This window comes from Lissotriton vulgaris, unplaced genomic scaffold (assembly GCF_964263255.1).
Source record: "Lissotriton vulgaris unplaced genomic scaffold, aLisVul1.2 SCAFFOLD_170, whole genome shotgun sequence".
NCBI lineage: Eukaryota > Metazoa > Chordata > Amphibia > Caudata > Salamandridae > Lissotriton > Lissotriton vulgaris.
Genome location: NW_028241432.1, coordinates 1,164,680 through 1,308,858, shown reverse-complemented (window position 1 = coordinate 1,308,858; position 144,179 = coordinate 1,164,680).

Below are 144,179 nucleotides of genomic sequence, written 5' to 3'. Positions count from 1 at the left end.
GTAAAACTAGCTAAAATTTGCCTGGCTGCTCTTCACTGAAAAGCTCATTCTGCGTACATTTTTGGCATACGTTTGCTCCTACAGGGTCAACTGATCAGCGAATTTCTATTTAACCACCTGCTATCATGAGAGACCTCAAGGCTGCATGTTTTGAGCCCAGTACTGAGCCCGAAAAGCGTTTCCAACCTCACTTACAATTAAAACTAGCTAAAATGTGCCTGTCTGCTTTTCACTGAAAAGCTCATTCTGCTTACATTTTTAGCATACGGTTGCTCCTACAGGGTCAGCTGAGCAGCGAATTTCTATTTAACCACCTGCTATCATGAGAGACCTCAGGGCTGCATGTTTTGAGCCCAGTACTGATCCTGAAAAGCGTTTCCAACCCCACTTACAAGTAAAACTAGCTAAAATGTGCCTGGCTGCTATTCACTGAAAAGCTCATTCTGCTTACATTTTTGGCATACGGTTGCTCCTACAGGGTCAGCTGAGCAGCGAATTTCTATTTAACCACCTGCTATCATGAGAGACCTCAGGGCTGCATGTTTTGAGCCGAGTACTGATCCTGAAAAGCGTTTCCAACCCCACTTAACAGGAAAACTAGCTAAAATGTGCCTGGCTGCTATTCACTGAAAAGCTCATTCTGTGTACATTTTTGGCATATGTTTGCTCCTGCTGGGTCAGCCAAGTGGCAAATTTCTACTTAACCACCTGCTATCATGAGAGACCTTAAGGCTGCATGTTTTGAGCCGAGTACTGAGCCTGAAAAGCGTTTCCAACTCCACTTACAAGTAAAACTAGCTAAAATTTGCCTGGCTGCTCTTCACTGAAAAGCTCATTCTGCGTACATTTTTGGCATACATTTGCTCCTGCCGGGTCAGCTGAGCAGCGAATTTCTATTTAACCACCTGCTATCATGAGAGACCTCAGGGCTGCATGTTTTGAGCCCAGTACTGATCCTGAAAAGCGTTTCCAACTCCACTTACAAGGAAAACTAGCTAAAATGTGCGTGGCTGCTCTTCACTAAAAAGCTCATTCTGCGTACATTTTTGGAATACATTTGCTCCTGCTGGGTCAGCCAAGTGGCAAATTTCTACTTAACCACCTGCTATCATGAGAGACCTCAGGGCTGCATGTTTTGAGCCCAGTACTGATCCTGAAAAGAGTTTCAAACCCCACTTACAAGTAAAACTAGCTAAAATGTGCCTGGCTGCTATTCACTGAAAAGCTCATTCTGCTTACATTTTTGGCATACGTTTGCTCCTACAGGGTCAGCCTAGCAGCGAATTTCTATTTAACCACCTGCTATCATGAGAGACCTCAAGGCTGCATGTTTTGAGCCCAGTACTGAGCCTGAAAAGCGTTTCCAACCTCACTTACAAGTAAAACTAGCTAAAATGTGCCTGGCTGCTTTTCACTGAAAAGCTCATTCTGCTTACATTTTTGGCATACGGTTGCTCCTACAGGGTCAGCTGAGCAGCGAATTTCTATTTAACCACCTGCTATCATGAGAGACCTCAAGGCTGCATGTTTTGAGCCCAGTACTGAGCCTGAAAAGCGTTTCCAACTCCACTTACAAGTAAAACTAGCTAAAATTTGCCTCGCTGCTCTTCACTGAAAAGCTCATTCTGCGTAAATTTTTGGCATACGTTTGCTCCTACAGGGTCAGCTGATCAGCGAATTTCTATTTAACCACCTGCTATCATGAGAGACCTCAAGGCTGCATGTTGTGCGCCCAGTACTGAGCCCGAAAAGCGTTTCCAACCTCACTTACAAGTAAAACTAGCTAAAATGTGCCTGGCTGCTTTTCACTGAAAAGCTCATTCTGCTTACATTTTTGGCATACGGTTGCTCCTACAGGGTCAGCTGAGCAGCGAATTTCTATTTAACCACCTGCTATCATGAGAGACCTCAGGGCTGCATGTTTTGAGCCCAGTACTGATCCTGAAAAGCGTTTCCAACCCCACTTACAAGTAAAACTAGCTAAAATGTGCCTGGCTGCTATTCACTGAAAAGCTCATTCTGCTTACATTTTTGGCATACGGTTGCTCCTACAGGGTCAGCTGAGCAGCGAATTTCTATTTAACCACCTGCTATCATGAGAGACCTCAGGGCTGCATGTTTTGAGCCCAGTACTGATCCTGAAAAGCGTTTCCAACTCCACTTACAAGTAAAACTAGCTAAAATGTGCCTGGCTGCTATTCACTGAAAAGCTCATTCTGCTTACATTTTTGGCACACGGTTGCTCCTACAGGGTCAGCTGAGCAGCGAATTTCTATTTAACCACCTGCTATCATGAGAGACCTCAGGGCTGCATGTTTTTAGCCCAGTACTGATCCTGAAAAGCGTTTCCAACCCCACTTACAAGTAAAACTAGCCAAAATGTGCCTGGCTGCTATTCACTGAAAAGCTCATTCTGCTTACATTTTTGGCATACGGTTGCTCCTACAGGGTCAGCTGAGCAGCGAATTTCTATTTAACCACCTGCTATCATGAGAGACCTCAGGGCTGCATGTTTTGAGCCCAGTACTGATCCTGAAAAGAGTTTCCAACCCCAGTTACAAGTAAAACTAGCTAAAATTTGCCTGGCTGCTCTTCACTGAAAAGCTCATTCTGCGTACATTTTTGGCATACGTTTGCTCCTACAGGGTCAGCTGATCAGCGAATTTCTATTTAACCACCTGCTATCATGAGAGACCTCAAGGCTGCATGTTTTGAGCCCAGTACTGAGCCCGAAAAGCGTTTCCAACCTCACTTACAATTAAAACTAGCTAAAATGTGCCTGTCTGCTTTTCACTGAAAAGCTCATTCTGCTTACATTTTTAGCATACGGTTGCTCCTACAGGGTCAGCTGAGCAGCGAATTTCTATTTAACCACCTGCTATCATGAGAGACCTCAGGGCTGCATGTTTTGAGCCCAGTACTGATCCTGAAAAGCGTTTCCAACCCCACTTACAAGTAAAACTAGCTAAAATGTGCCTGGCTGCTATTCACTGAAAAGCTCATTCTGCTTACATTTTTGGCATACGGTTGCTCCTACAGGGTCAGCTGAGCAGCGAATTTCTATTTAACCACCTGCTATCATGAGAGACCTCAGGGCTGCATGTTTTGAGCCGAGTACTGATCCTGAAAAGCGTTTCCAACCCCACTTAACAGGAAAACTAGCTAAAATGTGCCTGGCTGCTATTCACTGAAAAGCTCATTCTGTGTACATTTTTGGCATATGTTTGCTCCTGCTGGGTCAGCCAAGTGGCAAATTTCTACTTAACCACCTGCTATCATGAGAGACCTTAAGGCTGCATGTTTTGAGCCGAGTACTGAGCCTGAAAAGCGTTTCCAACTCCACTTACAAGTAAAACTAGCTAAAATTTGCCTGGCTGCTCTTCACTGAAAAGCTCATTCTGCGTACATTTTTGGCATACATTTGCTCCTGCCGGGTCAGCTGAGCAGCGAATTTCTATTTAACCACCTGCTATCATGAGAGACCTCAGGGCTGCATGTTTTGAGCCCAGTACTGATCCTGAAAAGCGTTTCCAACTCCACTTACAAGGAAAACTAGCTAAAATGTGCGTGGCTGCTCTTCACTAAAAAGCTCATTCTGCGTACATTTTTGGAATACGTTTGCTCCTGCTGGGTCAGCCAAGTGGCAAATTTCTACTTAACCACCTGCTATCATGAGAGACCTCAGGGCTGCATGTTTTGAGCCCAGTACTGATCCTGAAAAGAGTTTCAAACCCCACTTACAAGTAAAACTAGCTAAAATGTGCCTGGCTGCTATTCACTGAAAAGCTCATTCTGCTTACATTTTTGGCATACGTTTGCTCCTACAGGGTCAGCCTAGCAGCGAATTTCTATTTAACCACCTGCTATCATGAGAGACCTCAAGGCTGCATGTTTTGAGCCCAGTACTGAGCCTGAAAAGCGTTTCCAACCTCACTTACAAGTAAAACTAGCTAAAATGTGCCTGGCTGCTTTTCACTGAAAAGCTCATTCTGCTTACATTTTTGGCATACGGTTGCTCCTACAGGGTCAGCTGAGCAGCGAATTTCTATTTAACCACCTGCTATCATGAGAGACCTCAGGGCTGCATGTTTTGAGCCCAGTACTGATCCTGAACAGCGTTTCCAACCCCACTTAACAGGAAAACTAGCTAAAATGTGCCTGGCTGCAATTCACTGAAAAGCTCATTCTGCTGACATTTTTGGCATACGGTTGCTCCTACAGGGTCAGCTGAGCAGTGAATTTCTATTTAACCACCTGCTATCATGAGAGACCTCAGGGCTGCATGTTTTGAGCCGAGTACTGATCCTGAAAAGCGTTTCCAACCCCACTTACAAGTAAAACTAGCTAAAATGTGCATGGCTGCTATTCACTGAAAAGCTCATTCTGCTTACATTTTTGGCATAGGTTTGCTCCTACAGGGTCAGCTGAGCAGCGAATTTCTATTTAACCACCTGCTATCATGAGAGACCTCAAGGCTGCATGTTTTGAGCCCAGTACTGAGCCCGAAAAGCGTTTCCAACCCCACTTACAAGTAAAACTAGCTAAAATGTGCCTGGCTGCTTTTCACTGAAAAGCTCATTCTGCTTACATTTTTGGCATACGGTTGCTCCTACAGGGTCAGCTGAGCAGCGAATTTCTATTTAACCACCTGCTATCATGAGAGACCTCAGGGCTGCATGTTTTGAGCCCAGTACTGATCCTGAAAAGAGTTTCAAACCCCAGTTACAAGTAAAACTAGCTAAAATGTGCCTGGCTGCTATTCACTGAAAAGCTCATTCTGCTTACATTTTTGGCATACGTTTGCTCCTACAGGGTCAGCTGAGCAGCGAATTTCTATTTAACCACCTGCTATCATGAGAGACCTCAAGGCTGCATGTTTTGAGCCCAGTACTGAGCCTGAAAAGCGTTTCCAACCTCACTTACAAGCAAAACTAGCTAAAATGTGCCTGGCTGCTTTTCACTGAAAAGCTCATTCTGCTTACATTTTTGGCATACTGTTGCTCCTACAGGGTCAGCTGAGCAGCGAATTTCTATTTAACCACCTGCTATCATGAGAGACCTCAGGGCTGCATGTTTTGAGCCCAGTACTGATCCTGAACAGCGTTTCCAACCCCACTTAACAGGAAAACTAGCTAAAATGTGCCTGGCTGCTATTCACTGAAAAGCTCATTCTGCTTACATTTTTGGCATACGGTTGCTCCTACAGGGTCAGCTGAGCAGTGAATTTCTATTTAACCACCTGCTATCATGAGAGACCTCAGGGCTGCATGTTTTGAGCCGAGTACTGATCCTGAAAAGCGTTTCCAACCCCACTTACAAGTAAAACTAGCTAAAATGTGCATGGCTGCTATTCACTGAAAAGCTCATTCTGTGTATATTTTTGGCATATGTTTGCTCCTGCTAAGTCAGCCAAGTGGCAAATTTCTACTCAACCACCTGCTATCATGAGAGACCTCAGGGCTGCATGTTTTGAGCGCAGTACTGATCCTGAAAAGAGTTTCAAACCCCACTTACAAGTAAAACTAGCTAAAATGTGCCTGGCTGCTATTCACTGAAAAGCTCATTCTGCTTACATTTTTGGCATAGGTTTGCTCCTACAGGGTCAGCTGAGCAGCGAATTTCTATTTAACCACCTGCTATCATGAGAGACCTCAAGGCTGCATGTTTTGAGCCCAGTACTGAGCCTGAAAAGCGTTTCCAACCTCACTTACAAGCAAAACTAGCTAAAATGTGCCTGGCTGCTTTTCACTGAAAAGCTCATTCTGCTTACATTTTTGGCATACTGTTGCTCCTACAGGGTCAGCTGAGCAGCAAATTTCTATTTAACCACCTGCTATCATGAGAGACCTCAGGGCTGCATGTTTTGAGCCCAGTACTGATCCTGAACAGCGTTTCCAACCCCACTTAACAGGAAAACTAGCTAAAATGTGCCTGGCTGCTATTCACTGAAAAGCTCATTCTGCTTACATTTTTGGCATACGGTTGCTCCTACAGGGTCAGCTGAGCAGTGAATTTCTATTTAACCACCTGCTATCATGAGAGACCTCAGGGCTGCATGTTTTGAGCCGAGTACTGATCCTGAAAAGCGTTTCCAACCCCACTTACAAGTAAAACTAGCTAAAATGTGCATGGCTGCTATTCACTGAAAAGCTCATTCTGTGTACATTTTTGGCATATGTTTGCTCCTGCTAAGTCAGCCAAGTGGCAAATTTCTACTCAACCACCTGCTATCATGAGAGACCTCAGGGCTGCATGTTTTGAGCGCAGTACTGATCCTGAAAAGAGTTTCAAACCCCACTTACAAGTAAAACTAGCTAAAATGTGCCTGGCTGCTATTCACTGAAAAGCTCATTCTGCTTACATTTTTGGCATAGGTTTGCTCCTACAGGGTCAGCTGAGCAGCGAATTTCTATTTAACCACCTGCTATCATGAGAGACCTCAAGGCTGCATGTTTTGAGCCCAGTACTGAGCCCGAAAAGCGTTTCCAACCCCACTTACAAGTAAAACTAGCTAAAATGTGCCTGGCTGCTTTTCACTGAAAAGCTCATTCTGCTTACATTTTTGGCATACGGTTGCTCCTACAGGGTCAGCTGAGCAGCGAATTTCTTTTTAACCACCTGCTATCATGAGAGACCTCCGGGCTAAGAGTTTCAAACCCCAGTTACAAGTAAAACTAGCTAAAATGTGCCTGGCTGCTATTCACTGAAAAGCTCATTCTGCTTACATTTTTGGCATACGTTTGCTCCTACAGGGTCAGCTGAGCAGCGAATTTCTATTTAACCACCTGCTATCATGAGAGACCTCAAGGCTGCATGTTTTGAGCCCAGTACTGAGCCTGAAAAGCGTTTCCAACTCCACTTACAAGTAAAACTAGCTAAAATTTGCCTGGCTGCTCTTCACTGAAAAGCTCATTCTGCGTACATTTTTGGCATACGTTTGCTCCTACAGGGTCAGCTGATCAGCGAATTTCTATTTAACCACCTGCTATCATGAGAGACCTCAAGGCTGCATGTTTTGAGCCCAGTACTGAGCCCGAAAAGCGTTTCCAACCTCACTTACAAGTAAAACTAGCTAAAATGTGCCTGTCTGCTTTTCACTGAAAAGCTCATTCTGCTTACATTTTTGGCATACGGTTGCTCCTACAGGGTCAGCGAGCAGCGAATTTCTATTTAACCACCTGCTATCATGAGAGACCTCAGGGCTGCATGTTTTGAGCCCAGTACTGATCCTGAACAGCGTTTCCAACCCCACTTAACAGGAAAACTAGCTAAAATGTGCCTGGCTGCTATTCACTGAAAAGCTCATTCTGCTTACATTTTTGGCATACGGTTGCTCCTACAGGGTCAGCTGAGCAGTGAATTTCTATTTAACCACCTGCTATCATGAGAGACCTCAGGGCTGCATGTTTTGAGCCGAGTACTGATCCTGAAAAGCGTTTCCAACCCCACTTACAAGTAAAACTAGCTAAAATGTGCATGGCTGCTATTCACTGAAAAGCTCATTCTGTGTATATTTTTGGCATATGTTTGCTCCTGCTAAGTCAGCCAAGTGGCAAATTTCTACTCAACCACCTGCTATCATGAGAGACCTCAGGGCTGCATGTTTTGAGCGCAGTACTGATCCTGAAAAGAGTTTCAAACCCCACTTACAAGTAAAACTAGCTAAAATGTGCCTGGCTGCTATTCACTGAAAAGCTCATTCTGCTTACATTTTTGGCATAGGTTTGCTCCTACAGGGTCAGCTGAGCAGCGAATTTCTATTTAACCACCTGCTATCATGAGAGACCTCAAGGCTGCATGTTTTGAGCCCAGTACTGAGCCTGAAAAGCGTTTCCAACCTCACTTACAAGCAAAACTAGCTAAAATGTGCCTGGCTGCTTTTCACTGAAAAGCTCATTCTGCTTACATTTTTGGCATACTGTTGCTCCTACAGGGTCAGCTGAGCAGCAAATTTCTATTTAACCACCTGCTATCATGAGAGACCTCAGGGCTGCATGTTTTGAGCCCAGTACTGATCCTGAACAGCGTTTCCAACCCCACTTAACAGGAAAACTAGCTAAAATGTGCCTGGCTGCTATTCACTGAAAAGCTCATTCTGCTTACATTTTTGGCATACGGTTGCTCCTACAGGGTCAGCTGAGCAGTGAATTTCTATTTAACCACCTGCTATCATGAGAGACCTCAGGGCTGCATGTTTTGAGCCGAGTACTGATCCTGAAAAGCGTTTCCAACCCCACTTACAAGTAAAACTAGCTAAAATGTGCATGGCTGCTATTCACTGAAAAGCTCATTCTGTGTACATTTTTGGCATATGTTTGCTCCTGCTAAGTCAGCCAAGTGGCAAATTTCTACTCAACCACCTGCTATCATGAGAGACCTCAGGGCTGCATGTTTTGAGCGCAGTACTGATCCTGAAAAGAGTTTCAAACCCCACTTACAAGTAAAACTAGCTAAAATGTGCCTGGCTGCTTTTCACTGAAAAGCTCATTCTGCTTACATTTTTGGCATACGGTTGCTCCTACAGGGTCAGCTGAGCAGCGAATTTCTTTTTAACCACCTGCTATCATGAGAGACCTCAGGGCTAAGAGTTTCAAACCCCAGTTACAAGTAAAACTAGCTAAAATGTGCCTGGCTGCTATTCACTGAAAAGCTCATTCTGCTTACATTTTTGGCATACGTTTGCTCCTACAGGGTCAGCTGAGCAGCGAATTTCTATTTAACCACCTGCTATCATGAGAGACCTCAAGGCTGCATGTTTTGAGCCCAGTACTGAGCCTGAAAAGCGTTTCCAACTCCACTTACAAGTAAAACTAGCTAAAATTTGCCTGGCTGCTCTTCACTGAAAAGCTCATTCTGCGTACATTTTTGGCATACGTTTGCTCCTACAGGGTCAGCTGATCAGCGAATTTCTATTTAACCACCTGCTATCATGAGAGACCTCAAGGCTGCATGTTTTGAGCCCAGTACTGAGCCCGAAAAGCGTTTCCAACCTCACTTACAAGTAAAACTAGCTAAAATGTGCCTGTCTGCTTTTCACTGAAAAGCTCATTCTGCTTACATTTTTGGCATACGGTTGCTCCTACAGGGTCAGCGAGCAGCGAATTTCTATTTAACCACCTGCTATCATGAGAGACCTCAGGGCTGCATGTTTTGAGCCCAGTACTGATCCTGAAAAGCGTTTCCAACCGCACTTACAAGTAAAACTAGCTAAAATGTGCCTGGCTGCTATTCACTGAAAAGCTCATTCTGCTTACATTTTTGGCATACGGTTGCTCCTACAGGGTCAGCTGAGCAGCGAATTTCTATTTAACCACCTGCTATCATGAGAGACCTCAGGGCTGCATGTTTTGAGCCCAGTACTGATCCTGAAAAGCGTTTCCAACTCCACTTACAAGTAAAACTAGCTAAAATGTGCCTGGCTGCTATTCACTGAAAAGCTCATTCTGCTTACATTTTTGGCACACGGTTGCTCCTACAGGGTCAGCTGAGCAGCGAATTTCTATTTAACCACCTGCTATCATGAGAGACCTCAGGGCTGCATGTTTTTAGCCCAGTACTGATCCTGAAAAGCGTTTCCAACCCCACTTACAAGTAAAACTAGCCAAAATGTGCCTGGCTGCTATTCACTGAAAAGCTCATTCTGCTTACATTTTTGGCATACGGTTGCTCCTACAGGGTCAGCTGAGCAGCGAATTTCTATTTAACCACCTGCTATCATGAGAGACCTCAGGGCTGCATGTTTTGAGCCCAGTACTGATCCTGAAAAGAGTTTCCAACCCCAGTTACAAGTAAAACTAGCTAAAATGTGCCTGGCTGCTATTCACTGAAAAGCTCATTCTGCTTACATTTTTGGAATACGTTTGCTCCTACAGGGTCAGCTGAGCAGCGAATTTCTATTTAACCACCTGCTATCATGAGAGACCTCAAGGCTGCCTGTTTTGAGCCCTGTACTGAGCCTGAAAAGCGTTTCCAACTCCACTTACAAGTAAAACTAGCTAAAATTTGCCTGGCTGCTCTTCACTGAAAAGCTCATTCTGCGTACATTTTTGGCATACGTTTGCTCCTACAGGGTCAGCTGATCAGCGAATTTCTATTTAACCACCTGCTATCATGAGAGACCTCAAGGCTGCATGTTTTGAGCCCAGTACTGAGCCCGAAAAGCGTTTCCAACCTCACTTACAATTAAAACTAGCTAAAATGTGCCTGTCTGCTTTTCACTGAAAAGCTCATTCTGCTTACATTTTTAGCATACGGTTGCTCCTACAGGGTCAGCTGAGCAGCGAATTTCTATTTAACCACCTGCTATCATGAGAGACCTCAGGGCTGCATGTTTTGAGCCCAGTACTGATCCTGAAAAGCGTTTCCAACCCCACTTACAAGTAAAACTAGCTAAAATGTGCCTGGCTGCTATTCACTGAAAAGCTCATTCTGCTTACATTTTTGGCATACGGTTGCTCCTACAGGGTCAGCTGAGCAGCGAATTTCTATTTAACCACCTGCTATCATGAGAGACCTCAGGGCTGCATGTTTTGAGCCGAGTACTGATCCTGAAAAGCGTTTCCAACCCCACTTAACAGGAAAACTAGCCTAAATGTGCCTGGCTGCTATTCACTGAAAAGCTCGATCTGTGTACATTTTTGGCATATGTTTGCTCCTGCTGGGTCAGCCAAGTGGCAAATTTCTACTTAACCACCTGCTATCATGAGAGACCTTAAGGCTGCATGTTTTGAGCCGAGTACTGAGCCTGAAAAGCGTTTCCAACTCCACTTACAAGTAAAACTAGCTAAAATTTGCCTGGCTGCTCTTCACTGAAAAGCTCATTCTGCGTACATTTTTGGCATACATTTGCTCCTGCCGGGTCAGCTGAGCAGCGAATTTCTATTTAACCACCTGCTATCATGAGAGACCTCAGGGCTGCATGTTTTGAGCCCAGTACTGATCCTGAAAAGCGTTTCCAACTCCACTTACAAGGAAAACTAGCTAAAATGTGCGTGGCTGCTCTTCACTAAAAAGCTCATTCTGCGTACATTTTTGGAATACGTTTGCTCCTGCTGGGTCAGCCAAGTGGCAAATTTCTACTTAACCACCTGCTATCATGAGAGACCTCAGGGCTGCATGTTTTGAGCCCAGTACTGATCCTGAAAAGAGTTTCAAACCCCACTTACAAGTAAAACTAGCTAAAATGTGCCTGGCTGCTATTCACTGAAAAGCTCATTCTGCTTACATTTTTGGCATACGTTTGCTCCTACAGGGTCAGCCTAGCAGCGAATTTCTATTTAACCACCTGCTATCATGAGAGACCTCAAGGCTGCATGTTTTGAGCCCAGTACTGAGCCTGAAAAGCGTTTCCAACTCCACTTACAAGTAAAAGTAGCTAAAATTTGCCTGGCTGCTCTTCACTGAAAAGCTCATTCTGCGTAAATTTTTGGCATACGTTTGCTCCTACAGGGTCAGCTGATCAGCGAATTTATATTTAACCACCTGCTATCATGAGAGACCTCAAGGCTGCATGTTGTGAGCCCAGTACTGAGCCCGAAAAGCGTTTCCAACCTCACTTACAAGTAAAACTAGCTAAAATGTGCCTGGCTGCTTTTCACTGAAAAGCTCATTCTGCTTACATTTTTGGCATACGGTTGCTCCTACAGGGTCAGCTGAGCAGCGAATTTCTATTTAACCACCTGCTATCATGAGAGACCTCAGGGCTGCATGTTTTGAGCCCAGTACTGATCCTGAAAAGCGTTTCCAACCCCACTTACAAGTAAAACTAGCTAAAATGTGCCTGGCTGCTATTCACTGAAAAGCTCATTCTGCTTACATTTTTGGCATACGGTTGCTCCTACAGGGTCAGCTGAGCAGCGAATTTCTATTTAACCACCTGCTATCATGAGAGACCTCAGGGCTGCATGTTTTGAGCCCAGTACTGATCCTGAAAAGCGTTTCCAACTCCACTTACAAGTAAAACTAGCTAAAATGTGCCTGGCTGCTATTCACTGAAAAGCTCATTCTGCTTACATTTTTGGCACACGGTTGCTCCTACAGGGTCAGCTGAGCAGCGAATTTCTATTTAACCACCTGCTATCATGAGAGACCTCAGGGCTGCATGTTTTTAGCCCAGTACTGATCCTGAAAAGCGTTTCCAACCCCACTTACAAGTAAAACTAGCCAAAATGTGCCTGGCTGCTATTCACTGAAAAGCTCATTCTGCTTACATTTTTGGCATACGGTTGCTCCTACAGGGTCAGCTGAGCAGCGAATTTCTATTTAACCACCTGCTATCATGAGAGACCTCAGGGCTGCATGTTTTGAGCCCAGTACTGATCCTGAAAAGAGTTTCCAACCCCAGTTACAAGTAAAACTAGCTAAAATTTGCCTGGCTGCTCTTCACTGAAAAGCTCATTCTGCGTACATTTTTGGCATACGTTTGCTCCTACAGGGTCAGCTGATCAGCGAATTTCTATTTAACCACCTGCTATCATGAGAGACCTCAAGGCTGCATGTTTTGAGCCCAGTACTGAGCCCGAAAAGCGTTTCCAACCTCACTTACAATTAAAACTAGCTAAAATGTGCCTGTCTGCTTTTCACTGAAAAGCTCATTCTGCTTACATTTTTAGCATACGGTTGCTCCTACAGGGACAGCTGAGCAGCGAATTTCTATTTAACCACCTGCTATCATGAGAGACCTCAGGGCTGCATGTTTTGAGCCCAGTACTGATCCTGAAAAGCGTTTCCAACCCCACTTACAAGTAAAACTAGCTAAAATGTGCCTGGCTGCTATTCACTGAAAAGCTCATTCTGCTTACATTTTTGGCATACGGTTGCTCCTACAGGGTCAGCTGAGCAGCGAATTTCTATTTAACCACCTGCTATCATGAGAGACCTCAGGGCTGCATGTTTTGAGCCGAGTACTGATCCTGAAAAGCGTTTCCAACCCCACTTAACAGGAAAACTAGCTAAAATGTGCCTGGCTGCTATTCACTGAAAAGCTCATTCTGTGTACATTTTTGGCATATGTTTGCTCCTGCTGGGTCAGCCAAGTGGCAAATTTCTACTTAACCACCTGCTATCATGAGAGACCTTAAGGCTGCATGTTTTGAGCCGAGTACTGAGCCTGAAAAGCGTTTCCAACTCCACTTACAAGTAAAACTAGCTAAAATTTGCCTGGCTGCTCTTCACTAAAAAGCTCATTCTGCGTACATTTTTGGAATACGTTTGCTCCTGCTGGGTCAGCCAAGTGGCAAATTTCTACTTAACCACCTGCTATCATGAGAGACCTCAGGGCTGCATGTTTTGAGCCCAGTACTGATCCTGAAAAGAGTTTCAAACCCCACTTACAAGTAAAACTAGCTAAAATGTGCCTGGCTGCTATTCACTGAAAAGCTCATTCTGCTTACATTTTTGGCATACGTTTGCTCCTACAGGGTCAGCCTAGCAGCGAATTTCTATTTAACCACCTGCTATCATGAGAGACCTCAAGGCTGCATGTTTTGAGCCCAGTACTGAGCCTAAAAAGCGTTTCCAACTCCACTTACAAGTAAAACTAGCTAAAATTTGCCTGGCTGCTCTTCACTGAAAAGCTCATTCTGCGTAAATTTTTGGCATACGTTTGCTCCTACAGGGTCAGCTGATCAGCGAATTTCTATTTAACCACCTGCTATCATGAGAGACCTCAAGGCTGCATGTTGTGAGCCCAGTACTGAGCCCGAAAAGCGTTTCCAACCTCACTTACAAGTAAAACTAGCTAAAATGTGCCTGGCTGCTTTTCACTGAAAAGCTCATTCTGCTTACATTTTTGGCATACGGTTGCTCCTACAGGGTCAGCTGAGCAGCGAATTTCTATTTAACCACCTGCTATCATGAGAGACCTCAGGGCTGCATGTTTTGAGCCCAGTACTGATCCTGAAAAGCGTTTCCAACTCCACTTACAAGTAAAACTAGCTAAAATGTGCCTGGCTGCTATTCACTGAAAAGCTCATTCTGCTTACATTTTTGGCACACGGTTGCTCCTACAGGGTCAGCTGAGCAGCGAATTTCTATTTAACCACCTGCTATCATGAGAGACCTCAGGGCTGCATGTTTTTAGCCCAGTACTGATCCTGAAAAGCGTTTCCAACCCCACTTACAAGTAAAACTAGCCAAAATGTGCCTGGCTGCTATTCACTGAAAAGCTCATTCTGCTTACATTTTTGGCATACGGTTGCTCCTACAGGGTCAGCTGAGCAGCGAATTTCTATTTAACCACCTGCTATCATGAGAGACCTCAGGGCTGCATGTTTTGAGCCCAGTACTGATCCTGAAAAGAGTTTCCAACCCCAGTTACAAGTAAAACTAGCTTAAATTTGCCTGGCTGCTCTTCACTGAAAAGCTCATTCTGCGTACATTTTTGGCATACGTTTGCTCCTACAGGGTCAGCTGATCAGCGAATTTCTATTTAACCACCTGCTATCATGAGAGACCTCAAGGCTGCATGTTTTGAGCCCAGTACTGAGCCCGAAAAGCGTTTCCAACCTCACTTACAATTAAAACTAGCTAAAATGTGCCTGTCTGCTTTTCACTGAAAAGCTCATTCTGCTTACATTTTTAGCATACGGTTGCTCCTACAGGGTCAGCTGAGCAGCGAATTTCTATTTAACCACCTGCTATCATGAGAGACCTCAGGGCTGCATGTTTTGAGCCCAGTACTGATCCTGAAAAGCGTTTCCAACCCCACTTACAAGTAAAACTAGCTAAAATGTGCCTGGCTGCTATTCACTGAAAAGCTCATTCTGCTTACATTTTTGGCATACGGTTGCTCCTACAGGGTCAGCTGAGCAGCGAATTTCTATTTAACCACCTGCTATCATGAGAGACCTCAGGGCTGCATGTTTTGAGCCGAGTACTGATCCTGAAAAGCGTTTCCAACCCCACTTAACAGGAAAACTAGCTAAAATGTGCCTGGCTGCTATTCACTGAAAAGCTCATTCTGTGTACATTTTTGGCATATGTTTGCTCCTGCTGGGTCAGCCAAGTGGCAAATTTCTACTTAACCACCTGCTATCATGAGAGACCTTAAGGCTGCATGTTTTGAGCCGAGTACTGAGCCTGAAAAGCGTTTCCAACTCCACTTACAAGTAAAACTAGCTAAAATTTGCCTGGCTGCTCTTCACTGAAAAGCTCATTCTGCGTACATTTTTGGCATACATTTGCTCCTGCCGGGTCAGCTGAGCAGCGAATTTCTATTTAACCACCTGCTATCATGAGAGACCTCAGGGCTGCATGTTTTGAGCCCAGTACTGATCCTGAAAAGCGTTTCCAACTCCACTTACAAGGAAAACTAGCTAAAATGTGCGTGGCTGCTCTTCACTAAAAAGCTCATTCTGCGTACATTTTTGGAATACGTTTGCTCCTGCTGGGTCAGCCAAGTGGCAAATTTCTACTTAACCACCTGCTATCATGAGAGACCTCAGGGCTGCATGTTTTGAGCCCAGTACTGATCCTGAAAAGAGTTTCAAACCCCACTTACAAGTAAAACTAGCTAAAATGTGCCTGGCTGCTATTCACTGAAAAGCTCATTCTGCTTACATTTTTGGCATACGTTTGCTCCTACAGGGTCAGCCTAGCAGCGAATTTCTATTTAACCACCTGCTATCATGAGAGACCTCAAGGCTGCATGTTTTGAGCCCAGTACTGAGCCTGAAAAGCGTTTCCAACTCCACTTACAAGTAAAACTAGCTAAAATTTGCCTGGCTGCTCTTCACTGAAAAGCTCATTCTGCGTAAATTTTTGGCATACGTTTGCTCCTACAGGGTCAGCTGATCAGCGAATTTCTATTTAACCACCTGCTATCATGAGAGACCTCAAGGCTGCATGTTGTGCGCCCAGTACTGAGCCCGAAAAGCGTTTCCAACCTCACTTACAAGTAAAACTAGCTAAAATGTGCCTGGCTGCTTTTCACTGAAAAGCTCATTCTGCTAACATTTTTGGCATACGGTTGCTCCTACAGGGTCAGCTGAGCAGCGAATTTCTATTTAACCACCTGCTATCATGAGAGACCTCAGGGCTGCATGTTTTGAGCCCAGTACTGATCCTGAAAAGCGTTTCCAACCCCACTTACAAGTAAAACTAGCTAAAATGTGCCTGGCTGCTATTCACTGAAAAGCTCATTCTGCTTACATTTTTGGCATACGGTTGCTCCTACAGGGTCAGCTGAGCAGCGAATTTCTATTTAACCACCTGCTATCATGAGAGACCTCAGGGCTGCATGTTTTGAGCCCAGTACTGATCCTGAAAAGCGTTTCCAACTCCACTTACAAGTAAAACTAGCTAAAATGTGCCTGGCTGCTATTCACTGAAAAGCTCATTCTGCTTACATTTTTGGCACACGGTTGCTCCTACAGGGTCAGCTGAGCAGCGAATTTCTATTTAACCACCTGCTATCATGAGAGACCTCAGGGCTGCATGTTTTTAGCCCAGTACTGATCCTGAAAAGCGTTTCCAACCCCACTTACAAGTAAAACTAGCCAAAATGTGCCTGGCTGCTATTCACTGAAAAGCTCATTCTGCTTACATTTTTGGCATACGGTTGCTCCTACAGGGTCAGCTGAGCAGCGAATTTCTATTTAACCACCTGCTATCATGAGAGACCTCAGGGCTGCATGTTTTGAGCCCAGTACTGATCCTGAAAAGAGTTTCCAACCCCAGTTACAAGTAAAACTAGCTAAAATTTGCCTGGCTGCTCTTCACTGAAAAGCTCATTCTGCGTACATTTTTGGCATACGTTTGCTCCTACAGGGTCAGCTGATCAGCGAATTTCTATTTAACCACCTGCTATCATGAGAGACCTCAAGGCTGCATGTTTTGAGCCCAGTACTGAGCCCGAAAAGCATTTCCAACCTCACTTACAATTAAAACTAGCTAAAATGTGCCTGTCTGCTTTTCACTGAAAAGCTCATTCTGCTTACATTTTTAGCATACGGTTGCTCCTACAGGGTCAGCTGAGCAGCGAATTTCTATTTAACCACCTGCTATCATGAGAGACCTCAGGGCTGCATGTTTTGAGCCCAGTACTGATCCTGAAAAGCGTTTCCAACCCCACTTACAAGTAAAACTAGCTAAAATGTGCCTGGCTGCTATTCACTGAAAAGCTCATTCTGCTTACATTTTTGGCATACGGTTGCTCCTACAGGGTCAGCTGAGCAGCGAATTTCTATTTAACCACCTGCTATCATGAGAGACCTCAGGGCTGCATGTTTTGAGCCGAGTACTGATCCTGAAAAGCGTTATCAACCCCACTTAACAGGAAAACTAGCTAAAATGTGCCTGGCTGCTATTCACTGAAAAGCTCATTCTGTGTACATTTTTGGCATATGTTTGCTCCTGCTGGGTCAGCCAAGTGGCAAATTTCTACTTAACCACCTGCTATCATGAGAGACCTTAAGGCTGCATGTTTTGAGCCGAGTACTGAGCCTGAAAAGCGTTTCCAACTCCACTTACAAGTAAAACTAGCTAAAATTTGCCTGGCTGCTCTTCACTGAAAAGCTCATTCTGCGTACATTTTTGGCATACATTTGCTCCTGCCGGGTCAGCTGAGCAGCGAATTTCTATTTAACCACCTGCTATCATGAGAGACCTCAGGGCTGCATGTTTTGAGCCCAGTACTGATCCTGAAAAGCGTTTCCAACTCCACTTACAAGGAAAACTAGCTAAAATGTGCGTGGCTGCTCTTCACTAAAAAGCTCATTCTGCGTACATTTTTGGAATACGTTTGCTCCTGCTGGGTCAGCCAAGTGGCAAATTTCTACTTAACCACCTGCTATCATGAGAGACCTCAGGGCTACATGTTTTGAGCCCAGTACTGATCCTGAAAAGAGTTTCAAACCCCACTTACAAGTAAAACTAGCTAAAATGTGCCTGGCTGCTATTCACTGAAAAGCTCATTCTGCTTACATTTTTGGCATACGTTTGCTCCTACAGGGTCAGCCTAGCAGCGAATTTCTATTTAACCACCTGCTATCATGAGAGACCTCAAGGCTGCATGTTTTGAGCCCAGTACTGAGCCTGAAAAGCGTTTCCAACCTCACTTACAAGTAAAACTAGCTAAAATGTGCCTGGCTGCTTTTCACTGAAAAGCTCATTCTGCTTACATTTTTGGCATACGGTTGCTCCTACAGGGTCAGCTGAGCAGCGAATTTCTATTTAACCACCTGCTATCATGAGAGACCTCAGGGCTGCATGTTTTGAGCACAGTACTGATCCTGAAAAGAGTTTCCAACCCCAGTTACAAGTAAAACTAGCTTAAATTTGCCTGGCTGCTCTTCACTGAAAAGCTCATTCTGCGTACATTTTTGGCATACGTTTGCTCCTACAGGGTCAGCTGATCAGCGAATTTCTATTTAACCACCTGCTATCATGAGAGACCTCAAGGCTGCATGTTTTGAGCCCAGTACTGAGCCCGAAAAGCGTTTCCAACCTCACTTACAATTAAAACTAGCTAAAATGTGCCTGTCTGCTTTTCACTGAAAAGCTCATTCTGCTTACATTTTTAGCATACGGTTGCTCCTACAGGGTCAGCTGAGCAGCGAATTTCTATTTAACCACCTGCTATCATGAGAGACCTCAGGGCTGCATGTTTTGAGCCCAGTACTGATCCTGAAAAGCGTTTCCAACCCCACTTACAAGTAAAACTAGCTAAAATGTGCCTGGCTGCTATTCACTGAAAAGCTCATTCTGCTTACATTTTTGGCATACGGTTGCTCCTACAGGGTCAGCTGAGCAGCGAATTTCTATTTAACCACCTGCTATCATGAGAGACCTCAGGGCTGCATGTTTTGAGCCGAGTACTGATCCTGAAAAGCGTTTCCAACCCCACTTAACAGGAAAACTAGCTAAAATGTGCCTGGCTGCTATTCACTGAAAAGCTCATTCTGTGTACATTTTTGGCATATGTTTGCTCCTGCTGGGTCAGCCAAGTGGCAAATTTCTACTTAACCACCTGCTATCATGAGAGACCTTAAGGCTGCATGTTTTGAGCCGAGTACTGAGCCTGAAAAGCGTTTCCAACTCCACTTACAAGTAAAACTAGCTAAAATTTGCCTGGCTGCTCTTCACTGAAAAGCTCATTCTGCGTACATTTTTGGCATACATTTGCTCCTGCCGGGTCAGCTGAGCAGCGAATTTCTATTTAACCACCTGCTATCATGAGAGACCTCAGGGCTGCATGTTTTGAGCCCAGTACTGATCCTGAAAAGCGTTTCCAACTCCACTTACAAGGAAAACTAGCTAAAATGTGCGTGGCTGCTCTTCACTAAAAAGCTCATTCTGCGTACATTTTTGGAATACGTTTGCTCCTGCTGGGTCAGCCAAGTGGCAAATTTCTACTTAACCACCTGCTATCATGAGAGACCTCAGGGCTGCATGTTTTGAGCCCAGTACTGATCCTGAAAAGAGTTTCAAACCCCACTTACAAGTAAAACTAGCTAAAATGTGCCTGGCTGCTATTCACTGAAAAGCTCATTCTGCTTACATTTTTGGCATACGTTTGCTCCTACAGGGTCAGCCTAGCAGCGAATTTCTATTTAACCACCTGCTATCATGAGAGACCTCAAGGCTGCATGTTTTGAGCCCAGTACTGAGCCTGAAAAGCGTTTCCAACTCCACTTACAAGTAAAACTAGCTAAAATTTGCCTGGCTGCTCTTCACTGAAAAGCTCATTCTGCGTAAATTTTTGGCATACGTTTGCTCCTACAGGGTCAGCTGATCAGCGAATTTCTATTTAACCACCTGCTATCATGAGAGACCTCAAGGCTGCATGTTGTGCGCCCAGTACTGAGCCCGAAAAGCGTTTCCAACCTCACTTACAAGTAAAACTAGCTAAAATGTGCCTGGCTGCTTTTCACTGAAAAGCTCATTCTGCTTACATTTTTGGCATACGGTTGCTCCTACAGGGTCAGCTGAGCAGCGAATTTCTATTTAACCACCTGCTATCATGAGAGACCTCAGGGCTGCATGTTTTGAGCCCAGTACTGATCCTGAAAAGCGTTTCCAACCCCACTTACAAGTAAAACTAGCTAAAATGTGCCTGGCTGCTATTCACTGAAAAGCTCATTCTGCTTACATTTTTGGCATACGGTTGCTCCTACAGGGTCAGCTGAGCAGCGAATTTCTATTTAACCACCTGCTATCATGAGAGACCTCAGGGCTGCATGTTTTGAGCCCAGTACTGATCCTGAAAAGCGTTTCCAACTCCACTTACAAGTAAAACTAGCTAAAATGTGCCTGGCTGCTATTCACTGAAAAGCTCATTCTGCTTACATTTTTGGCACACGGTTGCTCCTACAGGGTCAGCTGAGCAGCGAATTTCTATTTAACCACCTGCTATCATGAGAGACCTCAGGGCTGCATGTTTTTAGCCCAGTACTGATCCTGAAAAGCGTTTCCAACCCCACTTACAAGTAAAACTAGCCAAAATGTGCCTGGCTGCTATTCACTGAAAAGCTCATTCTGCTTACATTTTTGGCATACGGTTGCTCCTACAGGGTCAGCTGAGCAGCGAATTTCTATTTAACCACCTGCTATCATGAGAGACCTCAGGGCTGCATGTTTTGAGCCCAGTACTGATCCTGAAAAGAGTTTCCAACCCCAGTTACAAGTAAAACTAGCTAAAATTTGCCTGGCTGCTCTTCACTGAAAAGCTCATTCTGCGTACATTTTTGGCATACGTTTGCTCCTACAGGGTCAGCTGATCAGCGAATTTCTATTTAACCCCCTGCTATCATGAGAGACCTCAAGGCTGCATGTTTTGAGCCCAGTACTGAGCCCGAAAAGCGTTTCCAACCTCACTTACAATTAAAACTAGCTAAAATGTGTCTGTCTGCTTTTCACTGAAAAGCTCATTCTGCTTACATTTTTAGCATACGGTTGCTCCTACAGGGTCAGCTGAGCAGCGAATTTCTATTTAACCACCTGCTATCATGAGAGACCTCAGGGCTGCATGTTTTGAGCCCAGTACTGATCCTGAAAAGCGTTTCCAACCCCACTTACAAGTAAAACTAGCTAAAATGTGCCTGGCTGCTATTCACTGAAAAGCTCATTCTGTGTACATTTTTGGCATATGTTTGCTCCTGCTGGGTCAGCCAAGTGGCAAATTTCTACTTAACCTCCTGCTATCATGAGAGACCTTAAGGCTGCATGTTTTGAGCCGAGTACTGAGCCTGAAAAGCGTTTCCAACTCCACTTACAAGTAAAACTAGCTAAAATTTGCCTGGCTGCTCTTCACTGAAAAGCTCATTCTGCGTACATTTTTGGCATACATTTGCTCCTGCCGGGTCAGCTGAGCAGCGAATTTCTATTTAACCACCTGCTATCATGAGAGACCTCAGGGCTGCATGTTTTGAGCCCAGTACTGATCCTGAAAAGCGTTTCCAACTCCACTTACAAGGAAAACTAGCTAAAATGTGCGTGGCTGCTCTTCACTAAAAAGCTCATTCTGCGTACATTTTTGGAATACGTTTGCTCCTGCTGGGTCAGCCAAGTGGCAAATTTCTACTTAACCACCTGCTATCATGAGAGACCTCAGGGCTGCATGTTTTGAGCCCAGTACTGATCCTGAAAAGAGTTTCAAACCCCACTTACAAGTAAAACTAGCTAAAATGTGCCTGGCTGCTATTCACTGAAAAGCTCATTCTGCTTACATTTTTGGCATACGTTTGCTCCTACAGGGTCAGCCTAGCAGCGAATTTCTATTTAACCACCTGCTATCATGAGAGACCTCAAGGCTGCATGTTTTGAGCCCAGTACTGAGCCTGAAAAGCGTTTCCAACCTCACTTACAAGTAAAACTAGCTAAAATGTGCCTTGCTGCTTTTCACTGAAAAGCTCATTCTGCTTACATTTTTGGCATACGGTTGCTCCTACAGGGTCAGCTGAGCAGCGAATTTCTATTTAACCACCTGCTATCATGAGAGACCTCAGGGCTGCATGTTTTGAGCACAGTACTGATCCTGAAAAGAGTTTCCAACCCCAGTTACAAGTAAAACTAGCTTAAATTTGCCTGGCTGCTCTTCACTGAAAAGCTCATTCTGCGTACATTTTTGGCATACGTTTGCTCCTACAGGGTCAGCTGATCAGCGAATTTCTATTTAACCACCTGCTATCATGAGAGACCTCAAGGCTGCATGTTTTGAGCCCAGTACTGAGCCCGAAAAGCGTTTCCAACCTCACTTACAATTAAAACTAGCTAAAATGTGCCTGTCTGCTTTTCACTGAAAAGCTCATTCTGCTTACATTTTTAGCATACGGTTGCTCCTACAGGGTCAGCTGAGCAGCGAATTTCTATTTAACCACCTGCTATCATGAGAGACCTCAGGGCTGCATGTTTTGAGCCCAGTACTGATCCTGAAAAGCGTTTCCAACCCCACTTACAAGTAAAACTAGCTAAAATGTGCCTGGCTGCTATTCACTGAAAAGCTCATTCTGCTTACATTTTTGGCATACGGTTGCTCCTACAGGGTCAGCTGAGCAGCGAATTTCTATTTAACCACCTGCTATCATGAGAGACCTCAGGGCTGCATGTTTTGAGCCGAGTACTGATCCTGAAAAGCGTTTCCAACCCCACTTAACAGGAAAACTAGCTAAAATGTGCCTGGCTGCTATTCACTGAAAAGCTCATTCTGTGTACATTTTTGGCATATGTTTGCTCCTGCTGGGTCAGCCAAGTGGCAAATTTCAACTTAACCACCTGCTATCATGAGAGACCTTAAGGCTGCATGTTTTGAGCCGAGTACTGAGCCTGAAAAGCGTTTCCAACTCCACTTACAAGTAAAACTAGCTAAAATTTGCCTGGCTGCTCTTCACTGAAAAGCTCATTCTGCGTACATTTTTGGCATACATTTGCTCCTGCCGGGTCAGCTGAGCAGCGAATTTCTATTTAACCACCTGCTATCATGAGAGACCTCAGGGCTGCATGTTTTGAGCCCAGTACTGATCCTGAAAAGCGTTTCCAACTCCACTTACAAGGAAAACTAGCTAAAATGTGCGTGGCTGCTCTTCACTAAAAAGCTCATTCTGCGTACATTTTTGGAATACGTTTGCTCCTGCTGGGTCAGCCAAGTGGCAAATTTCTACTTAACCACCTGCTATCATGAGAGACCTCAGAGCTGCATGTTTTGAGCCCAGTACTGATCCTGAAAAGAGTTTCAAACCCCACTTACAAGTAAAACTAGCTAAAATGTGCCTGGCTGCTATTCACTGAAAAGCTCATTCTGCTTACATTTTTGGCATACGTTTGCTCCTACAGGGTCAGCCTAGCAGCGAATTTCTATTTAACCACCTGCTATCATGAGAGACCTCAAGGCTGCATGTTTTGAGCCCAGTACTGAGCCTGAAAAGCGTTTCCAACTCCACTTACAAGTAAAACTAGCTAAAATTTGCCTGGCTGCTCTTCACTGAAAAGCTCATTCTGCGTAAATTTTTGGCATACGTTTGCTCCTACAGGGTCAGCTGATCAGCGAATTTCTATTTAACCACCTGCTATCATGAGAGACCTCAAGGCTGCATGTTGTGAGCCCAGTACTGAGCCCGAAAAGCGTTTCCAACCTCACTTACATGTAAAACTAGCTAAAATGTGCCTGGCTGCTTTTCACTGAAAAGCTCATTCTGCTTACATTTTTGGCATACGGTTGCTCCTACAGGGTCAGCTGAGCAGCGAATTTCTATTTAACCACCTGCTATCATGAGAGACCTCAGGGCTGCATGTTTTGAGCCCAGTACTGATCCTGAAAAGCGTTTCCAACCCCACTTACAAGTAAAACTAGCTAAAATGTGCCTGGCTGCTATTCACTGAAAAGCTCATTCTGCTTACATTTTTGGCATACGGTTGCTCCTACAGGGTCAGCTGAGCAGCGAATTTCTATTTAACCACCTGCTATCATGAGAGACCTCAGGGCTGCATGTTTTGAGCCCAGTACTGATCCTGAAAAGCGTTTCCAACTCCACTTACAAGTAAAACTAGCTAAAATGTGCCTGGCTGCTATTCACTGAAAAGCTCATTCTGCTTACATTTTTGGCACACGGTTGCTCCTACAGGGTCAGCTGAGCAGCGAATTTCTATTTAACCACCTGCTATCATGAGAGACCTCAGGGCTGCATGTTTTGAGCACAGTACTGATCCTGAAAAGAGTTTCCAACCCCAGTTACAAGTAAAACTAGCTTAAATTTGCCTGGCTGCTCTTCACTGAAAAGCTCATTCTGCGTACATTTTTGGCATACGTTTGCTCCTACAGGGTCAGCTGATCAGCGAATTTCTATTTAACCACCTGCTATCATGAGAGACCTCAAGGCTGCATGTTTTGAGCCCAGTACTGAGCCCGAAAAGCGTTTCCAACCTCACTTACAATTAAAACTAGCTAAAATGTGCCTGTCTGCTTTTCACTGAAAAGCTCATTCTGCTTACATTTTTAGCATACGGTTGCTCCTACAGGGTCAGCTGAGCAGCGAATTTCTATTTAACCACCTGCTATCATGAGAGACCTCAGGGCTGCATGTTTTGAGCCCAGTACTGATCCTGAAAAGCGTTTCCAACCCCACTTACAAGTAAAACTAGCTAAAATGTGCCTGGCTGCTATTCACTGAAAAGCTCATTCTGCTTACATTTTTGGCATACGGTTGCTCCTACAGGGTCAGCTGAGCAGCGAATTTCTATTTAACCACCTGCTATCATGAGAGACCTCAGGGCTGCATGTTTTGAGCCGAGTACTGATCCTGAAAAGCGTTTCCAACCCCACTTAACAGGAAAACTAGCTAAAATGTGCCTGGCTGCTATTCACTGAAAAGCTCATTCTGTGTACATTTTTGGCATATGTTTGCTCCTGCTGGGTCAGCCAAGTGGCAAATTTCAACTTAACCACCTGCTATCATGAGAGACCTTAAGGCTGCATGTTTTGAGCCGAGTACTGAGCCTGAAAAGCGTTTCCAACTCCACTTACAAGTAAAACTAGCTAAAATTTGCCTGGCTGCTCTTCACTGAAAAGCTCATTCTGCGTACATTTTTGGCATACATTTGCTCCTGCCGGGTCAGCTGAGCAGCGAATTTCTATTTAACCACCTGCTATCATGAGAGACCTCAGGGCTGCATGTTTTGAGCCCAGTACTGATCCTGAAAAGCGTTTCCAACTCCACTTACAAGGAAAACTAGCTAAAATGTGCGTGGCTGCTCTTCACTAAAAAGCTCATTCTGCGTACATTTTTGGAATACGTTTGCTCCTGCTGGGTCAGCCAAGTGGCAAATTTCTACTTAACCACCTGCTATCATGAGAGACATCAGGGCTGCATGTTTTGAGCCCAGTACTGATCCTGAAAAGAGTTTCAAACCCCACTTACAAGTAAAACTAGCTAAAATGTGCCTGGCTGCTATTCACTGAAAAGCTCATTCTGCTTACATTTTTGGCATACGTTTGCTCCTACAGGGTCAGCCTAGCAGCGAATTTCTATTTAACCACCTGCTATCATGAGAGACCTCAAGGCTGCATGTTTTGAGCCCAGTACTGAGCCTGAAAAGCGTTTCCAACTCCACTTACAAGTAAAACTAGCTAAAATTTGCCTGGCTGCTCTTCACTGAAAAGCTCATTCTGCGTAAATTTTTGGCATACGTTTGCTCCTACAGGGTCAGCTGATCAGCGAATTTCTATTTAACCACCTGCTATCATGAGAGACCTCAAGGCTGCATGTTGTGAGCCCAGTACTGAGCCCGAAAAGCGTTTCCAACCTCACTTACAAGTAAAACTAGCTAAAATGTGCCTGGCTGCTTTTCACTGAAAAGCTCATTCTGCTTACATTTTTGGCATACGGTTGCTCCTACAGGGTCAGCTGAGCAGCGAATTTCTATTTAACCACCTGCTATCATGAGAGACCTCAGGGCTGCATGTTTTGAGCCCAGTACTGATCCTGAAAAGCGTTTCCAACCCCACTTACAAGTAAAACTAGCTAAAATGTGCCTGGCTGCTATTCACTGAAAAGCTCATTCTGCTTACATTTTTGGCATACGGTTGCTCCTACAGGGTCAGCTGAGCAGCGAATTTCTATTTAACCACCTGCTATCATGAGAGACCTCAGGGCTGCATGTTTTGAGCCCAGTACTGATCCTGAAAAGCGTTTCCAACTCCACTTACAAGTAAAACTAGCTAAAATGTGCCTGGCTGCTATTCACTGAAAAGCTCATTCTGCTTACATTTTTGGCACACGGTTGCTCCTACAGGGTCAGCTGAGCAGCGAATTTCTATTTAACCACCTGCTATCATGAGAGACCTCAGGGCTGCATGTTTTTAGCCCAGTACTGATCCTGAAAAGCGTTTCCAACCCCACTTACAAGTAAAACTAGCCAAAATGTGCCTGGCTGCTATTCACTGAAAAGCTCATTCTGCTTACATTTTTGGCATACGGTTGCTCCTACAGGGTCAGCTGAGCAGCGAATTTCTATTTAACCACCTGCTATCATGAGAGACCTCAGGGCTGCATGTTTTGAGCCCAGTACTGAGCCTGAAAAGAGTTTCCAACCCCAGTTACAAGTAAAACTAGCTAAAATTTGCCTGGCTGCTCTTCACTGAAAAGCTCATTCTGCGTACATTTTTGGCATACGTTTGCTCCTACAGGGTCAGCTGATCAGCGAATTTCTATTTAACCACCTGCTATCATGAGAGACCTCAAGGCTGCATGTTTTGAGCCCAGTACTGAGCCCGAAAAGCGTTTCCAACCTCACTTACAATTAAAACTAGCTAAAATGTGCCTGTCTGCTTTTCACTGAAAAGCTCATTCTGCTTACATTTTTAGCATACGGTTGCTCCTACAGGGTCAGCTGAGCAGCGAATTTCTATTTAACCACCTGCTATCATGAGAGACCTCAGGGCTGCATGTTTTGAGCCCAGTACTGATCCTGAAAAGCGTTTCCAACCCCACTTACAAGTAAAACTAGCTAAAATGTGCCTGGCTGCTATTCACTGAAAAGCTCATTCTGCTTACATTTTTGGCATACGGTTGCTCCTACAGGGTCAGCTGAGCAGCGAATTTCTATTTAACCACCTGCTATCATGAGAGACCTCAGGGCTGCATGTTTTGAGCCGAGTACTGATCCTGAAAAGCGTTTCCAACCCCACTTAACAGGAAAACTAGCTAAAATGTGCCTGGCTGCTATTCACTGAAAAGCTCATTCTGTGTACATTTTTGGCATATGTTTGCTCCTGCTGGGTCAGCCAAGTGGCAAATTTCTACTTAACCACCTGCTATCATGAGAGACCTTAAGGCTGCATGTTTTGAGCCGAGTACTGAGCCTGAAAAGTGTTTCCAACTCCACTTACAAGTAAAACTAGCTAAAATTTGCCTGGCTGCTCTTCACTGAAAAGCTCATTCTGCGTACATTTTTGGCATACATTTGCTCCTGCCGGGTCAGCTGAGCAGCGAATTTCTATTTAACCACCTGCTATCATGAGAGACCTCAGGGCTGCATGTTTTGAGCCCAGTACTGATCCTGAAAAGCGTTTCCAACTCCACTTACAAGGAAAACTAGCTAAAATGTGCGTGGCTGCTCTTCACTAAAAAGCTCATTCTGCGTACATTTTTGGAATACGTTTGCTCCTGCTGGGTCAGCCAAGTGGCAAATTTCTACTTAACCACCTGCTATCATGAGAGACCTCAGGGCTGCATGTTTTGAGCCCAGTACTGATCCTGAAAAGAGTTTCAAACCCCACTTACAAGTAAAACTAGCTAAAATGTGCCTGGCTGCTATTCACTGAAAAGCTCATTCTGCTTACATTTTTGGCATACGTTTGCTCCTACAGGGTCAGCCTAGCAGCGAATTTCTATTTAACCACCTGCTATCATGAGAGACCTCAAGGCTGCATGTTTTGAGCCCAGTACTGAGCCTGAAAAGCGTTTCCAACTCCACTTACAAGTAAAACTAGCTAAAATTTGCCTGGCTGCTCTTCACTGAAAAGCTCATTCTGCGTAAATTTTTGGCATACGTTTGCTCCTACAGGGTCAGCCAAGTGGCAAATTTCTACTTAACCACCTGCTATCATGAGAGACCTTAAGGCTGCATGTTTTGAGCCGAGTACTGAGCCTGAAAAGCGTTTCCAACTCCACTTACAAGTAAAACTAGCTAAAATTTGCCTGGCTGCTATTCACTGAAAAGCTCATTCTGTGTACATTTTTGGCATATGTTTGCTCCTGCTGGGTCAGCCAAGTGGCAAATTTCTACTTAACCACCTGCTATCATGAGAGACCTTAAGGCTGCATGTTTTGAGCCGAGTACTGAGCCTGAAAAGCGTTTCCAACTCCACTTACAAGTAAAACTAGCTAAAATTTGCCTGGCTGCTCTTCACTGAAAAGCTCATTCTGCGTACATTTTTGGCATACATTTGCTCCTGCCGGGTCAGCTGAGCAGCGAATTTCTATTTAACCACCTGCTATCACGAGAGACCTCAGGGCTGCATGTTTTGAGCCCAGTACTGATCCTGAAAAGCGTTTCCAACTCCACTTACAAGGAAAACTAGCTAAAATGTGCGTGGCTGCTCTTCACTAAAAAGCTCATTCTGCGTACATTTTTGGAATACGTTTGCTCCTGCTGGGTCAGCCAAGTGGCACATTTCTACTTAACCACCTGCTATCATGAGAGACCTCAGGGCTGCATGTTTTGAGCCCAGTACTGATCCTGAAAAGAGTTTCCAACCCCAGTTACAAGTAAAACTAGCTTAAATTTGCCTGGCTGCTCTTCACTGAAAAGCTCATTCTGCGTACATTTTTGGCATACGTTTGCTCCTACAGGGTCAGCTGATCAGCGAATTTCTATTTAACCACCTGCTATCATGAGAGACCTCAAGGCTGCATGTTTTGAGCCCAGTACTGAGCCCGAAAAGCGTTTCCAACCTCACTTACAATTAAAACTAGCTAAAATGTGCCTGTCTGCTTTTCACTGAAAAGCTCATTCTGCTTACATTTTTGGCATACGGTTGCTCCTACAGGGTCAGCTGAGCAGCGAATTTCTATTTAACCACCTGCTATCATGAGAGACCTCAGGGCTGCATGTTTTGAGCCCAGTACTGATCCTGAAAAGAGTTTCCAACCCCAGTTACAAGTAAAACTAGCTTAAATTTGCCTGGCTGCTCTTCACTGAAAAGCTCATTCTGCGTACATTTTTGGCATACGTTTGCTACTACAGGGTCAGCTGATCAGCGAATTTCTATTTAACCACCTGCTATCATGAGAGACCTCAGGGCTGCATGTTTTGAGCCGAGTACTGATCCTGAAAAGCGTTTCCAACCCCACTTAACAGGAAAACTAGCTAAAATGTGCCTGGCTGCTATTCACTGAAAAGCTCATTCTGTGTACATTTTTGGCATATGTTTGCTCCTGCTGGGTCAGCCAAGTGGCAAATTTCTACTTAACCACCTGCTATCATGAGAGACCTTAAGGCTGCATGTTTTGAGCCGAGTACTGAGCCTGAAAAGCGTTTCCAACTCCACTTACAAGTAAAACTAGCTAAAATTTGCCTGGCTGCTCTTCACTGAAAAGCTCATTCTGCGTACATTTTTGGCATACATTTGCTCCTGCCGGGTCAGCTGAGCAGCGAATTTCTATTTAACCACCTGCTATCATGAGAGACCTCAGGGCTGCATGTTTTGAGCCCAGTACTGATCCTGAAAAGCGTTTCCAACTCCACTTACAAGGAAAACTAGCTAAAATGTGCGTGGCTGCTCTTCACTAAAAAGCTCATTCTGCGTACATTTTTGGAATACGTTTGCTCCTGCTGGGTCAGCCAAGTGGCAAATTTCTACTTAACCACCTGCTATCATGAGAGACCTCAGGGCTGCATGTTTTGAGCCCAGTACTGATCCTGAAAAGAGTTTCAAACCCCACTTACAAGTAAAACTAGCTAAAATGTGCCTGGCTGCTATTCACTGAAAAGCTCATTCTGCTTACATTTTTGGCATACGTTTGCTCCTACAGGGTCAGCCTAGCAGCGAATTTCTATTTAACCACCTGCTATCATGAGAGACCTCAAGGCTGCATGTTTTGAGCCCAGTACTGAGCCTGAAAAGCGTTTCCAACTCCACTTACAAGTAAAACTAGCTAAAATTTGCCTGGCTGCTCTTCACTGAAAAGCTCATTCTGCGTAAATTTTTGGCATACGTTTGCTCCTACAGGGTCAGCTGATCAGCGAATTTCTATTTAACCACCTGCTATCATGGGAGACCTCAAGGCTGCATGTTGTGAGCCCAGTACTGAGCCCGAAAAGCGTTTCCAACCTCACTTACAAGTAAAACTAGCTAAAATGTGCCTGGCTGCTTTTCACTGAAAAGCTCATTCTGCTTACATTTTTGGCATACGGTTGCTCTTACAGGGTCAGCTGAGCAGCGAATTTCTATTTAACCACCTGCTATCATGAGAGACCTCAGGGCTGCATGTTTTGAGCCCAGTACTGATCCTGAAAAGCGTTTCCAACCCCACTTACAAGTAAAACTAGCTAAAATGTGCCTGGCTGCTATTCACTGAAAAGCTCATTCTGCTTACATTTTTGGCATACGGTTGCTCCTACAGGGTCAGCTGAGCAGCGAATTTCTATTTAACCACCTGCTATCATGAGAGACCTCAGGGCTGCATGTTTTGAGCCCAGTACTGATCCTGAAAAGCGTTTCCAACTCCACTTACAAGTAAAACTAGCTAAAATGTGCCTGGCTGCTATTCACTGAAAAGCTCATTCTGCTTACATTTTTGGCACACGGTTGCTCCTACAGGGTCAGCTGAGCAGCGAATTTCTATTTAACCACCTGCTATCATGAGAGACCTCAGGGCTGCATGTTTTTAGCCCAGTACTGATCCTGAAAAGCGTTTCCAACCCCACTTACAAGTAAAACTAGCCAAAATGTGCCTGGCTGCTATTCACTGAAAAGCTCATTCTGCTTACATTTTTGGCATACGGTTGCTCCTACAGGGTCAGCTGAGCAGCGAATTTCTATTTAACCACCTGCTATCATGAGAGACCTCAGGGCTGCATGTTTTGAGCCCAGTACTGAGCCTGAAAAGAGTTTCCAACCCCAGTTACAAGTAAAACTAGCTAAAATTTGCCTGGCTGCTCTTCACTGAAAAGCTCATTCTGCGTACATTTTTGGCATACGTTTGCTCCTACAGGGTCAGCTGATCAGCGAATTTCTATTTAACCACCTGCTATCATGAGAGACCTCAAGGCTGCATGTTTTGAGCCCAGTACTGAGCCCGAAAAGCGTTTCCAACCTCACTTACAATTAAAACTAGCTAAAATGTGCCTGTCTGCTTTTCACTGAAAAGCTCATTCTGCTTACATTTTTAGCATACGGTTGCTCCTACAGGGTCAGCTGAGCAGCGAATTTCTATTTAACCACCTGCTATCATGAGAGACCTCAGGGCTGCATGTTTTGAGCCCAGTACTGATCCTGAAAAGCGTTTCCAACCCCACTTACAAGTAAAACTAGCTAAAATGTGCCTGGCTGCTATTCACTGAAAAGCTCATTCTGCTTACATTTTTGGCATACGGTTGCTCCTACAGGGTCAGCTGAGCAGCGAATTTCTATTTAACCACCTGCTATCATGAGAGACCTCAGGGCTGCATGTTTTGAGCCGAGTACTGATCCTGAAAAGCGTTTCCAACCCCACTTAACAGGAAAACTAGCTAAAATGTGCCTGGCTGCTATTCACTGAAAAGCTCATTCTGTGTACATTTTTGGCATATGTTTGCTCCTGCTGGGTCAGCCAAGTGGCAAATTTCTACTTAACCACCTGCTATCATGAGAGACCTTAAGGCTGCATGTTTTGAGCCGAGTACTGAGCCTGAAAAGCGTTTCCAACTCCACTTACAAGTAAAACTAGCTAAAATTTGCCTGGCTGCTCTTCACTGAAAAGCTCATTCTGCGTACATTTTTGGCATACATTTGCTCCTGCCGGGTCAGCTGAGCAGCGAATTTCTATTTAACCACCTGCTATCATGAGAGACCTCAGGGCTGCATGTTTTGAGCCCAGTACTGATCCTGAAAAGCGTTTCCAACTCCACTTACAAGGAAAACTAGCTAAAATGTGCGTGGCTGCTCTTCACTAAAAAGCTCATTCTGCGTACATTTTTGGAATACGTTTGCTCCTGCTGGGTCAGCCAAGTGGCAAATTTCTACTTAACCACCTGCTATCATGAGAGACCTCAGGGCTGCATGTTTTGAGCCCAGTACTGATCCTGAAAAGAGTTTCAAACCCCACTTACAAGTAAAACTAGCTAAAATGTGCCTGGCTGCTATTCACTGAAAAGCTCATTCTGCTTACATTTTTGGCATACGTTTGCTCCTACAGGGTCAGCCTAGCAGCGAATTTCTATTTAACCACCTGCTATCATGAGAGACCTCAAGGCTGCATGTTTTGAGCCCAGTACTGAGCCTGAAAAGCGTTTCCAACTCCACTTACAAGTAAAACTAGCTAAAATTTGCCTGGCTGCTCTTCACTGAAAAGCTCATTCTGCGTAAATTTTTGGCATACGTTTGCTCCTACAGGGTCAGCCAAGTGGCAAATTTCTACTTAACCACCTGCTATCATGAGAGACCTTAAGGCTGCATGTTTTGAGCCGAGTACTGAGCCTGAAAAGCGTTTCCAACTCCACTTACAAGTAAAACTAGCTAAAATTTGCCTGGCTGCTATTCACTGAAAAGCTCATTCTGTGTACATTTTTGGCATATGTTTGCTCCTGCTGGGTCAGCCAAGTGGCAAATTTCTACTTAACCACCTGCTATCATGAGAGACCTTAAGGCTGCATGTTTTGAGCCGAGTACTGAGCCTGAAAAGCGTTTCCAACTCCACTTACAAGTAAAACTAGCTAAAATTTGCCTGGCTGCTCTTCACTGAAAAGCTCATTCTGCGTACATTTTTGGCATACATTTGCTCCTGCCGGGTCAGCTGAGCAGCGAATTTCTATTTAACCACCTGCTATCACGAGAGACCTCAGGGCTGCATGTTTTGAGCCCAGTACTGATCCTGAAAAGCGTTTCCAACTCCACTTACAAGGAAAACTAGCTAAAATGTGCGTGGCTGCTCTTCACTAAAAAGCTCATTCTGCGTACATTTTTGGAATACGTTTGCTCCTGCTGGGTCAGCCAAGTGGCAAATTTCTACTTAACCACCTGCTATCATGAGAGACCTCAGGGCTGCATGTTTTGAGCCCAGTACTGATCCTGAAAAGAGTTTCCAACCCCAGTTACAAGTAAAACTAGCTTAAATTTGCCTGGCTGCTCTTCACTGAAAAGCTCATTCTGCGTACATTTTTGGCATACGTTTGCTCCTACAGGGTCAGCTGATCAGCGAATTTCTATTTAACCACCTGCTATCATGAGAGACCTCAAGGCTGCATGTTTTGAGCCCAGTACTGAGCCCGAAAAGCGTTTCCAACCTCACTTACAATTAAAACTAGCTAAAATGTGCCTGTCTGCTTTTCACTGAAAAGCTCATTCTGCTTACATTTTTGGCATACGGTTGCTCCTACAGGGTCAGCTGAGCAGCGAATTTCTATTTAACCACCTGCTATCATGAGAGACCTCAGGGCTGCATGTTTTGAGCCCAGTACTGATCCTGAAAAGAGTTTCCAACCCCAGTTACAAGTAAAACTAGCTTAAATTTGCCTGGCTGCTCTTCACTGAAAAGCTCATTCTGCGTACATTTTTGGCATACGTTTGCTACTACAGGGTCAGCTGATCAGCGAATTTCTATTTAACCACCTGCTATCATGAGAGACCTCAGGGCTGCATGTTTTGAGCCGAGTACTGATCCTGAAAAGCGTTTCCAACCCCACTTAACAGGAAAACTAGCTAAAATGTGCCTGGCTGCTATTCACTGAAAAGCTCATTCTGTGTACATTTTTGGCATATGTTTGCTCCTGCTGGGTCAGCCAAGTGGCAAATTTCTACTTAACCACCTGCTATCATGAGAGACCTTAAGGCTGCATGTTTTGAGCCGAGTACTGAGCCTGAAAAGCGTTTCCAACTCCACTTACAAGTAAAACTAGCTAAAATTTGCCTGGCTGCTCTTCAATGAAAAGCTCATTCTGCGTACATTTTTGGCATACATTTGCTCCTGCCGGGTCAGCTGAGCAGCGAATTTCTATTTAACCACCTGCTATCACGAGAGACCTCAGGGCTGCATGTTTTGAGCCCAGTACTGATCCTGAAAAGCGTTTCCAACTCCACTTACAAGGAAAACTAGCTAAAATGTGCGTGGCTGCTCTTCACTAAAAAGCTCATTCTGCGTACATTTTTGGAATACGTTTGCTCCTGCTGGGTCAGCCAAGTGGCAAATTTCTACTTAACCACCTGCTATCATGAGAGACCTCAGGGCTGCATGTTTTGAGCCCAGTACTGATCCTGAAAAGCGTTTCCAACTCCACTTACAAGTAAAACTAGCTAAAATTTGCCTGGCTGCTCTTCACTGAAAAGCTCATTCTGCGTAAATTTTTGGCATACGTTTGCTCCTACAGGGTCAGCTGATCAGCGAATTTCTATTTAACCACCTGCTATCATGAGAGACCTCAAGGCTGCATGTTGTGAGCCCAGTACTGAGCCCGAAAAGCGTTTCCAACCTCACTTACAAGTAAAACTAGCTAAAATGTGCCTGGCTGCTTTTCACTGAAAAGCTCATTCTGCTTACATTTTTGGCATAAGGTTGCTCCTACAGGGTCAGCTGAGCAGCGAATTTCTATTTAACCACCTGCTATCATGAGAGACCTCAGGGCTGCATGTTTTGAGCCCAGTACTGATCCTGAAAAGCGTTTCCAACCCCACTTACAAGTAAAACAAGCTAAAATGTGCCTGGCTGCTATTCACTGAAAAGCTCATTCTGCTTACATTTTTGGCATACGGTTGCTCCTACAGGGTCAGCTGAGCAGCGAATTTCTATTTAACCACCTGCTATCATGAGAGACCTCAGGGCTGCATGTTTTGAGCCCAGTACTGATCCTGAAAAGCGTTTCCAACTCCACTTACAAGTAAAACTAGCTAAAATGTGCCTGGCTGCTATTCACTGAAAAGCTCATTCTGCTTACATTTTTGGCACACGGTTGCTCCTACAGGGTCAGCTGAGCAGCGAATTTCTATTTAACCACCTGCTATCATGAGAGACCTCAGGGCTGCATGTTTTTAGCCCAGTACTGATCCTGAAAAGCGTTTCCAACCCCACTTACAAGTAAAACTAGCCAAAATGTGCCTGGCTGCTATTCACTGAAAAGCTCATTCTGCTTACATTTTTGGCATACGGTTGCTCCTACAGGGTCAGCTGAGCAGCGAATTTCTATTTAACCACCTGCTATCATGAGAGACCTCAGGGCTGCATGTTTTGAGCCCAGTACTGAGCCTGAAAAGAGTTTCCAACCCCAGTTACAAGTAAAACTAGCTAAAATTTGCCTGGCTGCTCTTCACTGAAAAGCTCATTCTGCGTACATTTTTGGCATACGTTTGCTCCTACAGGGTCAGCTGATCAGCGAATTTCTATTTAACCACCTGCTATCATGAGAGACCTCAAGGCTGCATGTTTTGAGCCCAGTACTGAGCCCGAAAAGCGTTTCCAACCTCACTTACAATTAAAACTAGCTAAAATGTGCCTGTCTGCTTTTCACTGAAAAGCTCATTCTGCTTACATTTTTAGCATACGGTTGCTCCTACAGGGTCAGCTGAGCAGCGAATTTCTATTTAACCACCTGCTATCATGAGAGACCTCAGGGCTGCATGTTTTGAGCCCAATACTGATCCTGAAAAGCGTTTCCAACCCCACTTACAAGTAAAACTAGCTAAAATGTGCCTGGCTGCTATTCACTGAAAAGCTCATTCTGCTTACATTTTTGGCATACGGTTGCTCCTACAGGGTCAGCTGAGCAGCGAATTTCTATTTAACCACCTGCTATCATGAGAGACCTCAGGGCTGCATGTTTTGAGCCGAGTACTGATCCTGAAAAGCGTTTCCAACCCCACTTAACAGGAAAACTAGCTAAAATGTGCCTGGCTGCTATTCACTGAAAAGCTCATTCTGTGTACATTTTTGGCATATGTTTGCTCCTGCTGGGTCAGCCAAGTGGCAAATTTCTACTTAACCACCTGCTATCATGAGAGACCTTAAGGCTGCATGTTTTGAGCCCAGTACTGATCCTGAAAAGAGTTTCAAACCCCACTTACAAGTAAAACTAGCTAAAATGTGCCTGGCTGCTATTCACTGAAAAGCTCATTCTGCTTACATTTTTGGCATACGTTTGCTCCTACAGGGTCAGCCTAGCAGCGAATTTCTATTTAACCACCTGCTATCATGAGAGACCTCAAGGCTGCATGTTTTGAGCCCAGTACTGAGCCTAAAAAGCGTTTCCAACTCCACTTACAAGTAAAACTAGCTAAAATTTGCCTGGCTGCTCTTCACTGAAAAGCTCATTCTGCGTACATTTTTGGCATACGTTTGCTCCTACAGGGTCAGCTGAGCAGCGAATTTCTATTTAACCACCTGCTATCACGAGAGACCTCAGGGCTGCATGTTTTGAGCCCAGTACTGATCCTGAAAAGCGTTTCCAACTCCACTTACAAGGAAAACTAGCTAAAATGTGCGTGGCTGCTCTTCACTAAAAAGCTCATTCTGCGTACATTTTTGGAATACGTTTGCTCCTGCTGGGTCAGCCAAGTGGCAAATTTCTACTTAACCACCTGCTATCATGAGAGACCTCAGGGCTGCATGTTTTGAGCCCAGTACTGATCCTGAAAAGAGTTTCCAACCCCAGTTACAAGTAAAACTAGCTTAAATTTGCCTGGCTGCTCTTCACTGAAAAGCTCATTCTGCGTACATTTTTGGCATACGTTTGCTCCTACAGGGTCAGCTGATCAGCGAATTTCTATTTAACCACCTGCTATCATGAGAGACCTCAAGGCTGCATGTTTTGAGCCCAGTACTGAGCCCGAAAAGCGTTTCCAACCTCACTTACAATTAAAACTAGCTAAAATGTGCCTGTCTGCTTTTCACTGAAAAGCTCATTCTGCTTACATTTTTGGCATACGGTTGCTCCTACAGGGTCAGCTGAGCAGCGAATTTCTATTTAACCACCTGCTATCATGAGAGACCTCAGGGCTGCATGTTTTGAGCCCAGTACTGATCCTGAAAAGAGTTTCCAACCCCAGTTACAAGTAAAACTAGCTTAAATTTGCCTGGCTGCTCTTCACTGAAAAGCTCATTCTGCGTACATTTTTGGCATACGTTTGCTACTACAGGGTCAGCTGATCAGCGAATTTCTATTTAACCACCTGCTATCATGAGAGACCTCAGGGCTGCATGTTTTGAGCCGAGTACTGATCCTGAAAAGCGTTTCCAACCCCACTTAACAGGAAAACTAGCTAAAATGTGCCTGGCTGCTATTCACTGAAAAGCTCATTCTGTGTACATTTTTGGCATATGTTTGCTCCTGCTGGGTCAGCCAAGTGGCAAATTTCTACTTAACCACCTGCTATCATGAGAGACCTTAAGGCTGCATGTTTTGAGCCGAGTACTGAGCCTGAAAAGCGTTTCCAACTCCACTTACAAGTAAAACTAGCTAAAATTTGCCTGGCTGCTCTTCACTGAAAAGCTCATTCTGCGTACATTTTTGGCATACATTTGCTCCTGCCGGGTCAGCTGAGCAGCGAATTTCTATTTAACCACCTGCTATCATGAGAGACCTCAGGGCTGCATGTTTTGAGCCCAGTACTGATCCTGAAAAGCGTTTCCAACTCCACTTACAAGGAAAACTAGCTAAAATGTGCGTGGCTGCTCTTCACTAAAAAGCTCATTCTGCGTACATTTTTGGAATACGTTTGCTCCTGCTGGGTCAGCCAAGTGGCAAATTTCTACTTAACCACCTGCTATCATGAGAGACCTCAGGGCTGCATGTTTTGAGCCCAGTACTGATCCTGAAAAGCGTTTCCAACTCCACTTACAAGTAAAACTAGCTAAAATTTGCCTGGCTGCTCTTCACTGAAAAGCTCATTCTGCGTAAATTTTTGGCATACGTTTGCTCCTACAGGGTCAGCTGATCAGCGAATTTCTATTTAACCACCTGCTATCATGAGAGACCTCAAGGCTGCATGTTGTGAGCCCAGTACTGAGCCCGAAAAGCGTTTCCAACCTCACTTACAAGTAAAACTAGCTAAAATGTGCCTGGCTGCTTTTCACTGAAAAGCTCATTCTGCTTACATTTTTGGCATAAGGTTGCTCCTACAGGGTCAGCTGAGCAGCGAATTTCTATTTAACCACCTGCTATCATGAGAGACCTCAGGGCTGCATGTTTTGAGCCCAGTACTGATCCTGAAAAGCGTTTCCAACCCCACTTACAAGTAAAACAAGCTAAAATGTGCCTGGCTGCTATTCACTGAAAAGCTCATTCTGCTTACATTTTTGGCATACGGTTGCTCCTACAGGGTCAGCTGAGCAGCGAATTTCTATTTAACCACCTGCTATCATGAGAGACCTCAGGGCTGCATGTTTTGAGCCCAGTACTGATCCTGAAAAGCGTTTCCAACTCCACTTACAAGTAAAACTAGCTAAAATGTGCCTGGCTGCTATTCACTGAAAAGCTCATTCTGCTTACATTTTTGGCACACGGTTGCTCCTACAGGGTCAGCTGAGCAGCGAATTTCTATTTAACCACCTGCTATCATGAGAGACCTCAGGGCTGCATGTTTTTAGCCCAGTACTGATCCTGAAAAGCGTTTCCAACCCCACTTACAAGTAAAACTAGCCAAAATGTGCCTGGCTGCTATTCACTGAAAAGCTCATTCTGCTTACATTTTTGGCATACGGTTGCTCCTACAGGGTCAGCTGAGCAGCGAATTTCTATTTAACCACCTGCTATCATGAGAGACCTCAGGGCTGCATGTTTTGAGCCCAGTACTGAGCCTGAAAAGAGTTTCCAACCCCAGTTACAAGTAAAACTAGCTAAAATTTGCCTGGCTGCTCTTCACTGAAAAGCTCATTCTGCGTACATTTTTGGCATACGTTTGCTCCTACAGGGTCAGCTGATCAGCGAATTTCTATTTAACCACCTGCTATCATGAGAGACCTCAAGGCTGCATGTTTTGAGCCCAGTACTGAGCCCGAAAAGCGTTTCCAACCTCACTTACAATTAAAACTAGCTAAAATGTGCCTGTCTGCTTTTCACTGAAAAGCTCATTCTGCTTACATTTTTAGCATACGGTTGCTGCTACAGGGTCAGCTGAGCAGCGAATTTCTATTTAACCACCTGCTATCATGAGAGACCTCAGGGCTGCATGTTTTGAGCCCAATACTGATCCTGAAAAGCGTTTCCAACCCCACTTACAAGTAAAACTAGCTAAAATGTGCCTGGCTGCTATTCACTGAAAAGCTCATTCTGCTTACATTTTTGGCATACGGTTGCTCCTACAGGGTCAGCTGAGCAGCGAATTTCTATTTAACCACCTGCTATCATGAGAGACCTCAGGGCTGCATGTTTTGAGCCGAGTACTGATCCTGAAAAGCGTTTCCAACCCCACTTAACAGGAAAACTAGCTAAAATGTGCCTGGCTGCTATTCACTGAAAAGCTCATTCTGTGTACATTTTTGGCATATGTTTGCTCCTGCTGGGTCAGCCAAGTGGCAAATTTCTACTTAACCACCTGCTATCATGAGAGACCTTAAGGCTGCATGTTTTAAGCCGAGTACTGAGCCTGAAAAGCGTTTCCAACTCCACTTACAAGTAAAACAAGCTAAAATGTGCCTGGCTGCTATTCACTGAAAAGCTCATTCTGCTTACATTTTTGGCATACGGTTGCTCCTACAGGGTCAGCTGAGCAGCGAATTTCTATTTAACCACCTGCTATCATGAGAGACCTCAGGGCTGCATGTTTTGAGCCCAGTACTGATCCTGAAAAGCGTTTCCAACTCCACTTACAAGTAAAACTAGCTAAAATGTGCCTGGCTGCTATTCACTGAAAAGCTCATTCTGCTTACATTTTTGGCACACGGTTGCTCCTACAGGGTCAGCTGAGCAGCGAATTTCTATTTAACCACCTGCTATCATGAGAGACCTCAGGGCTGCATGTTTTTAGCCCAGTACTGATCCTGAAAAGCGTTTCCAACCCCACTTACAAGTAAAACTAGCCAAAATGTGCCTGGCTGCTATTCACTGAAAAGCTCATTCTGCTTACATTTTTGGCATACGGTTGCTCCTACAGGGTCAGCTGAGCAGCGAATTTCTATTTAACCACCTGCTATCATGAGAGACCTCAGGGCTGCATGTTTTGAGCCCAGTACTGAGCCTGAAAAGAGTTTCCAACCCCAGTTACAAGTAAAACTAGCTAAAATTTGCCTGGCTGCTCTTCACTGAAAAGCTCATTCTGCGTACATTTTTGGCATACGTTTGCTCCTACAGGGTCAGCTGATCAGCGAATTTCTATTTAACCACCTGCTATCATGAGAGACCTCAAGGCTGCATGTTTTGAGCCCAGTACTGAGCCCGAAAAGCGTTTCCAACCTCACTTACAATTAAAACTAGCTAAAATGTGCCTGTCTGCTTTTCACTGAAAAGCTCATTCTGCTTACATTTTTAGCATACGGTTGCTCCTACAGGGTCAGCTGAGCAGCGAATTTCTATTTAACCACCTGCTATCATGAGAGACCTCAGGGCTGCATGTTTTGAGCCCAATACTGATCCTGAAAAGCGTTTCCAACCCCACTTACAAGTAAAACTAGCTAAAATGTGCCTGGCTGCTATTCACTGAAAAGCTCATTCTGCTTACATTTTTGGCATACGGTTGCTCCTACAGGGTCAGCTGAGCAGCGAATTTCTATTTAACCACCTGCTATCATGAGAGACCTCAGGGCTGCATGTTTTGAGCCGAGTACTGATCCTGAAAAGCGTTTCCAACCCCACTTAACAGGAAAACTAGCTAAAATGTGCCTGGCTGCTATTCACTGAAAAGCTCATTCTGTGTACATTTTTGGCATATGTTTGCTCCTGCTGGGTCAGCCAAGTGGCAAATTTCTACTTAACCACCTGCTATCATGAGAGACCTTAAGGCTGCATGTTTTAAGCCGAGTACTGAGCCTGAAAAGCGTTTCCAACTCCACTTACAAGTAAAACTAGCTAAAATTTGCCTGGCTGCTCTTCACTGAAAAGCTCATTCTGCGTACATTTTTGGCATACATTTGCTCCTGCCGGGTCAGCTGAGCAGCGAATTTCTATTTAACCACCTGCTATCATGAGAGACCTCAGGGCTGCATGTTTTGAGCCCAGTACTGATCCTGAAAAGCGTTTCCAACTCCACTTACAAGGAAAACTAGCTAAAATGTGCGTGGCTGCTCTTCACTAAAAAGCTCATTCTGCGTACATTTTTGGAATACGTTTGCTCCTGCTGGGTCAGCCAAGTGGCAAATTTCTACTTAACCACCTGCTATCATGAGAGACCTCAGGGCTGCATGTTTTGAGCCCAGTACTGATCCTGAAAAGAGTTTCAAACCCCACTTACAAGTAAAACTAGCTAAAATGTGCCTGGCTGCTATTCACTGAAAAGCTCATTCTGCTTACATTTTTGGCATACGTTTGCTCCTACAGGGTCAGCCTAGCAGCGAATTTCTATTTAACCACCTGCTATCATGAGAGACCTCAAGGCTGCATGTTTTGAGCCCAGTACTGAGCCTAAAAAGCGTTTCCAACTCCACTTACAAGTAAAACTAGCTAAAATTTGCCTGGCTGCTCTTCACTGAAAAGCTCATTCTGCGTAAATTTTTGGCATACGTTTGCTCCTACAGGGTCAGCTGATCAGCGAATTTCTATTTAACCACCTGCTATCATGAGAGACCTCAAGGCTGCATGTTGTGAGCCCAGTACTGAGCCCGAAAAGCGTTTCCAACCTCACTTACAAGTAAAACTAGCTAAAATGTGCCTGGCTGCTTTTCACTGAAAAGCTCATTCTGCTTACATTTTTGGCATACGGTTGCTCCTACAGGGTCAGCTGAGCAGCGAATTTCTATTTAACCACCTGCTATCATGAGAGACCTCAGGGCTGCATGTTTTGAGCCCAGTACTGATCCTGAAAAGCGTTTCCAACCCCACTTACAAGTAAAACTAGCTAAAATGTGCCTGGCTGCTATTCACTGAAAAGCTCATTCTGCTTACATTTTTGGCATACGGTTGCTCCTACAGGGTCAGCTGAGCAGCGAATTTCTATTTAACCACCTGCTATCATGAGAGACCTCAGGGCTGCATGTTTTGAGCCCAGTACTGATCCTGAAAAGCGTTTCCAACTCCACTTACAAGTAAAACTAGCTAAAATGTGCCTGGCTGCTATTCACTGAAAAGCTCATTCTGCTTACATTTTTGGCACACGGTTGCTCCTACAGGGTCAGCTGAGCAGCGAATTTCTATTTAACCACCTGCTATCATGAGAGACCTCAGGGCTGCATGTTTTTAGCCCAGTACTGATCCTGAAAAGCGTTTCCAACCCCACTTACAAGTAAAACTAGCCAAAATGTGCCTGGCTGCTATTCACTGAAAAGCTCATTCTGCTTACATTTTTGGCATACGGTTGCTCCTACAGGGTCAGCTGAGCAGCGAATTTCTATTTAACCACCTGCTATCATGAGAGACCTCAGGGCTGCATGTTTTGAGCCCAGTACTGATCCTGAAAAGAGTTTCCAACCCCAGTTACAAGTAAAACTAGCTTAAATTTGCCTGGCTGCTCTTCACTGAAAAGCTCATTCTGCGTACATTTTTGGCATACGTTTGCTCCTACAGGGTCAGCTGATCAGCGAATTTCTATTTAACCACCTGCTATCATGAGAGACCTCAAGGCTGCATGTTTTGAGCCCAGTACTGAGCCCGAAAAGCGTTTCCAACCTCACTTGCAATTAAAACTAGCTAAAATGTGCCTGTCTGCTTTTCACTGAAAAGCTCATTCTGCTTACATTTTTGGCATACGGTTGCTCCTACAGGGTCAGCTGAGCAGCGAATTTCTATTTAACCACCTGCTATCATGAGAGACCTCAGGGCTGCATGTTTTGAGCCGAGTACTGATCCTGAAAAGCGTTTCCAACCCCACTTAACAGGAAAACTAGCTAAAATGTGCCTGGCTGCTATTCACTGAAAAGCTCATTCTGTGTACATTTTTGGCATATGTTTGCTCCTGCTGGGTCAGCCAAGTGGCAAATTTCTACTTAACCACCTGCTATCATGAGAGACCTTAAGGCTGCATGTTTTGAGCCGAGTACTGAGCCTGAAAAGCGTTTCCAACTCCACTTACAAGTAAAACTAGCTAAAATTTGCCTGGCTGCTCTTCACTGAAAAGCTCATTCTGCGTACATTTTTGGCATACATTTGCTCCTGCCGGGTCAGCTGAGCAGCGAATTTCTATTTAACCACCTGCTATCATGAGAGACCTCAGGGCTGCATGTTTTGAGCCCAGTACTGATCCTGAAAAGCGTTTCCAACTCCACTTACAAGGAAAACTAGCTAAAATGTGCGTGGCTGCTCTTCACTAAAAAGCTCATTCTGCGTACATTTTTGGAATACGTTTGCTCCTGCTGGGTCAGCCAAGTGGCAAATTTCTACTTAACCACCTGCTATCATGAGAGACCTCAGGGCTGCATGTTTTGAGCCCAGTACTGATCCTGAAAAGAGTTTCAAACCCCACTTACAAGTAAAACTAGCTAAGATGTGCCTGGCCGCTATTCACTGAAAAGCTCATTCTGCTTACATTTTTGGCATACGTTTGCTCCTACAGGGTCAGCCTAGCAGCGAATTTCTATTTAACCACCTGCTATCATGAGAGACCTCAAGGCTGCATGTTTTGAGCCCAGTACTGAGCCTGAAAAGCGTTTCCAACTCCACTTACAAGTAAAACTAGCTAAAATTTGCCTGGCTGCTCTTCACTGAAAAGCTCATTCTGCGTAAATTTTTGGCATACGTTTGCTCCTACAGGGTCAGCTGATCAGCGAATTTCTATTTAACCACCTGCTATCATGAGAGACCTCAAGGCTGCATGTTGTGCGCCCAGTACTGAGCCCGAAAAGCGTTTCCAACCTCACTACAAGTAAAACTAGCTAAAATGTGCCTGGCTGCTTTTCACTGAAAAGCTCATTCTGCTTACATTTTTGGCATACGGTTGCTCCTACAGGGTCAGCTGAGCAGCGAATTTCTATTTAACCACCTGCTATCATGAGAGACCTCAGGGCTGCATGTTTTGAGCCCAGTACTGATCCTGAAAAGCGTTTCCAACCCCACTTACAAGTAAAACTAGCTAAAATGTGCCTGGCTGCTATTCACTGAAAAGCTCATTCTGTGTACATTTTTGGCATATGTTTGCTCCTGCTGGGTCAGCCAAGTGGCAAATTTCTACTTAACCACCTGCTATCATGAGAGACCTTAAGGCTGCATGTTTTGAGCCGAGTACTGAGCCTGAAAAGCGTTTCCAACTCCACTTACAAGTAAAACTAGCTAAAATTTGCCTGGCTGCTCTTCACTGAAAAGCTCATTCTGCGTACATTTTTGGCATACATTTGCTCCTGCCGGGTCAGCTGAGCAGCGAATTTCTATTTAACCACCTGCTATCATGAGAGACCTCAGGGCTGCATGTTTTGAGCCCAGTACTGATCCTGAAAAGCGTTTCCAACTCCACTTACAAGGAAAACTAGCTAAAATGTGCGTGGCTGCTCTTCACTAAAAAGCTCATTCTGCGTACATTTTTGGAATACGTTTGCTCCTGCTGGGTCAGCCAAGTGGCAAATTTCTACTTAACCACCTGCTATCATGAGAGACCTCAGGGCTGCATGTTTTGAGCCCAGTACTGATCCTGAAAAGAGTTTCAAACCCCACTTACAAGTAAAACTAGCTAAGATGTGCCTGGCCGCTATTCACTGAAAAGCTCATTCTGCTTACATTTTTGGCATACGTTTGCTCCTACAGGGTCAGCCTAGCAGCGAATTTCTATTTAACCACCTGCTATCATGAGAGACCTCAAGGCTGCATGTTTTGAGCCCAGTACTGAGCCTGAAAAGCGTTTCCAACTCCACTTACAAGTAAAACTAGCTAAAATTTGCCTGGCTGCTCTTCACTGAAAAGCTCATTCTGCGTAAATTTTTGGCATACGTTTGCTCCTACAGGGTCAGCTGATCAGCGAATTTCTATTTAACCACCTGCTATCATGAGAGACCTCAAGGCTGCATGTTGTGCGCCCAGTACTGAGCCCGAAAAGCGTTTCCAACCTCACTACAAGTAAAACTAGCTAAAATGTGCCTGGCTGCTTTTCACTGAAAAGCTCATTCTGCTTACATTTTTGGCATACGGTTGCTCCTACAGGGTCAGCTGAGCAGCGAATTTCTATTTAACCACCTGCTATCATGAGAGACCTCAGGGCTGCATGTTTTGAGCCCAGTACTGATCCTGAAAAGCGTTTCCAACCCCACTTACAAGTAAAACTAGCTAAAATGTGCCTGGCTGCTATTCACTGAAAAGCTCATTCTGCTTACATTTTTGGCACACGGTTGCTCCTACAGGGTCAGCTGAGCAGCGAATTTCTATTTAACCACCTGCTATCATGAGAGACCTCAGGGCTGCATGTTTTTAGCCCAGTACTGATCCTGAAAAGCGTTTCCAACCCCACTTACAAGTAAAACTAGCCAAAATGTGCCTGGCTGCTATTCACTGAAAAGCTCATTCTGCTTACATTTTTGGCATACGGTTGCTCCTACAGGGTCAGCTGAGCAGCGAATTTCTATTTAACCACCTGCTATCATGAGAGACCTCAGGGCTGCATGTTTTGAGCCCAGTACTGATCCTGAAAAGAGTTTCCAACCCCAGTTACAAGTAAAACTAGCTAAAATTTGCCTGGCTGCTCTTCACTGAAAAGCTCATTCTGCGTACATTTTTGGCATACGTTTGCTCCTACAGGTTCAGCTGATCAGCGAATTTCTATTTAACCACCTGCTATCATGAGAGACCTCAAGGCTGCATGTTTTGAGCCCAGTACTGAGCCCGAAAAGCGTTTCCAACCTCACTTACAATTAAAACTAGCTAAAATGTGCCTGTCTGCTTTTCACTGAAAAGCTCATTCTGCTTACATTTTTAGCATACGGTTGCTCCTACAGGGTCAGCTGAGCAGCGAATTTCTATTTAACCACCTGCTATCATGAGAGACCTCAGGGCTGCATGTTTTGAGCCCAGTACTGATCCTGAAAAGCGTTTCCAACCCCACTTACAAGTAAAACTAGCTAAAATGTGCCTGGCTGCTATTCACTGAAAAGCTCATTCTGCTTACATTTTTGGCATACGGTTGCTCCTACAGGGTCAGCTGAGCAGCGAATTTCTATTTAACCACCTGCTATCATGAGAGACCTCAGGGCTGCATGTTTTGAGCCGAGTACTGATCCTGAAAAGCGTTTCCAACCCCACTTAACAGGAAAACTAGCTAAAATGTGCCTGGCTGCTATTCACTGAAAAGCTCATTCTGTGTACATTTTTGGCATATGTTTGCTCCTGCTGGGTCAGCCAAGTGGCAAATTTCTACTTAACCACCTGCTATCATGAGAGACCTTAAGGCTGCATGTTTTGAGCCGAGTACTGAGCCTGAAAAGCGTTTCCAACTCCACTTACAAGTAAAACTAGCTAAAATTTGCCTGGCTGCTCTTCACTGAAAAGCTCATTCTGCGTACATTTTTGGCATACATTTGCTCCTGCCGGGTCAGCTGAGCAGCGAATTTCTATTTAACCACCTGCTATCATGAGAGACCTCAGGGCTGCATGTTTTGAGCCCAGTACTGATCCTGAAAAGCGTTTCCAACTCCACTTACAAGGAAAACTAGCTAAAATGTGCGTGGCTGCTCTTCACTAAAAAGCTCATTCTGCGTACATTTTTGGAATACGTTTGCTCCTGCTGGGTCAGCCAAGTGGCAAATTTCTACTTAACCACCTGCTATCATGAGAGACCTCAGGGCTGCATGTTTTGAGCCCAGTACTGATCCTGAAAAGAGTTTCAAACCCCACTTACAAGTAAAACTAGCTAAAATGTGCCTGGCTGCTATTCACTGAAAAGCTCATTCTGCTTACATTTTTGGCATACGTTTGCTCCTACAGGGTCAGCCTAGCAGCGAATTTCTATTTAACCACCTGCTATCATGAGAGACCTCAAGGCTGCATGTTTTGAGCCCAGTACTGAGCCTGAAAAGCGTTTCCAACCTCACTTACAAGTAAAACTAGCTAAAATGTGCCTGGCTGCTTTTCACTGAAAAGCTCATTCTGCTTACATTTTTGGCATACGGTTGCTCCTACAGGGTCAGCTGAGCAGCGAATTTCTATTTAACCACCTGCTATCATGAGAGACCTCAGGGCTGCATGTTTTGAGCACAGTACTGATCCTGAAAAGAGTTTCCAACCCCAGTTACAAGTAAAACTAGCTTAAATTTGCCTGGCTGCTCTTCACTGAAAAGCTCATTCTGCGTACATTTTTGGCATACGTTTGCTCCTACAGGGTCAGCTGATCAGCGAATTTCTATTTAACCACCTGCTATCATGAGAGACCTCAAGGCTGCATGTTTTGAGCCCAGTACTGAGCCCGAAAAGCGTTTCCAACCTCACTTACAATTAAAACTAGCTAAAATGTGCCTGTCTGCTTTTCACTGAAAAGCTCATTCTGCTTACATTTTTAGCATACGGTTGCTCCTACAGGGTCAGCTGAGCAGCGAATTTCTATTTAACCACCTGCTATCATGAGAGACCTCAGGGCTGCATGTTTTGAGCCCAGTACTGATCCTGAAAAGCGTTTCCAACCCCACTTACAAGTAAAACTAGCTAAAATGTGCCTGGCTGCTATTCACTGAAAAGCTCATTCTGCTTACATTTTTGGCATACGGTTGCTCCTACAGGGTCAGCTGAGCAGCGAATTTCTATTTAACCACCTGCTATCATGAGAGACCTCAGGGCTGCATGTTTTGAGCCGAGTACTGATCCTGAAAAGCGTTTCCAACCCCACTTAACAGGAAAACTAGCTAAAATGTGCCTGGCTGCTATTCACTGAAAAGCTCATTCTGTGTACATTTTTGGCATATGTTTGCTCCTGCTGGGTCAGCCAAGTGGCAAATTTCTACTTAACCACCTGCTATCATGAGAGACCTTAAGGCTGCATGTTTTGAGCCGAGTACTGAGCCTAAAAAGCGTTTCCAACTCCACTTACAAGTAAAACTAGCTAAAATTTGCCTGGCTGCTCTTCACTGAAAAGCTCATTCTGCGTACATTTTTGGCATACATTTGCTCCTGCCGGGTCAGCTGAGCAGCGAATTTCTATTTAACCACCTGCTATCATGAGAGACCTCAGGGCTGCATGTTTTGAGCCCAGTACTGATCCTGAAAAGCGTTTCCAACTCCACTTACAAGGAAAACTAGCTAAAATGTGCGTGGCTGCTCTTCACTAAAAAGTTCATTCTGCGTACATTTTTGGAATACGTTTGCTCCTGCTGGGTCAGCCAAGTGGCAAATTTCTACTTAACCACCTGCTATCATGAGAGACCTCAGGGCTGCATGTTTTGAGCCCAGTACTGATCCTGAAAAGAGTTTCAAACCCCACTTACAAGTAAAACTAGCTAAAATGTGCCTGGCTGCTATTCACTGAAAAGCTCATTCTGCTTACATTTTTGGCATACGTTTGCTCCTACAGGGTCAGCCTAGCAGCGAATTTCTATTTAACCACCTGCTATCATGAGAGACCTCAAGGCTGCATGTTTTGAGCCCAGTACTGAGCCTGAAAAGCGTTTCCAACTCCACTTACAAGTAAAACTAGCTAAAATTTGCCTGGCTGCTCTTCACTGAAAAGCTCATTCTGCGTAAATTTTTGGCATACGTTTGCTCCTACAGGGTCAGCTGATCAGCGAATTTCTATTTAACCACCTGCTATCATGAGAGACCTCAAGGCTGCATGTTGTGCGCCCAGTACTGAGCCCGAAAAGCGTTTCCAACCTCACTTACAAGTAAAACTAGCTAAAATGTGCCTGGCTGCTTTTCACTGAAAAGCTCATTCTGCTTACATTTTTGGCATACAGTTGCTCCTACAGGGTCAGCTGAGCAGCGAATTTCTATTTAACCACCTGCTATCATGAGAGACCTCAGGGCTGCATGTTTTGAGCCCAGTACTGATCCTGAAAAGCGTTTCCAACCCCACTTACAAGTAAAACTAGCTAAAATGTGCCTGGCTGCTATTCACTGAAAAGCTCATTCTGCTTACATTTTTGGCATACGGTTGCTCCTACAGGGTCAGCTGAGCAGCGAATTTCTATTTAACCACCTGCTATCATGAGAGACCTCAGGGCTGCATGTTTTGAGCCCAGTACTGATCCTGAAAAGCGTTTCCAACTCCACTTACAAGTAAAACTAGCTAAAATGTGCCTGGCTGCTATTCACTGAAAAGCTCATTCTGCTTACATTTTTGGCACACGGTTGCTCCTACAGGGTCAGCTGAGCAGCGAATTTCTATTTAACCACCTGCTATCATGAGAGACCTCAGGGCTGCATGTTTTTAGCCCAGTACTGATCCTGAAAAGCGTTTCCAACCCCACTTACAAGTAAAACTAGCCAAAATGTGCCTGGCTGCTATTCACTGAAAAGCTCATTCTGCTTACATTTTTGGCATACGGTTGCTCCTACAGGGTCAGCTGAGCAGCGAATTTCTATTTAACCACCTGCTATCATGAGAGACCTCAGGGCTGCATGTTTTGAGCCCAGTACTGATTCTGAAAAGAGTTTCCAACCCCAGTTACAAGTAAAACTAGCTAAAATTTGCCTGGCTGCTCTTCACTGAAAAGCTCATTCTGCGTACATTTTTGGCATACGTTTGCTCCTACAGGGTCAGCTGATCAGCGAATTTCTATTTAACCACCTGCTATCATGAGAGACCTCAGGGCTGCATGTTTTGAGCCGAGTACTGATCCTGAAAAGCGTTTCCAACCCCACTTAACAGGAAAACTAGCTAAAATGTGCCTGGCTGCTATTCACTGAAAAGCTCATTCTGTGTACATTTTTGGCATATGTTTGCTCCTGCTGGGTCAGCCAAGTGGCAAATTTCTACTTAACCACCTGCTATCATGAGAGACCTTAAGGCTGCATGTTTTGAGCCGAGTACTGAGCCTAAAAAGCGTTTCCAACTCCACTTACAAGTAAAACTAGCTAAAATTTGCCTGGCTGCTCTTCACTGAAAAGCTCATTCTGCGTACATTTTTGGCATACATTTGCTCCTGCCGGGTCAGCTGAGCAGCGAATTTCTATTTAACCACCTGCTATCATGAGAGACCTCAGGGCTGCATGTTTTGAGCCCAGTACTGATCCTGAAAAGCGTTTCCAACTCCACTTACAAGGAAAACTAGCTAAAATGTGCGTGGCTGCTCTTCACTAAAAAGTTCATTCTGCGTACATTTTTGGAATACGTTTGCTCCTGCTGGGTCAGCCAAGTGGCAAATTTCTACTTAACCACCTGCTATCATGAGAGACCTCAGGGCTGCATGTTTTGAGCCCAGTACTGATCCTGAAAAGAGTTTCAAACCCCACTTACAAGTAAAACTAGCTAAAATGTGCCTGGCTGCTATTCACTGAAAAGCTCATTCTGCTTACATTTTTGGCATACGTTTGCTCCTACAGGGTCAGCCTAGCAGCGAATTTCTATTTAACCACCTGCTATCATGAGAGACCTCAAGGCTGCATGTTTTGAGCCCAGTACTGAGCCTGAAAAGCGTTTCCAACTCCACTTACAAGTAAAACTAGCTAAAATTTGCCTGGCTGCTCTTCACTGAAAAGCTCATTCTGCGTAAATTTTTGGCATACGTTTGCTCCTACAGGGTCAGCTGATCAGCGAATTTCTATTTAACCACCTGCTATCATGAGAGACCTCAAGGCTGCATGTTGTGCGCCCAGTACTGAGCCCGAAAAGCGTTTCCAACCTCACTTACAAGTAAAACTAGCTAAAATGTGCCTGGCTGCTTTTCACTGAAAAGCTCATTCTGCTTACATTTTTGGCATACGGTTGCTCCTACAGGGTCAGCTGAGCAGCGAATTTCTATTTAACCACCTGCTATCATGAGAGACCTCAGGGCTGCATGTTTTGAGCCCAGTACTGATCCTGAAAAGCGTTTCCAACCCCACTTACAAGTAAAACTAGCTAAAATGTGCCTGGCTGCTATTCACTGAAAAGCTCATTCTGCTTACATTTTTGGCATACGGTTGCTCCTACAGGGTCAGCTGAGCAGCGAATTTCTATTTAACCACCTGCTATCATGAGAGACCTCAGGGCTGCATGTTTTGAGCCCAGTACTGATCCTGAAAAGCGTTTCCAACTCCACTTACAAGTAAAACTAGCTAAAATGTGCCTGGCTGCTATTCACTGAAAAGCTCATTCTGCTTACATTTTTGGCACACGGTTGCTCCTACAGGGTCAGCTGAGCAGCGAATTTCTATTTAACCACCTGCTATCATGAGAGACCTCAGGGCTGCATGTTTTTAGCCCAGTACTGATCCTGAAAAGCGTTTCCAACCCCACTTACAAGTAAAACTAGCCAAAATGTGCCTGGCTGCTATTCACTGAAAAGCTCATTCTGCTTACATTTTTGGCATACGGTTGCTCCTACAGGGTCAGCTGAGCAGCGAATTTCTATTTAACCACCTGCTATCATGAGAGACCTCAGGGCTGCATGTTTTGAGCCCAGTACTGATCCTGAAAAGAGTTTCCAACCCCAGTTACAAGTAAAACTAGCTAAAATTTGCCTGGCTGCTCTTCACTGAAAAGCTCATTCTGCGTACATTTTTGGCATACGTTTGCTCCTACCGGGTCAGCTGATCAGCGAATTTCTATTTAACCACCTGCTATCATGAGAGACCTCAAGGCTGCATGTTTTGAGCCCAGTACTGAGCCCGAAAAGCGTTTCCAACCTCACTTACAATTAAAACTAGCTAAAATGTGCCTGTCTGCTTTTCACTGAAAAGCTCATTCTGCTTACATTTTTAGCATACGGTTGCTCCTACAGGGTCAGCTGAGCAGCGAATTTCTATTTAACCACCTGCTATCATGAGAGACCTCAGGGCTGCATGTTTTGAGCCCAGTACTGATCCTGAAAAGCGTTTCCAACCCCACTTACAAGTAAAACTAGCTAAAATGTGCCTGGCTGCTATTCACTGAAAAGCTCATTCTGCTTACATTTTTGGCATACGGTTGCTCCTACAGGGTCAGCTGAGCAGCGAATTTCTATTTAACCACCTGCTATCATGAGAGACCTCAGGGCTGCATGTTTTGAGCCGAGTACTGATCCTGAAAAGCGTTTCCAACCCCACTTAACAGGAAAACTAGCTAAAATGTGCCTGGCTGCTATTCACTGAAAAGCTCATTCTGTGTACATTTTTGGCATATGTTTGCTCCTGCTGGGTCAGCCAAGTGGCAAATTTCTACTTAACCACCTGCTATCATGAGAGACCTTAAGGCTGCATGTTTTGAGCCGAGTACTGAGCCTGAAAAGCGTTTCCAACTCCACTTACAAGTAAAACTAGCTAAAATTTGCCTGGCTGCTCTTCACTGAAAAGCTCATTCTGCGTACATTTTTGGCATACATTTGCTCCTGCCGGGTCAGCTGAGCAGCGAATTTCTATTTAACCACCTGCTATCATGAGAGACCTCAGGGCTGCATGTTTTGAGCCCAGTACTGATCCTGAAAAGCGTTTCCAACTCCACTTACAAGGAAAACTAGCTAAAATGTGCGTGGCTGCTCTTCACTAAAAAGCTCATTCTGCGTACATTTTTGGAATACGTTTGCTCCTGCTGGGTCAGCCAAGTGGCAAATTTCTACTTAACCACCTGCTATCATGACAGACCTCAGGGCTGCATGTTTTGAGCCCAGTACTGATCCTGAAAAGAGTTTCAAACCCCACTTACAAGTAAAACTAGCTAAAATGTGCCTGGCTGCTATTCACTGAAAAGCTCATTCTGCTTACATTTTTGGCATACGTTTGCTCCTACAGGGTCAGCCTAGCAGCGAATTTCTATTTAACCACCTGCTATCATGAGAGACCTCAAGGCTGCATGTTTTGAGCCCAGTACTGAGCCTGAAAAGCGTTTCCAACTCCACTTACAAGTAAAACTAGCTAAAATTTGCCTGGCTGCTCTTCACTGAAAAGCTCATTCTGCGTAAATTTTTGGCATACGTTTGCTCCTACAGGGTCAGCCAAGTGGCAAATTTCTACTTAACCACCTGCTATCATGAGAGACCTTAAGGCTGCATGTTTTGAGCCGAGTACTGAGCCTGAAAAGCGTTTCCAACTCCACTTACAAGTAAAACTAGCTAAAATTTGCCTGGCTGCTATTCACTGAAAAGCTCATTCTGTGTACATTTTTGGCATATGTTTGCTCCTGCTGGGTCAGCCAAGTGGCAAATTTCTACTTAACCACCTGCTATCATGAGAGACCTTAAGGCTGCATGTTTTGAGCCGAGTACTGAGCCTGAAAAGCGTTTCCAACTCCACTTACAAGTAAAACTAGCTAAAATTTGCCTGGCTGCTCTTCACTGAAAAGCTCATTCTGCGTACATTTTTGGCATACATTTGCTCCTGCCGGGTCAGCTGAGCAGCGAATTTCTATTTAACCACCTGCTATCATGAGAGACCTCAGGGCTGCATGTTTTGAGCCCAGTACTGATCCTGAAAAGCGTTTCCAACTCCACTTACAAGGAAAACTAGCTAAAATGTGCGTGGCTGCTCTTCACTAAAAAGCTCATTCTGCGTACATTTTTGGAATACGTTTGCTCCTGCTGGGTCAGCCAAGTGGCAAATTTCTACTTAACCACCTGCTATCATGAGAGACCTCAGGGCTGCATGTTTTGAGCCCAGTACTGATCCTGAAAAGAGTTTCCAACCCCAGTTACAAGTAAAACTAGCTTAAATTTGCCTGGCTGCTCTTCCCTGAAAAGCTCATTCTGCGTACATTTTTGGCATACGTTTGCTCCTACAGGGTCAGCTGATCAGCGAATTTCTATTTAACCACCTGCTATCATGAGAGACCTCAAGGCTGCATGTTTTGAGCCCAGTACTGAGCCCGAAAAGCGTTTCCAACCTCACTTACAATTAAAACTAGCTAAAATGTGCCTGTCTGCTTTTCACTGAAAAGCTCATTCTGCTTACATTTTTGGCATACGGTTGCTCCTACAGGGTCAGCTGAGCAGCGAATTTCTATTTAACCACCTGCTATCATGAGAGACCTCAGGGCTGCATGTTTTGAGCCCAGTACTGATCCTGAAAAGAGTTTCCAACCCCAGTTACAAGTAAAACTAGCTTAAATTTGCCTGGCTGCTCTTCACTGAAAAGCTCATTCTGCGTACATTTTTGGCATACGTTTGCTCCTACAGGGTCAGCTGATCAGCGAATTTCTATTTAACCACCTGCTATCATGAGAGACCTCAGGGCTGCATGTTTTGAGCCGAGTACTGATCCTGAAAAGCGTTTCCAACCCCACTTAACAGGAAAACTAGCTAAAATGTGCCTGGCTGCTATTCACTGAAAAGCTCATTCTGTGTACATTTTTGGCATATGTTTGCTCCTGCTGGGTCAGCCAAGTGGCAAATTTCTACTTAACCACCTGCTATCATGAGAGACCTTAAGGCTGCATGTTTTGAGCCGAGTACTGAGCCTGAAAAGCGTTTCCAACTCCACTTACAAGTAAAACTAGCTAAAATGTGCCTGGCTGCTCTTCACTGAAAAGCTCATTCTGCGTACATTTTTGGCATACATTTGCTCCTGCCGGGTCAGCTGAGCAGCGAATTTCTATTTAACCACCTGCTATCATGAGAGACCTCAGGGCTGCATGTTTTGAGCCCAGTACTGATCCTGAAAAGCGTTTCCAACTCCACTTACAAGGAAAACTAGCTAAAATGTGCGTGGCTGCTCTTCACTAAAAAGCTCATTCTGCGTACATTTTTGTAATACGTTTGCTCCTGCTGGGTCAGCCAAGTGGCAAATTTCTACTTAACCACCTGCTATCATGAGAGACCTCAGGGCTGCATGTTTTGAGCCCAGTACTGATCCTGAAAAGCGTTTCCAACTCCACTTACAAGTAAAACTAGCTAAAATTTGCCTGGCTGCTATTCACTGAAAAGCTCATTCTGCTTACATTTTTGGCATACGGTTGCTCCTACAGGGTCAGCTGAGCAGCGAATTTCTATTTAACCACCTGCTATCATGAGAGACCTCAGGGCTGCATGTTTTGAGCCCAGTACTGATCCTGAAAAGCGTTTCCAACTCCACTTACAAGTAAAACTAGCTAAAATGTGCCTGGCTGCTATTCACTGAAAAGCTCATTCTGCTTACATTTTTGGCACACGGTTGCTCCTACAGGGTCAGCTGAGCAGCGAATTTCTATTTAACCACCTGCTATCATGAGAGACCTCAGGGCTGCATGTTTTGAGCCCAGTACTGATCCTGAAAAGCGTTTCCAACTCCACTTACAAGTAAAACTAGCTAAAATGTGCCTGGCTGCTATTCACTGAAAAGCTCATTCTGCTTACATTTTTGGCACACGGTTGCTCCTACAGGGTCAGCTGAGCAGCGAATTTCTATTTAACCACCTGCTATCATGAGAGACCTCAGGGCTGCATGTTTTTAGCCCAGTACTGATCCTGAAAAGCGTTTCCAACCCCACTTACAAGTAAAACTAGCCAAAATGTGCCTGGCTGCTATTCACTGAAAAGCTCATTCTGCTTACATTTTTGGCATACGGTTGCTCCTACAGGGTCAGCTGAGCAGCGAATTTCTATTTAACCACCTGCTATCATGAGAGACCTCAGGGCTGCATGTTTTGAGCCCAGTACTGAGCCTGAAAAGAGTTTCCAACCCCAGTTACAAGTAAAACTAGCTAAAATTTGCCTGGCTGCTCTTCACTGAAAAGCTCATTCTGCGTACATTTTTGGCATACGTTTGCTCCTACAGGGTCAGCTGATCAGCGAATTTCTATTTAACCACCTGCTATCATGAGAGACCTCAAGGCTGCATGTTTTGAGCCCAGTACTGAGCCCGAAAAGCGTTTCCAACCTCACTTACAATTAAAACTAGCTAAAATGTGCCTGTCTGCTTTTCACTGAAAAGCTCATTCTGCTTACATTTTTAGCATACGGTTGCTCCTACAGGGTCAGCTGAGCAGCGAATTTCTATTTAACCACCTGCTATCATGAGAGACCTCAGGGCTGCATGTTTTGAGCCCAGTACTGATCCTGAAAAGCGTTTCCAACCCCACTTACAAGTAAAACTAGCTAAAATGTGCCTGGCTGCTATTCACTGAAAAGCTCATTCTGCTTACATTTTTGGCATACGGTTGCTCCTACAGGGTCAGCTGAGCAGCGAATTTCTATTTAACCACCTGCTATCATGAGAGACCTCAGGGCTGCATGTTTTGAGCCGAGTACTGATCCTGAAAAGCGTTTCCAACCCCACTTAACAGGAAAACTAGCTAAAATGTGCCTGGCTGCTATTCACTGAAAAGCTCATTCTGTGTACATTTTTGGCATATGTTTGCTCCTGCTGGGTCAGCCAAGTGGCAAATTTCTACTTAACCACCTGCTATCATGAGAGACCTTAAGGCTGCATGTTTTGAGCCGAGTACTGAGCCTGAAAAGCGTTTCCAACTCCACTTACAAGTAAAACTAGCTAAAATTTGCCTGGCTGCTCTTCACTGAAAAGCTCATTCTGCGTACATTTTTGGCATACATTTGCTCCTGCCGGGTCAGCTGAGCAGCGAATTTCTATTTAACCACCTGCTATCATGAGAGACCTCAGGGCTGCATGTTTTGAGCCCAGTACTGATCCTGAAAAGCGTTTCCAACTCCACTTACAAGGAAAACTAGCTAAAATGTGCGTGGCTGCTCTTCACTAAAAAGCTCATTCTGCGTACATTTTTGGAATACGTTTGCTCCTGCTGGGTCAGCCAAGTGGCAAATTTCTACTTAACCACCTGCTATCATGAGAGACCTCAGGGCTGCATGTTTTGAGCCCAGTACTGATCCTGAAAAGAGTTTCAAACCCCACTTACAAGTAAAACTAGCTAAAATGTGCCTGGCTGCTATTCACTGAAAAGCTCATTCTGCTTACATTTTTGGCATACGTTTGCTCCTACAGGGTCAGCTGATCAGCGAATTTCTATTTAACCACCTGCTATCATGAGAGACCTCAAGGCTGCATGTTGTGAGCCCAGGACTGAGCCCGAAAAGCGTTTCCAACCTCACTTACAAGCAAAACTAGCTAAAATGTGCCTGGCTGCTTTTCACTGAAAAGCTCATTCTGCTTACATTTTTGGCATACGGTTGCTCCTACAGGGTCAGCTGAGCAGCGAATTTCTATTTAACCACCTGCTATCATGAGAGACCTCAGGGCTGCATGTTTTGAGCCCAGTACTGATCCTGAACAGCGTTTCCAACCCCACTTAACAGGAAAACTAGCTAAAATGTGCCTGGCTGCTATTCACTGAAAAGCTCATTCTGCTTACATTTTCGGCATACGGTTGCTCCTACAGGGTCAGCTGAGCAGTGAATTTCTATTTAACCACCTGCTATCATGAGAGACCTCAGGGCTGCATGTTTTGAGCCGAGTACTGATCCTGAAAAGCGTTTCCAACCCCACTTACAAGTAAAACTAGCTAAAATGTGCATGGCTGCTATTCACTGAAAAGCTCATTCTGTGTACATTTTTGGCATATGTTTGCTCCTGCTAAGTCAGCCAAGTGGCAAATTTCTACTCAACCACCTGCTATCATGAGAGACCTCAGGGCTGCATGTTTTGAGCGCAGTACTGATCCTGAAAAGAGTTTCAAACCCCACTTACAAGTAAAACTAGCTAAAATGTGCCTGGCTGCTATTCACTGAAAAGCTCATTCTGCTTACATTTTTGGCATAGGTTTGCTCCTACAGGGTCAGCTGAGCAGCGAATTTCTATTTAACCACCTGCTATCATGAGAGACCTCAAGGCTGCATGTTTTGAGCCCAGTACTGAGCCCGAAAAGCGTTTCCAACCCCACTTACAAGTAAAACTAGCAAAATGTGCCTGGCTGCTTTTCACTGAAAAGCTCATTCTGCTTACATTTTTGGCATACGGTTGCTCCTACAGGGTCAGCTGAGCAGCGAATTTCTATTTAACCACCTGCTATCATGAGAGACCTCAGGGCTGCATGTTTTGAGCCCAGTACTGATCCTGAACAGCGTTTCCAACCCCACTTAACAGGAAAACTAGCTAAAATGTGCCTGGCTGCTATTCACTGAAAAGCTCATTCTGCTTACATTTTTGGCATACGGTTGCTCCTACAGGGTCAGCTGAGCAGTGAATTTCTATTTAACCACCTGCTATCATGAGAGACCTCAGGGCTGCATGTTTTGAGCCCAGTACTGATCCTGAAAAGAGTTTCAAACCCCAGTTACAAGTAAAACTAGCTAAAATATGCCTGGCTGCTATTCACTGAAAAGCTCATTCTGCTTACATTTTTGGCATACGTTTGCTCCTACAGGGTCAGCTGAGCAGCGAATTTCTATTTAACCACCTGCTATCATGAGAGACCTCAAGGCTGCATGTTTTGAGCCCAGTACTGAGCCTGAAAAGCGTTTCCAACCCCACTTACAAGTAAAACTAGCTAAAATATCCCTGGCTGCTCTTCACTGAAAAGCTCATTCTGCGTACATTTTTGGCATACGTTTGCTCCTACAGGGTCAGCTGATCAGCGAATTTCTATTTAACCACCTGCTATCATGAGAGACCTCAAGCCTGCATGTTTTGAGCCCAGTACTGAGCCCGAAAAGCGTTTCCAACCTCACTTACAAGTAAAACTAGCTAAAATGTGCCTGTCTGCTTTTCACTGAAAAGCTCATTCTGCTTACATTTTTGGCATACGGTTGCTCCTACAGGGTCAGCTGAGCAGCGAATTTCTATTTAACCACCTGCTATCATGAGAGACCTCAAGGCTGCATGTTTTGATCCCAGTACTGAGCCCGAAAAGCGTTTCCAACCCCACTTACAAGTAAAACTAGCTAAAATGTGCCTGGCTGCTTTTCATTGAAAAGCTCATTCTGCTTACATTTTTGGCATACGGTTGCTCCTACAGGGTCAGCTGAGCAGCGAATTTCTATTTAACCACCTGCTATCATGAGAGACCTCAGGGCTGCATGTTTTGAGCCCAGTACTGATCCTGAAAAGCGTTTCCAACCCCACTTACAAGTAAAACTAGCTAAAATGTGCCTGGCTGCTATTCACTGAAAAGCTCATTCTGCTTACATTTTTGGCATACGGTTGCTCCTACAGGGTCAGCTGAGCAGCGAATTTCTATTTAACCACCTGCTATCATGAGAGACCTCAGGGCTGCATGTTTTGAGCCCAGTACTGATCCTGAAAAGCGTTTCCAACTCCACTTACAAGTAAAACTAGCAAAAATGTGCCTGGCTGCTATTCACTGAAAAGCTCATTCTGCTTACATTTTTGGCACACGGTTGCTCCTACAGGGTCAGCTGAGCAGCGAATTTCTATTTAACCACCTGCTATCATGAGAGACCTCAGGGCTGCATGTTTTTAGCCCAGTACTGATCCTGAAAAGCGTTTCCAACCCCACTTACAAGTAAAACTAGCCAAAATGTGCCTGGCTGCTATTCACTGAAAAGCTCATTCTGCTTACATTTTTGGCATACGGTTGCTCCTACAGGGTCAGCTGAGCAGCGAATTTCTATTTAACCACCTGCTATCATGAGAGACCTCAGGGCTGCATGTTTTGAGCCGAGTACTGATCCTGAAAAGAGTTTCCAACCCCAGTTACAAGTAAAACTAGCTAAAATGTGCCTGGCTGCTATTCACTGAAAAGCTCATTCTGCTTACATTTTTGGCATACGTTTGCTCCTACAAGGTCAGCTGAGCAGCGAATTTCTATTTAACCACCTGCTATCATGAGAGACCTCAAGGCTGCATGTTTTGAGCCCAGTACTGAGCCTGAAAAGCGTTTCCAACTCCACTTACAAGTAAAACTAGCTAAAATTTGCATGGCTGCTCTTCACTGAAAAGCTCATTCTGCGTACATTTTTGGCATACGTTTGCTCCTACAGGGTCAGCTGATCAGCGAATTTCTATTTAACCACCTGCTATCATGAGAGACCTCAAGGCTGCATGTTTTGAGCCCAGTACTGAGCCTGAAAAGCGTTTCCAACCTCACTTACAATTAAAACTAGCTAAAATGTGCCTGTCTGCTTTTCACTGAAAAGCTCATTCTGCTTACATTTTTAGCATACGGTTGCTCCTACAGGGTCAGCTGAGCAGCGAATTTCTATTTAACCACCTGCTATCATGAGAGACCTCAGGGCTGCATGTTTTGAGCCCAGTACTGATCCTGAAAAGCGTTTCCAACCCCACTTACAAGTAAAACTAGCTAAAATGTGCCTGGCTGCTATTCACTGAAAAGCTCATTCTGCTTACATTTTTGGCATACGGTTGCTCCTACAGGGTCAGCTGAGCAGCGAATTTCTATTTAACCACCTGCTATCATGAGAGACCTCAGGGCTGCATGTTTTGAGCCGAGTACTGATCCTGAAAAGCGTTTCCAACCCCACTTAACAGGAAAACTAGCTAAAATGTGCCTGGCTGCTATTCACTGAAAAGCTCATTCTGTGTACATTTTTGGCATATGTTTGCTCCTGCTGGGTCAGCCAAGTGGCAAATTTCTACTTAACCACCTGCTATCATGAGAGACCTTAAGGCTGCATGTTTTGAGCCGAGTACTGAGCCTGAAAAGCGTTTCCAACTCCACTTACAAGTAAAACTAGCTAAAATTTGCCTGGCTGCTCTTCACTGAAAAGCTCATTCTGCGTACATTTTTGGCATACATTTGCTCCTGCCGGGTCAGCTGAGCAGCGAATTTCTATTTAACCACCTGCTATCATGAGAGACCTCAGGGCTGCATGTTTTGAGCCCAGTACTGATCCTGAAAAGCGTTTCCAACTCCACTTACAAGGAAAACTAGCTAAAATGTGCGTGGCTGCTCTTCACTAAAAAGCTCATTCTGCGTACATTTTTGGAATACGTTTGCTCCTGCTGGGTCAGCCAAGTGGCAAATTTCTACTTAACCACCTGCTATCATGAGAGACCTCAGGGCTGCATGTTTTGAGCCCAGTACTGATCCTGAAAAGAGTTTCAAACCCCACTTACAAGTAAAACTAGCTAAAATGTGCCTGGCTGCTTTTCACTGAAAAGCTCATTCTGCTTACATTTTTGGCATACGGTTGCTCCTACAGGGTCAGCTGAGCAGCGAATTTCTATTTAACCACCTGCTATCATGAGAGACCTCAGGGCTGCATGTTTTGAGCCCAGTACTGATCCTGAACAGCGTTTCCAACCCCACTTAACAGGAAAACTAGCTAAAATGTGCCTGGCTGCTATTCACTGAAAAGCTCATTCTGCTTACATTTTTGGCATACGGTTGCTCCTACAGGGTCAGCTGAGCAGTGAATTTCTATTTAACCACCTGCTATCATGAGAGACCTCAGGGCTGCATGTTTTGAGCCGAGTACTGATCCTGAAAAGCGTTTCCAACCCCACTTACAAGTAAAACTAGCTAAAATGTGCATGGCTGCTATTCACTGAAAAGCTCATTCTGTGTACATTTTTGGCATATGTTTGCTCCTGCTAAGTCAGCCAAGTGGCAAATTTCTACTCAACCTCCTGCTATCATGAGAGACCTCAGGGCTGCATGTTTTGAGCGCAGTACTGATCCTGAAAAGAGTTTCAAACCCCACTTACAAGTAAAACTAGCTAAAATGTGCCTGGCTGCTATTCACTGAAAAGCTCATTCTGCTTACATTTTTGGCATAGGTTTGCTCCTACAGGGTCAGCTGAGCAGCGAATTTCTATTTAACCACCTGCTATCATGAGAGACCTCAAGGCTGCATGTTTTGAGCCCAGTACTGAGCCCGAAAAGCGTTTCCAACCCCACTTACAAGTAAAACTAGCTAAAATGTGCCTGGCTGCTTTTCACTGAAAAGCTCATTCTGCTTACATTTTTGGCATACGGTTGCTCCTACAGGGTCAGCTGAGCAGCGAATTTCTATTTAACCACCTGCTATCATGAGAGACCTCAGGGCTGCATGTTTTGAGCCCAGTACTGATCCTGAAAAGAGTTTCAAACCCCAGTTACAAGTAAAACTAGCTAAAATGTGCCTGGCTGCTATTCACTGAAAAGCTCATTCTGCTTACATTTTTGGCATACGTTTGCTCCTACAGGGTCAGCTGAGCAGCGAATTTCTATTTAACCACCTGCTATCATGAGAGACCTCAAGGCTGCATGTTTTGAGCCCAGTACTGAGCCTGAAAAGCGTTTCCAACTCCACTTACAAGTAAAACTAGCTAAAATTTGCCTGGCTGCTCTTCACTGAAAAGCTCATTCTGCGTACATTTTTGGCATACGTTTGCTCCTACAGGGTCAGCTGATCAGCGAATTTCTATTTAACCACCTGCTATCATGAGAGACCTCAAGGCTGCATGTTTTGAGCCCAGTACTGAGCCCGAAAAGCGTTTCCAACCTCACTTACAAGTAAAACTAGCTAAAATGTGCCTGTCTGCTTTTCACTGAAAAGCTCATTCTGCTTACATTTTTGGCGTACGGTTGCTCCTACAGGGTCAGCTGAGCAGCGAATTTCTATTTAACCACCTGCTATCATGAGAGACCTCAAGGCTGAGCCCAGTACTGAGCCCGAAAAGCGTTTCCAACCCCACTTACAAGTAAAACTAGCTAAAATGTGCCTGGCTGCTTTTCACTGAAAAGCTCATTCTGCTTACATTTTTGGCATACGGTTGCTCCTACAGGGTCAGCTGAGCAGCGAATTTCTATTTAACCACCTGCTATCATGAGAGACCTCAGGGCTGCATGTTTTGAGCCCAGTACTGATCCTGAAAAGCGTTTCCAACCCCACTTACAAGTAAAACTAGCTAAAATGTGCCTGGCTGCTATTCACTGAAAAGCTCATTCTGCTTACATTTTTGGCATACGGTTGCTCCTACAGGGTCAGCTGAGCAGCGAATTTCTATTTAACCACCTGCTATCATGAGAGACCTCAGGGCTGCATGTTTTGAGCCCAGTACTGATCCTGAAAAGCGTTTCCAACTCCACTTACAAGTAAAACTAGCTAAAATGTGCCTGGCTGCTATTCACTGAAAAGCTCATTCTGCTTACATTTTTGGCACACGGTTGCTCCTACAGGGTCAGCTGAGCAGCGAATTTTTATTTAACCACCTGCTATCATGAGAGACCTCAGGGCTGCATGTTTTGAGCCCAGTACTGATCCTGAAAAGCGTTTCCAACTCCACTTACAAGTAAAACTAGCTAAAATGTGCCTGGCTGCTATTCACTGAAAAGCTCATTCTGCTTACATTTTTGGCACACGGTTGCTCCTACAGGGTCAGCTGAGCAGCGAATTTCTATTTAACCACCTGCTATCATGAGAGACCTCAGGGCTGCATGTTTTGAGCCGAGTACTGATCCTGAAAAGAGTTTCCAACCCCAGTTACAAGTAAAACTAGCTAAAATGTGCCTGGCTGCTATTCACTGAAAAGCTCATTCTGCTTACATTTTTGGCATACGTTTGCTCCTACAAGGTCAGCTGAGCAGCGAATTTCTATTTAACCACCTGCTATCATGAGAGACCTCAAGGCTGCATGTTTTGAGCCCAGTACTGAGCCTGAAAAGCGTTTCCAACTCCACTTACAAGTAAAACTAGCTAAAATTTGCCTGGCTGCTCTTCACTGAAAAGCTCATTCTGCGTACATTTTTGGCATACGTTTGCTCCTACAGGGTCAGCTGATCAGCGAATTTCTATTTAACCACCTGCTATCATGAGAGACCTCAAGGCTGCATGTTTTGAGCCCAGTACTGAGCCCGAAAAGCGTTTCCAACCTCACTTACAAGTAAAACTAGCTAAAATGTGCCTGTCTGCTTTTCACTGAAAAGCTCATTCTGCTTACATTTTTGGCATACGGTTGCTCCTACAGGGTCAGCTGAGCAGCGAATTTCTATTTAACCACCTGCTATCATGAGAGACCTCAAGGCTGCATGTTTTGAGCCCAGTACTGAGCCCGAAAAGCGTTTCCAACCCCACTTACAAGTAAAACTAGCTAAAATGTGCCTGGCTGCTTTTCACTGAAAAGCTCATTCTGCTTACATTTTTGGCATACGGTTGCTCCTACAGGGTCAGCTGAGCAGCGAATTTCTATTTAACCACCTGCTATCATGAGAGACCTCAGGGCTGCATGTTTTGAGCCCAGTACTGATCCTGAAAAGCGTTTCCAACCCCACTTACAAGTAAAACTAGCTAAAATGTGCCTGGCTGCTATTCACTGAAAAGCTCATTCTGCTTACATTTTTGGCATACGGTTGCTCCTACAGGGTCAGCTGAGCAGCGAATTTCTATTTAACCACCTGCTATCATGAGAGACCTCAGGGCTGCATGTTTTGAGCCCAGTACTGATCCTGAAAAGCGTTTCCAACTCCACTTACAAGTAAAACTAGCTAAAATGTGCCTGGCTGCTATTCACTGAAAAGCTCATTCTGCTTACATTTTTGGCACACGGTTGCTCCTACAGGGTCAGCTGAGCAGCGAATTTCTATTTAACCACCTGCTATCATGAGAGACCTCAGGGCTGCATGTTTTGAGCCCAGTACTGATCCTGAAAAGCGTTTCCAACTCCACTTACAAGTAAAACTAGCTAAAATGTGCCTGGCTGCTATTCACTGAAAAGCTCATTCTGCTTACATTTTTGGCACACGGTTGCTCCTACAGGGTCAGCTGAGCAGCGAATTTCTATTTAACCACCTGCTATCATGAGAGACCTCAGGGCTGCATGTTTTGAGCCGAGTACTGATCCTGAAAAGAGTTTCCAACCCCACTTACAAGTAAAACTAGCCAAAATGTGCCTGGCTGCTATTCACTGAAAAGCTCATTCTGCTTACATTTTTGGCATACGTTTGCTCCTACAAGGTCAGCTGAGCAGCGAATTTCTATTTAACCACCTGCTATCATGAGAGACCTCAAGGCTGCATGTTTTGAGCCCAGTACTGAGCCTGAAAAGCGTTTCCAACTCCACTTACAAGTAAAACTAGCTAAAATTTGCCTGGCTGCTCTTCACTGAAAAGCTCATTCTGCGTACATTTTTGGCATACGTTTGCTCCTACAGGGTCAGCTGATCAGCGAATTTCTATTTAACCACCTGCTATCATGAGAGACCTCAAGGCTGCATGTTTTGAGCCCAGTACTGAGCCCGAAAAGCGTTTCCAACCTCACTTACAATTAAAACTAGCTAAAATGTGCCTGTCTGCTTTTCACTGAAAAGCTCATTCTGCTTACATTTTTAGCATACGGTTGCTCCTACAGGGTCAGCTGAGCAGCGAATTTCTATTTAACCACCTGCTATCATGAGAGACCTCAGGGCTGCATGTTTTGAGCCCAGTACTGATCCTGAAAAGCGTTTCCAACCCCACTTACAAGTAAAACTAGCTAAAATGTGCCTGGCTGCTATTCACTGAAAAGCTCATTCTGCTTACATTTTTGGCATACGGTTGCTCCTACAGGGTCAGCTGAGCAGCGAATTTCTATTTAACCACCTGCTATCATGAGAGACCTCAGGGCTGCATGTTTTGAGCCGAGTACTGATCCTGAAAAGCGTTTCCAACCCCACTTAACAGGAAAACTAGCTAAAATGTGCCTGGCTGCTATTCACTGAAAAGCTCATTCTGTGTACATTTTTGGCATATGTTTGCTCCTGCTGGGTCAGCCAAGTGGCAAATTTCTACTTAACCACCTGCTATCATGAGAGACCTTAAGGCTGCATGTTTTGAGCCGAGTACTGAGCCTGAAAAGCGTTTCCAACTCCACTTACAAGTAAAACTAGCTAAAATTTGCCTGGCTGCTCTTCACTGAAAAGCTCATTCTGCGTACATTTTTGGCATACATTTGCTCCTGCCGGGTCAGCTGAGCAGCGAATTTCTATTTAACCACCTGCTATCATGAGAGACCTCAGGGCTGCATGTTTTGAGCCCAGTACTGATCCTGAAAAGCGTTTCCAACTCCACTTACAAGGAAAACTAGCTAAAATGTGCGTGGCTGCTCTTCACTAAAAAGCTCATTCTGCGTACATTTTTGGAATACGTTTGCTCCTGCTGGGTCAGCCAAGTGGCAAATTTCTACTTAACCACCTGCTATCATAAGAGACCTCAGGGCTGCATGTTTTGAGCCCAGTACTGATCCTGAAAAGAGTTTCAAACCCCACTTACAAGTAAAACTAGCTAAAATGTGCCTGGCTGCTTTTCACTGAAAAGCTCATTCTGCTTACATTTTTGGCATACGGTTGCTCCTACAGGGTCAGCTGAGCAGCGAATTTCTATTTAACCACCTGCTATCATGAGAGACCTCAGGGCTGCATGTTTTGAGCCCAGTACTGATCCTGAACAGCGTTTCCAACCCCACTTAACAGGAAAACTAGCTAAAATGTGCCTGGCTGCTATTCACTGAAAAGCTCATTCTGCTTACATTTTTGGCATACGGTTGCTCCTACAGGGTCAGCTGAGCAGTGAATTTCTATTTAACCACCTGCTATCATGAGAGACCTCAGGGCTGCATGTTTTGAGCCGAGTACTGATCCTGAAAAGCGTTTCCAACCCCACTTACAAGTAAAACTAGCTAAAATGTGCATGGCTGCTATTCACTGAAAAGCTCATTCTGTGTACATTTTTGGCATATGTTTGCTCCTGCTAAGTCAGCCAAGTGGCAAATTTCTACTCAACCTCCTGCTATCATGAGAGACCTCAGGGCTGCATGTTTTGAGCGCAGTACTGATCCTGAAAAGAGTTTCAAACCCCACTTACAAGTAAAACTAGCTAAAATGTGCCTGGCTGCTATTCACTGAAAAGCTCATTCTGCTTACATTTTTGGCATAGGTTTGCTCCTACAGGGTCAGCTGAGCAGCGAATTTCTATTTAAACCACCCGCTATCATGAGAGACCTCAAGGCTGCATGTTTTGAGCCCAGTACTGAGCCCGAAAAGCGTTTCCAACCCCACTTACAAGTAAAACTAGCTAAAATGTGCCTGGCTGCTTTTCACTGAAAAGCTCATTCTGCTTACATTTTTGGCATACGGTTGCTCCTACAGGGTCAGCTGAGCAGCGAATTTCTATTTAACCACCTGCTATCATGAGAGACCTCAGGGCTGCATGTTTTGAGCCCAGTACTGATCCTGAAAAGAGTTTCAAACCCCAGTTACAAGTAAAACTAGCTAAAATGTGCCTGGCTGCTATTCACTGAAAAGCTCATTCTGCTTACATTTTTGGCATACGTTTGCTCCTACAGGGTCAGCTGAGCAGCGAATTTCTATTTAACCACCTGCTATCATGAGAGACCTCAAGGCTGCATGTTTTGAGCCCAGTACTGAGCCTGAAAAGCGTTTCCAACTCCACTTACAAGTAAAACTAGCTAAAATTTGCCTGGCTGCTCTTCACTGAAAAGCTCATTCTGCGTACATTTTTGGCATACGTTTGCTCCTACAGGGTCAGCTGATCAGCGAATTTCTATTTAACCACCTGCTATCATGAGAGACCTCAAGGCTGCATGTTTTGAGCCCAGTACTGAGCCCGAAAAGCGTTTCCAACCTCACTTACAAGTAAAACTAGCTAAAATGTGCCTGTCTGCTTTTCACTGAAAAGCTCATTCTGCTTACATTTTTGGCATACGGTTGCTCCTACAGGGTCAGCTGAGCAGCGAATTTCTATTTAACCACCTGCTATCATGAGAGACCTCAAGGCTGCATGTTTTGAGCCCAGTACTGAGCCCGAAAAGCGTTTCCAACCCCACTTACAAGTAAAACTAGCTAAAATGTGCCTGGCTGCTTTTCACTGAAAAGCTCATTCTGCTTACATTTTTGGCATACGGTTGCTCCTACAGGGTCAGCTGAGCAGCGAATTTCTATTTAACCACCTGCTATCATGAGAGACCTCAGGGCTGCATGTTTTGAGCCCAGTACTGATCCTGAAAAGCGTTTCCAACCCCACTTACAAGTAAAACTAGCTAAAATGTGCCTGGCTGCTATTCACTGAAAAGCTCATTCTGCTTACATTTTTGGCATACGGTTGCTCCTACAGGGTCAGCTGAGCAGCGAATTTCTATTTAACCACCTGCTATCATGAGAGACCTCAGGGCTGCATGTTTTGAGCCCAGTACTGATCCTGAAAAGCGTTTCCAACTCCACTTACAAGTAAAACTAGCTAAAATGTGCCTGGCTGCTATTCACTGAAAAGCTCATTCTGCTTACATTTTTGGCACACGGTTGCTCCTACAGGGTCAGCTGAGCAGCGAATTTCTATTTAACCACCTGCTATCATGAGAGACCTCAGGGCTGCATGTTTTTAGCCCAGTACTGATCCTGAAAAGCGTTTCCAACCCCACTTACAAGTAAAACTAGCCAAAATGTGCCTGGCTGCTATTCACTGAAAAGCTCATTCTGCTTACATTTTTGGCATACGGTTGCTCCTACAGGGTCAGCTGAGCAGCGAATTTCTATTTAACCACCTGCTATCATGAGAGACCTCAGGGCTGCATGTTTTAACCCGAGTACTGATCCTGAAAAGCGTTTCCAACTCCACTTACAAGTAAAACTAGCTAAAATGTGCCTGGCTGCTATTCACTGAAAAGCTCATTCTGCTTACATTTTTGGCACACGGTTGCTCCTACAGGGTCAGCTGAGCAGCGAATTTCTATTTAACCACCTGCTATCATGAGAGACCTCAGGGCTGCATGTTTTTAGCCCAGTACTGATCCTGAAAAGCGTTTCCAACCCCACTTACAAGTAAAACTAGCCAAAATGTGCCTGGCTGCTATTCACTGAAAAGCTCATTCTGCTTACATTTTTGGCATACGGTTGCTCCTACAGGGTCAGCTGAGCAGCGAATTTCTATTTAACCACCTGCTATCATGAGAGACCTCAGGGCTGCATGTTTTGAGCCGAGTACTGATCCTGAAAAGAGTTTCCAACCCCAGTTACAAGTAAAACTAGCTAAAATGTGCCTGGCTGCTATTCACTGAAAAGCTCATTCTGCTTACATTTTTGGCATACGTTTGCTCCTACAAGGTCAGCTGAGCAGCGAATTTCTATTTAACCACCTGCTATCATGAGAGACCTCAAGGCTGCATGTTTTGAGCCCAGTACTGAGCCTGAAAAGCGTTTCCAACTCCACTTACAAGTAAAACTAGCTAAAATTTGCCTGGCTGCTCTTCACTGAAAAGCTCATTCTGCGTACATTTTTGGCATACGTTTGCTCCTACAGGGTCAGCTGATCAGCGAATTTCTATTTAACCACCTGCTATCATGAGAGACCTCAAGGCTGCATGTTTTGAGCCCATTACTGAGCCCGAAAAGCGTTTCCAACCTCACTTACAAGTAAAACTAGCTAAAATGTGCCTGTCTGCTTTTCACTGAAAAGCTCATTCTGCTTACATTTTTGGCATACGGTTGCTCCTACAGGGTCAGCTGAGCAGCGAATTTCTATTTAACCACCTGCTATCATGAGAGACCTCAAGGCTGCATGTTTTGAGCCCAGTACTGAGCCCGAAAAGCGTTTCCAACCCCACTTACAAGTAAAACTAGCTAAAATGTGCCTGGCTGCTTTTCACTGAAAAGCTCATTCTGCTTACATTTTTGGCATACGGTTGCTCCTACAGGGTCAGCTGAGCAGCGAATTTCTATTTAACCACCTGCTATCATGAGAGACCTCAGGGCTGCATGTTTTGAGCCCAGTACTGATCCTGAAAAGCGTTTCCAACCCCACTTACAAGTAAAACTAGCTAAAATGTGCCTGGCTGCTATTCACTGAAAAGCTCATTCTGCTTACATTTTTGGCATACGGTTGCTCCTACAGGGTCAGCTGAGCAGCGAATTTCTATTTAACCACCTGCTATCATGAGAGACCTCAGGGCTGCATGTTTTGAGCCCAGTACTGATCCTGAAAAGCGTTTCCAACTCCACTTACAAGTAAAACTAGCTAAAATGTGCCTGGCTGCTATTCACTGAAAAGCTCATTCTGCTTACATTTTTGGCACACGGTTGCTCCTACAGGGTCAGCTGAGCAGCGAATTTCTATTTAACCACCTGCTATCATGAGAGACCTCAGGGCTGCATGTTTTGAGCCCAGTACTGATCCTGAAAAGCGTTTCCAACTCCACTTACAAGTAAAACTAGCTAAAATGTGCCTGGCTGCTATTCACTGAAAAGCTCATTCTGCTTACATTTTTGGCACACGGTTGCTCCTACAGGGTCAGCTGAGCAGCGAATTTCTATTTAACCACCTGCTATCATGAGAGACCTCAGGGCTGCATGTTTTTAGCCCAGTACTGATCCTGAAAAGCGTTTCCAACCCCACTTACAAGTAAAACTAGCCAAAATGTGCCTGGCTGCTATTCACTGAAAAGCTCATTCTGCTTACATTTTTGGCATACGGTTGCTCCTACAGGGTCAGCTGAGCAGCGAATTTCTATTTAACCACCTGCTATCATGAGAGACCTCAGGGCTGCATGTTTTGAGCCGAGTACTGATCCTGAAAAGAGTTTCCAACCCCAGTTACAAGTAAAACTAGCTAAAATGTGCCTGGCTGCTATTCACTGAAAAGCTCATTCTGCTTACATTTTTGGCATACGTTTGCTCCTACAAGGTCAGCTGAGCAGCGAATTTCTATTTAACCACCTGCTATCATGAGAGACCTCAAGGCTGCATGTTTTGAGCCCAGTACTGAGCCTGAAAAGCGTTTCCAACTCCACTTACAAGTAAAACTAGCTAAAATTTGCCTGGCTGCTCTTCACTGAAAAGCTCATTCTGCGTACATTTTTGGCATACGTTTGCTCCTACAGGGTCAGCTGATCAGCGAATTTCTATTTAACCACCTGCTATCATGAGAGACCTCAAGGCTGCATGTTTTGAGCCCAGTACTGAGCCCGAAAAGCGTTTCCAACCTCACTTACAATTAAAACTAGCTAAAATGTGCCTGTCTGCTTTTCACTGAAAAGCTCATTCTGCTTACATTTTTAGCATACGGTTGCTCCTACAGGGTCAGCTGAGCAGCGAATTTCTATTTAACCACCTGCTATCATGAGAGACCTCAGGGCTGCATGTTTTGAGCCGAGTACTGATCCTGAAAAGAGTTTCCAACCCCAGTTACAAGTAAAACTAGCTAAAATGTGCCTGGCTGCTATTCACTGAAAAGCTCATTCTGCTTACATTTTTGGCATACGTTTGCTCCTACAGGGTCAGCTGATCAGCGAATTTCTATTTAACCACCTGCTATCATGAGAGACCTCAAGGCTGCATGTTTTGAGCCCAGTACTGAGCCCGAAAAGCGTTTCCAACCTCACTTACAAGTAAAACTAGCTAAAATGTGCCTGTCTGCTTTTCACTGAAAAGCTCATTCTGCTTACATTTTTGGCATACGGTTGCTCCTACAGGGTCAGCTGAGCAGCGAATTTCTATTTAACCACCTGCTATCATGAGAGACCTCAAGGCTGCATGTTTTGAGCCCAGTACTGAGCCCGAAAAGCGTTTCCAACCCCACTTACAAGTAAAACTAGCTAAAATGTGCCTGGCTGCTTTTCACTGAAAAGCTCATTCTGCTTACATTTTTGGCATACGGTTGCTCCTACAGGGTCAGCTGAGCAGCGAATTTCTATTTAACCACCTGCTATCATGAGAGACCTCAGGGCTGCATGTTTTGAGCCCAGTACTGATCCTGAAAAGCGTTTCCAACCCCACTTACAAGTAAAACTAGCTAAAATGTGCCTGGCTGCTATTCACTGAAAAGCTCATTCTGCTTACATTTTTGGCATACGGTTGCTCCTACAGGGTCAGCTGAGCAGCGAATTTCTATTTAACCACCTGCTATCATGAGAGACCTCAGGGCTGCATGTTTTTAGCCCAGTACTGATCCTGAAAAGCGTTTCCAACCCCACTTACAAGTAAAACTAGCCAAAATGTGCCTGGCTGCTATTCACTGAAAAGCTCATTCTGCTTACATTTTTGGCATACGGTTGCTCCTACAGGGTCAGCTGAGCAGCGAATTTCTATTTAACCACCTGCTATCATGAGAGACCTCAGGGCTGCATGTTTTGAGCCCAGTACTGATCCTGGAAAGCGTTTCCAACTCCACTTACAAGGAAAACTAGCTAAAATGTGCGTGGCTGCTCTTCACTAAAAAGCTCATTCTGCGTACATTTTTGGAATACGTTTGCTCCTGCTGGGTCAGCCAAGTGGCAAATTTCTACTTAACCACCTGCTATCATGAGAGACCTCAGGGCTGCATGTTTTGAGCCCAGTACTGATCCTGAAAAGAGTTTCAAACCCCACTTACAAGTAAAACTAGCTAAAATGTGCCTGGCTGCTTTTCACTGAAAAGCTCATTCTGCTTACATTTTTGGCATACGGTTGCTCCTACAGGGTCAGCTGAGCAGCGAATTTCTATTTAACCACCTGCTATCATGAGAGACCTCAGGGCTGCATGTTTTGAGCCCAGTACTGATCCTGAACAGCGTTTCCAACCCCACTTAACAGGAAACCTAGCTAAAATGTGCCTGGCTGCTATTCACTGAAAAGCTCATTCTGCTTACATTTTTGGCATACGGTTGCTCCTACAGGGTCAGCTGAGCAGTGAATTTCTATTTAACCACCTGCTATCATGAGAGAACTCAGGGCTGCATGTTTTGAGCCGAGTACTGATCCTGAAAAGCGTTTCCAACCCCACTTACAAGTAAAACTAGCTAAAATGTGCATGGCTGCTATTCACTGAAAAGCTCATTCTGTGTACATTTTTGGCATATGTTTGCTCCTGCTAAGTCAGCCAAGTGGCAAATTTCTACTCAACCTCCTGCTATCATGAGAGACCTCAGGGCTGCATGTTTTGAGCGCAGTACTGATCCTGAAAAGAGTTTCAAACCCCACTTACAAGTAAAACTAGCTAAAATGTGCCTGGCTGCTATTCACTGAAAAGCTCATTCTGCTTACATTTTTGGCATAGGTTTGCTCCTACAGGGTCAGCTGAGCAGCGAATTTCTATTTAAACCACCCGCTATCATGAGAGACCTCAAGGCTGCATGTTTTGAGCCCAGTACTGAGCCCGAAAAGCGTTTCCAACCCCACTTACAAGTAAAACTAGCTAAAATGTGCCTGGCTGCTTTTCACTGAAAAGCTCATTCTGCTTACATTTTTGGCATACGGTTGCTCCTACAGGGTCAGCTGAGCAGCGAATTTCTATTTAACCACCTGCTATCATGAGAGACCTCAGGGCTGCATGTTTTGAGCCCAGTACTGATCCTGAAAAGAGTTTCAAACCCCAGTTACAAGTAAAACTAGCTAAAATGTGCCTGGCTGCTATTCACTGAAAAGCTCATTCTGCTTACATTTTTGGCATACGTTTGCTCCTACAGGGTCAGCTGAGCAGCGAATTTCTATTTAACCACCTGCTATCATGAGAGACCTCAAGGCTGCATGTTTTGAGCCCAGTACTGAGCCTGAAAAGCGTTTCCAACTCCACTTACAAGTAAAACTAGCTAAAATTTGCCTGGCTGCTCTTCACTGAAAAGCTCATTCTGCGTACATTTTTGGCATACGTTTGCTCCTACAGGGTCAGCTGATCAGCGAATTTCTATTTAACCACCTGCTATCATGAGAGACCTCAAGGCTGCATGTTTTGAGCCCAGTACTGAGCCCGAAAAGCGTTTCCAACCTCACTTACAAGTAAAACTAGCTAAAATGTGCCTGTCTGCTTTTCACTGAAAAGCTCATTCTGCTTACATTTTTGGCATACGGTTGCTCCTACAGGGTCAGCTGAGCAGCGAATTTCTATTTAACCACCTGCTATCATGAGAGACCTCAAGGCTGCATGTTTTGAGCCCAGTACTGAGCCCGAAAAGCGTTTCCAACCCCACTTACAAGTAAAACTAGCTAAAATGTGCCTGGCTGCTTTTCACTGAAAAGCTCATTCTGCTTACATTTTTGGCATACGGTTGCTCCTACAGGGTCAGCTGAGCAGCGAATTTCTATTTAACCACCTGCTATCATGAGAGACCTCAGGGCTGCATGTTTTGAGCCCAGTACTGATCCTGAAAAGCGTTTCCAACTCCACTTACAAGTAAAACTAGCTAAAATGTGCCTGGCTGCTATTCACTGAAAAGCTCATTCTGCTTACATTTTTAGCATACGGTTGCTCCTACAGGGTCAGCTGAGCAGCGAATTTCTATTTAACCACCTGCTATCATGAGAGACCTCAGGGCTGCTGTTTTGAGCCGAGTACTGATCCTGAAAAGAGTTTCCAACCCCAGTTACAAGTAAAACTAGCTAAAATGTGCCTGGCTGCTATTCACTGAAAAGCTCATTCTGCTTACATTTTTGGCATACGTTTGCTCCTACAGGGTCAGCTGATCAGCGAATTTCTATTTAACCACCTGCTATCATGAGAGACCTCAAGGCTGCATGTTTTGAGCCCAGTACTGAGCCCGAAAAGCGTTTCCAACCTCACTTACAAGTAAAACTAGCTAAAATGTGCCTGTCTGCTTTTCACTGAAAAGCTCATTCTGCTTACATTTTTGGCATACGGTTGCTCCTACAGGGTCAGCTGAGCAGCGAATTTCTATTTAACCACCTGCTATCATGAGAGACCTCAAGGCTGCATGTTTTGAGCCCAGTACTGAGCCCGAAAAGCGTTTCCAACCCCACTTACAAGTAAAACTAGCTAAAATGTGCCTGGCTGCTTTTCACTGAAAAGCTCATTCTGCTTACATTTTTGGCATACGGTTGCTCCTACAGGGTCAGCTGAGCAGCGAATTTCTATTTAACCACCTGCTATCATGAGAGACCTCAGGGCTGCATGTTTTGAGCCCAGTACTGATCCTGAAAAGCGTTTCCAACCCCACTTACAAGTAAAACTAGCTAAAATGTGCCTGGCTGCTATTCACTGAAAAGCTCATTCTGCTTACATTTTTGGCATACGGTTGCTCCTACAGGGTCAGCTGAGCAGCGAATTTCTATTTAACCACCTGCTATCATGAGAGACCTCAGGGCTGCATGTTTTTAGCCCAGTACTGATCCTGAAAAGCGTTTCCAACCCCACTTACAAGTAAAACTAGCCAAAATGTGCCTGGCTGCTATTCACTGAAAAGCTCATTCTGCTTACATTTTTGGCATACGGTTGCTCCTACAGGGTCAGCTGAGCAGCGAATTTCTATTTAACCACCTGCTATCATGAGAGACCTCAAGGCTGCATGTTTTGAGCCCAGTACTGAGCCTGAAAAGCGTTTCCAACTCCACTTACAAGTAAAACTAGCTAAAATTTGCCTGGCTGCTCTTCACTGAAAAGCTCATTCTGCGTACATTTTTGGCATACGTTTGCTCCTACAGGGTCAGCTGATCAGCGAATTTCTATTTAACCACCTGCTATCATGAGAGACCTCAAGGCTGCATGTTTTGAGCCCATTACTGAGCCCGAAAAGCGTTTCCAACCTCACTTACAAGTAAAACTAGCTAAAATGTGCCTGTCTGCTTTTCACTGAAAAGCTCATTCTGCTTACATTTTTGGCATACGGTTGCTCCTACAGGGTCAGCTGAGCAGCGAATTTCTATTTAACCACCTGCTATCATGAGAGACCTCAAGGCTGCATGTTTTGAGCCCAGTACTGAGCCCGAAAAGCGTTTCCAACCCCACTTACAAGTAAAACTAGCTAAAATGTGCCTGGCTGCTTTTCACTGAAAAGCTCATTCTGCTTACATTTTTGGCATACGGTTGCTCCTACAGGGTCAGCTGAGCAGCGAATTTCTATTTAACCACCTGCTATCATGAGAGACCTCAGGGCTGCATGTTTTGAGCCCAGTACTGATCCTGAAAAGCGTTTCCAACCCCACTTACAAGTAAAACTAGCTAAAATGTGCCTGGCTGCTATTCACTGAAAAGCTCATTCTGCTTACATTTTTGGCATACGGTTGCTCCTACAGGGTCAGCTGAGCAGCGAATTTCTATTTAACCACCTGCTATCATGAGAGACCTCAGGGCTGCATGTTTTGAGCCCAGTACTGATCCTGAAAAGCGTTTCCAACTCCACTTACAAGTAAAACTAGCTAAAATGTGCCTGGCTGCTATTCACTGAAAAGCTCATTCTGCTTACATTTTTGGCACACGGTTGCTCCTACAGGGTCAGCTGAGCAGCGAATTTCTATTTAACCACCTGCTATCATGAGAGACCTCAGGGCTGCATGTTTTGAGCCCAGTACTGATCCTGAAAAGCGTTTCCAACTCCACTTACAAGTAAAACTAGCTAAAATGTGCCTGGCTGCTATTCACTGAAAAGCTCATTCTGCTTACATTTTTGGCACACGGTTGCTCCTACAGGGTCAGCTGAGCAGCGAATTTCTATTTAACCACCTGCTATCATGAGAGACCTCAGGGCTGCATGTTTTTAGCCCAGTACTGATCCTGAAAAGCGTTTCCAACCCCACTTACAAGTAAAACTAGCCAAAATGTGCCTGGCTGCTATTCACTGAAAAGCTCATTCTGCTTACATTTTTGGCATACGGTTGCTCCTACAGGGTCAGCTGAGCAGCGAATTTCTATTTAACCACCTGCTATCATGAGAGACCTCAGGGCTGCATGTTTTGAGCCGAGTACTGATCCTGAAAAGAGTTTCCAACCCCAGTTACAAGTAAAACTAGCTAAAATGTGCCTGGCTGCTATTCACTGAAAAGCTCATTCTGCTTACATTTTTGGCATACGTTTGCTCCTACAAGGTCAGCTGAGCAGCGAATTTCTATTTAACCACCTGCTATCATGAGAGACCTCAAGGCTGCATGTTTTGAGCCCAGTACTGAGCCTGAAAAGCGTTTCCAACTCCACTTACAAGTAAAACTAGCTAAAATTTGCCTGGCTGCTCTTCACTGAAAAGCTCATTCTGCGTACATTTTTGGCATACGTTTGCTCCTACAGGGTCAGCTGATCAGCGAATTTCTATTTAACCACCTGCTATCATGAGAGACCTCAAGGCTGCATGTTTTGAGCCCAGTACTGAGCCCGAAAAGCGTTTCCAACCTCACTTACAATTAAAACTAGCTAAAATGTGCCTGTCTGCTTTTCACTGAAAAGCTCATTCTGCTTACATTTTTAGCATACGGTTGCTCCTACAGGGTCAGCTGAGCAGCGAATTTCTATTTAACCACCTGCTATCATGAGAGACCTCAGGGCTGCATGTTTTGAGCCGAGTACTGATCCTGAAAAGAGTTTCCAACCCCAGTTACAAGTAAAACTAGCTAAAATGTGCCTGGCTGCTATTCACTGAAAAGCTCATTCTGCTTACATTTTTGGCATACGTTTGCTCCTACAGGGTCAGCTGATCAGCGAATTTCTATTTAACCACCTGCTATCATGAGAGACCTCAAGGCTGCATGTTTTGAGCCCAGTACTGAGCCCGAAAAGCGTTTCCAACCCCACTTACAAGTAAAACTAGCTAAAATGTGCCTGGCTGCTTTTCACTGAAAAGCTCATTCTGCTTACATTTTTGGCATACGGTTGCTCCTACAGGGTCAGCTGAGCAGCGAATTTCTATTTAACCACCTGCTATCATGAGAGACCTCAGGGCTGCATGTTTTGAGCCCAGTACTGATCCTGAAAAGCGTTTCCAACCCCACTTACAAGTAAAACTAGCTAAAATGTGCCTGGCTGCTATTCACTGAAAAGCTCATTCTGCTTACATTTTTGGCATACGGTTGCTCCTACAGGGTCAGCTGAGCAGCGAATTTCTATTTAACCACCTGCTATCATGAGAGACCTCAGGGCTGCATGTTTTTAGCCCAGTACTGATCCTGAAAAGCGTTTCCAACCCCACTTACAAGTAAAACTAGCCAAAATGTGCCTGGCTGCTATTCACTGAAAAGCTCATTCTGCTTACATTTTTGGCATACGGTTGCTCCTACAGGGTCAGCTGAGCAGCGAATTTCTATTTAACCACCTGCTATCATGAGAGACCTCAGGGCTGCATGTTTTGAGCCGAGTACTGATCCTGAAAAGAGTTTCCAACCCCAGTTACAAGTAAAACTAGCTAAAATGTGCCTGGCTGCTATTCACTGAAAAGCTCATTCTGCTTACATTTTTGGCATACGTTTGCTCCTACAAGGTCAGCTGAGCAGCGAATTTCTATTTAACCACCTGCTATCATGAGAGACCTCAAGGCTGCATGTTTTGAGCCCATTACTGAGCCCGAAAAGCGTTTCCAACCTCACTTACAAGTAAAACTAGCTAAAATGTGCCTGTCTGCTTTTCACTGAAAAGCTCATTCTGCTTACATTTTTGGCATACGGTTGCTCCTACAGGGTCAGCTGAGCAGCGAATTTCTATTTAACCACCTGCTATCATGAGAGACCTCAAGGCTGCATGTTTTGAGCCCAGTACTGAGCCCGAAAAGCGTTTCCAACCCCACTTACAAGTAAAACTAGCTAAAATGTGCCTGGCTGCTTTTCACTGAAAAGCTCATTCTGCTTACATTTTTGGCATACGGTTGCTCCTACAGGGTCAGCTGAGCAGCGAATTTCTATTTAACCACCTGCTATCATGAGAGACCTCAGGGCTGCATGTTTTGAGCCCAGTACTGATCCTGAAAAGCGTTTCCAACCCCACTTACAAGTAAAACTAGCTAAAATGTGCCTGGCTGCTATTCACTGAAAAGCTCATTCTGCTTACATTTTTGGCATACGGTTGCTCCTACAGGGTCAGCTGAGCAGCGAATTTCTATTTAACCACCTGCTATCATGAGAGACCTCAGGGCTGCATGTTTTGAGCCCAGTACTGATCCTGAAAAGCGTTTCCAACTCCACTTACAAGTAAAACTAGCTAAAATGTGCCTGGCTGCTATTCACTGAAAAGCTCATTCTGCTTACATTTTTGGCACACGGTTGCTCCTACAGGGTCAGCTGAGCAGCGAATTTCTATTTAACCACCTGCTATCATGAGAGACCTCAGGGCTGCATGTTTTTAGCCCAGTACTGATCCTGAAAAGCGTTTCCAACCCCACTTACAAGTAAAACTAGCCAAAATGTGCCTGGCTGCTATTCACTGAAAAGCTCATTCTGCTTACATTTTTGGCATACGGTTGCTCCTACAGGGTCAGCTGAGCAGCGAATTTCTATTTAACCACCTGCTATCATGAGAGACCTCAGGGCTGCATGTTTTGAGCCGAGTACTGATCCTGAAAAGAGTTTCCAACCCCAGTTACAAGTAAAACTAGCTAAAATGTGCCTGGCTGCTATTCACTGAAAAGCTCATTCTGCTTACATTTTTGGCATACGTTTGCTCCTACAAGGTCAGCTGAGCAGCGAATTTCTATTTAACCACCTGCTATCATGAGAGACCTCAAGGCTGCATGTTTTGAGCCCAGTACTGAGCCTGAAAAGCGTTTCCAACTCCACTTACAAGTAAAACTAGCTAAAATTTGCCTGGCTGCTCTTCACTGAAAAGCTCATTCTGCGTACATTTTTGGCATACGTTTGCTCCTACAGGGTCAGCTGATCAGCGAATTTCTATTTAACCACCTGCTATCATGAGAGACCTCAAGGCTGCATGTTTTGAGCCCAGTACTGAGCCCGAAAAGCGTTTCCAACCTCACTTACAATTAAAACTAGCTAAAATGTGCCTGTCTGCTTTTCACTGAAAAGCTCATTCTGCTTACATTTTTAGCATACGGTTGCTCCTACAGGGTCAGCTGAGCAGCGAATTTCTATTTAACCACCTGCTATCATGAGAGACCTCAGGGCTGCATGTTTTGAGCCGAGTACTGATCCTGAAAAGAGTTTCCAACCCCAGTTACAAGTAAAACTAGCTAAAATGTGCCTGGCTGCTATTCACTGAAAAGCTCATTCTGCTTACATTTTTGGCATACGTTTGCTCCTACAGGGTCAGCTGATCAGCGAATTTCTATTTAACCACCTGCTATCATGAGAGACCTCAAGGCTGCATGTTTTGAGCCCAGTACTGAGCCCGAAAAGCGTTTCCAACCTCACTTACAAGTAAAACTAGCTAAAATGTGCCTGTCTGCTTTTCACTGAAAAGCTCATTCTGCTTACATTTTTGGCATACGGTTGCTCCTACAGGGTCAGCTGAGCAGCGAATTTCTATTTAACCACCTGCTATCATGAGAGACCTCAAGGCTGCATGTTTTGAGCCCAGTACTGAGCCCGAAAAGCGTTTCCAACCCCACTTACAAGTAAAACTAGCTAAAATGTGCCTGGCTGCTTTTCACTGAAAAGCTCATTCTGCTTACATTTTTGGCATACGGTTGCTCCTACAGGGTCAGCTGAGCAGCGAATTTCTATTTAACCACCTGCTATCATGAGAGACCTCAGGGCTGCATGTTTTGAGCCCAGTACTGATCCTGAAAAGCGTTTCCAACCCCACTTACAAGTAAAACTAGCTAAAATGTGCCTGGCTGCTATTCACTGAAAAGCTCATTCTGCTTACATTTTTGGCATACGGTTGCTCCTACAGGGTCAGCTGAGCAGCGAATTTCTATTTAACCACCTGCTATCATGAGAGACCTCAGGGCTGCATGTTTTGAGCCCAGTACTGATCCTGAAAAGCGTTTCCAACTCCACTTACAAGTAAAACTAGCTAAAATGTGCCTGGCTGCTATTCACTGAAAAGCTCATTCTGCTTACATTTTTGGCACACGGTTGCTCCTACAGGGTCAGCTGAGCAGCGAATTTCTATTTAACCACCTGCTATCATGAGAGACCTCAGGGCTGCATGTTTTGAGCCCAGTACTGATCCTGAAAAGCGTTTCCAACTCCACTTACAAGTAAAACTAGCTAAAATGTGCCTGGCTGCTATTCACTGAAAAGCTCATTCTGCTTACATTTTTGGCACACGGTTGCTCCTACAGGGTCAGCTGAGCAGCGAATTTCTATTTAACCACCTGCTATCATGAGAGACCTCAGGGCTGCATGTTTTTAGCCCAGTACTGATCCTGAAAAGCGTTTCCAACCCCACTTACAAGTAAAACTAGCCAAAATGTGCCTGGCTGCTATTCACTGAAAAGCTCATTCTGCTTACATTTTTGGCATACGGTTGCTCCTACAGGGTCAGCTGAGCAGCGAATTTCTATTTAACCACCTGCTATCATGAGAGACCTCAGGGCTGCATGTTTTGAGCCGAGTACTGATCCTGAAAAGAGTTTCCAACCCCAGTTACAAGTAAAACTAGCTAAAATGTGCCTGGCTGCTATTCACTGAAAAGCTCATTCTGCTTACATTTTTGGCATACGTTTGCTCCTACAAGGTCAGCTGAGCAGCGAATTTCTATTTAACCACCTGCTATCATGAGAGACCTCAAGGCTGCATGTTTTGAGCCCAGTACTGAGCCTGAAAAGCGTTTCCAACTCCACTTACAAGTAAAACTAGCTAAAATTTGCCTGGCTGCTCTTCACTGAAAAGCTCATTCTGCGTACATTTTTGGCATACGTTTGCTCCTACAGGGTCAGCTGATCAGCGAATTTCTATTTAACCACCTGCTATCATGAGAGACCTCAAGGCTGCATGTTTTGAGCCCAGTACTGAGCCCGAAAAGCGTTTCCAACCTCACTTACAATTAAAACTAGCTAAAATGTGCCTGTCTGCTTTTCACTGAAAAGCTCATTCTGCTTACATTTTTAGCATACGGTTGCTCCTACAGGGTCAGCTGAGCAGCGAATTTCTATTTAACCACCTGCTATCATGAGAGACCTCAGGGCTGCATGTTTTGAGCCCAGTACTGATCCTGAAAAGCGTTTCCAACCCCACTTACAAGTAAAACTAGCTAAAATGTGCCTGGCTGCTATTCACTGAAAAGCTCATTCTGCTTACATTTTTGGCATACGGTTGCTCCTACAGGGTCAGCTGAGCAGCGAATTTCTATTTAACCACCTGCTATCATGAGAGACCTCAGGGCTGCATGTTTTGAGCCGAGTACTGATCCTGAAAAGCGTTTCCAACCCCACTTAACAGGAAAACTAGCTAAAATGTGCCTGGCTGCTATTCACTGAAAAGCTCATTCTGTGTACATTTTTGGCATATGTTTGCTCCTGCTGGGTCAGCCAAGTGGCAAATTTCTACTTAACCACCTGCTATCATGAGAGACCTTAAGGCTGCATGTTTTGAGCCGAGTACTGAGCCTGAAAAGCGTTTCCAACTCCACTTACAAGTAAAACTAGCTAAAATTTGCCTGGCTGCTCTTCACTGAAAAGCTCATTCTGCGTACATTTTTGGCATACATTTGCTCCTGCCGGGTCAGCTGAGCAGCGAATTTCTATTTAACCACCTGCTATCATGAGAGACCTCAGGGCTGCATGTTTTGAGCCCAGTACTGATCCTGAAAAGCGTTTCCAACTCCACTTACAAGGAAAACTAGCTAAAATGTGCGTGGCTGCTCTTCACTAAAAAGCTCATTCTGCGTACATTTTTGGAATACGTTTGCTCCTGCTGGGTCAGCCAAGTGGCAAATTTCTACTTAACCACCTGCTATCATGAGAGACCTCAGGGCTGCATGTTTTGAGCCCAGTACTGATCCTGAAAAGAGTTTCAAACCCCACTTACAAGTAAAACTAGCTAAAATGTGCCTGGCTGCTTTTCACTGAAAAGCTCATTCTGCTTACATTTTTGGCATACGGTTGCTCCTACAGGGTCAGCTGAGCAGCGAATTTCTATTTAACCACCTGCTATCATGAGAGACCTCAGGGCTGCATGTTTTGAGCCCAGTACTGATCCTGAACAGCGTTTCCAACCCCACTTAACAGGAAAACTAGCTAAAATGTGCCTGGCTGCTATTCACTGAAAAGCTCATTCTGCTTACATTTTTGGCATACGGTTGCTCCTACAGGGTCAGCTGAGCGGTGAATTTCTATTTAACCACCTGCTATCATGAGAGACCTCAGGGCTGCATGTTTTGAGCCGAGTACTGATCCTGAAAAGCGTTTCCAACCCCACTTACAAGTAAAACTAGCTAAAATGTGCATGGCTGCTATTCACTGAAAAGCTCATTCTGTGTACATTTTTGGCATATGTTTGCTCCTGCTAAGTCAGCCAAGTGGCAAATTTCTACTCAACCTCCTGCTATCATGAGAGACCTCAGGGCTGCATGTTTTGAGCGCAGTACTGATCCTGAAAAGAGTTTCAAACCCCACTTACAAGTAAAACTAGCTAAAATGTGCCTGGCTGCTATTCACTGAAAAGCTCATTCTGCTTACATTTTTGGCATAGGTTTGCTCCTACAGGGTCAGCTGAGCAGCGAATTTCTATTTAAACCACCCGCTATCATGAGAGACCTCAAGGCTGCATGTTTTGAGCCCAGTACTGAGCCCGAAAAGCGTTTCCAACCCCACTTACAAGTAAAACTAGCTAAAATGTGCCTGGCTGCTTTTCACTGAAAAGCTCATTCTGCTTACATTTTTGGCATACGGTTGCTCCTACAGGGTCAGCTGAGCAGCGAATTTCTATTTAACCACCTGCTATCATGAGAGACCTCAGGGCTGCATGTTTTGAGCCCAGTACTGATCCTGAAAAGAGTTTCAAACCCCAGTTACAAGTAAAACTAGCTAAAATGTGCCTGGCTGCTATTCACTGAAAAGCTCATTCTGCTTACATTTTTGGCATACGTTTGCTCCTACAGGGTCAGCTGAGCAGCGAATTTCTATTTAACCACCTGCTATCATGAGAGACCTCAAGGCTGCATGTTTTGAGCCCAGTACTGAGCCTGAAAAGCGTTTCCAACTCCACTTACAAGTAAAACTAGCTAAAATTTGCCTGGCTGCTCTTCACTGAAAAGCTCATTCTGCGTACATTTTTGGCATACGTTTGCTCCTACAGGGTCAGCTGATCAGCGAATTTCTATTTAACCACCTGCTATCATGAGAGACCTCAAGGCTGCATGTTTTGAGCCCAGTACTGAGCCCGAAAAGCGTTTCCAACCTCACTTACAAGTAAAACTAGCTAAAATGTGCCTGTCTGCTTTTCACTGAAAAGCTCATTCTGCTTACATTTTTGGCATACGGTTGCTCCTACAGGGTCAGCTGAGCAGCGAATTTCTATTTAACCACCTGCTATCATGAGAGACCTCAAGGCTGCATGTTTTGAGCCCAGTACTGAGCCCGAAAAGCGTTTCCAACCCCACTTACAAGTAAAACTAGCTAAAATGTGCCTGGCTGCTTTTCACTGAAAAGCTCATTCTGCTTACATTTTTGGCATACGGTTGCTCCTACAGGGTCAGCTGAGCAGCGAATTTCTATTTAACCACCTGCTATCATGAGAGACCTCAGGGCTGCATGTTTTGAGCCCAGTACTGATCCTGAAAAGCGTTTCCAACCCCACTTACAAGTAAAACTAGCTAAAATGTGCCTGGCTGCTATTCACTGAAAAGCTCATTCTGCTTACATTTTTGGCATACGGTTGCTCCTACAGGGTCAGCTGAGCAGCGAATTTCTATTTAACCACCTGCTATCATGAGAGACCTCAGGGCTGCATGTTTTGAGCCCAGTACTGATCCTGAAAAGCGTTTCCAACTCCACTTACAAGTAAAACTAGCTAAAATGTGCCTGGCTGCTATTCACTGAAAAGCTCATTCTGCTTACATTTTTGGCACACGGTTGCTCCTACAGGGTCAGCTGAGCAGCGAATTTCTATTTAACCACCTGCTATCATGAGAGACCTCAGGGCTGCATGTTTTTAGCCCAGTACTGATCCTGAAAAGCGTTTCCAACCCCACTTACAAGTAAAACTAGCCAAAATGTGCCTGGCTGCTATTCACTGAAAAGCTCATTCTGCTTACATTTTTGGCATACGGTTGCTCCTACAGGGTCAGCTGAGCAGCGAATTTCTATTTAACCACCTGCTATCATGAGAGACCTCAGGGCTGCATGTTTTGAGCCGAGTACTGAGCCTGAAAAGCGTTTCCAACTCCACTTACAAGTAAAACTAGCTAAAATGTGCCTGGCTGCTCTTCACTGAAAAGCTCATTCTGCGTACATTTTTGGCATACATTTGCTCCTGCCGGGTCAGCTGAGCAGCGAATTTCTATTTAACCACCTGCTATCATGAGAGACCTCAGGGCTGCATGTTTTGAGCCCAGTACTGATCCTGAAAAGCGTTTCCAACTCCACTTACAAGTAAAACTAGCTAAAATGTGCCTGGCTGCTATTCACTGAAAAGCTCATTCTGCTTACATTTTTGGCACACGGTTGCTCCTACAGGGTCAGCTGAGCAGCGAATTTCTATTTAACCACCTGCTATCATGAGAGACCTCAGGGCTGCATGTTTTTAGCCCAGTACTGATCCTGAAAAGCGTTTCCAACCCCACTTACAAGTAAAACTAGCCAAAATGTGCCTGGCTGCTATTCACTGAAAAGCTCATTCTGCTTACATTTTTGGCATACGGTTGCTCCTACAGGGTCAGCTGAGCAGCGAATTTCTATTTAACCACCTGCTATCATGAGAGACCTCAGGGCTGCATGTTTTGAGCCGAGTACTGATCCTGAAAAGAGTTTCCAACCCCAGTTACAAGTAAAACTAGCTAAAATGTGCCTGGCTGCTATTCACTGAAAAGCTCATTCTGCTTACATTTTTGGCATACGTTTGCTCCTACAAGGTCAGCTGAGCAGCGAATTTCTATTTAACCACCTGCTATCATGAGAGACCTCAAGGCTGCATGTTTTGAGCCCAGTACTGAGCCTGAAAAGCGTTTCCAACTCCACTTACAAGTAAAACTAGCTAAAATTTGCCTGGCTGCTCTTCACTGAAAAGCTCATTCTGCGTACATTTTTGGCATACGTTTGCTCCTACAGGGTCAGCTGATCAGCGAATTTCTATTTAACCACCTGCTATCATGAGAGACCTCAAGGCTGCATGTTTTGAGCCCAGTACTGAGCCCGAAAAGCGTTTCCAACCTCACTTACAAGTAAAACTAGCTAAAATGTGCCTGTCTGCTTTTCACTGAAAAGCTCATTCTGCTTACATTTTTGGCATACGGTTGCTCCTACAGGGTCAGCTGAGCAGCGAATTTCTATTTAACCACCTGCTATCATGAGAGACCTCAAGGCTGCATGTTTTGAGCCCAGTACTGAGCCCGAAAAGCGTTTCCAACCCCACTTACAAGTAAAACTAGCTAAAATGTGCCTGGCTGCTTTTCACTGAAAAGCTCATTCTGCTTACATTTTTGGCATACGGTTGCTCCTACAGGGTCAGCTGAGCAGCGAATTTCTATTTAACCACCTGCTATCATGAGAGACCTCAGGGCTGCATGTTTTGAGCCCAGTACTGATCCTGAAAAGCGTTTCCAACCCCACTTACAAGTAAAACTAGCTAAAATGTGCCTGGCTGCTATTCACTGAAAAGCTCATTCTGCTTACATTTTTGGCATACGGTTGCTCCTACAGGGTCAGCTGAGCAGCGAATTTCTATTTAACCACCTGCTATCATGAGAGACCTCAGGGCTGCATGTTTTGAGCCCAGTACTGATCCTGAAAAGCGTTTCCAACTCCACTTACAAGTAAAACTAGCTAAAATGTGCCTGGCTGCTATTCACTGAAAAGCTCATTCTGCTTACATTTTTGGCACACGGTTGCTCCTACAGGGTCAGCTGAGCAGCGAATTTCTATTTAACCACCTGCTATCATGAGAGACCTCAGGGCTGCATGTTTTGAGCCCAGTACTGATCCTGAAAAGCGTTTCCAACTCCACTTACAAGTAAAACTAGCTAAAATGTGCCTGGCTGCTATTCACTGAAAAGCTCATTCTGCTTACATTTTTGGCACACGGTTGCTCCTACAGGGTCAGCTGAGCAGCGAATTTCTATTTAACCACCTGCTATCATGAGAGACCTCAGGGCTGCATGTTTTTAGCCCAGTACTGATCCTGAAAAGCGTTTCCAACCCCACTTACAAGTAAAACTAGCCAAAATGTGCCTGGCTGCTATTCACTGAAAAGCTCATTCTGCTTACATTTTTGGCATACGGTTGCTCCTACAGGGTCAGCTGAGCAGCGAATTTCTATTTAACCACCTGCTATCATGAGAGACCTCAGGGCTGCATGTTTTGAGCCGAGTACTGATCCTGAAAAGAGTTTCCAACCCCAGTTACAAGTAAAACTAGCTAAAATGTGCCTGGCTGCTATTCACTGAAAAGCTCATTCTGCTTACATTTTTGGCATACGTTTGCTCCTACAAGGTCAGCTGAGCAGCGAATTTCTATTTAACCACCTGCTATCATGACAGACCTCAAGGCTGCATGTTTTGAGCCCAGTACTGAGCCTGAAAAGCGTTTCCAACTCCACTTACAAGTAAAACTAGCTAAAATTTGCCTGGCTGCTCTTCACTGAAAAGCTCATTCTGCGTACATTTTTGGCATACGTTTGCTCCTACAGGGTCAGCTGATCAGCGAATTTCTATTTAACCACCTGCTATCATGAGAGACCTCAAGGCTGCATGTTTTGAGCCCAGTACTGAGCCCGAAAAGCGTTTCCAACCTCACTTACAATTAAAACTAGCTAAAATGTGCCTGTCTGCTTTTCACTGAAAAGCTCATTCTGCTTACATTTTTAGCATACGGTTGCTCCTACAGGGTCAGCTGAGCAGCGAATTTCTATTTAACCACCTGCTATCATGAGAGACCTCAGGGCTGCATGTTTTGAGCCCAGTACTGATCCTGAAAAGCGTTTCCAACCCCACTTACAAGTAAAACTAGCTAAAATGTGCCTGGCTGCTATTCACTGAAAAGCTCATTCTGCTTACATTTTTGGCATACGGTTGCTCCTACAGGGTCAGCTGAGCAGCGAATTTCTATTTAACCACCTGCTATCATGAGAGACCTCAGGGCTGCATGTTTTGAGCCGAGTACTGATCCTGAAAAGCGTTTCCAACCCCACTTAACAGGAAAACTAGCTAAAATGTGCCTGGCTGCTATTCACTGAAAAGCTCATTCTGTGTACATTTTTGGCATATGTTTGCTCCTGCTGGGTCAGCCAAGTGGCAAATTTCTACTTAACCACCTGCTATCATGAGAGACCTTAAGGCTGCATGTTTTGAGCCGAGTACTGAGCCTGAAAAGCGTTTCCAACTCCACTTACAAGTAAAACTAGCTAAAATTTGCCTGGCTGCTCTTCACTGAAAAGCTCATTCTGCGTACATTTTTGGCATACATTTGCTCCTGCCGGGTCAGCTGAGCAGCGAATTTCTATTTAACCACCTGCTATCATGAGAGACCTCAGGGCTGCATGTTTTGAGCCCAGTACTGATCCTGAAAAGCGTTTCCAACTCCACTTACAAGGAAAACTAGCTAAAATGTGCGTGGCTGCTCTTCACTAAAAAGCTCATTCTGCGTACATTTTTGGAATACGTTTGCTCCTGCTGGGTCAGCCAAGTGGCAAATTTCTACTTAACCACCTGCTATCATGAGAGACCTCAGGGCTGCATGTTTTGAGCCCAGTACTGATCCTGAAAAGAGTTTCAAACCCCACTTACAAGTAAAACTAGCTAAAATGTGCCTGGCTGCTTTTCACTGAAAAGCTCATTCTGCTTACATTTTTGGCATACGGTTGCTCCTACAGGGTCAGCTGAGCAGCGAATTTCTATTTAACCACCTGCTATCATGAGAGACCTCAGGGCTGCATGTTTTGAGCCCAGTACTGATCCTGAACAGCGTTTCCAACCCCACTTAACAGGAAAACTAGCTAAAATGTGCCTGGCTGCTATTCACTGAAAAGCTCATTCTGCTTACATTTTTGGCATACGGTTGCTCCTACAGGGTCAGCTGAGCAGTGAATTTCTATTTAACCACCTGCTATCATGAGAGACCTCAGGGCTGCATGTTTTGAGCCGAGTACTGATCCTGAAAAGCGTTTCCAACCCCACTTACAAGTAAAACTAGCTAAAATGTGCATGGCTGCTATTCACTGAAAAGCTCATTCTGTGTACATTTTTGGCATATGTTTGCTCCTGCTAAGTCAGCCAAGTGGCAAATTTCTACTCAACCTCCTGCTATCATGAGAGACCTCAGGGCTGCATGTTTTGAGCGCAGTACTGATCCTGAAAAGAGTTTCAAACCCCACTTACAAGTAAAACTAGCTAAAATGTGCCTGGCTGCTATTCACTGAAAAGCTCATTCTGCTTACATTTTTGGCATAGGTTTGCTCCTACAGGGTCAGCTGAGCAGCGAATTTCTATTTAAACCACCCGCTATCATGAGAGACCTCAAGGCTGCATGTTTTGAGCCCAGTACTGAGCCCGAAAAGCGTTTCCAACCCCACTTACAAGTAAAACTAGCTAAAATTTGCCTGGCTGCTCTTCACTGAAAAGCTCATTCTGCGTACATTTTTGGCATACGTTTGCTCCTACAGGGTCAGCTGATCAGCGAATTTCTATTTAACCACCTGCTATCATGAGAGACCTCAAGGCTGCATGTTTTGAGCCCAGTACTGAGCCCGAAAAGCGTTTCCAACCTCACTTACAAGTAAAACTAGCTAAAATGTGCCTGTCTGCTTTTCACTGAAAAGCTCATTCTGCTTACATTTTTGGCATACGTTTGCTCCTACAGGGTCAGCTGAGCAGCGAATTTCTATTTAACCACCTGCTATCATGAGAGACCTCAAGGCTGCATGTTTTGAGCCCAGTACTGAGCCCGAAAAGCGTTTCCAACCCCACTTACAAGTAAAACTAGCTAAAATGTGCCTGGCTGCTTTTCACTGAAAAGCTCATTCTGCTTACATTTTTGGCATACGGTTGCTCCTACAGGGTCAGCTGAGCAGCGAATTTCTATTTAACCACCTGCTATCATGAGAGACCTCAGGGCTGCATGTTTTGAGCCCAGTACTGATCCTGAAAAGCGTTTCCAACCCCACTTACAAGTAAAACTAGCTAAAATGTGCCTGGCTGCTATTCACTGAAAAGCTCATTCTGCTTACATTTTTGGCATACGGTTGCTCCTACAGGGTCAGCTGAGCAGCGAATTTCTATTTAACCACCTGCTATCATGAGAGACCTCAGGGCTGCATGTTTTGAGCCCAGTACTGATCCTGAAAAGCGTTTCCAACTCCACTTACAAGTAAAACTAGCTAAAATGTGCCTGGCTGCTATTCACTGAAAAGCTCATTCTGCTTACATTTTTGGCACACGGTTGCTCCTACAGGGTCAGCTGAGCAGCGAATTTCTATTTAACCACCTGCTATCATGAGAGACCTCAGGGCTGCATGTTTTTAGCCCAGTACTGATCCTGAAAAGCGTTTCCAACCCCACTTACAAGTAAAACTAGCCAAAATGTGCCTGGCTGCTATTCACTGAAAAGCTCATTCTGCTTACATTTTTGGCATACGGTTGCTCCTACAGGGTCAGCTGAGCAGCGAATTTCTATTTAACCACCTGCTATCATGAGAGACCTCAGGGCTGCATGTTTTGAGCCGAGTACTGAGCCTGAAAAGCGTTTCCAACTCCACTTACAAGTAAAACTAGCTAAAATGTGCCTGGCTGCTCTTCACTGAAAAGCTCATTCTGCGTACATTTTTGGCATACATTTGCTCCTGCCGGGTCAGCTGAGCAGCGAATTTCTATTTAACCACCTGCTATCATGAGAGACCTCAGGGCTGCATGTTTTGAGCCCAGTACTGATCCTGAAAAGCGTTTCCAACTCCACTTACAAGGAAAACTAGCTAAAATGTGCGTGGCTGCTCTTCACTAAAAAGCTCATTCTGCGTACATTTTTGGAATACGTTTGCTCCTGCTGGGTCAGCCAAGTGGCAAATTTCTACTTAACCACCTGCTATCATGAGAGACCTCAGGGCTGCATGTTTTGAGCCCAGTACTGATCCTGAAAAGAGTTTCAAACCCCACTTACAAGTAAAACTAGCTAAAATGTGCCTGGCTGCTATTCACTGAAAAGCTCATTCTGCTTACATTTTTGGCATACGTTTGCTCCTACAGGGTCAGCCTAGCAGCGAATTTCTATTTAACCACCTGCTATCATGAGAGACCTCGAGGCTGCATGTTTTGAGCCCAGTACTGAGCCTGAAAAGCGTTTCCAACTCCACTTACAAGTAAAACTAGCTAAAATTTGCCTGGCTGCTCTTCACTGAAAAGCTCATTCTGCGTAAATTTTTGGCATACGTTTGCTCCTACAGGGTCAGCTGATCAGCGAATTTCTATTTAACCACCTGCTATCATGAGAGACCTCAAGGCTGCATGTTGTGAGCCCAGTACTGAGCCCGAAAAGCGTTTCCAACCTCACTTACAAGTAAAACTAGCTAAAATGTGCCTGGCTGCTTTTCACTGAAAAGCTCATTCTGCTTACATTTTTGGCATACGGTTGCTCCTACAGGGTCAGCTGAGCAGCGAATTTCTATTTAACCACCTGCTATCATGAGAGACCTCAGGGCTGCATGTTTTGAGCCCAGTACTGATCCTGAAAAGCGTTTCCAACCCCACTTACAAGTAAAACTAGCCAAAATGTGCCTGGCTGCTATTCACTGAAAAGCTCATTCTGCTTACATTTTTGGCATACGGTTGCTCCTACAGGGTCAGCTGAGCAGCGAATTTCTATTTAACCACCTGCTATCATGAGAGACCTCAGGGCTGCATGTTTTGAGCCCAGTACTGATCCTGAAAAGAGTTTCCAACCCCAGTTACAAGTAAAACTAGCTAAAATTTGCCTGGCTGCTCTTCACTGAAAAGCTCATTCTGCGTACATTTTTGGCATACGTTTGCTCCTACAGGGTCAGCTGATCAGCGAATTTCTATTTAACCACCTGCTATCATGAGAGACCTCAAGGCTGCATGTTTTGAGCCCAGTACTGAGCCCGAAAAGCGTTTCCAACCTCACTTACAATTAAAACTAGCTAAAATGTGCCTGTCTGCTTTTCACTGAAAAGCTCATTCTGCTTACATTTTTAGCATACGGTTGCTCCTACAGGGTCAGCTGAGCAGCAAATTTCTATTTAACCACCTGCTATCATGAGAGACCTCAGGGCTGCATGTTTTGAGCCCAGTACTGATCCTGAAAAGCGTTTCCAACCCCACTTACAAGTAAAACTAGCTAAAATGTGCCTGGCTGCTATTCACTGAAAAGCTCATTCTGCTTACATTTTTGGCATACGGTTGCTCCTACAGGGTCAGCTGAGCAGCGAATTTCTATTTAACCACCTGCCATCATGAGAGACCTCAGGGCTGCATGTTTTGAGCCGAGTACTGATCCTGAAAAGCGTTTCCAACCCCACTTAACAGGAAAACTAGCTAAAATGTGCCTGGCTGCTATTCACTGAAAAGCTCATTCTGTGTACATTTTTGGCATATGTTTGCTCCTGCTGGGTCAGCCAAGTGGCAAATTTCTACTTAACCACCTGCTATCATGAGAGACCTTAAGGCTGCATGTTTTGAGCCGAGTACTGAGCCTGAAAAGCGTTTCCAACTCCACTTACAAGTAAAACTAGCTAAAATTTGCCTGGCTGCTCTTCACTGAAAAGCTCATTCTGCGAACATTTTTGGCATACATTTGCTCCTGCCGGGTCAGCTGAGCAGCGAATTTCTATTTAACCACCTGCTATCATGAGAGACCTCAGGGCTGCATGTTTTGAGCCCAGTACTGATCCTGAAAAGAGTTTCAAACCCCACTTACAAGTAAAACTAGCTAAAATGTGCCTGGCTGCTATTCACTGAAAAGCTCATTCTGCTTACATTTTTGGCATACGTTTGCTCCTACAGGGTCAGCCTAGCAGCGAATTTCTATTTAACCACCTGCTATCATGAGAGACCTCAAGGCTGCATGTTTTGAGCCCAGTACTGAGCCTGAAAAGCGTTTCCAACTCCACTTACAAGTAAAACTAGCTAAAATTTGCCTGGCTGCTCTTCACTGAAAAGCTCATTCTGCGTAAATTTTTGGCATACGTTTGCTCCTACAGGGTCAGCTGATCAGCGAATTTCTATTTAACCACCTGCTATCATGAGAGACCTCAAGGCTGCATGTTGTGAGCCCAGGACTGAGCCCGAAAAGCGTTTCCAACCTCACTTACAAGCAAAACTAGCTAAAATGTGCCTGGCTGCTTTTCACTGAAAAGCTCATTCTGCTTACATTTTTGGCATACGGTTGCTCCTACAGGGTCAGCTGAGCAGCGAATTTCTATTTAACCACCTGCTATCATGAGAGACCTCAGGGCTGCATGTTTTGAGCCCAGTACTGATCCTGAACAGCGTTTCCAACCCCACTTAACAGGAAAACTAGCTAAAATGTGCCTGGCTGCTATTCACTGAAAAGCTCATTCTGCTTACATTTTTGGCATACGGTTGCTCCTACAGGGTCAGCTGAGCAGTGAATTTCTATTTAACCACCTGCTATCATGAGAGACCTCAGGGCTGCATGTTTTGAGCCGAGTACTGATCCTGAAAAGCGTTTCCAACCCCACTTACAAGTAAAACTAGCTAAAATGTGCATGGCTGCTATTCACTGAAAAGCTCATTCTGTGTACATTTTTGGCATATGTTTGCTCCTGCTAAGTCAGCCAAGTGGCAAATTTCTACTCAACCACCTGCTATCATGAGAGACCTCAGGGCTGCATGTTTTGAGCGCAGTACTGATCCTGAAAAGAGTTTCAAACCCCACTTACAAGTAAAACTAGCTAAAATGTGCCTGGCTGCTATTCACTGAAAAGCTCATTCTGCTTACATTTTTGGCATAGGTTTGCTCCTACAGGGTCAGCTGAGCAGCGAATTTCTATTTAACCACCTGCTATCATGAGAGACCTCAAGGCTGCATGTTTTGAGCCCAGTACTGAGCCCGAAAAGCGTTTCCAACCCCACTTACAAGTAAAACTAGCTAAAATGTGCCTGGCTGCTTTTCACTGAAAAGCTCATTCTGCTTACATTTTTGGCATACGTTTGCTCCTACAGGGTCAGCTGAGCAGCGAATTTCTATTTAACCACCTGCTATCATGAGAGACCTCAGGGCTGCATGTTTTGAGCCCAGTACTGAGCCTGAAAAGCGTTTCCAACTCCACTTACAAGTAAAACTAGCTAAAATTTGCCTGGCTGCTCTTCACTGAAAAGCTCATTCTGCGTACATTTTTGGCATACGTTTGCTCCTACAGGGTCAGCTGATCAGCGAATTTCTATTTAACCACCTGCTATCATGAGAGACCTCAAGGCTGCATGTTTTGAGCCCAGTACTGAGCCCGAAAAGCGTTTCCAACCTCACTTACAAGTAAAACTAGCTAAAATGTGCCTGTCTGCTTTTCACTGAAAAGCTCATTCTGCTTACATTTTTGGCATACGGTTGCTCCTACAGGGTCAGCTGAGCAGCGAATTTCTATTTAACCACCTGCTATCATGAGAGACCTCAAGGCTGCATGTTTTGAGCCCAGTACTGAGCCCGAAAAGCGTTTCCAACCCCACTTACAAGTAAAACTAGCTAAAATGTGCCTGGCTGCTTTTCACTGAAAAGCTCATTCTGCTTACATTTTTGGCATACGGTTGCTCCTACAGGGTCAGCTGAGCAGCGAATTTCTATTTAACCACCTGCTATCATGAGAGACCTCAGGGCTGCATGTTTTGAGCCCAGTACTGATCCTGAAAAGCGTTTCCAACCCCACTTACAAGTAAAACTAGCTAAAATGTGCCTGGCTGCTATTCACTGAAAAGCTCATTCTGCTTACATTTTTGGCATACGGTTGCTCCTACAGGGTCAGCTGAGCAGCGAATTTCTATTTAACCACCTGCTATCATGAGAGACCTCAGGGCTGCATGTTTTGAGCCGAGTACTGATCCTGAAAAGCGTTTCCAACCCCACTTAACAGGAAAACTAGCTAAAATGTGCCTGGCTGCTATTCACTGAAAAGCTCATTCTGTGTACATTTTTGGCATATGTTTGCTCCTGCTGGGTCAGCCAAGTGGCAAATTTCTACTTAACCACCTGCTATCATGAGAGACCTTAAGGCTGCATGTTTTGAGCCGAGTACTGAGCCTGAAAAGCGTTTCCAACTCCACTTACAAGTAAAACTAGCTAAAATTTGCCTGGCTGCTCTTCACTGAAAAGCTCATTCTGCGTACATTTTTGGCATACATTTGCTCCTGCCGGGTCAGCTGAGCAGCGAATTTCTATTTAACCACCTGCTATCATGAGAGACCTCAGGGCTGCATGTTTTGAGCCCAGTACTGATCCTGAAAAGCGTTTCCAACTCCACTTACAAGGAAAACTAGCTAAAATGTGCGTGGCTGCTCTTCACTAAAAAGCTCATTCTGCGTACATTTTTGGAATACGTTTGCTCCTGCTGGGTCAGCCAAGTGGCAAATTTCTACTTAACCACCTGCTATCATGAGAGACCTCAGGGCTGCATGTTTTGAGCCCAGTACTGATCCTGAAAAGAGTTTCAAACCCCACTTACAAGTAAAACTAGCTAAAATGTGCCTGGCTGCTTTTCACTGAAAAGCTCATTCTGCTTACATTTTTGGCATACGGTTGCTCCTACAGGGTCAGCTGAGCAGCGAATTTCTATTTAACCACCTGCTATCATGAGAGACCTCAGGGCTGCATGTTTTGAGCCCAGTACTGATCCTGAACAGCGTTTCCAACCCCACTTAACAGGAAAACTAGCTAAAATGTGCCTGGCTGCTATTCACTGAAAAGCTCATTCTGCTTACATTTTTGGCATACGGTTGCTCCTACAGGGTCAGCTGAGCGGTGAATTTCTATTTAACCACCTGCTATCATGAGAGACCTCAGGGCTGCATGTTTTGAGCCGAGTACTGATCCTGAAAAGCGTTTCCAACCCCACTTACAAGTAAAACTAGCTAAAATGTGCATGGCTGCTATTCACTGAAAAGCTCATTCTGTGTACATTTTTGGCATATGTTTGCTCCTGCTAAGTCAGCCAAGTGGCAAATTTCTACTCAACCTCCTGCTATCATGAGAGACCTCAGGGCTGCATGTTTTGAGCGCAGTACTGATCCTGAAAAGAGTTTCAAACCCCACTTACAAGTAAAACTAGCTAAAATGTGCCTGGCTGCTATTCACTGAAAAGCTCATTCTGCTTACATTTTTGGCATAGGTTTGCTCCTACAGGGTCAGCTGAGCAGCGAATTTCTATTTAAACCACCCGCTATCATGAGAGACCTCAAGGCTGCATGTTTTGAGCCCAGTACTGAGCCCGAAAAGCGTTTCCAACCCCACTTACAAGTAAAACTAGCTAAAATGTGCCTGGCTGCTTTTCACTGAAAAGCTCATTCTGCTTACATTTTTGGCATACGGTTGCTCCTACAGGGTCAGCTGAGCAGCGAATTTCTATTTAACCACCTGCTATCATGAGAGACCTCAGGGCTGCATGTTTTGAGCCCAGTACTGATCCTGAAAAGAGTTTCAAACCCCAGTTACAAGTAAAACTAGCTAAAATGTGCCTGGCTGCTATTCACTGAAAAGCTCATTCTGCTTACATTTTTGGCATACGTTTGCTCCTACAGGGTCAGCTGAGCAGCGAATTTCTATTTAACCACCTGCTATCATGAGAGACCTCAAGGCTGCATGTTTTGAGCCCAGTACTGAGCCTGAAAAGCGTTTCCAACTCCACTTACAAGTAAAACTAGCTAAAATTTGCCTGGCTGCTCTTCACTGAAAAGCTCATTCTGCGTACATTTTTGGCATACGTTTGCTCCTACAGGGTCAGCTGATCAGCGAATTTCTATTTAACCACCTGCTATCATGAGAGACCTCAAGGCTGCATGTTTTGAGCCCAGTACTGAGCCCGAAAAGCGTTTCCAACCTCACTTACAAGTAAAACTAGCTAAAATGTGCCTGTCTGCTTTTCACTGAAAAGCTCATTCTGCTTACATTTTTGGCATACGGTTGCTCCTACAGGGTCAGCTGAGCAGCGAATTTCTATTTAACCACCTGCTATCATGAGAGACCTCAAGGCTGCATGTTTTGAGCCCAGTACTGAGCCCGAAAAGCGTTTCCAACCCCACTTACAAGTAAAACTAGCTAAAATGTGCCTGGCTGCTTTTCACTGAAAAGCTCATTCTGCTTACATTTTTGGCATACGGTTGCTCCTACAGGGTCAGCTGAGCAGCGAATTTCTATTTAACCACCTGCTATCATGAGAGACCTCAGGGCTGCATGTTTTGAGCCCAGTACTGATCCTGAAAAGCGTTTCCAACCCCACTTACAAGTAAAACTAGCTAAAATGTGCCTGGCTGCTATTCACTGAAAAGCTCATTCTGCTTACATTTTTGGCATACGGTTGCTCCTACAGGGTCAGCTGAGCAGCGAATTTCTATTTAACCACCTGCTATCATGAGAGACCTCAGGGCTGCATGTTTTGAGCCCAGTACTGATCCTGAAAAGCGTTTCCAACTCCACTTACAAGTAAAACTAGCTAAAATGTGCCTGGCTGCTATTCACTGAAAAGCTCATTCTGCTTACATTTTTGGCACACGGTTGCTCCTACAGGGTCAGCTGAGCAGCGAATTTCTATTTAACCACCTGCTATCATGAGAGACCTCAGGGCTGCATGTTTTTAGCCCAGTACTGATCCTGAAAAGCGTTTCCAACCCCACTTACAAGTAAAACTAGCCAAAATGTGCCTGGCTGCTATTCACTGAAAAGCTCATTCTGCTTACATTTTTGGCATACGGTTGCTCCTACAGGGTCAGCTGAGCAGCGAATTTCTATTTAACCACCTGCTATCATGAGAGACCTCAGGGCTGCATGTTTTGAGCCGAGTACTGAGCCTGAAAAGCGTTTCCAACTCCACTTACAAGTAAAACTAGCTAAAATGTGCCTGGCTGCTCTTCACTGAAAAGCTCATTCTGCGTACATTTTTGGCATACATTTGCTCCTGCCGGGTCAGCTGAGCAGCGAATTTCTATTTAACCACCTGCTATCATGAGAGACCTCAGGGCTGCATGTTTTGAGCCCAGTACTGATCCTGAAAAGCGTTTCCAACTCCACTTACAAGTAAAACTAGCTAAAATGTGCCTGGCTGCTATTCACTGAAAAGCTCATTCTGCTTACATTTTTGGCACACGGTTGCTCCTACAGGGTCAGCTGAGCAGCGAATTTCTATTTAACCACCTGCTATCATGAGAGACCTCAGGGCTGCATGTTTTTAGCCCAGTACTGATCCTGAAAAGCGTTTCCAACCCCACTTACAAGTAAAACTAGCCAAAATGTGCCTGGCTGCTATTCACTGAAAAGCTCATTCTGCTTACATTTTTGGCATACGGTTGCTCCTACAGGGTCAGCTGAGCAGCGAATTTCTATTTAACCACCTGCTATCATGAGAGACCTCAGGGCTGCATGTTTTGAGCCGAGTACTGATCCTGAAAAGAGTTTCCAACCCCAGTTACAAGTAAAACTAGCTAAAATGTGCCTGGCTGCTATTCACTGAAAAGCTCATTCTGCTTACATTTTTGGCATACGTTTGCTCCTACAAGGTCAGCTGAGCAGCGAATTTCTATTTAACCACCTGCTATCATGAGAGACCTCAAGGCTGCATGTTTTGAGCCCAGTACTGAGCCTGAAAAGCGTTTCCAACTCCACTTACAAGTAAAACTAGCTAAAATTTGCCTGGCTGCTCTTCACTGAAAAGCTCATTCTGCGTACATTTTTGGCATACGTTTGCTCCTACAGGGTCAGCTGATCAGCGAATTTCTATTTAACCACCTGCTATCATGAGAGACCTCAAGGCTGCATGTTTTGAGCCCAGTACTGAGCCCGAAAAGCGTTTCCAACCTCACTTACAAGTAAAACTAGCTAAAATGTGCCTGTCTGCTTTTCACTGAAAAGCTCATTCTGCTTACATTTTTGGCATACGGTTGCTCCTACAGGGTCAGCTGAGCAGCGAATTTCTATTTAACCACCTGCTATCATGAGAGACCTCAAGGCTGCATGTTTTGAGCCCAGTACTGAGCCCGAAAAGCGTTTCCAACCCCACTTACAAGTAAAACTAGCTAAAATGTGCCTGGCTGCTTTTCACTGAAAAGCTCATTCTGCTTACATTTTTGGCATACGGTTGCTCCTACAGGGTCAGCTGAGCAGCGAATTTCTATTTAACCACCTGCTATCATGAGAGACCTCAGGGCTGCATGTTTTGAGCCCAGTACTGATCCTGAAAAGCGTTTCCAACCCCACTTACAAGTAAAACTAGCTAAAATGTGCCTGGCTGCTATTCACTGAAAAGCTCATTCTGCTTACATTTTTGGCATACGGTTGCTCCTACAGGGTCAGCTGAGCAGCGAATTTCTATTTAACCACCTGCTATCATGAGAGACCTCAGGGCTGCATGTTTTGAGCCCAGTACTGATCCTGAAAAGCGTTTCCAACTCCACTTACAAGTAAAACTAGCTAAAATGTGCCTGGCTGCTATTCACTGAAAAGCTCATTCTGCTTACATTTTTGGCACACGGTTGCTCCTACAGGGTCAGCTGAGCAGCGAATTTCTATTTAACCACCTGCTATCATGAGAGACCTCAGGGCTGCATGTTTTGAGCCCAGTACTGATCCTGAAAAGCGTTTCCAACTCCACTTACAAGTAAAACTAGCTAAAATGTGCCTGGCTGCTATTCACTGAAAAGCTCATTCTGCTTACATTTTTGGCACACGGTTGCTCCTACAGGGTCAGCTGAGCAGCGAATTTCTATTTAACCACCTGCTATCATGAGAGACCTCAGGGCTGCATGTTTTTAGCCCAGTACTGATCCTGAAAAGCGTTTCCAACCCCACTTACAAGTAAAACTAGCCAAAATGTGCCTGGCTGCTATTCACTGAAAAGCTCATTCTGCTTACATTTTTGGCATACGGTTGCTCCTACAGGGTCAGCTGAGCAGCGAATTTCTATTTAACCACCTGCTATCATGAGAGACCTCAGGGCTGCATGTTTTGAGCCGAGTACTGATCCTGAAAAGAGTTTCCAACCCCAGTTACAAGTAAAACTAGCTAAAATGTGCCTGGCTGCTATTCACTGAAAAGCTCATTCTGCTTACATTTTTGGCATACGTTTGCTCCTACAAGGTCAGCTGAGCAGCGAATTTCTATTTAACCACCTGCTATCATGACAGACCTCAAGGCTGCATGTTTTGAGCCCAGTACTGAGCCTGAAAAGCGTTTCCAACTCCACTTACAAGTAAAACTAGCTAAAATTTGCCTGGCTGCTCTTCACTGAAAAGCTCATTCTGCGTACATTTTTGGCATACGTTTGCTCCTACAGGGTCAGCTGATCAGCGAATTTCTATTTAACCACCTGCTATCATGAGAGACCTCAAGGCTGCATGTTTTGAGCCCAGTACTGAGCCCGAAAAGCGTTTCCAACCTCACTTACAATTAAAACTAGCTAAAATGTGCCTGTCTGCTTTTCACTGAAAAGCTCATTCTGCTTACATTTTTAGCATACGGTTGCTCCTACAGGGTCAGCTGAGCAGCGAATTTCTATTTAACCACCTGCTATCATGAGAGACCTCAGGGCTGCATGTTTTGAGCCCAGTACTGATCCTGAAAAGCGTTTCCAACCCCACTTACAAGTAAAACTAGCTAAAATGTGCCTGGCTGCTATTCACTGAAAAGCTCATTCTGCTTACATTTTTGGCATACGGTTGCTCCTACAGGGTCAGCTGAGCAGCGAATTTCTATTTAACCACCTGCTATCATGAGAGACCTCAGGGCTGCATGTTTTGAGCCGAGTACTGATCCTGAAAAGCGTTTCCAACCCCACTTAACAGGAAAACTAGCTAAAATGTGCCTGGCTGCTATTCACTGAAAAGCTCATTCTGTGTACATTTTTGGCATATGTTTGCTCCTGCTGGGTCAGCCAAGTGGCAAATTTCTACTTAACCACCTGCTATCATGAGAGACCTTAAGGCTGCATGTTTTGAGCCGAGTACTGAGCCTGAAAAGCGTTTCCAACTCCACTTACAAGTAAAACTAGCTAAAATTTGCCTGGCTGCTCTTCACTGAAAAGCTCATTCTGCGTACATTTTTGGCATACATTTGCTCCTGCCGGGTCAGCTGAGCAGCGAATTTCTATTTAACCACCTGCTATCATGAGAGACCTCAGGGCTGCATGTTTTGAGCCCAGTACTGATCCTGAAAAGCGTTTCCAACTCCACTTACAAGGAAAACTAGCTAAAATGTGCGTGGCTGCTCTTCACTAAAAAGCTCATTCTGCGTACATTTTTGGAATACGTTTGCTCCTGCTGGGTCAGCCAAGTGGCAAATTTCTACTTAACCACCTGCTATCATGAGAGACCTCAGGGCTGCATGTTTTGAGCCCAGTACTGATCCTGAAAAGAGTTTCAAACCCCACTTACAAGTAAAACTAGCTAAAATGTGCCTGGCTGCTTTTCACTGAAAAGCTCATTCTGCTTACATTTTTGGCATACGGTTGCTCCTACAGGGTCAGCTGAGCAGCGAATTTCTATTTAACCACCTGCTATCATGAGAGACCTCAGGGCTGCATGTTTTGAGCCCAGTACTGATCCTGAACAGCGTTTCCAACCCCACTTAACAGGAAAACTAGCTAAAATGTGCCTGGCTGCTATTCACTGAAAAGCTCATTCTGCTTACATTTTTGGCATACGGTTGCTCCTACAGGGTCAGCTGAGCAGTGAATTTCTATTTAACCACCTGCTATCATGAGAGACCTCAGGGCTGCATGTTTTGAGCCGAGTACTGATCCTGAAAAGCGTTTCCAACCCCACTTACAAGTAAAACTAGCTAAAATGTGCATGGCTGCTATTCACTGAAAAGCTCATTCTGTGTACATTTTTGGCATATGTTTGCTCCTGCTAAGTCAGCCAAGTGGCAAATTTCTACTCAACCTCCTGCTATCATGAGAGACCTCAGGGCTGCATGTTTTGAGCGCAGTACTGATCCTGAAAAGAGTTTCAAACCCCACTTACAAGTAAAACTAGCTAAAATGTGCCTGGCTGCTATTCACTGAAAAGCTCATTCTGCTTACATTTTTGGCATAGGTTTGCTCCTACAGGGTCAGCTGAGCAGCGAATTTCTATTTAAACCACCCGCTATCATGAGAGACCTCAAGGCTGCATGTTTTGAGCCCAGTACTGAGCCCGAAAAGCGTTTCCAACCCCACTTACAAGTAAAACTAGCTAAAATTTGCCTGGCTGCTCTTCACTGAAAAGCTCATTCTGCGTACATTTTTGGCATACGTTTGCTCCTACAGGGTCAGCTGATCAGCGAATTTCTATTTAACCACCTGCTATCATGAGAGACCTCAAGGCTGCATGTTTTGAGCCCAGTACTGAGCCCGAAAAGCGTTTCCAACCTCACTTACAAGTAAAACTAGCTAAAATGTGCCTGTCTGCTTTTCACTGAAAAGCTCATTCTGCTTACATTTTTGGCATACGTTTGCTCCTACAGGGTCAGCTGAGCAGCGAATTTCTATTTAACCACCTGCTATCATGAGAGACCTCAAGGCTGCATGTTTTGAGCCCAGTACTGAGCCCGAAAAGCGTTTCCAACCCCACTTACAAGTAAAACTAGCTAAAATGTGCCTGGCTGCTTTTCACTGAAAAGCTCATTCTGCTTACATTTTTGGCATACGGTTGCTCCTACAGGGTCAGCTGAGCAGCGAATTTCTATTTAACCACCTGCTATCATGAGAGACCTCAGGGCTGCATGTTTTGAGCCCAGTACTGATCCTGAAAAGCGTTTCCAACCCCACTTACAAGTAAAACTAGCTAAAATGTGCCTGGCTGCTATTCACTGAAAAGCTCATTCTGCTTACATTTTTGGCATACGGTTGCTCCTACAGGGTCAGCTGAGCAGCGAATTTCTATTTAACCACCTGCTATCATGAGAGACCTCAGGGCTGCATGTTTTGAGCCCAGTACTGATCCTGAAAAGCGTTTCCAACTCCACTTACAAGTAAAACTAGCTAAAATGTGCCTGGCTGCTATTCACTGAAAAGCTCATTCTGCTTACATTTTTGGCACACGGTTGCTCCTACAGGGTCAGCTGAGCAGCGAATTTCTATTTAACCACCTGCTATCATGAGAGACCTCAGGGCTGCATGTTTTTAGCCCAGTACTGATCCTGAAAAGCGTTTCCAACCCCACTTACAAGTAAAACTAGCCAAAATGTGCCTGGCTGCTATTCACTGAAAAGCTCATTCTGCTTACATTTTTGGCATACGGTTGCTCCTACAGGGTCAGCTGAGCAGCGAATTTCTATTTAACCACCTGCTATCATGAGAGACCTCAGGGCTGCATGTTTTGAGCCGAGTACTGAGCCTGAAAAGCGTTTCCAACTCCACTTACAAGTAAAACTAGCTAAAATGTGCCTGGCTGCTCTTCACTGAAAAGCTCATTCTGCGTACATTTTTGGCATACATTTGCTCCTGCCGGGTCAGCTGAGCAGCGAATTTCTATTTAACCACCTGCTATCATGAGAGACCTCAGGGCTGCATGTTTTGAGCCCAGTACTGATCCTGAAAAGCGTTTCCAACTCCACTTACAAGGAAAACTAGCTAAAATGTGCGTGGCTGCTCTTCACTAAAAAGCTCATTCTGCGTACATTTTTGGAATACGTTTGCTCCTGCTGGGTCAGCCAAGTGGCAAATTTCTACTTAACCACCTGCTATCATGAGAGACCTCAGGGCTGCATGTTTTGAGCCCAGTACTGATCCTGAAAAGAGTTTCAAACCCCACTTACAAGTAAAACTAGCTAAAATGTGCCTGGCTGCTATTCACTGAAAAGCTCATTCTGCTTACATTTTTGGCATACGTTTGCTCCTACAGGGTCAGCCTAGCAGCGAATTTCTATTTAACCACCTGCTATCATGAGAGACCTCGAGGCTGCATGTTTTGAGCCCAGTACTGAGCCTGAAAAGCGTTTCCAACTCCACTTACAAGTAAAACTAGCTAAAATTTGCCTGGCTGCTCTTCACTGAAAAGCTCATTCTGCGTAAATTTTTGGCATACGTTTGCTCCTACAGGGTCAGCTGATCAGCGAATTTCTATTTAACCACCTGCTATCATGAGAGACCTCAAGGCTGCATGTTGTGAGCCCAGTACTGAGCCCGAAAAGCGTTTCCAACCTCACTTACAAGTAAAACTAGCTAAAATGTGCCTGGCTGCTTTTCACTGAAAAGCTCATTCTGCTTACATTTTTGGCATACGGTTGCTCCTACAGGGTCAGCTGAGCAGCGAATTTCTATTTAACCACCTGCTATCATGAGAGACCTCAGGGCTGCATGTTTTGAGCCCAGTACTGATCCTGAAAAGCGTTTCCAACCCCACTTACAAGTAAAACTAGCCAAAATGTGCCTGGCTGCTATTCACTGAAAAGCTCATTCTGCTTACATTTTTGGCATACGGTTGCTCCTACAGGGTCAGCTGAGCAGCGAATTTCTATTTAACCACCTGCTATCATGAGAGACCTCAGGGCTGCATGTTTTGAGCCCAGTACTGATCCTGAAAAGAGTTTCCAACCCCAGTTACAAGTAAAACTAGCTAAAATTTGCCTGGCTGCTCTTCACTGAAAAGCTCATTCTGCGTACATTTTTGGCATACGTTTGCTCCTACAGGGTCAGCTGATCAGCGAATTTCTATTTAACCACCTGCTATCATGAGAGACCTCAAGGCTGCATGTTTTGAGCCCAGTACTGAGCCCGAAAAGCGTTTCCAACCTCACTTACAATTAAAACTAGCTAAAATGTGCCTGTCTGCTTTTCACTGAAAAGCTCATTCTGCTTACATTTTTAGCATACGGTTGCTCCTACAGGGTCAGCTGAGCAGCAAATTTCTATTTAACCACCTGCTATCATGAGAGACCTCAGGGCTGCATGTTTTGAGCCCAGTACTGATCCTGAAAAGCGTTTCCAACCCCACTTACAAGTAAAACTAGCTAAAATGTGCCTGGCTGCTATTCACTGAAAAGCTCATTCTGCTTACATTTTTGGCATACGGTTGCTCCTACAGGGTCAGCTGAGCAGCGAATTTCTATTTAACCACCTGCCATCATGAGAGACCTCAGGGCTGCATGTTTTGAGCCGAGTACTGATCCTGAAAAGCGTTTCCAACCCCACTTAACAGGAAAACTAGCTAAAATGTGCCTGGCTGCTATTCACTGAAAAGCTCATTCTGTGTACATTTTTGGCATATGTTTGCTCCTGCTGGGTCAGCCAAGTGGCAAATTTCTACTTAACCACCTGCTATCATGAGAGACCTTAAGGCTGCATGTTTTGAGCCGAGTACTGAGCCTGAAAAGCGTTTCCAACTCCACTTACAAGTAAAACTAGCTAAAATTTGCCTGGCTGCTCTTCACTGAAAAGCTCATTCTGCGAACATTTTTGGCATACATTTGCTCCTGCCGGGTCAGCTGAGCAGCGAATTTCTATTTAACCACCTGCTATCATGAGAGACCTCAGGGCTGCATGTTTTGAGCCCAGTACTGATCCTGAAAAGAGTTTCAAACCCCACTTACAAGTAAAACTAGCTAAAATGTGCCTGGCTGCTATTCACTGAAAAGCTCATTCTGCTTACATTTTTGGCATACGTTTGCTCCTACAGGGTCAGCCTAGCAGCGAATTTCTATTTAACCACCTGCTATCATGAGAGACCTCAAGGCTGCATGTTTTGAGCCCAGTACTGAGCCTGAAAAGCGTTTCCAACTCCACTTACAAGTAAAACTAGCTAAAATTTGCCTGGCTGCTCTTCACTGAAAAGCTCATTCTGCGTAAATTTTTGGCATACGTTTGCTCCTACAGGGTCAGCTGATCAGCGAATTTCTATTTAACCACCTGCTATCATGAGAGACCTCAAGGCTGCATGTTGTGAGCCCAGGACTGAGCCCGAAAAGCGTTTCCAACCTCACTTACAAGCAAAACTAGCTAAAATGTGCCTGGCTGCTTTTCACTGAAAAGCTCATTCTGCTTACATTTTTGGCATACGGTTGCTCCTACAGGGTCAGCTGAGCAGCGAATTTCTATTTAACCACCTGCTATCATGAGAGACCTCAGGGCTGCATGTTTTGAGCCCAGTACTGATCCTGAACAGCGTTTCCAACCCCACTTAACAGGAAAACTAGCTAAAATGTGCCTGGCTGCTATTCACTGAAAAGCTCATTCTGCTTACATTTTTGGCATACGGTTGCTCCTACAGGGTCAGCTGAGCAGTGAATTTCTATTTAACCACCTGCTATCATGAGAGACCTCAGGGCTGCATGTTTTGAGCCGAGTACTGATCCTGAAAAGCGTTTCCAACCCCACTTACAAGTAAAACTAGCTAAAATGTGCATGGCTGCTATTCACTGAAAAGCTCATTCTGTGTACATTTTTGGCATATGTTTGCTCCTGCTAAGTCAGCCAAGTGGCAAATTTCTACTCAACCACCTGCTATCATGAGAGACCTCAGGGCTGCATGTTTTGAGCGCAGTACTGATCCTGAAAAGAGTTTCAAACCCCACTTACAAGTAAAACTAGCTAAAATGTGCCTGGCTGCTATTCACTGAAAAGCTCATTCTGCTTACATTTTTGGCATAGGTTTGCTCCTACAGGGTCAGCTGAGCAGCGAATTTCTATTTAACCACCTGCTATCATGAGAGACCTCAAGGCTGCATGTTTTGAGCCCAGTACTGAGCCCGAAAAGCGTTTCCAACCCCACTTACAAGTAAAACTAGCTAAAATGTGCCTGGCTGCTTTTCACTGAAAAGCTCATTCTGCTTACATTTTTGGCATACGTTTGCTCCTACAGGGTCAGCTGAGCAGCGAATTTCTATTTAACCACCTGCTATCATGAGAGACCTCAGGGCTGCATGTTTTGAGCCCAGTACTGAGCCTGAAAAGCGTTTCCAACTCCACTTACAAGTAAAACTAGCTAAAATTTGCCTGGCTGCTCTTCACTGAAAAGCTCATTCTGCGTACATTTTTGGCATACGTTTGCTCCTACAGGGTCAGCTGATCAGCGAATTTCTATTTAACCACCTGCTATCATGAGAGACCTCAAGGCTGCATGTTTTGAGCCCAGTACTGAGCCCGAAAAGCGTTTCCAACCTCACTTACAAGTAAAACTAGCTAAAATGTGCCTGTCTGCTTTTCACTGAAAAGCTCATTCTGCTTACATTTTTGGCATACGGTTGCTCCTACAGGGTCAGCTGAGCAGCGAATTTCTATTTAACCACCTGCTATCATGAGAGACCTCAAGGCTGCATGTTTTGAGCCCAGTACTGAGCCCGAAAAGCGTTTCCAACCCCACTTACAAGTAAAACTAGCTAAAATGTGCCTGGCTGCTTTTCACTGAAAAGCTCATTCTGCTTACATTTTTGGCATACGGTTGCTCCTACAGGGTCAGCTGAGCAGCGAATTTCTATTTAACCACCTGCTATCATGAGAGACCTCAGGGCTGCATGTTTTGAGCCCAGTACTGATCCTGAAAAGCGTTTCCAACCCCACTTACAAGTAAAACTAGCTAAAATGTGCCTGGCTGCTATTCACTGAAAAGCTCATTCTGCTTACATTTTTGGCATACGGTTGCTCCTACAGGGTCAGCTGAGCAGCGAATTTCTATTTAACCACCTGCTATCATGAGAGACCTCAGGGCTGCATGTTTTGAGCCCAGTACTGATCCTGAAAAGCGTTTCCAACTCCACTTACAAGTAAAACTAGCGAAAATGTGCCTGGCTGCTATTCACTGAAAAGCTCATTCTGCTTACATTTTTGGCACACGGTTGCTCCTACAGGGTCAGCTGAGCAGCGAATTTCTATTTAACCACCTGCTATCATGAGAGACCTCAGGGCTGCATGTTTTTAGCCCAGTACTGATCCTGAAAAGCGTTTCCAACCCCACTTACAAGTAAAACTAGCCAAAATGTGCCTGGCTGCTATTCACTGAAAAGCTCATTCTGCTTACATTTTTGGCATACGGTTGCTCCTACAGGGTCAGCTGAGCAGCGAATTTCTATTTAACCACCTGCTATCATGAGAGACCTCAGGGCTGCATGTTTTGAGCCCAGTACTGATCCTGAAAAGAGTTTCCAACCCCAGTTACAAGTAAAACTAGCTAAAATGTGCCTGGCTGCTATTCACTGAAAAGCTCATTCTGCTTACATTTTTGGCATACGTTTGCTCCTACAGGGTCAGCTGAGCAGCGAATTTCTATTTAACCACCTGCTATCATGAGAGACCTCAAGGCTGCATGTTTTGAGCCCAGTACTGAGCCTGAAAAGCGTTTCCAACTCCACTTACAAGTAAAACTAGCTAAAATTTGCCTGGCTGCTCTTCACTGAAAAGCTCATTCTGCGTACATTTTTGGCATACGTTTGCTCCTACAGGGTCAGCTGATCAGCGAATTTCTATTTAACCACCTGCTATCATGAGAGACCTCAAGGCTGCATGTTTTGAGCCCAGTACTGAGCCCGAAAAGCGTTTCCAACCTCACTTACAATTAAAACTAGCTAAAATGTGCCTGTCTGCTTTTCACTGAAAAGCTCATTCTGCTTACATTTTTAGCATACGGTTGCTCCTACAGGGTCAGCTGAGCAGCGAATTTCTATTTAACCACCTGCTATCATGAGAGACCTCAAGGCTGCATGTTTTGAGCCCAGTACTGAGCCTGAAAAGCGTTTCCAACTCCACTTACAAGTAAAACTAGCTAAAATGTGCCTGGCTGCTATTCACTGAAAAGCTCATTCTGCTTACATTTTTGGCATACGGTTGCTCCTACAGGGTCAGCTGAGCAGCGAATTTCTATTTAACCACCTGCTATCATGAGAGACCTCAGGGCTGCATGTTTTGAGCCGAGTACTGATCCTGAAAAGCGTTTCCAACCCCACTTAACAGGAAAACTAGCTAAAATGTGCCTGGCTGCTATTCACTGAAAAGCTCATTCTGTGTACATTTTTGGCATATGTTTGCTCCTGCTGGGTCAGCCAAGTGGCAAATTTCTACTTAACCACCTGCTATCATGAGAGACCTTAAGGCTGCATGTTTTGAGCCGAGTACTGAGCCTGAAAAGCGTTTCCAACTCCACTTACAAGTAAAACTAGCTAAAATTTGCCTGGCTGCTCTTCACTGAAAAGCTCATTCTGCGTACATTTTTGGCATACATTTGCTCCTGCCGGGTCAGCTGAGCAGCGAATTTCTATTTAACCACCTGCTATCATGAGAGACCTCAGGGCTGCATGTTTTGAGCCCAGTACTGATCCTGAAAAGCGTTTCCAACTCCACTTACAAGGAAAACTAGCTAAAATGTGCGTGGCTGCTCTTCACTAAAAAGCTCATTCTGCGTACATTTTTGGAATACGTTTGCTCCTGCTGGGTCAGCCAAGTGGCAAATTTCTACTTAACCACCTGCTATCATGAGAGACCTCAGGGCTGCATGTTTTGAGCCCAGTACTGATCCTGAAAAGAGTTTCAAACCCCACTTACAAGTAAAACTAGCTAAAATGTGCCTGGCTGCTATTCACTGAAAAGCTCATTCTGCTTACATTTTTGGCATACGTTTGCTCCTACAGGGTCAGCCTAGCAGCAAATTTCTATTTAACCACCTGCTATCATGAGAGACCTCAAGGCTGCATGTTTTGAGCCCAGTACTGAGCCTGAAAAGCGTTTCCAACTCCACTTACAAGTAAAACTAGCTAAAATTTGCCTGGCTGCTCTTCACTGAAAAGCTCATTCTGCGTAAATTTTTGGCATACGTTTGCTCCTACAGGGTCAGCTGATCAGCGAATTTCTATTTAACCACCTGCTATCATGAGAGACCTCAAGGCTGCATGTTGTGAGCCCAGGACTGAGCCCGAAAAGCGTTTCCAACCTCACTTACAAGCAAAACTAGCTAAAATGTGCCTGGCTGCTTTTCACTGAAAAGCTCATTCTACTTACATTTTTGGCATACGGTTGCTCCTACAGGGTCAGCTGAGCAGCGAATTTCTATTTAACCACCTGCTATCATGAGAGACCTCAGGGCTGCATGTTTTGAGCCGAGTACTGATCCTGAAAAGCGTTTCCAACCCCACTTACAAGTAAAACTAGCTAAAATGTGCATGGCTGCTATTCACTGAAAAGCTCATTCTGTGTACATTTTTGGCATATGTTTGCTCCTGCTAAGTCAGCCAAGTGGCAAATTTCTACTCAACCACCTGCTATCATGAGAGACCTCAGGGCTGCATGTTGTGAGCCCAGTACTGATCCTGAAAAGAGTTTCAAACCCCACTTACAAGTAAAACTAGCTAAAATGTGCCTGGCTGCTATTCACTGAAAAGCTCATTCTGCTTACATTTTTGGCATACGTTTGCTCCTACAGGGTCAGCTGAGCAGCGAATTTCTATTTAACCACCTGCTATCATGAGAGACCTCAGGGCTGCATGTTTTGAGCCCAGTACTGATCCTGAAAAGCGTTTCCAACTCCACTTACAAGTAAAACTAGCTAAAATGTGCCTGGCTGCTATTCACTGAAAAGCTCATTCTGCTTACATTTTTGGCACACGGTTGCTCCTACAGGGTCAGCTGAGCAGCGAATTTCTATTTAACCACCTGCTATCATGAGAGACCTCAGGGCTGCATGTTTTTAGCCCAGTACTGATCCTGAAAAGCGTTTCCAAACCCACTTACAAGTAAAACTAGCCAAAATGTGCCTGGCTGCTATTCACTGAAAAGCTCATTCTGCTTACATTTTTGGCATACGGTTGCTCCTACAGGGTCAGCTGAGCAGCGAATTTCTATTTAACCACCTGCTATCATGAGAGACCTCAGGGCTGCATGTTTTGAGCCCAGTACTGATCCTGAAAAGAGTTTCCAACCCCAGTTACAAGTAAAACTAGCTAAAATTTGCCTGGCTGCTCTTCACTGAAAAGCTCATTCTGCGTACATTTTTGGCATACGTTTGCTCCTACAGGGTCAGCTGATCAGCGAATTTCTATTTAACCACCTGCTATCATGAGAGACCTCAAGGCTGCATGTTTTGAGCCCAGTACTGAGCCCGAAAAGCGTTTCCAACCTCACAATTAAAACTAGCTAAAATGTGCCTGTCTGCTTTTCACTGAAAAGCTCATTCTGCTTACATTTTTAGCATACGGTTGCTCCTACAGGGTCAGCTGAGCAGCGAATTTCTATTTAACCACCTGCTATCATGAGAGACCTCAGGGCTGCATGTTTTGAGCCCAGTACTGATCCTGAAAAGCGTTTCCAACCCCACTTACAAGTAAAACTAGCTAAAATGTGCCTGGCTGCTATTCACTGAAAAGCTCATTCTGCTTACATTTTTGGCATACGGTTGCTCCTACAGGGTCAGCTGAGCAGCGAATTTCTATTTAACCACCTGCTATCATGAGAGACCTCAGGGCTGCATGTTTTGAGCCGAGTACTGATCCTGAAAAGCGTTTCCAACCCCACTTAACAGGAAAACTAGCTAAAATGTGCCTGGCTGCTATTCACTGAAAAGCTCATTCTGTGTACATTTTTGGCATATGTTTGCTCCTGCTGGGTCAGCCAAGTGGCAAATTTCTACTTAACCACCTGCTATCATGAGAGACCTTAAGGCTGCATGTTTTGAGCCGAGTACTGAGCCTGAAAAGCGTTTCCAACTCCACTTACAAGTAAAACTAGCTAAAATTTGCCTGGCTGCTCTTCACTGAAAAGCTCATTCTGCGTACATTTTTGGCATACATTTGCTCCTGCCGGGTCAGCTGAGCAGCGAATTTCTATTTAACCACCTGCTATCATGAGAGACCTCAGGGCTGCATGTTTTGAGCCCAGTACTGATCCTGAAAAGCGTTTCCAACTCAACTTACAAGGAAAACTAGCTAAAATGTGCGTGGCTGCTCTTCACTAAAAAGCTCATTCTGCGTACATTTTTGGAATACGTTTGCTCCTGCTGGGTCAGCCAAGTGGCAAATTTCTACTTAACCACCTGCTATCATGAGAGACCTCAGGGCTGCATGTTTTGAGCCCAGTACTGATCCTGAAAAGAGTTTCAAACCCCACTTACAAGTAAAACTAGCTAAAATGTGCCTGGCTGCTATTCACTGAAAAGCTCATTCTGCTTACATTTTTGGCATACGTTTGCTCCTACAGGGTCAGCCTAGCAGCGAATTTCTATTTAACCACCTGCTATCATGAGAGACCTCAAGGCTGCATGTTTTGAGCCCAGTACTGAGCCTGAAAAGCGTTTCCAACTCCACTTACAAGTAAAACTAGCTAAAATTTGCCTGGCTGCTCTTCACTGAAAAGCTCATTCTGCGTAAATTTTTGGCATACGTTTGCTCCTACAGGGTCAGCTGATCAGCGAATTTCTATTTAACCACCTGCTATCATGAGAGACCTCAAGGCTGCATGTTTTGAGCCCAGTACTGATCCTGAACAGCGTTTCCAACCCCACTTAACAGGAAAACTAGCTAAAATGTGCCTGGCTGCTATTCACTGAAAAGCTCATTCTGCTTACATTTTTGGCATACGGTTGCTCCTACAGGGTCAGCTGAGCAGCGAATTTCTATTTAACCACCTGCTATCATGAGAGACCTCAGGGCTGCATGTTTTGAGCCGAGTACTGATCCTGAAAAGCGTTTCCAACCCCACTTACAAGTAAAACTAGCTAAAATGTGCATGGCTGCTATTCACTGAAAAGCTCATTCTGTGTACATTTTTGGCATATGTTTGCTCCTGCTAAGTTAGCCAAGTGGCATATTTCTACTCAACCACCTGCTATCATGAGAGACCTCAGGGCTGCATGTTTTGAGCGCAGTACTGATCCTGAAAAGAGTTTCAAACCCCACTTACAAGTAAAACTAGCTAAAATGTGCCTGGCTGCTATTCACTGAAAAGCTCATTCTGCTTACATTTTTGGCATAGGTTTGCTCCTACAGGGTCAGCTGAGCAGCGAATTTCTATTTAACCACCTGCTATCATGAGAGACCTCAAGGCTGCATGTTTTGAGCCCAGTACTGAGCCCGAAAAGCGTTTCCAACCCCACTTACAAGTAAAACTAGCTAAAATGTGCCTGGCTGCTTTTCACTGAAAAGCTCATTCTGCTTACATTTTTGGCATACGGTTGCTCCTACAGGGTCAGCTGAGCAGCGAATTTCTATTTAACCACCTGCTATCATGAGAGACCTCAGGGCTGCATGTTTTGAGCCCAGTACTGATCCTGAAAAGAGTTTCAAACCCCAGTTACAAGTAAAACTAGCTAAAATGTGCCTGGCTGCTATTCACTGAAAAGCTCATTCTGCTTACATTTTTGGCATACGTTTGCTCCTACAGGGTCAGCTGAGCAGCGAATTTCTATTTAATCACCTGCTATCATGAGAGACCTCAAGGCTGCATGTTTTGAGCCCAGTACTGAGCCTGAAAAGCGTTTCCAACTCCACTTACAAGTAAAACTAGCTAAAATTTGCCTGGCTGCTCTTCACTGAAAAGCTCATTCTGCGTACATTTTTGGCATACGTTTGCTCCTACAGGGTCAGCTGATCAGCGAATTTCTATTTAACCACCTGCTATCATGAGAGACCTCAAGGCTGCATGTTTTGAGCCCAGTACTGAGCCCGAAAAGCGTTTCCAACCTCACTTACAAGTAAAACTAGCTAAAATGTGCCTGGCTGCTTTTCACTGAAAAGCTCATTCTGCTTACATTTTTGGCATACGGTTGCTCCTACAGGGTCAGCTGAGCAGCGAATTTCTATTTAACCACCTGCTATCATGAGAGACCTCAGGGCTGCATGTTTTGAGCCCAGTACTGATCCTGAAAAGCGTTTCCAACCCCACTTACAAGTAAAACTAGCTAAAATGTGCCTGGCTGCTATTCACTGAAAAGCTCATTCTGCTTACATTTTTGGCATACGGTTGCTCCTACAGGGTCAGCTGAGCAGCGAATTTCTATTTAACCACCTGCTATCATGAGAGACCTCAGGGCTGCATGTTTTGAGCCCAGTACTGATCCTGAAAAGCGTTTCCAACTCCACTTACAAGTAAAACTAGCTAAAATGTGCCTGGCTGCTATTCACTGAAAAGCTCATTCTGCTTACATTTTTGGCACACGGTTGCTCCTACAGGGTCAGCTGAGCAGCGAATTTCTATTTAACCACCTGCTATCATGAGAGACCTCAGGGCTGCATGTTTTTAGCCCAGTACTGATCCTGAAAAGCGTTTCCAACCCCACTTACAAGTAAAACTAGCCAAAATGTGCCTGGCTGCTATTCACTGAAAAGCTCATTCTGCTTACATTTTTGGCATACGGTTGCTCCTACAGGGTCAGCTGAGCAGCGAATTTCTATTTAACCACCTGCTATCATGAGAGACCTCAGGGCTGCATGTTTTGAGCCCAGTACTGATCCTGAAAAGAGTTTCCAACCCCAGTTACAAGTAAAACTAGCTAAAATGTGCCTGGCTGCTATTCACTGAAAAGCTCATTCTGCTTACATTTTTGGCATACGTTTGCTCCTACAGGGTCAGCTGAGCAGCGAATTTCTATTTAACCACCTGCTATCATGAGAGACCTCAAGGCTGCATGTTTTGAGCCCAGTACTGAGCCTGAAAAGCGTTTCCAACTCCACTTACAAGTAAAACTAGCTAAAATTTGCCTGGCTGCTCTTCACTGAAAAGCTCATTCTGCGTACATTTTTGGCATACGTTTGCTCCTACAGGGTCAGCTGATCAGCGAATTTCTATTTAACCACCTGCTATCATGAGAGACCTCAAGGCTGCATGTTTTGAGCCCAGTACTGAGCCCGAAAAGCGTTTCCAACCTCACTTACAATTAAAACTAGCTAAAATGTGCCTGTCTGCTTTTCACTGAAAAGCTCATTCTGCTTACATTTTTAGCATACGGTTGCTCCTACAGGGTCAGCTGAGCAGCGAATTTCTATTTAACCACCTGCTATCATGAGAGACCTCAGGGCTGCATGTTTTGAGCCCAGTACTGATCCTGAAAAGCGTTTCCAACCCCACTTACAAGTAAAACTAGCTAAAATGTGCCTGGCTGCTATTCACTGAAAAGCTCATTCTGCTTACATTTTTGGCATACGGTTGCTCCTACAGGGTCAGCTGAGCAGCGAATTTCTATTTAACCACCTGCTATCATGAGAGACCTCAGGGCTGCATGTTTTGAGCCGAGTACTGATCCTGAAAAGCGTTTCCAACCCCACTTAACAGGAAAACTAGCTAAAATGTGCCTGGCTGCTATTCACTGAAAAGCTCATTCTGTGTACATATTTGGCATATGTTTGCTCCTGCTGGGTCAGCCAAGTGGCAAATTTCTACTTAACCACCTGCTATCATGAGAGACCTTAAGGCTGCATGTTTTGAGCCGAGTACTGAGCCTGAAAAGCGTTTCCAACTCCACTTACAAGTAAAACTAGCTAAAATTTGCCTGGCTGCTCTTCACTGAAAAGCTCATTCTGCGTACATTTTTGGCATACATTTGCTCCTGCCGGGTCAGCTGAGCAGCGAATTTCTATTTAACCACCTGCTATCATGAGAGACCTCAGGGCTGCATGTTTTGAGCCGAGTACTGATCCTGAAAAGCGTTTCCAACCCCACTTAACAGGAAAACTAGCTAAAATGTGCCTGGCTGCTCTTCACTAAAAAGCTCATTCTGCGTACATTTTTGGAATACGTTTGCTCCTGCTGGGTCAGCCAAGTGGCAAATTTCTACTTAACCACCTGCTATCATGAGAGACCTCAGGGCTGCATGTTTTGAGCCCAGTACTGATCCTGAAAAGAGTTTCAAACCCCACTTACAAGTAAAACTAGCTAAAATGTGCCTGGCTGCTATTCACTGAAAAGCTCATTCTGCTTACATTTTTGGCATACGTTTGCTCCTACAGGGTCAGCCTAGCAGCGAATTTCTATTTAACCACCTGCTATCATGAGAGACCTCAAGGCTGCATGTTTTGAGCCCAGTACTGAGCCTGAAAAGCGTTTCCAACTCCACTTACAAGTAAAACTAGCTAAAATTTGCCTGGCTGCTATTCACTGAAAAGCTCATTCTGCTTACATTTTTGGCATACGTTTGCTCCTACAGGGTCAGCTGAGCAGCGAATTTCTATTTAACCACCCGCTATCATGAGAGACCTCAAGGCTGCATGTTTTGAGCCCAGTACTGAGCCTGAAAAGCGTTTCCAACTCCACTTACAAGTAAAACTAGCTAAAATTTGCCTGGCTGCTCTTCACTGAAAAGCTCATTCTGCGTACATTTTTGGCATACGTTTGCTCCTACAGGGTCAGCTGATCAGCGAATTTCTATTTAACCACCTGCTATCATGAGAGACCTCAAGGCTGCATGTTTTGAGCCCAGTACTGAGCCCGAAAAGCGTTTCCAACCTCACTTACAAGTAAAACTAGCTAAAATGTGCCTGTCTGCTTTTCACTGAAAAGCTCATTCTGCTTACATTTTTGGCATACGGTTGCTCCTACAGGGTCAGCTGAGCAGCGAATTTCTATTTAACCACCTGCTATCATGAGAGACCTCAAGGCTGCATGTTTTGAGCCCAGTACTGAGCCCGAAAAGCGTTTCCAACCCCACTTACAAGTAAAACTAGCTAAAATGTGCCTGGCTGCTTTTCACTGAAAAGCTCATTCTGCTTACATTTTTGGCATACGGTTGCTCCTACAGGGTCAGCTGAGCAGCGAATTTCTATTTAACCACCTGCTATCATGAGAGACCTCAGGGCTGCATGTTTTGAGCCCAGTACTGATCCTGAAAAGCGTTTCCAACCCCACTTACAAGTAAAACTAGCTAAAATGTGCCTGGCTGCTATTCACTGAAAAGCTCATTCTGCTTACATTTTTGGCATACGGTTGCTCCTACAGGGTCAGCTGAGCAGCGAATTTCTATTTAACCACCTGCTATCATGAGAGACCTCAGGGCTGCATGTTTTGAGCCCAGTACTGATCCTGAAAAGCGTTTCCAACTCCACTTACAAGTAAAACTAGCTAAAATGTGCCTGGCTGCTATTCACTGAAAAGCTCATTCTGCTTACATTTTTGGCACACGGTTGCTCCTACAGGGTCAGCTGAGCAGCGAATTTCTATTTAACCACCTGCTATCATGAGAGACCTCAGGGCTGCATGTTTTTAGCCCAGTACTGATCCTGAAAAGCGTTTCCAACCCCACTTACAAGTAAAACTAGCCAAAATGTGCCTGGCTGCTATTCACTGAAAAGCTCATTCTGCTTACATTTTTGGCATACGGTTGCTCCTACAGGGTCAGCTGAGCAGCGAATTTCTATTTAACCACCTGCTATCATGAGAGACCTCAGGGCTGCATGTTTTGAGCCGAGTACTGAGCCTGAAAAGCGTTTCCAACTCCACTTACAAGTAAAACTAGCTAAAATGTGCCTGGCTGCTCTTCACTGAAAAGCTCATTCTGCGTACATTTTTGGCATACATTAACTCCTGCCGGGTCAGCTGAGCAGCGAATTTCTATTTAACCACCTGCTATCATGAGAGACCTCAGGGCTGCATGTTTTGAGCCCAGTACTGATCCTGAAAAGCGTTTCCAACTCCACTTACAAGGAAAACTAGCTAAAATGTGCGTGGCTGCTCTTCACTAAAAAGCTCATTCTGCGTACATTTTTGGAATACGTTTGCTCCTGCTGGGTCAGCCAAGTGGCAAATTTCTACTTAACCACCTGCTATCATGAGAGACCTCAGGGCTGCATGTTTTGAGCCCAGTACTGATCCTGAAAAGAGTTTCAAACCCCACTTACAAGTAAAACTAGCTAAAATGTGCCTGGCTGCTATTCACTGAAAAGCTCATTCTGCTTACATTTTTGGCATACGTTTGCTCCTACAGGGTCAGCCTAGCAGCGAATTTCTATTTAACCACCTGCTATCATGAGAGACCTCGAGGCTGCATGTTTTGAGCCCAGTACTGAGCCTGAAAAGCGTTTCCAACTCCACTTACAAGTAAAACTAGCTAAAATTTGCCTGGCTGCTCTTCACTGAAAAGCTCATTCTGCGTAAATTTTTGGCATACGTTTGCTCCTACAGGGTCAGCTGATCAGCGAATTTCTATTTAACCACCTGCTATCATGAGAGACCTCAAGGCTGCATGTTGTGAGCCCAGTACTGAGCCCGAAAAGCGTTTCCAACCTCACTTACAAGTAAAACTAGCTAAAATGTGCCTGGCTGCTTTTCACTGAAAAGCTCATTCTGCTTACATTTTTGGCATACGGTTGCTCCTACAGGGTCAGCTGAGCAGCGAATTTCTATTTAACCACCTGCTATCATGAGAGACCTCAGGGCTGCATGTTTTGAGCCCAGTACTGATCCTGAAAAGCGTTTCCAACCCCACTTACAAGTAAAACTAGCTAAAATGTGCCTGGCTGCTATTCACTGAAAAGCTCATTCTGCTTACATTTTTGGCATACGGTTGCTCCTACAGGGTCAGCTGAGCAGCGAATTTCTATTTAACCACCTGCTATCATGAGAGACCTCTGGGCTGCATGTTTTGAGCCCAGTACTGATCCTGAAAAGCGTTTCCAACTCCACTTACAAGTAAAACTAGCTAAAATGTGCCTGGCTGCTATTCACTGAAAAGCTCATTCTGCTTACATTTTTGGCACACGGTTGCTCCTACAGGGTCAGCTGAGCAGCGAATTTCTATTTAACCACCTGCTATCATGAGAGACCTCAGGGCTGCATGTTTTTAGCCCAGTACTGATCCTGAAAAGCGTTTCCAACCCCACTTACAAGTAAAACTAGCCAAAATGTGCCTGGCTGCTATTCACTGAAAAGCTCATTCTGCTTACATTTTTGGCATACGGTTGCTCCTACAGGGTCAGCTGAGCAGCGAATTTCTATTTAACCACCTGCTATCATGAGAGACCTCAGGGCTGCATGTTTTGAGCCCAGTACTGATCCTGAAAAGAGTTTCCAACCCCAGTTACAAGTAAAACTAGCTAAAATTTGCCTGGCTGCTCTTCACTGAAAAGCTCATTCTGCGTACATTTTTGGCATACGTTTGCTCCTACAGGGTCAGCTGAGCAGCGAATTTCTATTTAACCACCTGCCATCATGAGAGACCTCAGGGCTGCATGTTTTGAGCCGAGTACTGATCCTGAAAAGCGTTTCCAACCCCACTTAACAGGAAAACTAGCTAAAATGTGCCTGGCTGCTATTCACTGAAAAGCTCATTCTGTGTACATTTTTGGCATATGTTTGCTCCTGCTGGGTCAGCCAAGTGGCAAATTTCTACTTAACCACCTGCTATCATGAGAGACCTTAAGGCTGCATGTTTTGAGCCGAGTACTGAGCCTGAAAAGCGTTTCCAACTCCACTTACAAGTAAAACTAGCTAAAATTTGCCTGGCTGCTCTTCACTGAAAAGCTCATTCTGCGTACATTTTTGGCATACATTTGCTCCTGCCGGGTCAGCTGAGCAGCGAATTTCTATTTAACCACCTGCTATCATGAGAGACCTCAGGGCTGCATGTTTTGAGCCCAGTACTGATCCTGAAAAGAGTTTCAAACCCCACTTACAAGTAAAACTAGCTAAAATGTGCCTGGCTGCTATTCACTGAAAAGCTCATTCTGCTTACATTTTTGGCATACGTTTGCTCCTACAGGGTCAGCCTAGCAGCGAATTTCTATTTAACCACCTGCTATCATGAGAGACCTCAAGGCTGCATGTTTTGAGCCCAGTACTGAGCCTGAAAAGCGTTTCCAACTCCACTTACAAGTAAAACTAGCTAAAATTTGCCTGGCTGCTCTTCACTGAAAAGCTCATTCTGCGTAAATTTTTGGCATACGTTTGCTCCTACAGGGTCAGCTGATCAGCGAATTTCTATTTAACCACCTGCTATCATGAGAGACCTCAAGGCTGCATGTTGTGAGCCCAGGACTGAGCCCGAAAAGCGTTTCCAACCTCACTTACAAGCAAAACTAGCTAAAATGTGCCTGGCTGCTTTTCACTGAAAAGCTCATTCTGCTTACATTTTTGGCATACGGTTGCTCCTACAGGGTCAGCTGAGCAGCGAATTTCTATTTAACCACCTGCTATCATGAGAGACCTCAGGGCTGCATGTTTTGAGCCCAGTACTGATCCTGAACAGTGTTTCCAACCCCACTTAACAGGAAAACTAGCTAAAATGTGCCTGGCTGCTATTCACTGAAAAGCTCATTCTGCTTACATTTTTGGCATACGGTTGCTCCTACAGGGTCAGCTGAGCAGTGAATTTCTATTTAACCACCTGCTATCATGAGAGACCTCAGGGCTGCATGTTTTGAGCCGAGTACTGATCCTGAAAAGCGTTTCCAACCCCACTTACAAGTAAAACTAGCTAAAATGTGCATGGCTGCTATTCACTGAAAAGCTCATTCTGTGTACATTTTTGGCATATGTTTGCTCCTGCTAAGTCAGCCAAGTGGCAAATTTCTACTCAACCACCTGCTATCATGAGAGACCTCAGGGCTGCATGTTTTGAGCGCAGTACTGATCCTGAAAAGAGTTTCAAACCCCACTTACAAGTAAAACTAGCTAAAATGTGCCTGGCTGCTATTCACTGAAAAGCTCATTCTGCTTACATTTTTGGCATAGGTTTGCTCCTACAGGGTCAGCTGAGCAGCGAATTTCTATTTAACCACCTGCTATCATGAGAGACCTCAAGGCTGCATGTTTTGAGCCCAGTACTGAGCCCGAAACGCGTTTCCAACCCCACTTACAAGTAAAACTAGCTAAAATGTGCCTGGCTGCTTTTCACTGAAAAGCTCATTCTGCTTACATTTTTGGCATACGTTTGCTCCTACAGGGTCAGCTGAGCAGCGAATTTCTATTTAACCACCTGCTATCATGAGAGACCTCAGGGCTGCATGTTTTGAGCCCAGTACTGAGCCTGAAAAGCGTTTCCAACTCCACTTACAAGTAAAACTAGCTAAAATTTGCCTGGCTGCTCTTCACTGAAAAGCTCATTCTGCGTACATTTTTGGCATACGTTTGCTCCTACAGGGTCAGCTGATCAGCGAATTTCTATTTAACCACCTGCTATCATGAGAGACCTCAAGGCTGCATGTTTTGAGCCCAGTACTGAGCCCGAAAAGCGTTTCCAACCTCACTTACAAGTAAAACTAGCTAAAATGTGCCTGTCTGCTTTTCACTGAAAAGCTCATTCTGCTTACATTTTTGGCATACGGTTGCTCCTACAGGGTCAGCTGAGCAGCGAATTTCTATTTAACCACCTGCTATCATGAGAGACCTCAAGGCTGCATGTTTTGAGCCCAGTACTGAGCCCGAAAAGCGTTTCCAACCCCACTTACAAGTAAAACTAGCTAAAATGTGCCTGGCTGCTTTTCACTGAAAAGCTCATTCTGCTTACATTTTTGGCATACGGTTGCTCCTACAGGGTCAGCTGAGCAGCGAATTTCTATTTAACCACCTGCTATCATGAGAGACCTCAGGGCTGCATGTTTTGAGCCCAGTACTGATCCTGAAAAGCGTTTCCAACCCCACTTACAAGTAAAACTAGCTAAAATGTGCCTGGCTGCTATTCACTGAAAAGCTCATTCTGCTTACATTTTTGGCATACGGTTGCTCCTACAGGGTCAGCTGAGCAGCGAATTTCTATTTAACCACCTGCTATCATGAGAGACCTCAGGGCTGCATGTTTTGAGCCGAGTACTGATCCTGAAAAGCGTTTCCAACCCCACTTAACAGGAAAACTAGCTAAAATGTGCCTGGCTGCTATTCACTGAAAAGCTCATTCTGTGTACATTTTTGGCATATGTTTGCTCCTGCTGGGTCAGCCAAGTGGCAAATTTCTACTTAACCACCTGCTATCATGAGAGACCTTAAGGCTGCATGTTTTGAGCCGAGTACTGAGCCTGAAAAGCGTTTCCAACTCCACTTACAAGTAAAACTAGCTAAAATTTGCCTGGCTGCTCTTCACTGAAAAGCTCATTCTGCGTACATTTTTGGCATACATTTGCTCCTGCCGGGTCAGCTGAGCAGCGAATTTCTATTTAACCACCTGCTATCATGAGAGACCTCAGGGCTGCATGTTTTGAGCCCAGTACTGATCCTGAAAAGCGTTTCCAACTCCACTTACAAGGAAAACTAGCTAAAATGTGCGTGGCTGCTCTTCACTTAAAAGCTCATTCTGCGTACATTTTTGGAATACGTTTGCTCCTGCTGGGTCAGCCAAGTGGCAAATTTCTACTTAACCACCTGCTATCATGAGAGACCTCAGGGCTGCATGTTTTGAGCCCAGTACTGATCCTGAAAAGAGTTTCAAACCCCACTTACAAGTAACACTAGCTAAAATGTGCCTGGCTGCTATTCACTGAAAAGCTCATTCTGCTTACATTTTTGGCATACGTTTGCTCCTACAGGGTCAGCCTAGCAGCGAATTTCTATTTAACCACCTGCTATCATGAGAGACCTCAAGGCTGCATGTTTTGAGCCCAGTACTGAGCCTGAAAAGCGTTTCCAACTCCACTTACAAGTAAAACTAGCTAAAATTTGCCTGGCTGCTCTTCACTGAAAAGCTCATTCTGCGTAAATTTTTGGCATACGTTTGCTCCTACAGGGTCAGCTGATCAGCGAATTTCTATTTAACCACCTGCTATCATGAGAGACCTCAAGGCTGCATGTTGTGAGCCCAGTACTGAGCCCGAAAAGCGTTTCCAACCTCACTTACAAGTAAAACTAGCTAAAATGTGCCTGGCTGCTTTTCACTGAAAAGCTCATTCTGCTTACATTTTTGGCATACGGTTGCTCCTACAGGGTCAGCTGAGCAGCGAATTTCTATTTAACCACCTGCTATCATGAGAGACCTCAGGGCTGCATGTTTTGAGCCCAGTACTGATCCTGAAAAGCGTTTCCAACCCCACTTACAAGTAAAACTAGCTAAAATGTGCCTGGCTGCTATTCACTGAAAAGCTCATTCTGCTTACATTTTTGGCATACGTTTGCTCCTACAGGGTCAGCTGAGCAGCGAATTTCTATTTAACCACCTGCTATCATGAGAGACCTCAGGGCTGCATGTTTTGAGCCCAGTACTGATCCTGAAAAGCGTTTCCAACTCCACTTACAAGTAAAACTAGCTAAAATGTGCCTGGCTGCTATTCACTGAAAAGCTCATTCTGCTTACATTTTTGGCACACGGTTGCTCCTACAGGGTCAGCTGAGCAGCGAATTTCTATTTAACCACCTGCTATCATGAGAGACCTCAGGGCTGCATGTTTTTAGCCCAGTACTGATCCTGAAAAGCGTTTCCAAACCCACTTACAAGTAAAACTAGCCAAAATGTGCCTGGCTGCTATTCACTGAAAAGCTCATTCTGCTTACATTTTTGGCATACGGTTGCTCCTACAGGGTCAGCTGAGCAGCGAATTTCTATTTAACCACCTGCTATCATGAGAGACCTCAGGGCTGCATGTTTTGAGCCCAGTACTGATCCTGAAAAGAGTTTCCAACCCCAGTTACAAGTAAAACTAGCTAAAATTTGCCTGGCTGCTCTTCACTGAAAAGCTCATTCTGCGTACATTTTTGGCATACGTTTGCTCCTACAGGGTCAGCTGATCAGCGAATTTCTATTTAACCACCTGCTATCATGAGAGACCTCAAGGCTGCATGTTTTGAGCCCAGTACTGAGCCCGAAAAGCGTTTCCAACCTCACTTACAATTAAAACTAGCTAAAATGTGCCTGTCTGCTTTTCACTGAAAAGCTCATTCTGCTTACATTTTTAGCATACGGTTGCTCCTACAGGGTCAGCTGAGCAGCGAATTTCTATTTAACCACCTGCTATCATGAGAGACCTCAGGGCTGCATGTTTTGAGCCCAGTACTGATCCTGAAAAGCGTTTCCAACCCCACTTACAAGTAAAACTAGCTAAAATGTGCCTGGCTGCTATTCACTGAAAAGCTCATTCTGCTTACATTTTTGGCATACGGTTGCTCCTACAGGGTCAGCTGAGCAGCGAATTTCTATTTAACCACCTGCTATCATGAGAGACCTCAGGGCTGCATGTTTTGAGCCGAGTACTGATCCTGAAAAGCGTTTCCAACCCCACTTAACAGGAAAACTAGCTAAAATGTGCCTGGCTGCTATTCACTGAAAAGCTCATTCTGTGTACATTTTTGGCATATGTTTGCTCCTGCTGGGTCAGCCAAGTGGCAAATTTCTACTTAACCACCTGCTATCATGAGAGACCTTAAGGCTGCATGTTTTGAGCCGAGTACTGAGCCTGAAAAGCGTTTCCAACTCCACTTACAAGTAAAACTAGCTAAAATTTGCCTGGCTGCTCTTCACTGAAAAGCTCATTCTGCGTACATTTTTGGCATACATTTGCTCCTGCCGGGTCAGCTGAGCAGCGAATTTCTATTTAACCACCTGCTATCATGAGAGACCTCAGGGCTGCATGTTTTGAGCCCAGTACTGATCCTGAAAAGCGTTTCCAACTCAACTTACAAGGAAAACTAGCTAAAATGTGCGTGGCTGCTCTTCACTAAAAAGCTCATTCTGCGTACATTTTTGGAATACGTTTGCTCCTGCTGGGTCAGCCAAGTGGCAAATTTCTACTTAACCACCTGCTATCATGAGAGACCTCAGGGCTGCATGTTTTGAGCCCAGTACTGATCCTGAAAAGAGTTTCAAACCCCACTTACAAGTAAAACTAGCTAAAATGTGCCTGGCTGCTATTCACTGAAAAGCTCATTCTGCTTACATTTTTGGCATAGGTTTGCTCCTACAGGGTCAGCTGAGCAGCGAATTTCTATTTAACCACCTGCTATCATGAGAGACCTCAAGGCTGCATGTTTTGAGCCCAGTACTGAGCCCGAAAAGCGTTTCCAACCCCACTTACAAGTAAAACTAGCTAAAATGTGCCTGGCTGCTTTTCACTGAAAAGCTCATTCTGCTTACATTTTTGGCATACGGTTGCTCCTACAGGGTCAGCTGAGCAGCGAATTTCTATTTAACCACCTGCTATCATGAGAGACCTCAGGGCTGCATGTTTTGAGCCCAGTACTGATCCTGAAAAGAGTTTCAAACCCCAGTTACAAGTAAAACTAGCTAAAATGTGCCTGGCTGCTATTCACTGAAAAGCTCATTCTGCTTACATTTTTGGCATACGTTTGCTCCTACAGGGTCAGCTGAGCAGCGAATTTCTATTTAACCACCTGCTATCATGAGAGACCTCAAGGCTGCATGTTTTGAGCCCAGTACTGAGCCTGAAAAGCGTTTCCAACTCCACTTACAAGTAAAACTAGCTAAAATTTGCCTGGCTGCTCTTCACTGAAAAGCTCATTCTGCGTACATTTTTGGCATACGTTTGCTCCTACAGGGTCAGCTGATCAGCGAATTTCTATTTAACCACCTGCTATCATGAGAGACCTCAAGGCTGCATGTTTTGAGCCCAGTACTGAGCCCGAAAAGCGTTTCCAACCTCACTTACAAGTAAAACTAGCTAAAATGTGCCTGGCTGCTTTTCACTGAAAAGCTCATTCTGCTTACATTTTTGGCATACGGTTGCTCCTACAGGGTCAGCTGAGCAGCGAATTTCTATTTAACCACCTGCTATCATGAGAGACCTCAGGGCTGCATGTTTTGAGCCCAGTACTGATCCTGAAAAGCGTTTCCAACCCCACTTACAAGTAAAACTAGCTAAAATGTGCCTGGCTGCTATTCACTGAAAAGCTCATTCTGCTTACATTTTTGGCATACGGTTGCTCCTACAGGGTCAGCTGAGCAGCGAATTTCTATTTAACCACCTGCTATCATGAGAGACCTCAGGGCTGCATGTTTTGAGCCCAGTACTGATCCTGAAAAGCGTTTCCAACCCCACTTACAAGTAAAACTAGCCAAAATGTGCCTGGCTGCTATTCACTGAAAAGCTCATTCTGCTTACATTTTTGGCATACGGTTGCTCCTACAGGGTCAGCTGAGCAGCGAATTTCTATTTAACCACCTGCTATCATGAGAGACCTCAGGGCTGCATGTTTTGAGCCCAGTACTGATCCTGAAAAGAGTTTCCAACCCCAGTTACAAGTAAAACTAGCTAAAATGTGCCTGGCTGCTATTCACTGAAAAGCTCATTCTGCTTACATTTTTGGCATACGTTTGCTCCTACAGGGTCAGCTGAGCAGCGAATTTCTATTTAACCACCTGCTATCATGAGAGACCTCAAGGCTGCATGTTTTGAGCCCAGTACTGAGCCTGAAAAGCGTTTCCAACTCCACTTACAAGTAAAACTAGCTAAAATTTGCCTGGCTGCTCTTCACTGAAAAGCTCATTCTGCGTACATTTTTGGCATACGTTTGCTCCTACAGGGTCAGCTGATCAGCGAATTTCTATTTAACCACCTGCTATCATGAGAGACCTCAAGGCTGCATGTTTTGAGCCCAGTACTGAGCCCGAAAAGCGTTTCCAACCTCACTTACAATTAAAACTAGCTAAAATGTGCCTGTCTGCTTTTCACTGAAAAGCTCATTCTGCTTACATTTTTAGCATACGGTTGCTCCTACAGGGTCAGCTGAGCAGCGAATTTCTATTTAACCACCTGCTATCATGAGAGACCTCAGGGCTGCATGTTTTGAGCCCAGTACTGATCCTGAAAAGCGTTTCCAACCCCACTTACAAGTAAAACTAGCTAAAATGTGCCTGGCTGCTATTCACTGAAAAGCTCATTCTGCTTACATTTTTGGCATACGGTTGCTCCTACAGGGTCAGCTGAGCAGCGAATTTCTATTTAACCACCTGCTATCATGAGAGACCTCAGGGCTGCATGTTTTGAGCCGAGTACTGATCCTGAAAAGCGTTTCCAACCCCACTTAACAGGAAAACTAGCTAAAATGTGCCTGGCTGCTATTCACTGAAAAGCTCATTCTGTGTACATATTTGGCATATGTTTGCTCCTGCTGGGTCAGCCAAGTGGCAAATTTCTACTTAACCACCTGCTATCATGAGAGACCTTAAGGCTGCATGTTTTGAGCCGAGTACTGAGCCTGAAAAGCGTTTCCAACTCCACTTACAAGTAAAACTAGCTAAAATTTGCCTGGCTGCTCTTCACTGAAAAGCTCATTCTGCGTACATTTTTGGCATACATTTGCTCCTGCCGGGTCAGCTGAGCAGCGAATTTCTATTTAACCACCTGCTATCATGAGAGACCTCAGGGCTGCATGTTTTGAGCCCAGTACTGATCCTGAAAAGCGTTTCCAACTCCACTTACAAGGAAAACTAGCTAAAATGTGCGTGGCTGCTCTTCACTAAAAAGCTCATTCTGCGTACATTTTTGGAATACGTTTGCTCCTGCTGGGTCAGCCAAGTGGCAAATTTCTACTTAACCACCTGCTATCATGAGAGACCTCAGGGCTGCATGTTTTGAGCCCAGTACTGATCCTGAAAAGAGTTTCAAACCCCACTTACAAGTAAAACTAGCTAAAATGTGCCTGGCTGCTATTCACTGAAAAGCTCATTCTGCTTACATTTTTGGCATACGTTTGCTCCTACAGGGTCAGCCTAGCAGCGAATTTCTATTTAACCACCTGCTATCATGAGAGACCTCAAGGCTGCATGTTTTGAGCCCAGTACTGAGCCTGAAAAGCGTTTCCAACTCCACTTACAAGTAAAACTAGCTAAAATTTGCCTGGCTGCTATTCACTGAAAAGCTCATTCTGCTTACATTTTTGGCATACGTTTGCTCCTACAGGGTCAGCTGAGCAGCGAATTTCTATTTAACCACCTGCTATCATGAGAGACCTCAAGGCTGCATGTTTTGAGCCCAGTACTGAGCCTGAAAAGCGTTTCCAACTCCACTTACAAGTAAAACTAGCTAAAATTTGCCTGGCTGCTCTTCACTGAAAAGCTCATTCTGCGTACATTTTTGGCATACGTTTGCTCCTACAGGGTCAGCTGATCAGCGAATTTCTATTTAACCACCTGCTATCATGAGAGACCTCAAGGCTGCATGTTTTGAGCCCAGTACTGAGCCCGAAAAGCGTTTCCAACCTCACTTACAAGTAAAACTAGCTAAAATGTGCCTGTCTGCTTTTCACTGAAAAGCTCATTCTGCTTACATTTTTGGCATACGGTTGCTCCTACAGGGTCAGCTGAGCAGCGAATTTCTATTTAACCACCTGCTATCATGAGAGACCTCAAGGCTGCATGTTTTGAGCCCAGTACTGAGCCCGAAAAGCGTTTCCAACCCCACTTACAAATAAAACTAGCTAAAATGTGCCTGGCTGCTTTTCACTGAAAAGCTCATTCTGCTTACATTTTTGGCATATGGTTGCTCCTACAGGGTTAGCTGAGCAGCGAATTTCTATTTAACCACCTGCTATCATGAGAGACCTCAGGGCTGCATGTTTTGAGCCCAGTACTGATCCTGAAAAGCGTTTCCAACCCCACTTACAAGTAAAACTAGCTAAAATGTGCCTGGCTGCTATTCACTGAAAAGCTCATTCTGCTTACATTTTTGGCATACGGTTGCTCCTACAGGGTCAGCTGAGCAGCGAATTTCTATTTAACCACCTGCTATCATGAGAGACCTCAGGGCTGCATGTTTTGAGCCCAGTACTGATCCTGAAAAGCGTTTCCAACTCCACTTACAAGTAAAACTAGCTAAAATGTGCCTGGCTGCTATTCACTGAAAAGCTCATTCTGCTTACATTTTTGGCACACGGTTGCTCCTACAGGGTCAGCTGAGCAGCGAATTTCTATTTAACCACCTGCTATCATGAGAGACCTCAGGGCTGCATGTTTTTAGCCCAGTACTGATCCTGAAAAGCGTTTCCAACCCCACTTACAAGTAAAACTAGCCAAAATGTGCCTGGCTGCTATTCACTGAAAAGCTCATTCTGCTTACATTTTTGGCATACGGTTGCTCCTACAGGGTCAGCTGAGCAGCGAATTTCTATTTAACCACCTGCTATCATGAGAGACCTCAGGGCTGCATGTTTTGAGCCGAGTACTGAGCCTGAAAAGCGTTTCCAACTCCACTTACAAGTAAAACTAGCTAAAATGTGCCTGGCTGCTCTTCACTGAAAAGCTCATTCTGCGTACATTTTTGGCATACATTAACTCCTGCCGGGTCAGCTGAGCAGCGAATTTCTATTTAACCACCTGCTATCATGAGAGACCTCAGGGCTGCATGTTTTGAGCCCAGTACTGATCCTGAAAAGCGTTTCCAACTCCACTTACAAGGAAAACTAGCTAAAATGTGCGTGGCTGCTCTTCACTAAAAAGCTCATTCTGCGTACATTTTTGGAATACGTTTGCTCCTGCTGGGTCAGCCAAGTGGCAAATTTCTACTTAACCACCTGCTATCATGAGAGACCTCAGGGCTGCATGTTTTGAGCCCAGTACTGATCCTGAAAAGAGTTTCAAACCCCACTTACAAGTAAAACTAGCTAAAATGTGCCTGGCTGCTATTCACTGAAAAGCTCATTCTGCTTACATTTTTGGCATACGTTTGCTCCTACAGGGTCAGCCTAGCAGCGAATTTCTATTTAACCACCTGCTATCATGAGAGACCTCGAGGCTGCATGTTTTGAGCCCAGTACTGAGCCTGAAAAGCGTTTCCAACTCCACTTACAAGTAAAACTAGCTAAAATTTGCCTGGCTGCTCTTCACTGAAAAGCTCATTCTGCGTAAATTTTTGGCATACGTTTGCTCCTACAGGGTCAGCTGATCAGCGAATTTCTATTTAACCACCTGCTATCATGAGAGACCTCAAGGCTGCATGTTGTGAGCCCAGTACTGAGCCCGAAAAGCGTTTCCAACCTCACTTACAAGTAAAACTAGCTAAAATGTGCCTGGCTGCTTTTCACTGAAAAGCTCATTCTGCTTACATTTTTGGCATACGGTTGCTCCTACAGGGTCAGCTGAGCAGCGAATTTCTATTTAACCACCTGCTATCATGAGAGACCTCAGGGCTGCATGTTTTGAGCCCAGTACTGATCCTGAAAAGCGTTTCCAACCCCACTTACAAGTAAAACTAGCTAAAATGTGCCTGGCTGCTATTCACTGAAAAGCTCATTCTGCTTACATTTTTGGCACACGGTTGCTCCTACAGGGTCAGCTGAGCAGCGAATTTCTATTTAACCACCTGCTATCATGAGAGACCTCAGGGCTGCATGTTTTTAGCCCAGTACTGATCCTGAAAAGCGTTTCCAACCCCACTTACAAGTAAAACTAGCCAAAATGTGCCTGGCTGCTATTCACTGAAAAGCTCATTCTGCTTACATTTTTGGCATACGGTTGCTCCTACAGGGTCAGCTGAGCAGCGAATTTCTATTTAACCACCTGCTATCATGAGAGACCTCAGGGCTGCATGTTTTGAGCCCAGTACTGATCCTGAAAAGAGTTTCCAACCCCAGTTACAAGTAAAACTAGCTAAAATTTGCCTGGCTGCTCTTCACTGAAAAGCTCATTCTGCGTACATTTTTGGCATACGTTTGCTCCTACAGGGTCAGCTGATCAGCGAATTTCTATTTAACCACCTGCTATCATGAGAGACCTCAAGGCTGCATGTTTTGAGCCCAGTACTGAGCCCGAAAAGCGTTTCCAACCTCACTTACAATTAAAACTAGCTAAAATGTGCCTGTCTGCTTTTCACTGAAAAGCTCATTCTGCTTACATTTTTAGCATACGGTTGCTCCTACAGGGTCAGCTGAGCAGCAAATTTCTATTTAACCACCTGCTATCATGAGAGACCTCAGGGCTGCATGTTTTGAGCCCAGTACTGATCCTGAAAAGCGTTTCCAACCCCACTTACAAGTAAAACTAGCTAAAATGTGCCTGGCTGCTATTCACTGAAAAGCTCATTCTGCTTACATTTTTGGCATACGGTTGCTCCTACAGGGTCAGCTGAGCAGCGAATTTCTATTTAACCACCTGCCATCATGAGAGACCTCAGGGCTGCATGTTTTGAGCCGAGTACTGATCCTGAAAAGCGTTTCCAACCCCACTTAACAGGAAAACTAGCTAAAATGTGCCTGGCTGCTATTCACTGAAAAGCTCATTCTGTGTACATTTTTGGCATATGTTTGCTCCTGCTGGGTCAGCCAAGTGGCAAATTTCTACTTAACCACCTGCTATCATGAGAGACCTTAAGGCTGCATGTTTTGAGCCGAGTACTGAGCCTGAAAAGCGTTTCCAACTCCACTTACAAGTAAAACTAGCTAAAATTTGCCTGGCTGCTCTTCACTGAAAAGCTCATTCTGCGTACATTTTTGGCATACATTTGCTCCTGCCGGGTCAGCTGAGCAGCGAATTTCTATTTAACCACCTGCTATCATGAGAGACCTCAGGGCTGCATGTTTTGAGCCCAGTACTGATCCTGAAAAGAGTTTCAAACCCCACTTACAAGTAAAACTAGCTAAAATGTGCCTGGCTGCTATTCACTGAAAAGCTCATTCTGCTTACATTTTTGGCATACGTTTGCTCCTACAGGGTCAGCCTAGCAGCGAATTTCTATTTAACCACCTGCTATCATGAGAGACCTCAAGGCTGCATGTTTTGAGCCCAGTACTGAGCCTGAAAAGCGTTTCCAACTCCACTTACAAGTAAAACTAGCTAAAATTTGCCTGGCTGCTCTTCACTGAAAAGCTCATTCTGCGTAAATTTTTGGCATACGTTTGCTCCTACAGGGTCAGCTGATCAGCGAATTTCTATTTAACCACCTGCTATCATGAGAGACCTCAAGGCTGCATGTTGTGAGCCCAGGACTGAGCCCGAAAAGCGTTTCCAACCTCACTTACAAGCAAAACTAGCTAAAATGTGCCTGGCTGCTTTTCACTGAAAAGCTCATTCTGCTTACATTTTTGGCATACGGTTGCTCCTACAGGGTCAGCTGAGCAGCGAATTTCTATTTAACCACCTGCTATCATGAGAGACCTCAGGGCTGCATGTTTTGAGCCCAGTACTGATCCTGAACAGTGTTTCCAACCCCACTTAACAGGAAAACTAGCTAAAATGTGCCTGGCTGCTATTCACTGAAAAGCTCATTCTGCTTACATTTTTGGCATACGGTTGCTCCTACAGGGTCAGCTGAGCAGTGAATTTCTATTTAACCACCTGCTATCATGAGAGACCTCAGGGCTGCATGTTTTGAGCCGAGTACTGATCCTGAAAAGCGTTTCCAACCCCACTTACAAGTAAAACTAGCTAAAATGTGCATGGCTGCTATTCACTGAAAAGCTCATTCTGTGTACATTTTTGGCATATGTTTGCTCCTGCTAAGTCAGCCAAGTGGCAAATTTCTACTCAACCACCTGCTATCATGAGAGACCTCAGGGCTGCATGTTTTGAGCGCAGTACTGATCCTGAAAAGAGTTTCAAACCCCACTTACAAGTAAAACTAGCTAAAATGTGCCTGGCTGCTATTCACTGAAAAGCTCATTCTGCTTACATTTTTGGCATAGGTTTGCTCCTACAGGGTCAGCTGAGCAGCGAATTTCTATTTAACCACCTGCTATCATGAGAGACCTCAAGGCTGCATGTTTTGAGCCCAGTACTGAGCCCGAAACGCGTTTCCAACCCCACTTACAAGTAAAACTAGCTAAAATGTGCCTGGCTGCTTTTCACTGAAAAGCTCATTCTGCTTACATTTTTGGCATACGTTTGCTCCTACAGGGTCAGCTGAGCAGCGAATTTCTATTTAACCACCTGCTATCATGAGAGACCTCAGGGCTGCATGTTTTGAGCCCAGTACTGAGCCTGAAAAGCGTTTCCAACTCCACTTACAAGTAAAACTAGCTAAAATTTGCCTGGCTGCTCTTCACTGAAAAGCTCATTCTGCGTACATTTTTGGCATACGTTTGCTCCTACAGGGTCAGCTGATCAGCGAATTTCTATTTAACCACCTGCTATCATGAGAGACCTCAAGGCTGCATGTTTTGAGCCCAGTACTGAGCCCGAAAAGCGTTTCCAACCTCACTTACAAGTAAAACTAGCTAAAATGTGCCTGTCTGCTTTTCACTGAAAAGCTCATTCTGCTTACATTTTTGGCATACGGTTGCTCCTACAGGGTCAGCTGAGCAGCGAATTTCTATTTAACCACCTGCTATCATGAGAGACCTCAAGGCTGCATGTTTTGAGCCCAGTACTGAGCCCGAAAAGCGTTTCCAACCCCACTTACAAGTAAAACTAGCTAAAATGTGCCTGGCTGCTTTTCACTGAAAAGCTCATTCTGCTTACATTTTTGGCATACGGTTGCTCCTACAGGGTCAGCTGAGCAGCGAATTTCTATTTAACCACCTGCTATCATGAGAGACCTCAGGGCTGCATGTTTTGAGCCCAGTACTGATCCTGAAAAGCGTTTCCAACCCCACTTACAAGTAAAACTAGCTAAAATGTGCCTGGCTGCTATTCACTGAAAAGCTCATTCTGCTTACATTTTTGGCATACGGTTGCTCCTACAGGGTCAGCTGAGCAGCGAATTTCTATTTAACCACCTGCTATCATGAGAGACCTCAGGGCTGCATGTTTTGAGCCGAGTACTGATCCTGAAAAGCGTTTCCAACCCCACTTAACAGGAAAACTAGCTAAAATGTGCCTGGCTGCTATTCACTGAAAAGCTCATTCTGTGTACATTTTTGGCATATGTTTGCTCCTGCTGGGTCAGCCAAGTGGCAAATTTCTACTTAACCACCTGCTATCATGAGAGACCTTAAGGCTGCATGTTTTGAGCCGAGTACTGAGCCTGAAAAGCGTTTCCAACTCCACTTACAAGTAAAACTAGCTAAAATTTGCCTGGCTGCTCTTCACTGAAAAGCTCATTCTGCGTACATTTTTGGCATACATTTGCTCCTGCCGGGTCAGCTGAGCAGCGAATTTCTATTTAACCACCTGCTATCATGAGAGACCTCAGGGCTGCATGTTTTGAGCCCAGTACTGATCCTGAAAAGCGTTTCCAACTCCACTTACAAGGAAAACTAGCTAAAATGTGCGTGGCTGCTCTTCACTAAAAAGCTCATTCTGCGTACATTTTTGGAATACGTTTGCTCCTGCTGGGTCAGCCAAGTGGCAAATTTCTACTTAACCACCTGCTATCATGAGAGACCTCAGGGCTGCATGTTTTGAGCCCAGTACTGATCCTGAAAAGAGTTTCAAACCCCACTTACAAGTAAAACTAGCTAAAATGTGCCTGGCTGCTATTCACTGAAAAGCTCATTCTGCTTACATTTTTGGCATACGTTTGCTCCTACAGGGTCAGCCTAGCAGCGAATTTCTATTTAACCACCTGCTATCATGAGAGACCTCAAGGCTGCATGTTTTGAGCCCAGTACTGAGCCTGAAAAGCGTTTCCAACTCCACTTACAAGTAAAACTAGCTAAAATTTGCCTGGCTGCTCTTCACTGAAAAGCTCATTCTGCGTAAATTTTTGGCATACGTTTGCTCCTACAGGGTCAGCTGATCAGCGAATTTCTATTTAACCACCTGCTATCATGAGAGACCTCAAGGCTGCATGTTGTGAGCCCAGTACTGAGCCCGAAAAGCGTTTCCAACCTCACTTACAAGTAAAACTAGCTAAAATGTGCCTGGCTGCTTTTCACTGAAAAGCTCATTCTGCTTACATTTTTGGCATACGGTTGCTCCTACAGGGTCAGCTGAGCAGCGAATTTCTATTTAACCACCTGCTATCATGAGAGACCTCAGGGCTGCATGTTTTGAGCCCAGTACTGATCCTGAAAAGCGTTTCCAACCCCACTTACAAGTAAAACTAGCTAAAATGTGCCTGGCTGCTATTCACTGAAAAGCTCATTCTGCTTACATTTTTGGCATACGGTTGCTCCTACAGGGTCAGCTGAGCAGCGAATTTCTATTTAACCACCTGCTATCATGAGAGACCTCAGGGCTGCATGTTTTGAGCCCAGTACTGATCCTGAAAAGCGTTTCCAACTCCACTTACAAGTAAAACTAGCTAAAATGTGCCTGGCTGCTATTCACTGAAAAGCTCATTCTGCTTACATTTTTGGCACACGGTTGCTCCTACAGGGTCAGCTGAGCAGCGAATTTCTATTTAACCACCTGCTATCATGAGAGACCTCAGGGCTGCATGTTTTTAGCCCAGTACTGATCCTGAAAAGCGTTTCCAACCCCACTTACAAGTAAAACTAGCCAAAATGTGCCTGGCTGCTATTCACTGAAAAGCTCATTCTGCTTACATTTTTGGCATACGGTTGCTCCTACAGGGTCAGCTGAGCAGCGAATTTCTATTTAACCACCTGCTATCATGAGAGACCTCAGGGCTGCATGTTTTGAGCCCAGTACTGATCCTGAAAAGAGTTTCCAACCCCAGTTACAAGTAAAACTAGCTAAAATTTGCCTGGCTGCTCTTCACTGAAAAGCTCATTCTGCGTACATTTTTGGCATACGTTTGCTCCTACAGGGTCAGCTGATCAGCGAATTTCTATTTAACCACCTGCTATCATGAGAGACCTCAAGGCTGCATGTTTTGAGCCCAGTACTGAGCCCGAAAAGCGTTTCCAACCTCACTTACAATTAAAACTAGCTAAAATGTGCCTGTCTGCTTTTCACTGAAAAGCTCATTCTGCTTACATTTTTAGCATACGGTTGCTCCTACAGGGTCAGCTGAGCAGCGAATTTCTATTTAACCACCTGCTATCATGAGAGACCTCAGGGCTGCATGTTTTGAGCCCAGTACTGATCCTGAAAAGCGTTTCCAACCCCACTTACAAGTAAAACTAGCTAAAATGTGCCTGGCTGCTATTCACTGAAAAGCTCATTCTGCTTACATTTTTGGCATACGGTTGCTCCTACAGGGTCAGCTGAGCAGCGAATTTCTATTTAACCACCTGCTATCATGAGAGACCTCAGGGCTGCATGTTTTGAGCTGAGTACTGATCCTGAAAAGCGTTTCCAACCCCACTTAACAGGAAAACTAGCTAAAATGTGCCTGGCTGCTATTCACTGAAAAGCTCATTCTGTGTACATTTTTGGCATATGTTTGCTCCTGCTGGGTCAGCCAAGTGGCAAATTTCTACTTAACCACCTGCTATCATGAGAGACCTTAAGGCTGCATGTTTTGAGCCGAGTACTGAGCCTGAAAAGCGTTTCCAACTCCACTTACAAGTAAAACTAGCTAAAATTTGCCTGGCTGCTCTTCACTGAAAAGCTCATTCTGCGTACATTTTTGGCATACATTTGCTCCTGCCGGGTCAGCTGAGCAGCGAATTTCTATTTAACCACCTGCTATCATGAGAGACCTCAGGGCTGCATGTTTTGAGCCCAGTACTGATCCTGAAAAGAGTTTCAAACCCCACTTACAAGTAAAACTAGCTAAAATGTGCCTGGCTGCTATTCACTGAAAAGCTCATTCTGCTTACATTTTTGGCATACGTTTGCTCCTACAGGGTCAGCCTAGCAGCGAATTTCTATTTAACCACCTGCTATCATGAGAGACCTCAAGGCTGCATGTTTTGAGCCCAGTACTGAGCCTGAAAAGCGTTTCCAACTCCACTTACAAGTAAAACTAGCTAAAATTTGCCTGGCTGCTCTTCACTGAAAAGCTCATTCTGCGTAAATTTTTGGCATACGTTTGCTCCTACAGGGTCAGCTGATCAGCGAATTTCTATTTAACCACCTGCTATCATGAGAGACCTCAAGGCTGCATGTTGTGAGCCCAGGACTGAGCCCGAAAAGCGTTTCCAACCTCACTTACAAGCAAAACTAGCTAAAATGTGCCTGGCTGCTTTTCACTGAAAAGCTCATTCTGCTTACATTTTTGGCATACGGTTGCTCCTACAGGGTCAGCTGAGCAGCGAATTTCTATTTAACCACCTGCTATCATGAGAGACCTCAGGGCTGCATGTTTTGAGCCCAGTACTGATCCTGAACAGTGTTTCCAACCCCACTTAACAGGAAAACTAGCTAAAATGTGCCTGGCTGCTATTCACTGAAAAGCTCATTCTGCTTACATTTTTGGCATACGGTTGCTCCTACAGGGTCAGCTGAGCAGTGAATTTCTATTTAACCACCTGCTATCATGAGAGACCTCAGGGCTGCATGTTTTGAGCCGAGTACTGATCCTGAAAAGCGTTTCCAACCCCACTTACAAGTAAAACTAGCTAAAATGTGCATGGCTGCTATTCACTGAAAAGCTCATTCTGTGTACATTTTTGGCATATGTTTGCTCCTGCTAAGTCAGCCAAGTGGCAAATTTCTACTCAACCACCTGCTATCATGAGAGACCTCAGGGCTGCATGTTTTGAGCGCAGTACTGATCCTGAAAAGAGTTTCAAACCCCACTTACAAGTAAAACTAGCTAAAATGTGCCTGGCTGCTATTCACTGAAAAGCTCATTCTGCTTACATTTTTGGCATAGGTTTGCTCCTACAGGGTCAGCTGAGCAGCGAATTTCTATTTAACCACCTGCTATCATGAGAGACCTCAAGGCTGCATGTTTTGAGCCCAGTACTGAGCCCGAAACGCGTTTCCAACCCCACTTACAAGTAAAACTAGCTAAAATGTGCCTGGCTGCTTTTCACTGAAAAGCTCATTCTGCTTACATTTTTGGCATACGTTTGCTCCTACAGGGTCAGCTGAGCAGCGAATTTCTATTTAACCACCTGCTATCATGAGAGACCTCAGGGCTGCATGTTTTGAGCCCAGTACTGAGCCTGAAAAGCGTTTCCAACTCCACTTACAAGTAAAACTAGCTAAAATTTGCCTGGCTGCTCTTCACTGAAAAGCTCATTCTGCGTACATTTTTGGCATACGTTTGCTCCTACAGGGTCAGCTGATCAGCGAATTTCTATTTAACCACCTGCTATCATGAGAGACCTCAAGGCTGCATGTTTTGAGCCCAGTACTGAGCCCGAAAAGCGTTTCCAACCTCACTTACAAGTAAAACTAGCTAAAATGTGCCTGTCTGCTTTTCACTGAAAAGCTCATTCTGCTTACATTTTTGGCATACGGTTGCTCCTACAGGGTCAGCTGAGCAGCGAATTTCTATTTAACCACCTGCTATCATGAGAGACCTCAAGGCTGCATGTTTTGAGCCCAGTACTGAGCCCGAAAAGCGTTTCCAACCCCACTTACAAGTAAAACTAGCTAAAATGTGCCTGGCTGCTTTTCACTGAAAAGCTCATTCTGCTTACATTTTTGGCATACGGTTGCTCCTACAGGGTCAGCTGAGCAGCGAATTTCTATTTAACCACCTGCTATCATGAGAGACCTCAGGGCTGCATGTTTTGAGCCCAGTACTGATCCTGAAAAGCGTTTCCAACCCCACTTACAAGTAAAACTAGCTAAAATGTGCCTGGCTGCTATTCACTGAAAAGCTCATTCTGCTTACATTTTTGGCATACGGTTGCTCCTACAGGGTCAGCTGAGCAGCGAATTTCTATTTAACCACCTGCTATCATGAGAGACCTCAGGGCTGCATGTTTTGAGCCGAGTACTGATCCTGAAAAGCGTTTCCAACCCCACTTAACAGGAAAACTAGCTAAAATGTGCCTGGCTGCTATTCACTGAAAAGCTCATTCTGTGTACATTTTTGGCATATGTTTGCTCCTGCTGGGTCAGCCAAGTGGCAAATTTCTACTTAACCACCTGCTATCATGAGAGACCTTAAGGCTGCATGTTTTGAGCCGAGTACTGAGCCTGAAAAGCGTTTCCAACTCCACTTACAAGTAAAACTAGCTAAAATTTGCCTGGCTGCTCTTCACTGAAAAGCTCATTCTGCGTACATTTTTGGCATACATTTGCTCCTGCCGGGTCAGCTGAGCAGCGAATTTCTATTTAACCACCTGCTATCATGAGAGACCTCAGGGCTGCATGTTTTGAGCCCAGTACTGATCCTGAAAAGCGTTTCCAACTCCACTTACAAGGAAAACTAGCTAAAATGTGCGTGGCTGCTCTTCACTAAAAAGCTCATTCTGCGTACATTTTTGGAATACGTTTGCTCCTGCTGGGTCAGCCAAGTGGCAAATTTCTACTTAACCACCTGCTATCATGAGAGACCTCAGGGCTGCATGTTTTGAGCCCAGTACTGATCCTGAAAAGAGTTTCAAACCCCACTTACAAGTAAAACTAGCTAAAATGTGCCTGGCTGCTATTCACTGAAAAGCTCATTCTGCTTACATTTTTGGCATACGTTTGCTCCTACAGGGTCAGCCTAGCAGCGAATTTCTATTTAACCACCTGCTATCATGAGAGACCTCAAGGCTGCATGTTTTGAGCCCAGTACTGAGCCTGAAAAGCGTTTCCAACTCCACTTACAAGTAAAACTAGCTAAAATTTGCCTGGCTGCTCTTCACTGAAAAGCTCATTCTGCGTAAATTTTTGGCATACGTTTGCTCCTACAGGGTCAGCTGATCAGCGAATTTCTATTTAACCACCTGCTATCATGAGAGACCTCAAGGCTGCATGTTGTGAGCCCAGTACTGAGCCCGAAAAGCGTTTCCAACCTCACTTACAAGTAAAACTAGCTAAAATGTGCCTGGCTGCTTTTCACTGAAAAGCTCATTCTGCTTACATTTTTGGCATACGGTTGCTCCTACAGGGTCAGCTGAGCAGCGAATTTCTATTTAACCACCTGCTATCATGAGAGACCTCAGGGCTGCATGTTTTGAGCCCAGTACTGATCCTGAAAAGCGTTTCCAACCCCACTTACAAGTAAAACTAGCTAAAATGTGCCTGGCTGCTATTCACTGAAAAGCTCATTCTGCTTACATTTTTGGCATACGGTTGCTCCTACAGGGTCAGCTGAGCAGCGAATTTCTATTTAACCACCTGCTATCATGAGAGACCTCAGGGCTGCATGTTTTGAGCCCAGTACTGATCCTGAAAAGCGTTTCCAACTCCACTTACAAGTAAAACTAGCTAAAATGTGCCTGGCTGCTATTCACTGAAAAGCTCATTCTGCTTACATTTTTGGCACACGGTTGCTCCTACAGGGTCAGCTGAGCAGCGAATTTCTATTTAACCACCTGCTATCATGAGAGACCTCAGGGCTGCATGTTTTTAGCCCAGTACTGATCCTGAAAAGCGTTTCCAACCCCACTTAGAAGTAAAACTAGCCAAAATGTGCCTGGCTGCTATTCACTGAAAAGCTCATTCTGCTTACATTTTTGGCATACGGTTGCTCCTACAGGGTCAGCTGAGCAGCGAATTTCTATTTAACCACCTGCTATCATGAGAGACCTCAGGGCTGCATGTTTTGAGCCCAGTACTGATCCTGAAAAGCGTTTCCAACTCCACTTACAAGGAAAACTAGCTAAAATGTGCGTGGCTGCTCTTCACTAAAAAGCTCATTCTGCGTACATTTTTGGAATACGTTTGCTCCTGCTGGGTCAGCCAAGTGGCAAATTTCTACTTAACCACCTGCTATCATGAGAGACCTCAGGGCTGCATGTTTTGAGCCCAGTACTGATCCTGAAAAGAGTTTCAAACCCCACTTACAAGTAAAACTAGCTAAAATGTGCCTGGCTGCTATTCACTGAAAAGCTCATTCTGCTTACATTTTTGGCATACGTTTGCTCCTACAGGGTCAGCCTAGCAGCGAATTTCTATTTAACCACCTGCTATCATGAGAGACCTCAAGGCTGCATGTTTTGAGCCCAGTACTGAGCCTGAAAAGCGTTTCCAACTCCACTTACAAGTAAAACTAGCTAAAATTTGCCTGGCTGCTCTTCACTGAAAAGCTCATTCTGCGTAAATTTTTGGCATACGTTTGCTCCTACAGGGTCAGCTGATCAGCGAATTTCTATTTAACCACCTGCTATCATGAGAGACCTCAAGGCTGCATGTTGTGAGCCCAGTACTGAGCCCGAAAAGCGTTTCCAACCTCACTTACAAGTAAAACTAGCTAAAATGTGCCTGGCTGCTTTTCACTGAAAAGCTCATTCTGCTTACATTTTTGGCATACGGTTGCTCCTACAGGGTCAGCTGAGCAGCGAATTTCTATTTAACCACCTGCTATCATGAGAGACCTCAGGGCTGCATGTTTTGAGCCCAGTACTGATCCTGAAAAGCGTTTCCAACCCCACTTACAAGTAAAACTAGCTAAAATGTGCCTGGCTGCTATTCACTGAAAAGCTCATTCTGCTTACATTTTTGGCATACGGTTGCTCCTACAGGGTCAGCTGAGCAGCGAATTTCTATTTAACCACCTGCTATCATGAGAGACCTCAGGGCTGCATGTTTTGAGCCCAGTACTGATCCTGAAAAGCGTTTCCAACTCCACTTACAAGTAAAACTAGCTAAAATGTGCCTGGCTGCTATTCACTGAAAAGCTCATTCTGCTTACATTTTTGGCACACGGTTGCTCCTACAGGGTCAGCTGAGCAGCGAATTTCTATTTAACCACCTGCTATCATGAGAGACCTCAGGGCTGCATGTTTTTAGCCCAGTACTGATCCTGAAAAGCGTTTCCAACCCCACTTAGAAGTAAAACTAGCCAAAATGTGCCTGGCTGCTATTCACTGAAAAGCTCATTCTGCTTACATTTTTGGCATACGGTTGCTCCTACAGGGTCAGCTGAGCAGCGAATTTCTATTTAACCACCTGCTATCATGAGAGACCTCAGGGCTGCATGTTTTGAGCCCAGTACTGATCCTGAAAAGAGTTTCCAACCCCAGTTACAAGTAAAACTAGCTAAAATTTGCCTGGCTGCTCTTCACTGAAAAGCTCATTCTGCGTACATTTTTGGCATACGTTTGCTCCTACAGGGTCAGCTGATCAGCGAATTTCTATTTAACCACCTGCTATCATGAGAGACCTCAAGGCTGCATGTTTTGAGCCCAGTACTGAGCCCGAAAAGCGTTTCCAACCTCACTTACAATTAAAACTAGCTAAAATGTGCCTGTCTGCTTTTCACTGAAAAGCTCATTCTGCTTACATTTTTAGCATACGGTTGCTCCTACAGGGTCAGCTGAGCAGCGAATTTCTATTTAACCACCTGCTATCATGAGAGACCTCAGGGCTGCATGTTTTGAGCCCAGTACTGATCCTGAAAAGCGTTTCCAACCCCACTTACAAGTAAAACTAGCTAAAATGTGCCTGGCTGCTATTCACTGAAAAGCTCATTCTGCTTACATTTTTGGCATACGGTTGCTCCTACAGGGTCAGCTGAGCAGCGAATTTCTATTTAACCACCTGCTATCATGAGAGACCTCAGGGCTGCATGTTTTGAGCCGAGTACTGATCCTGAAAAGCGTTTCCAACCCCACTTAACAGGAAAACTAGCTAAAATGTGCCTGGCTGCTATTCACTGAAAAGCTCATTCTGTGTACATTTTTGGCATATGTTTGCTCCTGCTGGGTCAGCCAAGTGGCAAATTTCTACTTAACCACCTGCTATCATGAGAGACCTTAAGGCTGCATGTTTTGAGCCGAGTACTGAGCCTGAAAAGCGTTTCCAACTCCACTTACAAGTAAAACTAGCTAAAATTTGCCTGGCTGCTCTTCACTGAAAAGCTCATTCTGCGTACATTTTTGGCATACATTTGCTCCTGCCGGGTCAGCTGAGCAGCGAATTTCTATTTAACCACCTGCTATCATGAGAGACCTCAGGGCTGCATGTTTTGAGCCCAGTACTGATCCTGAAAAGCGTTTCCAACTCCACTTACAAGGAAAACTAGCTAAAATGTGCGTGGCTGCTCTTCACTAAAAAGCTCATTCTGCGTACATTTTTGGAATACGTTTGCTCCTGCTGGGTCAGCCAAGTGGCAAATTTCTACTTAACCACCTGCTATCATGAGAGACCTCAGGGCTGCATGTTTTGAGCCCAGTACTGATCCTGAAAAGAGTTTCAAACCCCACTTACAAGTAAAACTAGCTAAAATGTGCCTGGCTGCTATTCACTGAAAAGCTCATTCTGCTTACATTTTTGGCATACGTTTGCTCCTACAGGGTCAGCCTAGCAGCGAATTTCTATTTAACCACCTGCTATCATGAGAGACCTCAAGGCTGCATGTTTTGAGCCCAGTACTGAGCCTGAAAAGCGTTTCCAACTCCACTTACAAGTAAAACTAGCTAAAATTTGCCTGGCTGCTCTTCACTGAAAAGCTCATTCTGCGTAAATTTTTGGCATACGTTTGCTCCTACAGGGTCAGCTGATCAGCGAATTTCTATTTAACCACCTGCTATCATGAGAGACCTCAAGGCTGCATGTTGTGAGCCCAGGACTGAGCCCGAAAAGCGTTTCCAACCTCACTTACAAGCAAAACTAGCTAAAATGTGCCTGGCTGCTTTTCACTGAAAAGCTCATTCTACTTACATTTTTGGCATACGGTTGCTCCTACAGGGTCAGCTGAGCAGCGAATTTCTATTTAACCACCTGCTATCATGAGAGACCTCAGGGCTGCATGTTTTGAGCCGAGTACTGATCCTGAAAAGCGTTTCCAACCCCACTTACAAGTAAAACTAGCTAAAATGTGCATGGCTGCTATTCACTGAAAAGCTCATTCTGTGTACATTTTTGGCATATGTTTGCTCCTGCTAAGTCAGCCAAGTGGCAAATTTCTACTCAACCACCTGCTATCATGAGAGACCTCAGGGCTGCATGTTGTGAGCCCAGTACTGATCCTGAAAAGAGTTTCAAACCCCACTTACAAGTAAAACTAGCTAAAATGTGCCTGGCTGCTATTCACTGAAAAGCTCATTCTGCTTACATTTTTGGCATACGTTTGCTCCTACAGGGTCAGCTGAGCAGCGAATTTCTATTTAACCACCTGCTATCATGAGAGACCTCAGGGCTGCATGTTTTGAGCCCAGTACTGATCCTGAAAAGCGTTTCCAACTCCACTTACAAGTAAAACTAGCTAAAATGTGCCTGGCTGCTATTCACTGAAAAGCTCATTCTGCTTACATTTTTGGCACACGGTTGCTCCTACAGGGTCAGCTGAGCAGCGAATTTCTATTTAACCACCTGCTATCATGAGAGACCTCAGGGCTGCATGTTTTTAGCCCAGTACTGATCCTGAAAAGCGTTTCCAACCCCACTTACAAGTAAAACTAGCCAAAATGTGCCTGGCTGCTATTCACTGAAAAGCTCATTCTGCTTACATTTTTGGCATACGGTTGCTCCTACAGGGTCAGCTGAGCAGCGAATTTCTATTTAACCACCTGCTATCATGAGAGACCTCAGGGCTGCATGTTTTGAGCCCAGTACTGATCCTGAAAAGAGTTTCCAACCCCAGTTACAAGTAAAACTAGCTAAAATTTGCCTGGCTGCTCTTCACTGAAAAGCTCAT